The sequence below is a fragment of the Petromyzon marinus genome, chromosome 42, assembly GCF_048934315.1.
Source record: "Petromyzon marinus isolate PM22_M1 ecotype Great Lakes invasive population chromosome 42, UKy_Petmar_22M1.pri1.0, whole genome shotgun sequence".
Lineage (NCBI taxonomy): Eukaryota > Metazoa > Chordata > Hyperoartia > Petromyzontiformes > Petromyzontidae > Petromyzon > Petromyzon marinus.
The window spans coordinates 9,044,843-9,189,021 of NC_133708.1; the positions used below are offsets into that span (position 1 = coordinate 9,044,843).

The 144,179-nt window shown below is 44.5% G+C and overlaps 2 protein-coding genes and 1 long non-coding RNA gene across 4 annotated transcripts; 1 reads left to right on the forward strand and 2 right to left on the reverse strand.

Moving 5' to 3' along the window:
- Nucleotides 1-10,626: 10,626 nt before the first annotated feature.
- LOC116951200 (uncharacterized) lies at nt 10,627-44,252 on the reverse strand. Its single transcript, XM_032969684.2, has 14 exons — nt 43,947-44,252; nt 42,860-42,973; nt 42,655-42,732; nt 38,931-39,074; nt 37,903-38,016; nt 37,356-37,516; nt 36,746-36,974; nt 34,070-34,513; nt 32,573-32,715; nt 31,828-31,888; nt 29,550-29,758; nt 28,593-28,779; nt 19,516-19,611; nt 10,627-14,764 (listed from the first exon to the last, which is right to left on the reverse strand). Exons 1-14 carry the CDS (start codon nt 44,163-44,165, stop codon nt 14,624-14,626), a joined length of 2,340 nt encoding a protein of 779 aa, XP_032825575.2. The 5' UTR covers nt 44,166-44,252; the 3' UTR covers nt 10,627-14,623.
- A 6,797-nt stretch (nt 44,253-51,049) lies between these two features.
- LOC116951109 (interferon-related developmental regulator 1-like) lies at nt 51,050-78,110 on the forward strand. The gene is made up of 12 exons (XM_032969516.2): nt 51,050-51,343; nt 57,424-57,528; nt 59,889-59,970; nt 60,051-60,175; nt 63,219-63,376; nt 65,639-65,689; nt 66,589-66,773; nt 71,822-71,930; nt 72,928-73,062; nt 73,637-73,765; nt 76,322-76,417; nt 77,339-78,110. Exons 1-12 carry the CDS (start codon nt 51,316-51,318, stop codon nt 77,426-77,428), a joined length of 1,293 nt encoding a protein of 430 aa, XP_032825407.2. The 5' UTR covers nt 51,050-51,315; the 3' UTR covers nt 77,429-78,110.
- Nucleotides 78,111-88,678: 10,568 nt separating this feature from the next.
- LOC142930612 (uncharacterized) lies at nt 88,679-89,031 on the reverse strand. Of its 2 annotated transcripts, none has more exons than XR_012946564.1 (3): nt 88,943-89,031; nt 88,805-88,896; nt 88,679-88,734 (listed from the first exon to the last, which is right to left on the reverse strand). It is a non-coding gene; the product is annotated as an uncharacterized LOC142930612 (long non-coding RNA). The 2 variants fall into 2 exon arrangements; XR_012946565.1 differs by having other exon boundaries at nt 88,679-88,757.
- Between the last annotated feature and the right edge of the window lie 55,148 nt (nt 89,032-144,179).

The window sequence follows — 144,179 nt, forward strand, 5'->3', positions numbered from 1 at the left end:
ATGCTCTGCCCTTCCGCCGACATTGAGTTATTTGACACAGGTTTCTGCTATGGTCCAATGATTAGCGCACTCAACTTGCAATCCATGCAAGCCATAGGTCACCAGTTCAATGTCCCGGCAAGGCAGATGGCAGATGAAACTACGGTGAACGTTTCTTAAATCCACCACCCCACCACCACCTCATGCCATTGTCCACCCAGCAGTATAATGGGGTTCACCACAGTTATCGATGACATCAGGACAGCGTGGAAGAGGAGGCCAAATATCCTACAAGGGGACTCTCTAGAGCTGCGCTAGTGGACGGCCTTGGGGCAGCATCCGAGCCTGAGTGTCAAAACACTTTCTTTAGGGGGCTCTCTAGAACCCCCACTCCTGGAGGCCCTTTCTACTGTCATCAGTGGTGTGAGCAAGACGACATTACAGCCCCGCACCTTTACCCTTCTTTGATCTTGTATGCCTTCTAGATTCTGTTTAATTCGCAATATTTTGTTCGCATTAATGTCACGTGCCTCCAATGAGTGCTCTCTCTCTCTCTCTCCTTGCCTGCAAAATGCAGTGGGTTGTGGATGCACAATGATGGTAGTGGTGGGCGTCCAACGAATACATTATAAGGTCGCATTCATTACGCGCAAAGTGCTTGCCATGAATGAGCCACAATACCCTTGCTGATCTCGTCAAGGAGCAGAAACCTTTACGTGAGCTCCGCTCATCCTCGCACTGGCATTTGGCTGGCCATCGAACAAGAAGGTCACTGCATTGTCGCTTTCAGATGCGCTTCTGTGGTCGTGTGGAACGCTCTTCCTTTCGATATTAGGACGCCACTAGGGCTATGCACTTTTAAGTCTAGATTGAAAACTCATTTCTTTAGAACCGCTTTTACGTGTTTAGTTTGTTGTCCTTCCCCCCGGACCTCCGATTAACACGGTTGGCTGCGCACGGTGCGAAATAAGTTCAACGTACATCCATGCACACGGCAAGCCTATTTTACTCTCACTGTCGAGTGATACCTGAACTGGTCCTGTGCCCTGTATGCACCAACCCGCGCGGTGCAGCATGGTGAAGTCATGGTTCAAACAATCACCATGGCCAACACAGCATGAGGAAGCCTCCATCCTGAAGTGTATTGAAAAAGGACTGTAAATTATTATTATTATGCTGGGTGCACCTGCGCAGAGCAAAGCAATACATCTATCAAACTTTCTTTAAATACAGCGCCCTTCAGAATAAAAGTGTCACAGAGCGCTTCACAAGTGAACATGAGATTACATCAACGAAATAATGAAAAGGACGCGCGATTCAAGATATATGAAATAGACGATAACATTCATCTTTAGCCTGATTGAAAAAAAAAACTGCGACATTTTCCTTGTCAGGTGGTGTCCGTGGTGCACTCCACGTGAACACAACACGCTGCACCGTGAACACGCTGCACCGTGAACACGCTGCACCGTGAACACGCTGCACCGTGAACACGCTGCACCGTGAACACGCTGCACCGTGAACACGCTGCACAGTGAACACGCTGCACCGTGAACACGCTGCACCGTGAACAAAAGACACCATGAACACAAGGCACGCAGAGACACGTGACCCACAAAACCGGACGAAGAATCCTCAAACTCAGACTACGAAGCCCACAAACCTCAGCTAAATATTTTTTTTCTCTCTCCAAAATGCTGGAGGGGATTCGCATTGCACACGGAATGGAGCCACGTTGGCAGAATGCCAAAGCTGTCTGCTTGCATGACGACAGGGGGTAATTGAAGGTTCCTTTTTTCCATACATTTTCTATTCCAGTGCAATGTGAAGTCCTCGTTTTTATATTTATACGCGGTACTGGGTCGTAGATTACATGAGATGTTGATCATTTAGGTTAGCGTGCCGTGGGCTTTTTAGTTTGTTATAAATATTTTTTTATTTGTGTGTTTTTTTTTTACCGGATAACCACAAAAAAAAACCTACCGCTGCGATAATTAGTGGATTGGCATTTACAGGCACCCGGGGAAAAGGTCGGATGAATTACGTGCCAGAAAACCCCTGCACTTAAAAATGTGCTCGACCTTAAATATTTAATACACAAACTTCATTGCAGAAATACGATGGGACGACGGAGCACCATTTTGCCGTATTGATTGCTACGAGTGTAAGGTTTAAATAAACATAAACGCAAGAAAACAATTCCACCGAGCATGTAAATATTCCAATTGTCATAATTCAATCGAGTGCTTTGTGTTAATAATACATTGGGCTGAATAGTTCCAAGCTAAATGTGTAATTTACATGCCATCTCAAAGGCCTGGTAGCAGCGGTAATTACGAAGCTGATGATGATGTCACTGCAAAACCAAAATATTTTTATTCGCACCACCAATACTGCTACCACCAGCAGTAACAATAATTATGTATTTCCTGCTCATACAAGCATTCAGATGGTGTCTATTTCCTATTTACGGCCCTGAGCAAGTAGTGGAGATTCCACATTCCCGTGACGGGGGCGAGTCTTTAAGTGAAAAACCAGTTGAGCATCACTCAACACTCTTCTGAAATTCGTGGTCCGCCAGGAAGTGTCTAACTGTGTTGTTGGCCTGACTGGATGTGCTTCACATAATTTTTTTCAGGTTTGTTGAATTCTCGTCTCTCATCTTGTTGTTGTATTTACCTCCGTGATTTGTTCTTGACACCTGATGAAGATCGCTTGCGTTGTGATCGAAACGTCGTGATTGTTTTTTTGTTTTAATATAATTTTTATTGTATTTCTACATACGTGACTTTACCGAAAAAAACAATGAGTCATTTTATGCAGTCACGAAAGCTTTAATACTTTATTATCAGTTGAGTATCCTTCAAAGTGGTGCTCATCTATGGCCCTGGGTGCTTCTGCAAAATAAGCGAATACATCCGTGGGCTTTACCTGGTAAAATATATTTTTTGTGATTTCCTATACTTTTCACTCGTATCGCGTGTTTGGATTGTTCGTTATAACTTTCTGACCCGCCGCTACTGGACATCTGTGAAAAAAAGAGCTTCATAGCTCATCGGATTCCTCCAGAATAAATAAAGTTAATCCCCCAACCAGGCTTTGAGTTCGCAACCTTCACTCTGAGCCTCTCGCTCTGTCCCTGAGCCACCAGGCCGGCTATAATAATATTGTTAAGAGTCATGGCGTTTAGGCATGGGTTTATTAAAGTTTCCCAAACATACACCTACGGAGACATTTACCACAATCAAAATATGTTCGTGACGGTAATGTGCGGTTTCGGTGGGTTGGCACCAAAAGTGGAAGGCGAGTGAAATTCACGTACGACTTGCAGCGAGAATAAAATAACACAATGCATAAGTTCCCCTTTTATGAATAAAGATTGCAGTCCTCAACCAACATCTTTATTTCGTACGGACCACGCGATTGCAAGCAGGCCGCGCTATTGAAGCACTTTACGAAACACATTCGCTCATGCGGGCGTTCCCACGAACCACTTGAAGGCACGCCGGCCCGGTTCACGATTACAGGCGACTGGGCTCGACTCGAAATTAACACGGCAACATCAGCCGGGCCAAGCCAGCTTCAAGCCAGACAGTTTAGCCGACTCTGCCTTGGCCAGACAGCCGGGTCCGCCCCCAGAAGCACGGGGATCGTAAGGCGTCACGACGGCGCATCGTGCTTAGGTATGGACCATGGTGCGAGAAATAAAATTTTAAAAAAATGATGGTACACCGTCCAATCTGCCTCCTCTATTTGCAGGCCGGAACTTGGGCCTCTTCAGCCCGTGGGCCCAGGTGCAGTTTTTTTTGCGCTCTCCACACATTCAGCAGCGCGGCATCTGGGCTGGGCTCAATGGCAGAAAGGAGGAGCGGCCGATTGGCGTCATTCGATTAGGGCAACCTTCAAAGGCCTGCGTTTGTCGTTAATGAACGCAGCAAAAATAAGGCAACGTAATTACATGTTAGCTTCGGATAGCCCGAGCCAATCCAGGCATAGGTTAAGTTATATATTTAAAAAAAGTCAATGTTCTTTTCCTCCTGGCTACGTGCACGTTACTAATGCAATTATTAACGGCATTCGTATTACGACCGACGCAATTAATACGGTACCAAGTCATCGTCTATTGTGTGAGAATTTAATATAAATTATGCCGATGTTACGTGTAAGAAAATGGAATTACACACACACACTTTTCAAGAAATCTTTTTTTTTAAATATAAAAAAAACTTTAAAAAAGGTTGCAGCGTCAATCCGCATCGCGCAGGGGATTGTGATGGCGTTCCTGTGCACGACAGCTCCTTGCGTGTGGGCACGAAGTGGAGTTGTCAAAGTGAGCGTGCTGCCAGCTCGCATCGCCGCCTGCGCTCGAGAGAAGCTAGCTGCTGCATGGGGGAATCGTGGGCAGCTTCTCGAGGCTGCGTTTATTTATTCCATTCGACATGCGAGCAGCAGAAGCCATCTACAGCAAGGTGGGGGGGGAGTTATTTAGCGTGCAGAAACACAACACGGGAAAACAACATCAAGAGGGCAATCGGAGTGCATGCGACTAGGCCGATTTGAGTTTATTAGGACTGGGTTAATGCAGTGATACAACGGAATTCTTATTTTCACGAATTAAATTATTAGATTTCGATTTAAAGCTTTCGTGACTGCAATGATTCATCTTCTTTGGTTCTTTCGGTAAAGTCACGTAGAATGAGAAAAAAAATAATAAATTGATATGTTATGTTATTTTATTTTATCAATTTATTATTTTATTCTCATTCTACGTGACTTTACCGAAAGAACTAAAGAAGATAAATTATTAGAATTAGTAAAAATAATAATACATCTCATTTTAATGAAACTGTATTACTCTGCCATAGTTCCCCGCCCCCATTTTAATAAATTGAGCAGTTGTTGAACAACAATCATATTTAAATTCCCTTACACGGCTTCACGTCTCAATTATCCGCACATCACGGGTGATGTGACCCTTTCGCTAGCAGAAGTGCAAATGAAGTACGCAACGAACACATCATCATGCAGGAGAGTTTTTTCAACATGGGGCACATTGTTGGGACTCCCCTTCTGGTCATCCTCGAAGCAGCGGCTGGCCATGGAACAGGCAGGTTTCCGCATCGCCCGGCGCTTTCAGACGCGCTTCTGCGGCCGTCTGGAACGCTCTTCCTTCCGATATCAAGAAGCCACTGGGAGCTAAGCACTTATAAATCACCTGCATTGACAACTAATTTTCTTTAGAACTGCTTTTTGTGTTTAGTTTGTGGTCCTTCTCCATACCTCTTATTAGCGCGGTTGGCTTTGTACGGTGCGAAATAAGTTCAACATACATCCCTTAAAATGGCCCGTGGAAGTGGATATCACAAAGCAACCTCTGAGATCCCAACGTTATCCTGATATTGTTAGAGGTTGATCTGCTTTTGAGACTTCTTCTGCACCGTGTTAGATGAGGACAAGCTGATTAATGAGTACCTAGCCTCCACGAAATAATTTGTTCAAAATAAAATTCCTCGTGATTATTGAAACACGTGACATTGACAGGATCACAATGGGAAACTTCGGTAATCATCATTGTACTCCGCATTGTCTTAAACTTGTGTCAATTCCCAAGCGTTCCCTCTGTGTGTATCTGAATCGTTTGTTCAATAAAATACTTTTGTAAAATATATATGTGTCCTTGTAAACGTGAAGGAAGCGTGGTGAAAAAGAAGTCTCCGGCAAATCATAAATCGAGCTATATTAATTCACCTCTGCCGTGAACACATTTGTTGGAGCCATCGTCATTTTCAACTTCTGAAGATGCCCGCAGCAGTTCGTGGTGACAGTTCGGGTGAAGAAAATGCTTAACACGCAGCCCAGCGTGGCAAAACCGCAAGCTGTGAAAATGTACACGTGTTCAAATTTGCCCACAGGCCACAGGTCAGTTATACCAACATAATTTGGGCCACAACAGCTACAGGCTGCCGAGTACCCACGTTCAGCGATGTAATAAATAAATAAATCGATAAAATTATCACATTTTTAACCTCAAATACCAGTTAATTTTGAAGCAGCTTGTTAGTTCTGAAAGCAGCCCATCACTCGAAACACTGAGTGCTCAGTACTGCAATTTACAACATAACTTTTTTAGGTTGGTATAACATTCACGTAAGGTCATTCTTGGGAATAATTTAGTGCAATTGTAGGAAAACTAGTCGAACCAAATTAGGACATGACACTGCTGCACAAATACATAAATCTCAGAAAATTTAAGTTCACTGGGTAATTAATATTCATATTCTTAGTTCTTTCGGTAAAGTCACGTTGAAGAGAAACAATAAAATAATAAAATATATAAAACAATAAAAATTCTCATGACGTTTCGACCATAACACAAACGGTCGTCATCAGGTGTGTCGGTTTGCATAAATTTATTTATTTTTAAACGGTGTATTTATTTATAAAAAACGTTAGCGCCACGCGCAGCGATTTGGCAGTTTATTTAGAAGGACTAGTCCATCTATGTTCTGAAAAGAGGAGGGGGGAGACGAAAAATTTAATGTATGCTGTCTGAAAGCCACTGTAAGCGTGAAGAATCAATTAAGACCTGACATGGTTTATCAAATCTTTCCAATGATTGCTAAGCCATAATCCATCTTCTCGGTTGAAATTGTCTCTGTGCTTGTATATGTGGATAGCCTCATGGACGAATCTCTCATGGTAGCCAGATGGCTTACAAAGAACCTCTGTCTTGGAAAAGTCAATGTCATGTGAGCCTACTGAATTATAACAATGATCTGCCACGGCCGAGGTGTTAGTCCTACCGTGTTTAAGGTCTGCTTTGTGTTCACGAATGCGGTCCGAGACATGGCGTTTGGTTTCTCCAATGTAACTACTACCACAGAGGAAACTTAGTTTGTAGACTCCAGGGTATTGTATGTCCGGAATCACATCTTTTACAGACGGAACCAGATCACGGATTTTATGTAATGTGTTATAACGGACCTGGATCTTGTGTTTATTCAAGATTTTGGAGATCTTTTTTGTGACCCCCGCAATGTAGGGTAAAGTGATGGTTTTGAAAGGCTCCTCAAGAGGGTCCTTCTTCATGGTTGGAGTGATAGCTTTGCGGATTGTATAGTCGGAGTAACCATTTGCCTTAAGAGCTTGGTGTACGTGCTTGAGTTCACTGCCTATGTGTTCCTGGTCGGATATGCATTGGGCTCTATGATACATAGTCTTGATGAGATAATTCTTCTGTGATGGATGGTGGTGGGAATCCGGTTTCAGATAAGCATCCGTATGGGTAGCTTTCCTGTAGACAGAGTGGCTCATTGAACCATCAGGTCTCTTTTTAATTAGGACATCCAAAAAAGGTAGCTTGCCATCTTTTTCGACTTCCATAGTAAATCTGATGGCTGGGTGTATGGAATTGATGTGGTCGAAGAATTGGTCTAGAGCAGGCCGGCCATGTGGCCAGATGACAATATATTTGCAGAGATAATCTTTATTCAAAAGTGCAAAGTACCAACGTGTCTTTGTCATCATCGGAGCAAAACAGGCGGTTTAAATTTGTGCTCCTTGAACCTAGAGCCCATTAAGGCCAGACCCTCGGGGTACTTAGCTGCCCGAGATAATGTGATCCTCTTTTCCATTTTACAACCGAGCCGTGCCAGAGCTACACTGTGCCAATGCGGCACGGCTCAAGAGGTTGTTTTCCCACTGCAGAAGTCAAGCCGTGCTGACCACGTCCCATGCAATGATCGAGTCAAAACGCACATAGATGACGCAGCGACGCTGTCACAGGCAATGAACGCGCTGTTAGCCCCGCACCTGGCCCTGCTTGGCCCCAAGCCAGATTCATATGTCTCGTGAGGCCAGCGTATCACGGTTTGGTTCTGGCTCGCCTTGGCAAATAGCCAGTTTGAAACCACCCGTATCATACTCTTTAGTTCTTTCGGTAAAGTCACGTGGGTATAACATTAAATAAATCAGGACGTTTCGATCGCAACACAAGTGGTCGTCCTCAGGCGGAAAAAAATATAATCCAGCAGTGGAACTGCTGAACCAGCGAGAGAGCAGTTACAACAAGAGGTTATATATGTGGCACGTCAGTTGTGTTAATGGGGAGATTAGGGAGAGAGGGATTAGGGAGGGAGGTTAGGATGAATGAGCTTCCGTCGCCGCATAGGAGTATCATGTCCGCATATGCGCACAACAGCAGTGTTAATGAGAGATTAGCACCATGACAGTGCAATTCAAAGGACATGTGAGCATGAGAGTGCAATCAAAATGACATGTGCGCATGAGAGTGCAATCCAAAGGACATGTGAGTATGAGAGTGCAATCCAAAGGACATGTGAGCATGACAGTGCAATTCAAAGGACATGTGAGCATGAGAGTGCAATCCAAAGGACATGTGAGTATGAGAGTGCAATCCAAAGGACATGTGAGCATAAGAGTGCAATCCAAAGGACATGTGAGCATGAGAGTGCAATCCAAAGCACGTGTGAGCACCCTCATCATGAGATCCCCGTGTTGGCTCGGCTTGGATATGCCAGTAAAAACAGGAGTATTTATGCAGAGTACAGCAATGGGCTTCATCATTGCAAGAACAACTGGAGCTCCTAAGTAATTGCTAATTGTGCGTTCACTCAGAGTATTTGCATATATAAACCAGCAGGGGAGTTGGCAAATGTGCAAGCGTAGCTGGCAAATCCAGCAGAGTTTGTCTGAACAATCTTTCTTATTGGCTGCAGACCCGTGTGGCATCGAGGATTAGAATTCATGTGTGGGTTAATTAGAGCACCTGACCCAGCATTGACATCTAATGTGGGGAGAGTGTGTTTGCCGAAAATATCTTAACTCCATTGCAAGTTTTTTTTTTTCCACACACCGGTACATCGTCGCACCGAGTGTCAAAGTTGCGAAAGTGTGTCGTCCTAAATAAAGCACACACGTTCAAAATGAACATCACATGCATACAAAAAATAAAAATGCATAAATAGAGGAAGCATACCAACACACAAAAGCCTGGTATGCTTGCCGTGATGACACGTGCGTTCGACTTTGAGATACCTGTTACAAGACAGCAGTGCAGACGGTTCAACCCCACGGTAAGATAAATTGTCCTCGACAGATCTTGAAGCCTTGCATTTCAGATTTTTTATTTTTACCCGAACAACCAAGAACTTTGAATTTTGATCCACGGCAAGATAGAGAGATGTTAAGCGGACAGGCAGCTTTCATGATTCTGCCAAAGCGATGCATCACGGCCGACAGCCAACTTCAGCTAACCAACCACGACTTAACAAGAGACCTTGGGAGGCCTTGGCACTCGTGTGCCACGGTAAAACGAGTCGTGCCGTGCCAGCCACTTGCCTCGTTAACCCATGTGCGTCTCATGCAACCGTGGGCTGCACCAAACACCCGCATTCCGCCGTGCCAATTGTACAACCAAGGCACCCCGAATGTGACCAAATCTCGTCGTGATCTCAGACGGTGAAGCGTAGCTGAGCCCCAGTGAGTGCACGCATGGGTGACCCGCCAGCGCGTGGGGCTGCGAGGTGACCAGGAGATGACAGCACAGCAATGCATTTGTCTGTGTTGATGGAGTCTGTGGGATGAAATCTAATGAATTTGTGTGTGGGATGGAGTCTGTGGGATGGAATCTGTGGAGTGGAATCTAATTAATTTGTCTGTGGGATGGAATCTAATGAATTTGTCTGTGGGATGGAATCTGTAGGATGGAATCGAATGAATTTGTCTGTGGGATGGAATCTGTGGGATGGAATCTAATGAATTTGTCTGTGGGATGGAATCTGTAGGATGGAATCGAATGGATTTGTCTGTGGGATGGAATCTGTGGGATGGAATCTAATGAATTTGTCTGTGGGATGGAATCTGTGGGATGGAATCTGTGGGATGGAATCTAATGAATTTGTGTGTGGGATGGAATCTGTGGGATGGAATCTGTGGGATGGAATCGAATGAATTTGTCTGTGGGATGGAATCTGTGGGATGGAATCTGTGCGATGGAATCTAATGAATGTGTCTATGGGATGGAATCTGTGGGATGGAATCTGTGGGATGAAATCTAATGAATTTGTGTGTGGGATGGAATCTGTGGGATGGAATCTGTGGGATGGAATCGAATGAATTTGTCTGTGGGATGGAATCTGTGGGATGGAATCTGTGCGATGGAATCTAATGAATGTGTCTATGGGATGGAATCTGTGGGATGGAATCTGTGGGATGAAATCTAATGAATTTGTGTGTGGGATGGAATCTGTGGGATGGAATTTAATGAATGTGCCTATGGGATGGAATCTGTGGCATGGAATCTGTGGGATGGAATCTAATGAATGTGCCTATGGAATGGAATCTATGAGATATAATCTGTGGCATGGAATATGTGGGATGGAATCTAATGAATGTCTATGGAATGAAATCTGTGGGATGGAATCTGTGGGATGGAATCTAATGAATTTTTCTATGGGATGGAATCTATCCGTGTGGAGCTTCAAGTATTGTCCCCTCATACGTGGAGGTTTTCTCCGCTCACCCTGGGATTTCTTCCCACCTTCGTGAAGATGTCCCAAACGCCCCGATGTTTAAAACACCCATGAAAATTACTCTCAAGACTCAGTGAGCGTTTTTTTTCCCCCGTGAAAATAAAGAGCAACATTTATTACACCAGTTAAGAGAGGTATGCAAAGTTGTGCTACAGTATACAATTACAACAGCACAAAATCACGTATATACAGAATCCATTATGAACTCAAATGTCTGCTGTCACCCAGTAGCATTTACATATCAAAGCAATCTCAGTAAACCGATATACTTTTATTTTAATCACAGTTTGTTGATAATTTTCAGGCTAAATGTTTCCTCTACAGTAAACTCTATATTCTTGGTTCTTTCGGTAAAGTCACGTAGAAGGGAAACAATAAAATAATTTTAAAAATATATATAAAACAATACAATTCTCACGACGTTTCGACTGCAACACAAGCAATCATCATCAGGTGTGAATACCACAGCAAGAAATTTTAAAGAAAAAATATTGCTGTGGTTTTCACACCTGATGATGATTGCTTGTGTTACAGTCTAAACGTCGTGAGAATTTTATTGTTTTATACATTTATTTTATTTTATTGTTTCCCTTCTATGTGACTTTACCGAAAGAATCAAGAATATGAATCCCTGCAGTCACGAAAGCTTTAAATCAAAAGTAAACTCTATGTTAGAAATGAATTCTTCACGTGATTTCATTGCATACTTGGATCACACACATCTTTGTTTTTTTGTTGTGCGTACATTTATTGCTGGGATCATCTACCGAATAACATAAATACACCAGAAAAAACGCTTCTCCGGATAACGTCATTGTAAACACGTTAATTCAGGATCGCTTCCATCAAGCCGCGTTCTATCTACTGCTGGATCACGGCCTCCGCTCTCCCGAAGCGACCGCCATGTGTCACGGCCTCTAGTTGGAGCAATCTGTCTCGCCCCGGCACGTGAGCCGATGGCTTCATTGCACCGTCTCCAAGGTGGCTCTCACTCAGTGGTGTTTTCATTCCTTCAGCTGCCAATTTCATCGTCAGTTCTCGAGCACCGACCGTTAATTCCCCCCCCCCACCCTCCAGCGATGCGTCTTGTGCCCAAGCCCCCGCTCGCCTTTTCCCCGGACAATCGATGCGATGCACCTCCTATTAGCATTTGGTTCTGCGCTCCGCACGCTCCTGTGTCTCGCCTCTCGTTGCAAATGTCAAGCGCCGTGGCTCCTTGCGCTTCTCTGCGCGATTTTCAGGCTTTGGTTACAGCACATTTTGCGTCGGCGTCCACGTGTTTACGGGAAATTATTCCGTTAATTATAACTTCTTAACAGGAAAATTAGTGTAATTTTCAGCAATCAATTACACTTAATAGGCGCTAACACTGAATCCTCCGAAGCGCAGAGTGCAGGCCCACGTTTAACGTCCTCTTATCTGTAAGCGGCGTATTGTGCGGGCATTAGCATCGACCCAAAAGAAAAGTGTTTTATTACGTCGTCAAGTTGACGATGGTTGTTTTTCTCATCAGATGGGCCATTAATGTACAGGCATGGACAGCTTGGCATCACAGTGCCAGGCCGATATTGCTCACAAAAGGCCAAAAATCATGGCGTAATTGCAAGCCAGGGAATCTCATTAGGGCCATTACTCCTGCAATGAGGCATGATGAATTACTTACAAATGGCTCATAGTAAAGTAATAATTGACAATTGCTATCTTTGAATCAATCGATTCACATTGAGATTTCAATATTTTTTGAGCGTTTTGCTATTCTCATTATTTCTGCACAAAAAGTGATCAAATTAATCCCCCCCCCTACCCCACCCCACCAACCAATTTTACGATTTCACACAATTCAGTTTTGACTTGATGAGAGATTCAAATTTGTTCTTTGCAGTGATAGTCCATGGGCCAGAACGTAAATTGTTATCACCTAATATTGCAAAACTTAGTCATATCAATTTATTTATATAGCCAATCAGAGTTTATTTTTTTTATAATCCACAAAACTTCAAACGGCTATCATCTCATTCACTGTTGTTGGCCACATGGATCAAATGGAACCACGTGTTATGCCACCTCAGGTGGCCCTGACACGTTCAGTATTTGGCTCATAGAATGACTAATAGAGCCTCTAATGGCTGCAGGGACGACATCGCATAGAGATGGAAAAACCATCGATTCATAGACATGTATCGTGAGCTTTTAAGAATCAACAAACGAATGAATTGTTAACAAAATGGGACCTTTTTTTGCCAGGATCAAAGCATGAAAAAATAAGAATAGTTGTGACTTTTTCTGGCAATTAAACAGTTGTGTTAAGATGTTTAAACACCAAATAGAAACCTTTTTTGCAAGGAATCATGTCTGCGTTAGCCGCACACACTTGTAGTGAACATGCAAACAAAACATGCCCTGATTATAATACGCGGTCTTTGAAACTGGCTGGTCTACACCAGAGACAGCTTTCTTTCAGGCCTAGTCTCACTACCAGTGTCAGACCAGAGAATGCCAAAAGGCGAACGGTACAAAGACAACGCCACTGTCAACTACAAAATGGGGCCATTTCTTTATGAATTGGAACAATTGGGTTGAATTGTTCCACGCCGGATTATACGGTCCTTGTCGCTTCTTTCAAAAGCCACCGTTGCCTTGAATGTCTCACCGCGTAGGAATGACCGAACGATTCCGCGAAGGTGAGGGGCCGTGCGGGGCGTGCTTGAATCACGCCCCGATAGACGGTCTTGTGCTCGAGAGTTGGAAGCGTATGCACGAGCATGTCGGTTATTCAGGAGGGGGTCGCACCCTTGCTGGGTGTGCGTCTGGTCACGTCCGAACAGAACGTACACCAGTCCCGACCCACTCACCGCTGGTGATCTCGCTCGCGAAACTTATAGAGAGCGGCTACGAATAGAGCGGGCAATGCGACAGAGTCGTCTGTGCACAAGTTTTCGAAAGCTACAGGCAATCGAGGGGATAAATCGAGCCCTCGTTAGGTGCCCTAGCCTGCTGCTGCCTCGTGAAGGGTGACTCACGTGTTCACGCTCATTCCTACTTTTTTGTTTACGAGACAAAGCCGTTAATCACGCCGCATTTTCGTAATAAACACATTTTTTTTAAAAATCATTATTTTGATTTTTTTCCATAGTCCCTGAAGTGCAACAGCACGTGTGAAAAAGCGGCTTGAATCACAACGGATTTATCAAAACATAACTGTGTATCAAATTAGATTTGAAGCTTTCCTGACTGCAGGAATTACTCGTTGGTTCTTTCGGTAAAGTCAAGTGGAAAGAAAATAAATTAGTATTGAGAATTATTAAAGAAAATAACTATTATCTAATTTATTTCCTTTCTACGTGACTTTACCGAAAGAACCAAAGAGTAATAACTGTGTAAGAATATGAAATAGTAATAACTGTGTTTGGCACACTGAAACGTACAACATATTATGAAGAGCACAAAGATGCAGCCCTGAAATGCCTTGCGTATGCCACTGATGGCAGAAGGGCCTCCCCTCGAGGGTAACTTGGCCAACGCTTCCATGCTGACCAGATGTCTTGGAAGTGGTGTGAGTACCCACAATTTATCCCACCGCACCCGACCTGCCAATCGACGGTGGGGTTACTCCTTCATACTGCTGGGTAGACAGCTGCTGTGGGCATTCTTCAAGAGGTCTGGAAAGGTTTCAAACACAATAGCGGCACCGGCTGCACACACAGAGCTACGTGTGTTGGGATGTCCCACTAATAAACTACAAATGTGGCTCAATCTTGATCGAGTACTATACTGGATATTGTTTGCAAGCAAATTCCAATATACAATTTTTCATAAGCACATTTTACACGTTGGTTCGTATCAGCCTATTGTATACATCGTGATTTCCTTAATCGGCTTAGAATCAGGAGTCCGACGAGCTGTGAAGAAGCTCCTTTGTTGGCGCGCAGGTGGTGCCGAGTCGATTAATACAACGCAGGGTCATGAGAGGCGGCTGCGGTTTCACCACGCTTTCACCCAAGCGGTGGATTGACCGCGGCTGAACGACGATACCTGCAGACAACGCCTAGACACTGGGAAGGCAGCGGCGGCGATCCACGGGCGCGCCCAGCTCAGGGCTTGGTTCTGGCCGGAGTAACTCGTTGCGCAGCGGCGCCCAGTGCCACCTGACGGATGGAGGAACCGAACTGCAAGGTACTCAGCGTTTCTCCGCGGTTTGCGTCGTCCGCGCTCACGGTGACAAACACACACGCCTGCCGGGAGACACACGCACGTACGAACACACACACACACGGTAACAGCATCACCACCACCGCCGCCACCATCATTATCATCATCAAGATAAAAAAAATTGCCATCACTGATTTCAACAGACAAGCCTGCCAATGCGACGTTGTGGTCTCAGGTTTGCTAAACGATACCCACTTCCATGTAAGTATTACGTTGAACTTCTCTCGCACCGTACGTAGCAAGGCATGCTAATTAGAGGTACGGGGAAGGACAACAAACTCAACACAAAAAAAACGTTTCTTAAAAATGAAGGTTGTACTGCTCTGCGAGACACCCGAAATATACTTCATCTCGTGACATGACGTTGATAGCCCGATTGTGGAAAAAAATAAAACTGGAAAAATGACAAATACAAACAAGCCTGCCACAGAACACAGCGTATTGTGACACGGCGCTTTGCAAATAAGTAAATAACTAAATAAATACTGTACTGGGCGTCATTATCATTGTCATCACAAATTCAACATCTTCGTTTTTGAGAAGGCAATCCCTGGACGTGCACGGGTTAATCTCCTTGAACCTGTCGCTGGGATACGGCGGTGTTTGGGGCGCATCCCTGCTGGGTGGTGGATGTGGAACTCCTCTCTGGGGAAAACACCCAGAGGGGTCTTGGACAGAGAACACGGAAAGAAGGTGCCATGAACCAGCTGCGTCCAGGAGAAGAATACAACTCTGATTTCAAAACCCGGGATAGATGAGGTAGCTTTGGAAGGCAGCCGGCTGAGGAAAAGGGAACTGATTTAAAATTAACGTCTCCCATTCCGGATTGGGTCACCACGGAAGGGAAGAGCGAAACTCCCCCCCAATATCCATTTCATGGAACTCAGTACAAGCCAGACTCCCATATCCAGGAGTCTGGCCAACCCCATGCAGCTGGTGTCAGTGGCAGTGTTTTTGTCAAATCACCTCCAACATCACGAAATCATCTTTCAACACAACTCTGGTCATGCCCTTCTTTGTCTGGGTCATCAAAACGTGGGAAGGAATTTTAAAAGTAAGCACAGGCGGTTTGAAATCGGTTTATTGCTGCACGATTAACAACCGAGTGCGGTACAATAATGTATATGATGTATAGGCTCATTGTCAGGTGCCTTGAAGTGGTTCAACAACAACAAAAACCACGATATGAATCTGATTTATTATTACCATCATCACTTATCATGAAGAGCACTGTCTGAGTCATCATCCATTTTTTTATGTCTTGCCGGATAAATTACTTTCAGCGTTTACGACTAAATACATCCAATATTTACTTCCAGAAAATTGTACCTAAAAATTTAAACAAAAAATGTGACATTAGGCACGGAATAATCAAAGCCTCTTCGATTCAATGAATTGTCACAAATCAAGGACGCGAGTCGATTTCAAGATTCCGTTTTTGCTGTCGTTTGCACTCGTGCTAAATATAAAGCACACATCGCCAAGAATGTACAGAATAAAATATGCAGCCGTACGAATCTGCGAAATCTATAGCGGCATAAATATACTGTGCAGCAGAATGAAACAAAACAAACGATGGACACACGCGAATCGTAAAAACGTGAGTTATTTCCTACACGGGCGATGTTCTGCACGTATCATAAGTGCAATAAACCACGCCAATCAACAAATTGTTACAGCCCTACTTACAATGTTGGAATATGATTTATGTTTTTTTTTGTGTGTGCGCGTGTGTCCACCCCTCCACGTGCGTTTTACCGTTGCGGTTTCCGTCCCATCGATGCGTTTTCCCGTTGCCCTTTCTTCTCGAAAAGCATTTCGCCGATGGCAAACGTTTTGAGGATGAACAACACTGGGTCGGTGATGCTTCGCAATTTGCGTCTCTAAAATGTGCGCCTCTCTTCGTCGTTGGGAGTTACGCCGAAAATATATTGCGTAAATAAATGAATAAGACGATACATACTTCGTACGATTTGTTAAACAAGACCCAGCAAATTAAAAAAAAATGCTTGATGTTTTTTTTTCCTCCTTCAATGACTTTTTTTTTAATCTACAGTAGCATTCACGTGAGCGCTGACCCTTATGTTACAGTTACGAGGAGGATGCGCTTGAGCAATGCCAGACCTAATTGAGTGTGACCAGCGGCGGGCTGGTCTGTAATTCGGGAAAGAGGCAGTGATAAATGCCCTAAACTTGATAAATTAGTTTATGACATAATAGAAGATTTTTGGGTTAGAATGCGTAAATATATAAATGTGTCGTTAAAACCCGCCACCACCCGACACAGCCAACTAGTAAGGGTTGTCACGTAAACAGAACGTGGCCAATTCGTCACTAGTACAGCACACCGGTGTGTTGGAGAGCCAAGCCACAACATTTACAAACCTGAGTACGACGTTTCGCCAGTAATTACACCTAGCTTCATCAGGCAACAGCCAGATTAGTGGATTAGTCCACCAGTTTCGTTTCTTACATAGCGGCGTAGATGTGTTGACCACACTTATATATTTACGCGATCTAACCCAAAAAAAACTCTATTATGGATGATATTGGTCGCGAAAGCCTACGTGTTAAACTAGTTCGTGACAAATTCATTACTCTCGCCTATTTGAATTGTGGCAGGCGCAACAAGGCACAACAAACGCTGACACCGAAACGTCACTGGAGAGGATTCCAACCGCGTGCGTTTCAAACGTCCCTCGTTGATTTCCTTCATCTGCCGCGGCCAATTCTTTATAAGTGGCGGCACGTTTTCCATAATCGCTTGTCAACGTAACTTGAACATTGACCGTTTAAGTACGATTCAACTTATAGCCGCTGCAAAGCCATTTGGCCTTGTTGCAATCAGTCAATGCGCATTACGAATTGACAAGCGGTGAAATTGGCGACTTTCAATGTAGAACAATAATCAAGGGCGTGTTAATTAAGGCAGAGCTACAACACATTTTTTTTCATACGCACAAAAAGTTTCCGTACGCACGTTTGTTTATCTCAATATGCCGGTACACACAAGAATAGGATTAATAAAATGTACCACATTTTATCAGTTTATATTTCACAGCAAGAAGTGACGACAGTTTGAGGTGGCCCAATGGTCCAGGTGTTAGGGCGCTGAGCAGGCACCAATGGCATTCTGGGTTCCAATCTGAGTTTGAGCCACAGCCTGTGATTAAACCGGGTTCTCAAGTGCATCGAGCTGACGGTTTTAGCCCGGTCCCCAATGATTGCACAACAAACCCCGTAATATTTCGTTTTAGTTTGTATTAAATTTCGCAAAATTATACCTCTGGGAATGAAAAATATCAGTTTGGCTGCCATGCTAGGAATATGTTCTCTGCGCAGGGTGTGTGGGAAAACGCTCTGCTTAGTTTGTGGATTAAAAAAAAAAGAATTTGAAGGGGTTTTGAACACAGTCCTGTGAAGTTTGCTTCTCCAGGCCAGTCTTAAATGCAAAGGGGTCGCTTTGTGAGGGGATCCCCAATGGACGTTTTCCTGACGTAATGTTAATTAGTAGAATTGTAAATCGGGTTTACGAAGAAAAAAAAAAACAGAACAAAACCCCGAATGTAATGGTGGAAAAAAATACAGGGTGCTCCATCTATAGAAAGCACACTGATATCTCGTAACCCGGCCCTTGTGCAGTACGGGATTGGTGCGAAAGGGATGGACGTTTTCTTGTTTTTTTCGGTAAAGTCACGTCGAATGGGAAAAAAATAAATAAAAATAAAACACAATAAAATAAAATTCTCGCGACGTTTCGGCCACAACACAAGCAGCCTTCTTCTGAAGCGTCGTGAGGATTGCATTTTATTATGTTTTATTTGTATTATTTTACTTCCATTCTACGTGGTGACTTCACCGAAAGAACCAAGAAGATGAATCCCTGCAGTCACGAAAGCTTTAAATCGGATGGCCGTTTGTTGGCTTGGCCGAGGTGGGAACAATTGCGCGGTCGCCGTGGTCACCTGACACAACCCCAGTGGATTTTCTCTGGTGGAGTTACATCGGACACCACGTCGTGCGTGCGTGCGTGTGTACGCACGCGACAAAATACGTGAGGCATCGCTGACTTCAACTGAAGGATCATGGAAGCTTCTAAGGCGGATCACACCGGCTATGTTGGATGAAGTGCATCGGGAGAGTGTTCAAAATGTATTGGGGTTGACAGAAGACATGCAGAGGGTTCGAATTTAAAATGTTTTGCGTCTATAGTTTCTCCCTATTATTTTAGTAGGGAATTAATGAGGGAAGCTGTTGCATGCGGTGGGGTAAAGTGTGGGTATTCCCACCTCTTCCAAGATGTCTGGCCTGTTGCAGAGTTTGTCAAAACATGGCTCTCAAGAGCTTGCTCCAGTGGAGGCCCTACCACCAGTAGTGGTAGGGCGAGATGGTAACTATCTCCCCTGGTGTATAGGAGGTCGTGGGTCAGATCCCGACCCTGACGCCTGCTTTATATTCTTGGAGTTTGCATGTCTCTCCCCGTGGTCGCGTAGATTTTTCTCTCTTGTTCCTCAGGTTTTGTACACTCCACATTTACGCAAACGTGCGCTCAGAGCGTTTGGGCTGCTTTAAAATGCCCACGTGATAAACCGCTTTGTGGAGCTGTCATTTGCGACCAGGTTGCTTCTGAAAAGGAGCTAAATAGCTCAGTGGGCCTTACCTGGTAAACGTAAATATAGTTGAAATCGCGTCAAATTATCTTCCCTCCATGCTAATGCACGGCGCATGACAACAATTCTCGCGGACATTGAGTGGCGTTCGTGAGAGGACAAACCTTGGCGTTCCCACCCAGGGCTGGCTGCAGGAGGTGGGTGAGCTTGGAGTTCCGGTAGGGCACGTGCAAGGAGCCATTGCGTAGGGCTAGGAACACCTGTGCACAGTCACACAACACAACCAGGTCAAACCGCCCAGCCGCCCGCGTTTTATTGCACACCCCCCTTCACAACAAACGCGATGCGCAGCTCTCCGTCGGGTTATCGGGTTGCACCGCGCGATGCTCGGCGTTCGTCTCACACGTGCCCGGCAGCTGCTTTGGGAGCTCAAAACGATGGACATCACGTGGGGCAACACGAGGTACAAACTGAAAGCAAGTCGGGGTGCGATGCAGCACAACCGTAAACAAACAAAAAAAAATCTACGCAGTGGTATAGACTAACGGTCTACGCCTCACGCCTGTAAAACTAAATAAAAACTCAACTATTTGTTTTTATTTCACAAGGTAAGGTTCACTGAGCTTTGTTTCAGAAGCGACCTGGTCACAAATGACAGCTCAACGAAGTGGCTTATCACGTGGGAATTTAAAGCAGCCAAATACTCCAAACGCACGTTTTTAAATGTGGAGGGAAAAACATGGGGTCCAGGAGAAAAATAACTACCACAGGGACGGAAACATGCAAACTCCAAATATACAGCAGGCCTATGCGTGTGTCTCTCTCTGTGTGTCTCTGTGTTATCTCTCTCCGCTTATGTGTCTGTCTATGTGTCTCCGGTTCTGTGTTTTATCTCTCTCTTAAATTTAGCAATCTTTGGAAGAACGTAATCAACCAGGTAAGGTGTTGACTGCTATGTTAGCCGACTATCTGTGTTGTATTGCATTATATTTCTAAGTTTACTGGGTTTAAATTTTGATTTAAAGCTTTCGTGACTGCAGGGATTCATATTCTTGGTTCTTTCGGTAAAGTCACGTAGAAGGGAAACAATACAATAATAAAAATATAAAACAATAAAATTCTCACGACGTTTCGACTGCAACACAAGCAATCATCATCAGGTGTCAAAACCACAGCAAGAAATTGAAATATTTGAAAAAACCCGCCACTTTTTTCATTTTTTTGCTGTGGTTTTCACACCTGATGATGATTGCTTGTGTTGCAGTCGAAACGTCGTGAGAATTTTATTGTTTTATATTTTTATCATTTTATTGTTTCCATTCTACGTGACTTCACTAGGTTTGTTTTCTCTTTCATTTGTACCTGATGATGATTGCTTGTGTTGCAATCGAAACGTCGTATGCTATTATTTAATTTATTAATTTCTCTTTCTACGTGACTTTACCGAAAGAACCAAAGAGTATACAGCAGGCCTTAGGGTCGGGATCTAACCCACGACCTCCTGCATACCAGGCGAGGTAGTTAACATCTCCCCACGGCGACACCTGTGCGCCCCACATGTGCTTGCGATGCAGTGCGGGGCACCACGGTTGACATGGGCCCTAGTGCAAGGAATTAATGGGGTCCCCTGGCCATGCCTGGGTCCTGGTTGCAGTTCCACCATCTGCACACTTGATAATACGAAACTTAACGCATTCGTCAGTAACACTGCCGTTAAAAAAGAAAAGAAAAAACAAATATGCGTGCAGTGAAATGTATGTGTGTTCAACTTATTTCGCACTGTACATAGCCAACTGTGCTGATCGGAGGTGCAGGGAAGGACAATGAAACGCAACCCAAAAAGCAGTCACGAAGAAATTCGTTTTCAATCGATATTTAAGTGTGCGTAGCTCCAGTGGCTTACTAATATCGGAAGGAAGAGCGTTCCAGACGGCCGCAGAAGGGCATCTGAAAGCGAGCGGATGCGGTGACCGCCGTCTTTGTTCAATGGATGGCCAGCCAAAAGCCGCTGCGAGTATGAAATATATTGCCCATTCTATTTCCCCTCCACCCCCCCCGGCACCTCCGATTAGCACGGTTGGCTACGTACAATGCGACAGAAGTTCACCATGCATACGTACGTACGTGGAGAAGGGCCATTGCCTGAAATGTCGGCTGTTATCTTTTTATTTTGTTCTATTTAGGGCAGTGCTATTGACGAATGCTTTGAGATGTCGCTCTACGTGTGCTTGTGCGCCACTGCCAACGCAGCATCATCAACCGAGGAGACACTTGGAAGCAATGCCCAGGTCGCAATAACCCTGCACAGGAGTGTAATGCACACCTTCAGCATTGCTCACTGCTGGAGGATCATTGTTAAGTATTCAGAAATGTATGGATTCATCAGTTGCTAATGATTCTTGAGCTCATGTTTAATGCATCGAATTGCATGCGTGAGAATCAATGTCCTTCAATCTCTGTACGTCGTAAGTAATGAGTCCATGTCAACCCAGCGACCAATCGAGGTGCTACCATTAACCAGGATGTTGGATACATGAAGAAGGGCAGCACTAGGATTGATTATAATCAATAATTATTGAATCGGAATGTCAAGTCGAGCAACGGTTCGCATTCAAATCGGGGTGAGAGAGTAGTGCTGTAGTTGACTGACCCCAAGAAACTACCCAGCAATTGCTTGCTGTACATTTACAACGTTCATAGAACGTTTCTACACGTAACTCTATTGTGAATATCATATAAAATAGCAACAATTTATTCATATTTTTAAAAAATTTAGTATAAATCTTGACTTAAAGCTTTCGTGACTGCAGAAATTCACATTCTTTGGGTCTTTCGATGAAGTCACGTAGACAGGTTCAAACAAAAGAACAAAAACTAATGAAAAAAAATTCGACGTTTCGATCTCAACACAAGCGGTCGTCATCAGGAAAAAGGGGGGTCGGCTTAAAAATGGGCGGTTAGCTTCTACTAGGCAAACTGTTTGTGAAGGTAGCAGCCAATGTTAATGTAAGTGGTGGGCTTCCAGGTAACAATTAGCATGTTAATGTCAGATCGCTGAGCGGCCTCCACGGCGAGCGTGCCGAGTGCCACCTCGCGCGCCAACCTCTAGGTTGGTGCGAGGCGATCTGACATTAACATGCTAATTGTTACCTGGCAGCCCCACCACTTACATTAACATTGGCTGCTACCTTCACAAACAGTTTGCCTTTAGAAGCTAACCCCCCGTTTTTAAGCCGACCCATTCTTTTCCTGATGACGACCGCTTGTGTTGAGATCGAAACGTCGAATTTTTTTGTTTGTTATTTTCTTTGAACCTATCTACGGGACTTCACTGAAAGACCCAAAGATTATTAGCTAGTGTAACATTCAATTGCAAAGGGGTTAGGTGGGTGGGTTTGAAAGTCCCATTAATAAAAAAGCACGACTTTCTCAACTTCAAGGCGCTCTTAATATCTTACAAGAGATAGGTCAATCCGAACATTCATGGGATAAGCCACGTGGCCTTTGACAACAAGAACACCGATTTGCGTGCCAGTGCCGAATTGAAAGACGACCTCCGTCGCAAGAAACTGCAACCAATGGGGTTTCTCACGGTAACTTCTACGGACAGTGGTGATGTGGCCCAAGCGGCTCTTGGGGGTGACTCAGCGTCAGCACACTGATCTGGCACAGCGAAAAATCCCCCTTTCAAATTCAGGCAATAACCCAGCATTAGATCTGTGGGTTAGGCCAGCTTCTTCGGGCGTAGTGAGTCGATAGTCTCAGCTCTGTCATCAATGACTCATCAATAAAACAACAAACATCATGAAATATTGTTTTCACTTTACCCTTTCCCATTACGATGACGTATGTGTACGTCATCAGTTTTACTTCCATGAAAGGCCATGCGGGAGGGCGTGTGGCACAGTTTGACGCCAGCTATCGTAGAGTTGCGGTCGTGTCGCTACAGTTATCTACGGTGAGTAAGAATGTCTTTGAAAACAACGGCGCTACGCCTCTCTAAATAAAATGAACGCCGAGCCGCTTGCACGTTCGGAGATTCAGCGGTGAACGGGACACCCACACCCTGCAACTTGCAGGCGTCTCGGAATGGGAAAGGGTCAATTTGGCAAATTCCAGCTTTCAGAAATTATTGGCATGCGAGTGAACACGATGAGCCGAGTATTAAAGATCTGCCTCCAGTGCGACTCATGGGACTTCCACTAAACAGTACAATCTTCTTGGTGATGTACAGGACCTTTATCAAGAATCGTATTGTCTGCTATCATATGCCACATCAGCAGAACGAGGTCTATGGATCATAGGAGTTTTTTTTTTATGAATCCCACAGCTCCTTCGGAAAATAGAAGTTGTGGGTAACAGTGTCGCGGAGAAAACCGAGTTCTCATGTATTTCTGTAAATTCGTCTTCTGGGGCAGTTCTCTCACACAGGATGGTGCACTGTCAGCTGTGACATTTTAGAAAGCAAGTGTCGTTGAATGAAGACGCGATGTGCACAGAACAAATTGAATTGAGAACTAGAAACTATTTTTTATTTTACCAGATAAGGCCCACTGAACTATTAGCTTTTTTCAGAAGCGACCTGACCACGAATTATAGCTCAACGATATGGCTTATCGCGTGGAAATGTATAGCAGTCAAATACTCTAAATGGATGTTTCTCAATTTAATTTGACCGAAAAAATTTATAGCTCGCAGGAGTTATAGCTATCATGAGTGTAATGATTAGTAGTGCTGTCACACGTGAATAAAGTATGCATAATTCTCTATTGACTGCTAATGAAAGTATACACTGGATTGGCACAACTGGATGAGAGTGGAAATGCTCAGTCGCCCCGTAGACCTTGAATCATTGGCAACCAATTGTCAGTACTCATGCGGTGATTCATAAACATTTCTAATGCATGTAGATGGCCTACTGCTAAAATAGCATGCGATGCAGTCGACACAATTCTAGATTTGAAGCTTTCGTGACTGCAAGGATCCATACTCTTTGGTTCTATTCGGTAAAGTTACGTAGGTTGTTTTATTTTTTACCTACGAGACTTTACCGAATAGAACCAAAGAGTCGACACAATGTTACCCTACTTTCACTCAACACTGCAGTGAAAATAACTGGGCAGGATAGTATCTAATTGGGGTGGCTCACCGGAGTTATGGTCAGCGCACTGGACTTGCAATCCGGAGGTCGCTGGTTCAATCTCCTGGATGGCATTTGGAACGGAGGTGCAAGTCTCTTAAAACCCGCTGCCTCTACCCACCCAGAGGGATTCCCCGCATTTAGTCGATTGGCAGGTCGCGTATGGTGGGGCAACGTGTGGCTGCTCCCACCTCCGATTGGCTCGGTTGGCTACATGCGGTGCGAAAGAAGTTCAACGTACATACTGGCCTGCGTGGTGGAGTCGGTGAAATATCCTCTGCAGAGGGGTTTTCCAGTACTCCACCTTGTGCGCACAGCAGCGTGAGCAAGCGATTGCAGGGCAGCACCTTTACCGCTGACAGTACCTAATATTGAATAAGCATCGTGACTGATTGGTGCCAATTACGATGCAGTTTTAATACGGCCAGAAAGCTGAAACGTGGTATAAATATAGTTGTGTTTGTGAATACTGTACCGAGATGAATCTTCAAATGTCAATTAAAAATCCAAAAACTAAAACCTTTGATTTTTGAAGATTTTTTTTTTACTTTTAGTCTCTGAACCAAGGTAACATTTTTTTTTCACCTGGAGGTTTTGACGAGTGCTGAATCCAAATATGGCATCGATTGCTCATTAACCACATTTCTTGAGCGATTTTTTTCGAAGAACGTGATACAGCCTGTTATATACCTTTATTTTAAAGGATGTGTTATTTGTGCTTGTCCACAACTGCCAAAGCAGGGACATTACCAAACAATTTGTTTAACAAAAAAATGGGTACAGTCTGCTACCAGTAACTCGTAGGGGATATAACAACATCATCAACCATGACCTATCCACTGTTCGATGAAGACCTGCGCATGCTTTTGCCATCCTTCAATCATCAATGCCACAATTGATTTAACTCCTTCCCAAGAGCTGACTTCATTAATCCATCTCCACCTGTCCAAATGTTCCGCTCAATTGGCTTCCATCCTGTTACAAGTCTTGCCCTATCAGCTATCATCTCTTGCAGCCACGATTCGTCCCACCATCACCGAATTACCGTTTCTTAACAGCCATCGTGGCGTCTCTAATTTCCATTTGTTCTCTGACACACGTGTCCTTCTGTGTCTTCGCTCAATGCCGAGCATGGATTACTCCATGCACCCTTGCATCCTATGATCCCTGCCTCCTAGCCCACGTTCCTTCTGTAGCGCAGTGTACATGTAAAGCTAAAACGTAAAATGCCCTTTGCAAAAGCGAGCACATAATTAAATTAATCCCTTATGTAAGAGTAACCTTTTTTGTAGAATTAGTTACGTCACGAGTTTTTTCTTTCTTTCTATTTTAGCCGAGGGCGATGTTCAAGGTTCGTATATAAAATTAGTAATGAGAGCTTAGGCTGCTCTGTATCAGGAGGCCATTACCGTGGACTTTACAGCTAATGGCTCACGAGCGAGCACGGTTGGCTGCGTACGGTGCGAAAGAAGTTCAACGCACATAGATACATTCATGAGCGGTTAAAGTACCAAACACTCACCTATACTGCGCATTTGGATACATCTTACGGTGCAATGGTCATCACACTGGACTCGCAATCCAGAGGTCGCCGGGTTCGATTCGATCTCTTGGCACGGCATTTGAAACAACGGCGCAAGTTCATTACATCCTCCCTGCCCGCCGTCCAGCCAGCAGTATAAATGGGTAACAGCAGAGTTAGTCGATCGGCGGGTTGCGTCTGGTGGGAGCGAAGAGTAGCTACTCCCACTTCTTCAAGGGCGTCTTCTTCAAGGACGTCTGGCCAGCATGGAAGAGTAGACCAAAGGTACACCTCTAGAGCGGTGGTTCTCAGAGTGCGGTGGTCCCCATACCATATCTCGAGCATGGAGTGGTCTTCCGCCAGCAGTGGCATGGATGGTTGCTTGTCGGCTCTGATAGTTCAAACGTGCGTTAATTCGCCTTAGTAATGATGGACCAATGTGTCAGCAGGTATCGATGCGATCGACACCAATTCTTGAGTACACGTTTTTAAAATGTGCACATCTCATACATGACGGGTGACCCAGGCAGCCTCTAGAAGCCACTAAATTTCAGCACAATGCGAAAGAAAAATGTTATACAAAGGCGAACTGAGCACCGAGGGAAACGAAATAAAATAACAAAGGCAACCTCTACTGCCCACTGGTGGACGGACACGAACTTTAGTAATTGCGCTGTGGTGACACTTTACGTAATAATACAAAGAAACGCAGCGCACATTCATTTAATCTCGCATGACCATTTTGTGCAAGTAAGATTAGACTACACGTGCTAGCGAGTATTGACTAAGCGGAACGTAATAGGATAATTAATTTAATCACTTTGATACGAATCATAAAAATTGACGTTAAAAAAACACACACCGTGTAAACGGCATTGAATGGCAAAGGGGTGTGTGTGGGGGGGGGGGGGGGAATGGCTGCGTTTTGCAGAGAGAGAGTGAAAGTCATTGAAGGTCCCCGCCAAAATATTTGTACGCTTATATTGAGTTGAGTCGAGGGCGTGGGTGGGAGAGGTGCCGCAGAGGTCAGAGCACCCAGTTCGAGTCCCGGCCACGATTAACAACAACCGTTTGACTGGGCACCCCCTCCTGCCTCATCATCATCATCAATTACACAGCCCATTCTCACCGGCGCTCCTCTGGTGAGGTGTGGCTCAATAACAAGCCATGAATAAAAGGCGTACGGAAGGCGGTGGACCAAAAAAGGCTGTGATTTTTGTTTTGTTTAAGCCTACGTTGACGCAGTCATGATTCTTTTACAGATATAAGTGGCTTATAATATTACTAATAACATCGTTTATTTTTTCTGGGTAAGATCGTGTAAATATAAATGTGTCGTTAAACCCGCCATCACCCGATACAGCCAATTAGTAAGGTCTTTCACGTATACAAAACATGCCAAAACATGCCATATTGTTAGTAGTTCAGCACACCGGTGTGTTGGAGAGTAAACCCACAACATTAACAATTCGAATACCACGTTTCGCCAGTAATTACAACCAGCCCCACCAGGCAACAGCCAGAGTTGCAGAGAATAATAATACTGGAAAAATATATAATCATAAGGCATGTGAATATTCATCTTATATTCATCCATATTCACCAGCGATTCAATTCATTATGATTTGACGTTGCAATTCTACAGAATAATCAATTCTCTCTCATCAATGTTTTCACGTCTCATTCGCATTTATTTAAAAGTGTAACATTGAAATATCAAGTATATACAATGTGCATAAATTTCAAACAATCGATTCTCACACGCACAATTCAATGCATTTATCCAGTACGTAATAACCTATGTAAATCTATGAATGAAGGAATTAATGAATGCTTCCTTATAGGCCAAATTTCATGCAGCCCTCCAACTGTTTGCTCTCAGCACTGCTGGTAGAAAGGGCTTCCGGTAGAGGTGGCTAAAGAAAAGCCCCAATGTAGGGTATTTTTTTTGTCTATTCTTGGACACTGTTCAGGCGTCACACTTGACCCCGCTTCATCTAACCGGCCCATCGACTCATTGCGTTTTACCCGTTCAACATTGCTTGGTGGACAGAGGTGGATGGATTTAACGCTTTTTTCCCATTCCGAGAAATTTTAAGGTCACATGGTGAGTCCCGTTCACGAATTAACTTCTTGAACCGTGCAAGCGGCTCAGGGTTAATTTTATTTAGAGGGGCTTGGCGCCATCGTTTTTAAAGACATCGTAATCACCACGGAGAACTGTAGCGACACGACCACGCTCTATGATAGCTGGCACCAAACTGTGCCACATGCCCTCCCGCGTGGCCCTGTTAGGTGCCTCGGGACCGATACATTTATTTTTTACGTCATCAGAATGGAAGCGGAAGGAAAACCGATGACGTACACGTGCATCATCGGGAAGGGTTAACAAAACTGGTTGCATGGGCAGTTGAAACAATTGGCAAGTTACACGATGTGGCTAATAGAACCGATGTAGCTAATAGAACCGATGTGGCTAATAGAACAAACATGAAATCACATAAGTATCAGTTGAGTGTCAGGGCATCATTCATGAGGGTCCTGCTTAGCAACGCTCGCAGTGAGTGTTGCCTCCTCACCTGCCCCAGTGATGTCAGGGACTTGTTAATGGCTGCAGCCTCCACGAGTCTCTGGCCGGTTGCCTCCGTTCGAGAGATCCTCTCTGAGCCGGCCAGGTCACCCAGAATCAATGAGCCGTGGGAAGCGGAGCCGGAGACCACATCGAGCCCCTCCAAGCTGAGTGTCGTCAGCAAATGCGAGCGGGAGCTGTGGCAAAAATATCAACCATTGTGGCCAAGGTTGTGTATTGCTCAGTTGCATTGTGTACCTTTCGTCCATTGGCACATACTGATATTAGGAGCATCATCATCAGCCACGTCCTCTGCTGAATGAAGGCCTGTCGAAACTGCGGACACCTTTCATGGTCCAGCAATGTCATAATCAATTTAGCACCTGCACACATATTTAATTAATTGACCTGTCTCCCAGGTGAACGTTCCCGAGAACGTGTACAATAACATAAATCAAGTGTGAGTACAGGTGTTGGATAGCGTCAAGGTCAGAGCACTGGACTAACACTGCTGAGACCCTGGGACCAAATCTGGGTAGCTACCCAAGTCTAATGAGCTGGTGGTGTCAGCTCAGTCACCAATTACTGCACAAAAAAACACATTGCATTTGGTTTTCACTCAATTTGGATATATTCCAGTTCTTAGAATAAGAAAAAAAATTGAAATTCAATGTTAATAAATTATTTTTAAGAAAGGTTTTCAGTCCACGGTGACCTGATTAAATGAATATCAGTAAAATTGCATATGAATAGATGAAACTTAACATAGAATGTTACTTCATTCAGCACTCACACAGAGCAGCGCATCATCTCAGATTGGAGAATGGCCAATTGAAGGAGTATTTGGCTGCTATAAAGTTCCACACGATAAGCCACTTCGTTGAGATACCATTTGTGCCCTGGTCGTTTCTGAAAAAGAGCTATATAGCTCAGTGGGGCCTTACCTGGTAAAAAAAAAAAAACAGACCTGTGGATGTTCATCTTGGTGGAGGCCACGGTGCGGTGCTTATGGGCGGTCTCCATCACGCGCACAATGTCTTCCTCCGAGGTCACGATCGTTGTGGTCAGGCCCGGCACGGTAACGCTCCTGGCCTGGCCACGCACTTCGAGGGGGCCTGAGCCCGGCTTGCCGAGGAGGTCCCTCACAGTCTCATTGTAAATCTCCAGCATGGAGATCTGCACAGCAGAGCACGACCACCCGCGTACGTAACTGCACTGACGCATTTAAATTTTTTTAATATTACCAGATTCGACCTGGTCACAAATGATATTTCAACAAAGTGGCATATCATGAGGACATTGATAGCAGTCAAATAAATTTAGATTTAAAGCTTTCGTGACTGCAGGGATTCATATTCTTGGTTCTTTAGGTAAAGTCACGTAGAAGGGAAATAATATTTTTTCCCCTTATACGTGACTTTACCGAAAGAACCAAGAATATAGCAGTCAAATACTCTAAACGCACGTTCATTCTAAAATAGGGAGGGAAAAAAATGTAAGGATCCGGAGAAAAATCCATCCGATCACGGGGAAAACATGCCAACTCCAAATATACAGGCGTCAGGGTCGGTATCAAACCCCTGATCTTCCGTATACCAGGCGAGGTTGTTAACATCTCGCCACTGTGGATTGTCATTAGGGGCAGGCGGGGCCGGGTCCAATGAGTGAAAAAGAAACAAATTACATAAACCTTTACAATAGTTTACATTGCTTGAAGCAAACGTGACTGCTGATGAGATACTGCATGTCGAAACAGCTGAAAAGATGCACTTCTAGAAGGCCTTGTGACTCACGGGAAATGCCAAAAAAAATATAGATATATGAAGGAAATATACGATCCGCTTATTTATTTAAGTTATTTATATTCTCCACAATGATACACATTGTTATTTTGCGTTAACAGCACAGTGCTCACCTTTTCATTATGAAGATTACAAAACTGCACAAACCCCCCTCAATCCCCCTTCTCCCCTCCCCGTGCCGATGTCTCAATGGACCTACCCCTCACCCCTTGGATCTCCACGCCCCACCAATTTGCTGTCAAAATGACAAAGAACCCCCGTGTAGGCTTAACAGACTGTAGGGGCAAGTTCTGTTAGCGAGCAACTATGAAGGCAGGCACGGCACGCGAGGGGGTGGGTGGCCAGTACCACGTCCGGCCGCCTTTGTATCCCCAGTGGTGATGTTTACACATCTCACCAGGTACTCATTTGAGGCTGAGTCGACCTAGGGGAGGACCAGAACATATTCAGATAATCGTCACTGGTGTCGGCCGCGAGCGGCAATCGAACTGGGGTCGCCGGGTTCGTAACGCTTTTCGCTAACCGTTGAACTACCGATCCCCTTTGCCGAAATTCTGTACAGGTATACGCACCAGCCACCACTCCTTTCATTTAAATGGATGTAGAGGGCGCTATTGGCAGATACTATTATCCCAGTCAAATCCGCGAAAATAATAACCAAACCACCTGGACTGCACCCAATCCCATCAGATCTCAGTAGCTAAGCAGGGTTGAGCATAGACAGTGCTTAGATGGACGACCAATATGTACAAGCAGGTTGTCATAGGGATGCGGGGCTATGCTGTGGGCAGTGAAGCAAAATAAATTGTTGTACCTTACTTCTATTCTCCCACACTCTAAGCTCCTCACCCACACTGACCAGTGTTATGAAATGTGGTCAAACATAACTTCCCGCAATTCGCTGCGTGGGAAGGCCTTTGTGTCGCAGTGGATTAACAAAACGGCCATATATACACGTGTGTACGTACTATATCTATTTAAAATCTTAAGCACCGCATAACAGTCCTGTAGATTTGATAAATAATCAGAGGTGATATACATTTTTTAAAGTATATATTTCACAATACATGTTTGGTGATTATTATGCGCACATGTTAATGTAACAGTGGCTCTTTGCACATTGCATGATGCAGTACTTGCAGATGCTATCTGGTGGAATGGTGTTTTTTCACAAGCGCTGGAGAAGCAAGTTGAAAATGTCACGTGGAATTTGCTTAACAATCAGTCATGTAAGGCATTTACATGAGACAGGACCAATTTCAGTCCACAATTCTGTAAGCCCAGAAGTAATGATATTTCATGGATCATTATTCTTCACTTAACATATGAGGAATTGCATTTTTCGCTGAGGTGGTTCATTGATAACATTTTAGGAGAATTATCTTAACAAATCGTAGCCATTTTAAAATAAATAAAAAACATTGTGGGGTAATCGTTTCTGACCTTCAAAGTATACTTGACATTGTGCCTTTCTTTGCAGATGTTAAGAAGCTCTTTTACAGACCTGGAAAATAGAACACAGTATACTCACATTGTATTTGCATGTAGGACTTTACAAGCACAACTACAATTATATTTTAATGTTTGCTTTAGCGGTTTATGCCACGACATGCATTTCAATATTTAATGAGAACACTGATGCAATACTAAAATGGCATGCTCATACGAATGAAAAAAGTATTCTGATTAAAACTGAACCTCGTTATATTTGATTATGGGCCCATAATCGCTCACACTAAAGAGCTCACGGTAAGACCGTACGAAAAAGCCACACAATCAATCGTCTTTAACTACGTGTGATGGCAAGGCAATCAGAAACAGATCTGACTGCAAAGCAAAGCAAGCGCTGTGGTAAACAACGTCGGTGCGAGCATTTCATCATGAGCAGCGAAGAGCGAGGTGCGCCCGACTAAACGCAGGCGAAGGTCGGGAGCAAAATTAGGAGCCGCGGCGTTTGGCAAACACAATTCATGCAACCGCCGCAATCTGCAATGGATACGTTCTCGTAACGTGGATTCTTCATGCTTGCACGCGGCTCTAACAACGACTCGTTGAGCATCAATTTCTCAGAGAGCTTTCTGCGAGAGACGATTTTTTTTTGTTGGCAGTAGGTGTCTTGCACGCGATGGCGGGTTTGGGTTTTTGTTGTTGCTGTTGTTGTTGTTGTTGTTTTTTTGCGGGGACTCACCGGACGTTCACGCCTGGAGCGTTGGAGGTGCCCATCATCGTGTGGGTCTTGCCGGAGCCGGTCTGGCCATAGGCGAGGATGCACACATTGTAGCCGTCCACGCAGGAGGTGATGAGTGGCAGTGTGTCTGCAAAGACTTGCTCCTAGAAGGCAGCAGCAATTGCTTTACAGCAGTGGCAGCTGCGCCGGGGCGTTGGGGAGGTGCCCCGCTTAAAACTTGCGTCAATTTCCTTTCACTTTCAAATAAAAAAGAGGAATCGTAAAATCCTTTTTTTTCTAATTAATTAACTTTGTTTTTATTTCAAATATAATCCCATAGAATCAATAATAAAGATATGATTTTGCATTGATTTGGGAAACCTCATTTGTCGCTCCTCGTGAAATAGAAATTTTGGCAGCTCACTAGCCAATCCAAACCACTTTCATCGCTCAACAATATTGAGCGACAGGGGCACCTGAGGTTCTGCCATAGGCAGCGATGGCATCATCCCGCCAAAGATTTGAGCCACGAGCCAACACTGCTGAACAGGGCACGCCATACAATGATCGTTGAATAATGTCTCGCTCGTTATTCATTAACTCAAAATTAATTCAGCTGGCAGGTGTCCAGATATGCTCACGAATCAGAGCACTGATACAACACCGTTGAGACCCTGGGTTCGATTCTGGGTTTCATCCATCGTTGAGTAAAAAAAACATTGGATTGGCTGCCGATCTGACAAACATTTGTCTGCGCAGGGTGTGTGGGGAAGTTTGTATGGATTGGAAGGATTAAAGAGGTCACTTGAAGGGATTATTCGGTGATATCTCATTCCACAGGCTATTCTTTAACACGAGCTGCTGCACTGCTCTGCGAGAGGTAACATTTATAGTTGGTCACGTCTCACAACATGATGCGAACAGCACAATTTTGATTAAACTTTGGAAAATACTGCAAATTTACACAAATTAATTCCAGCGTTGATTATTTCTGAACCATGTTAACATTCATACCTGAATATCAAAATATAAATTTTAACCCAGTTCAGGAATTCACAAAATAACTTTCTGCTTTTCAGTAAAAAAAAAACATCTAAAATTCAGTTATATCAACATGAGAGTTAATTTAAAATGAAAGAAAACGAATATACATTTTTTTCTCATATAAAAATACATATTTTACCGAAAGAACCAAGACTATGAATCCCTGCAGTCACGAAAGCTTTAAATCGAAAAAAAAAATACATGTTGAGTAATACTACCGCGTATATCCATGATGTGTTTTCGGTTTGTACCGCACGCTCTTCGGCACAACGTCCGACGTTTCAGTCCCTGAAGAAGCTTCGAGCACGCGGAGCAAAACGTACCTAAAAGCCTCTTGCCTCCTGCGTATGGACAGGTGGAGTAAAGGCACGATAGCCAGGAGGGTAAAAAAAAACCCCGGCAAGAAAACCTCAGAGAGCTGTAAGGCGCCTCAGCAAACGAAGCCACGTGATGCAAAGAAGAATAGACACTGACCTGCGTGGCGTTGGGAGGGAAGACCTGATCGAAGGCGAACGACGTCGTTTTGCCCTCGCTCTGAATAACCAGAACCTCGCCTGCCGACGGAGAAAACTCCAGGCCGGGCACGCCGCCGTCGGGCGCGCCGGGCCTGCCGCGGCAAAACACGCGGATGTTCCCACGCAGTTCCGTGAGCTGGTCGTGCAGCAGCCTCCGCTGCAAGGCCTCGCGCCGGTACAGCGATCGCGCCTCGTCCAGCGAGCCGGCGCTCGCCGCCGCTAGCCCGGCCATGCGACGCACCGCAGAGGTCAGGCTCTGGATCAGTCGACCCAGCTCCCCCAAGTCGCGACGGGCACCGTCGGAGAGCTGCGCTCCGAGCAGCGACAGCCCACGGGCCTCTCCCTGCGTCCGCCTCAGTGTCGTCCCGTGGCTGTTGACGAGCAGTCTTGACGGGATGGTTGCCTGTTGAGCGACAGAAGCCAAAAAGGACTTGGCCCACAAGGCAGACCGTGTCCTCTCGTCCGTAGGTAGAGCAACTATGCCACCGATTCACTGTATTCACTCGCTCACCAGCGGTCAGTCGTCTCCTCATCACTCACTTATGTTGAGGAATCAGTCTAGTAGACTGACTGTTTCGTCTCATCCACAGAAAGAGAAACTATGTGACACCGATTCACTATGTTCACTTGCTCACAAGTGGTCAGTCTTCTCCTTGTCTCCCTTCTAGTGCTACCGCCATGACTACTGTTCCCGTGAACTGCACTGTTTGATTCCTCCACTCATGTTGAGGAATCAAGTCTAGTAGACTGGTCTGCTTCGTCTCATCCATGCCGCGTTCAGCCACCGCATTGCGGGTGTAAACACATCTCCGTCCCACTGCTCTCCTTGCACTGTTCGACATTGGAAATCCATCCCATCGTCACGTTTATGAAGGCCTCATAACATCGCTCAATTCAAAAAATGTATTACCTCTTATCTATTGTATGTTTGCTGCTGGCCGGTTGGCATTTTGGGTCTTTGTGCCTGTGCTCAGCAACCGTGATAAAAAATAAGAGGGATTCCTGGGGGCTGCACGGGAAAAAGCTCAGCCACCCATCAACCGAAACATCCACCTGCGAATGCAGAGAAGATCTGCATCATGCCCAGATCTTAGGGACTTTGAGGGGACATATGGGTTTAGCATGTCAATGATATAGGCTGGGGAAAGATGGTTCACTGCTTTGTAAGTTAACAATAGGATTTTAACTGTATTATATGTGAAACTGGAAGCCAGTGCAGGAAGGTGAACACGGGCGTAATATGATATGAAGAAGGCGTTCTGGTTAACACCCTAGCAGCCGAATTCTGAACATGCTGCAAATTAATCAGCACCTTCTTAGCCACACCAGGGGTAAGACATTACAATAGTCTATGCGAAAAGAGATGAAGAAATGGACCAGCTTTTCTGCATCTGAGGCAGAGAGAAGGGATCGGATACGGAAGATATTCCGAAGATAGAAAAATTTAATATTTGTGAACTTTTTAATGTCAGCCTTGAAGGACAATGTGGGATCACAGATGAGCCCTAGATTTGTGACTTCACGTGCCGGACTGATTCCTTGATCATCAATCGTAATGTTGAAGGGTGCAGCTTTATGAAGTTGGCGGGGTGACCCAATGAGTATCACCCCCGTTAAACACCGTTCAATTGAAGGAAGTTTTGTTGCAACCAACTATTGATGGAAGCCAGCGCCGAAGTAAGCATGGAAGCAAAGGGATATCGGGCTCAGTATGCAAGTACATTTGATTGTCGTCTGCATAGCAATGAAACATTAGGCCGAGGTTTCCGAGCAAATTTCCAGTGGGTCCACATAAATGTCCAGTGGGACCACATAAATGTCCAGTGGGACCACATAAATGTCCAGTGGAACCATATAAATGTCAAGTGGGACCACATAAATGTCAAGTGGGACCACATACATGTCCAGTGGAACCACATAAATGTCCAGTGGGACCACATACATGTCCAGTGGAACCATATAATTATAAAAGAGAGCTAAGAACTGACCCCTGAGGAACCCCAAAAGAAACAGGGCTGGTAGCAGATTTAAAATCTCCCAAAATAAAGGTTCCATTTCTGATTTAAAGCTCACTAAACTACAGTTTTTCATACTCTTTGGTTATTTCGGTAAAGTCACGTAGGTATAAAAAATAAAATAAAAATTTCTTGCTGTAGTTTTCACACCTGATGATGATTGCTTGTGTTGCAATCGAAATGTCGTGATTTAATTTATTTTCTACCTACGTGACTTTACCGAAAGAACCAAAGAGTATGGATCCCTGCAGTCACGAAAACTTCAAATCTAGAATCAGTTTTTCATTCGGGCTGCTTTTCAAATTAAGTGGAAATGAGGTGCCATCACTGCAGTACAATAAACCGGGACATATCATGAGCAGAAAAATATCTCACAATACAGGAAGATAGGAGAAATACTTGTAAATGCATTGTCTAAACTGGTGTATTATTGCACAAATGCCAAAAAGTGCCTTTTAATATCCCAGGTAGACTTGCGGATTTTCCAGGACAGATAGCTCAAAAAGAGGACATCCTGTGAGAATTGGGACAGGTGGCAACCTCAACTGGATATCTGTGACAAAAACTACAGGACATCTGTGAAAAAGAGCTTTATAGCTCATTGGATTACTCCAAGTCACCTTTCTAACGGACGTCACTGCCGGCGTTTTGGGCCTGTTGGACAGGAAGGCCTGCAGCCGGCTCTCCACCTGCTGGCAATGGACCTCCGCCGATGCCACTTGACTCTGCAGACCGTGAACTTTGACCTCCATGCATTGTTTCTCTTGCCGAAGTTCGGCGACCTGCCTTAGGGATCCTTCCAGTCGCTCCTGCGTTTCCCGCAGCTGCTTGCGTGTGTCATCCAAGGCCCTGCCGCCGCCACGCAGACCCCCAGTGTGAGCGATGCCATCGGAATGGCCTTTAAAATGCGGCAAATGTAGCCCGTGTCCGTGCACTTTGCAATTAACTTTGGAAAACTCCAGCGGTACCGCTGTAATGAGGTCACAACGTCCATTGAACCTCTTTAATGAGTAAGCCAAATATATAGCTACACTTTATTCATTATTAAATTAGTGTCATGCAAAGAGCATGCCAAATTTATTTCAACAAAATGCACAATCGCTGAATTGCGTGGTGTAAAGTGTATTTTTTTTTTATTACTGTAAGCAGTATATTAGAAAGCTGTTCATTTTCCACGTACTTCATGATATCAATTGAATTAAGCATATGTGCCAACATAATTGAGCTTACCCTTGCGTCTTCAGCTCGGCCGTAACATTTGCTGGAGATGCTTTTTTTACGTCATCACCGTAGAGAGCGGTGTAGTTCGAAACAACTTCATCAGCATCGTAGTTGCACTGTCTGAGCATCGCCACAATGCCTGATTGGTCCTTCCAGCCTGGGATGGCTGCCTTTTGGGAATCCAAGCATAAATGTAACACGTTAGATGCTCTCATCACATTCGCAATAAAGATTGCTTCTTAAGGTCATGATACTTAGACTGGATTGTGTAAGAATTGATTGTATGGATGTATTTAATTGGTTCACGTGGGCCTCTGTAGCCACTAGTAGCCACCATATTCACTGCAATGTTGAAATAATAATCGAATCGTGACAATTTATTGAATCACTGATGGGTAGGAGCAAACACTGTCACATTTTTTTTTCCAAATTAAGGAACTAGAGGGCAGTAGTGTCGTATCTGCCATCTCATTTTAACTTTGTTCAAGGTATGCATTTTATATTTATTCGACGCAACATACCGCGTGGAAATTAATAAATGTAGGGAATTACATACTTGGACGAAGGCCAATTTGCTCCGAACAAAATCCAAACGGCACTCCCACTGTGCTGGGACATGCAGCCAGGCTCCGCTTTCTTCATCAAAAAACTTGCAAATCGTTCTCCTCTCCTGCGAATGGCAACAGTCGTGACGGGTTGTGGTGCTCACCAATTCGGGGGGCCTTAAGCAACATTATATTTTGGGGAAGGAGCGGGATGGGTGGGAGTGGGGCTCCCCTTTCAATTTCTCAACTCCTTAGTGAGATGACGACAGAGGAGATACAGACAAGAGATCTAGAGACATCGCCCCGTTCATTCTAAAAAGAAAGTAGTAATATGACAGAAGAGATTTAGACAGCGATGAAAGAGAGATGTGTGGACAAGACGGAGCTGCAGTGAAATGAGAAGAGTGATACAATTGAGACAGATGGAGTGAAATGAGAGAGCAAACGATGGAGTTTTATGAGAGAGATGCAAACATGATATGGATAAGATAGATTAATTTGCCTTTTACTGTATTAGGATGTATTAATCTAGCTGATAGTTGGTTCACCATAATTTTTGTATGAATCCTATGCCACTTGAGCTCAGATTAGAATCTTCATTTAGAATGCAGGAGGAAATATAAAATTAGATGTCCATTAGGTTACAACAGCAACCAATACAAAAAAACACGATACGAGTGCAACATTGAGAAAATGGTAAGCTAGTCACTAAATATATATAGGTATGATTATTTTAAAATAGAAATCAGTCCCAGACCACATCAAGATAGCAGCACACAGCAGCAGTAGGCCCTCAATACAATGGCGCACTAACACCGAACTATCAATACACAGTTAATGATCAAAGGTACAAATCACATTTGGGGACTTAAGACATTTTATTGCTTTTTTGCTTGTGCCTAGTGCCACCACTGAGCGGTGATGCCAGTCTCTTAATGGAATTGGATTTTTTTTCCACGGCAGACGATGAACGACTGCACGTCACAGACAGCCTGCGCCGTGTTCAAGTGCATTTTGGCAGGTCGGCGGGTGACGTTACCTCGAACAAATACGTTGTCAGCTCGCCTTTGGTCGGGTGATGGAACATTCCGATGCGGTCGTCCTCCATCATGTTGGCGCTGACATTGTGGGCACGCGCTTTGTGAAGGTCCTCGTGCCCACTGCCCCTGCCGGCAGACGGGCCCTGTGTCGAGTGGACGGGGGGTTAGCTGCTTATAGATCAGAAGATCCAGTGTACAGATGTGAAATGCGAACAAGAAAATACATGCATATGTACGAAATGATATATAGTAGAAGCCCTCTTAACCACGGTAATTGGTTCCACGAAACCGGTCGATAAGTGATTTGGTCATTAAGCGAGTATAGGAAATACACATTAACGGCTTAATTCGTTCCGATAGTATCGACAGTAACCCTTTTAACCCAAAAAAACGTACTTTATAACACTTAAATAATGGATATTAATACATAAAGATACTAACAACATTATACACACATAATATTAAAAGAACCATGGTTACTCAATGCATTAATTAACATTTACTGTACCTACATCAGCCCATCATTAATAGGGGAATGGCCGGTATGCAAACACATTGGGCTCTATGGAGGCCCATAGTTAAGTGCTTAGTCGTTAACGGGGGTGGTCGTTAAGAGGGTTTCTACTCTACACTATACACTATACTACTATACACTACACTATACACTACACTATACACTACACTATACACTACACTATACACTACACTATACACTACACTATACACATTGGGCTCTATGGAGGCCCATAGTTAAGTGCTTAGTCGTTAACGGGGGTGGTCGTTAAGAGGGTTTCTACTCTACACTATACACTATACTACTATACACTACACTATACACTACACTATACACATTGGGCTCTATGGAGGCCCATAGTTAAGTGCTTAGTCGTTAACGGGGGTGGTCGTTAAGAGGGTTTCTACTCTACACTATACACTATACTACTATACACTACACTATACACTACACTATACACATTGGGCTCTATGGAGGCCCATAGTTAAGTGCTTAGTCGTTAACGGGGGTGGTCGTTAAGAGGGTTTCTACTCTACACTATACACTATACTACTATACACTACACTATACACTACACTATACACATTGGGCTCTATGGAGGTCCATAGTTAAGTGCTTAGTCGTTAACGGGGGTGGTCGTTAAGAGGGTTTCTACTCTACACTACACTACTATACACTACACTACTATACACTACACTATACACATTGGGCTCTATGGAGGCCCATAGTTAAGTGCTTAGTCGTTAACGGGGGTGGTCGTTAAGAGGGTTTCTACTCTACACTATACACTATACTACTATACACTACACTATACACTACACTATACACATTGGGCTCTATGGAGGCCCATAGTTAAGTGCTTAGTCGTTAACGGGGGTGGTCGTTAAGAGGGTTTCTACTCTACACTATACACTATACTACTATACACTACACTATACACTACACTATACACATTGGGCTCTATGGAGGCCCATAGTTAAGTGCTTAGTCGTTAACGGGGGTGGTCGTTAAGAGGGTTTCTACTCTACACTATACACTATACTACTATACACTACACTATACACTACACTATACACATTGGGCTCTATGGAGGTCCATAGTTAAGTGCTTAGTCGTTAACGGGGGTGGTCGTTAAGAGGGTTTCTACTCTACACTACACTACTATACACTACACTACTATACACTACACTATACACTACACTATACACATTGGGCTCTATGGAGGCCCATAGTTAAGTGCTTAGTCGTTAACGGGGGTGGTCGTTAAGAGGGTTTCTACTCTACACTATACACTATACTACTATACACTACACTATACACTACACTATACACATTGGGCTCTATGGAGGCCCATAGTTAAGTGCTTAGTCGTTAACGGGGGGGTGGCCGTTAAGAGGGTTTCTACACTACAATACTACTATACACCACACTACCATACACTGCAATATACACTACTATACACTGCACTACTATACACTACACTGCTATACACTACACTACTATACACTACACTAATATACACTACACTACTGTACACGACTATACACTACACTACTATACACTACACTGCTATACACTACTATACACTGCAGTACTTTACACTACACTACTATACGCTACAATATACACTACTATACACTACACTACTATACACTACACTGCTATACACTACACTACTAAACACTGCAGTACTATACACCACTTCTGTACACGACTATACACTACACTACTATACACTACACTACTATACACTGCAGTACTATACACTTCACTACTATACGCTACAATATACACTACTATACACTCCACTGCTATACTATACACTACACTGCTAAACACTACACTACTATACACTGCCATACTATACACTACACTACTGTACACGACTATACACTACACTACTATACAATACACTATACACTACGCTATACACTACACTACTATACACTACACTATACACTACACTACACACTGGGCTCTATGGAGGCCCGTCGTTAGGCGATTAGTCGTTAACAGGGGTGGTCGTTAAGATGGGTTCTACTGTACAGGAATATGACAAAGAATTTCAAGGGAAAAGTTCACACTTCACGACTGGCCCATATACAAACCCCCACAATAAACGACATGCATATGCATTCTGAAGCCAACCCACTGCCGTCAGTCACAGCATTTATTTGAAAATGCTTCATCACGCTGGTCTCAGTGCAGGTGGGTGGAGGGGACTCTGAGAACCTAGGAATAGTTGAGATATCACTCGCCGCTGTTGTTAGCCATGGGCAAACGATGATACACAGGTCACTACTGGGGTCATAGCGCACTGACAAGCAAAGTAACCCTGAAAACGTGGACTTACATGTACAGTACTAATAATCTTCAACCGGTAATTTAGTTAAGCAGTCCCACTCTTGAAGAATTGCCAAACAAAAGTTTGCTGACGCATTTGTATTATATATTGCACTGTAACTCAGCAATAATAACAATTTCAACTTGTGACGTGCACCACAGTATTCATTCACGATCAAAGACGGTGAATGATGCAGAGGCGCGGGGAACCACAGACAAGCAGGGAAGGGTGAGCCAGCGCCAAATTACCCCATAAGCTCTGCGGTCCTCTATATACCAAGATGTTGCCAATTAATAGAGTGTTCACATGTGCGAGGGCATGGGAGCACCCGGACAAAAGTCACGCATGCGAAGGGGCAACGCTCGATCCCATGCAGACGGAACCATGGAATCCTCCCTTGCTGTACCACCTTATACCGGTCAGCCAGGACACGGCACCTCGATGCCCATGGGGAGGGAGTTTCGCAACATTTGAGTGATGTATGTGGAACTTCTTTCGCACCTTACATAGCCAACCGTGCTATTCGGAGGTGCGGGGGAAGTACAACAAACTAAAAATAAAAAGCCGCTCTAAAGAAATTAGTTAATCAGTCGAAATTTAAATCTGCATAGCTCCAGTGGCTTCCTAACATCAGAAGGAAGAGCGTTCCAGACGGCCACAGAAGCGTGCCTGATACTGCGCGATGGAGTTGCCATCTTTGTTAGATGGTGAGCCAAAAGTCGCTGCAGTTCACGTAATCCAGCACCTTCACAGTGCTGGATTACAGGCGTGCACCACCGCCGCCCTGTAATACATAACATGACTGTGGGTATATTCTCAATGTGTGTACCGTACAAGGAATTTACAACGTGTGACCTTATCTTACTTTATTTTGAGATGCGTCATTGAAAAATGTCCCCTGATTTTCCCACTCTTCGGGAAATGGAATCATACCCATGTGTGGCTGAAACAACAACACATTTACATTCATGAGCACAGCGAATTGACAAAAAAACCACATTGTAAATTGGCAGTACGTTTATATTGTGGGTAATTGCATTTAAACTATGAAGATTGCATTGGCAGCTCACCCTGTTTTCATCAAAGTACAACCGCACTCCATCTTGCATGATGCAGGAGTAACACATGCCATTGTCATGTACAAAGGTATCAAATATCAATGATACTTCATCGGCTTTCATATCCTGCATAGAAAAAAAAACACACACATTCACATCAACCGTTGAATATAGTGATGCTGAAACACTACGTGTTAAGGATGAGTTCTGAATTTTTTAAAATATGCTCGCTTTGACCCAGTAAACAAGCAACATTTGGCCAATGTCGACGTGGTTGGAACCATTAACCAAACGTTGGCCCAACGTTGCCCCAACGTTCCATGTTCACGGAGGATGCATTCATAAGGTACAAATATACATATGAAGGATGTCTTTCTGATTTCAGTGTATTGCAAAAAATCTGAAAATTGTGTTTTGTTTCAGTTGTCCAAAAGTATCACTTCACGAGAAATGACATCACGTACCTGTCAACCCCTTATCAGTGCCTACCTTCAGACCTTATTGGTCACCCCGTGCCCTTATAAATCTCAACGTTCATCCTACAAAGTCCCATCACGAGGGAGAAACACAAACAAATAGGCAAAAACAAATTGCCCATATTGAAACGGCTGTATGCCATATGGAGCTGAAAACTCCATTTCCCTGCACAAAAATAGGGGTAAACCGTATGGGTCGACAAGTATGCGTATACAATTCCACTTCTGTACTATCCCGGTGAAAGTGGTGTCACGTGGCATCGGGTGATACTTTTGTTAGCATGAAGACACCTTAAATTATTACACAATGTGAATTATCCAAACATGATAAAATCCTTAAATTATATCCAAAAGTGTTCTTAAAAATCTGAAAATACGAAATCCAAAGCATTTGATTCAGAAACTCATCTCTAGTTACATGCTTGTGTATAATTTAGTGTCACTTGCATTCTGGCCATGTCATACGCATCCTCGTAAACATGCCAACGTTGGGGCAACGATGGCATCTGGCCGGAACTATTGGACCAACATTGGCCCAATGTTTGCTCAACATCCCGTGTTTGACTGGGCTCCTGCAGTTTGGGAACCACCCTTCTGAGAAATTGGCTCCCCACTAGACTCACCTCAAAGTCAATATAAAGCCTGTTGTCCTGCGATCTCTCGTCATTATCTTCTCGATCTTTCTGTCCAGAGATGTTTATGTCGTACGGCTGAGCACCCACTACCTCGAGGGTGGAACTCGCCCGTGTCCCCCTTTTGACGGCGGTACGTGACTGAGCAACGGACTCAACAACCACGGCTTTATTGGCGCTCGAGTTCAGAACACTTGGGGAGCTGCCCATTGCACCCCTCTATCTGAGCAAGGAATGTTTGGCTGATGTGCCCGAAGCAGCCTGATACCTGGATGGGGGAAAAAAAAACATTCTAAATTACTGTTGTTATTCCAGCCCCTAAGTGCACGATAACGTTGAGATGCTAACTCAATGACAAAATATGCCACGGTCAACAGATACTTTTCACACATGGGTTACTTTCACTCAATGTCATATATGTACGTATGTATGTTGAATTTATTTCGCACCGTACAAAGCCAACCGTGATAATCTGAGGTGCAGGGGGAAGGACAACAAACTAAACACAAAAATCAGTGCCAAAGAAATTAGTTTTAAATCTAGATTTTAAAGTGCACAAAGTATTTTGGCTCACAGTTTAGCTTTTGCTACATTTACAACTTTTATTTAATTACTGCTGATAAATAATAACACAAAATAATTATTATGAATACAATACAGATGAATATAGGTGAAGGAAAAACTACGAACCGATTACCACCAAATGAGTCACCCAAACTTGACAACACGCACCACACCCTCCTCACATTCTAATGGCTCCTACACAATCCTCCTCAAAGCATCACCCGATTCGCTCCGTCTCTTCCACTTATAACATTCACCTCCTGTGTGGCGACCCTAACTCGCCTGCTCGTGTTATTCCACTGCGATTTACCACCGAAACCCGTCTAACCAATAAGTTGTGTTTTTTTATTCCAATAAAATACTTCTGGCAAAAAGAAACAACAAACCTACATGACATTTACTACAGTGTACAATTTAGTTTATGCAAAAAAATCTAAAAGTTTAACACGCTAATATTTTGGGGAAATTTTATATTCCAATCTGTAAGTTCCCAGCCAATTGAGACATTACCTGACCAAACATGTGTCTACGCTAGAATGGCTGCGGTCTGTAACATGCACACTGCAGTCTTGATTGAAGTGATTTAACAAATACTTGCCGTGCAGCCGTCCCAAGCGATGGTTCCAAGCAGTTTCTGAACGGTCGCTCCAATCAGTCTCGGTAACTGTTGCCACAACAGACGAAATACCACTTGTGTGCGTTGGAATGACTGTGCTTTTGTATGAGTTGTTGACACAACGCTCACAATTGAGCATGTGTTCTAGGCTATTTAAACACCACTGTACAGTACTTACCAAGCATCTTCGTGTTTTTACACAAGTGTTTTCTGGTAGCCCTTGGGGGGGAAAAACGTTTTAAAAATGGATAACGCGAAAAGTTTGTTGTGATATATCACGTCACATTTACAGTCCCCTGTACAGTGACGTTTTTAAAATAAACATAGTGAAAGCATCGTGATAAATTCACAGAGAATGGGGTCATTGCATTAATTAACTTATAGAATACAAAACACCCTTGGACGGATAAGGTCATGGGGGTTGCTTGACCATACTTCACGCTGTTCACAGTGGAATACACCATGTAGTCTCCGACTTACGAACAACCGCAGTTACGAATGAGCTTCCATAACATACATTTTTGTTTAACCACCAGACGTGAACTCACAATTGCGAACCCAACCGCATAACTATTTTGTTCAGTGGAGCCATCCTGCGCGTGAGATGTAATGAGTTCCAGCATCCCACTGGGGGTAAGTGTTTGTGTGTGCTTGCAAAATTTTGGAGACTCATTAAGCCCCTTTTGGCAAGCAAGCCAACATCAGGACTCAAAGGTAAGTGAAAAAAATCACGTTTTATTTATTTACAATGCAGTACTTATCACAATATTACATACAAATGTACAATATTCTAATTGATTATTTTAACAATGTTTCCATTTTTTGTTTAACCGTAACACATTTCAAAACGCTGACTTAATGGGCATTTAAACAGTGCATTTTGTATTCTAGATTTAAAGCTTTCGTGACTGCTAGGATCCATACTCTTTGGTACTATTGGGTAAAGTCACGTAGGTGAAAACAAAATAACAAAAAATCACGACGTTTCGGCCACAACACAAGCGGCCTTCATCAGGTGAAGGTACGAGACTGTCTGGAGGACAGCGCTGGAGTGGAAGAAGCCACGCTTAGATCACGACCTTTAAGCTGTGTGAGAAGAAAAAGACCAAGCGATAGGATCTTGGACAAAAATTAAACAAAAATGTATGACATATTTAATTACAAAGTTTGGGAAAATACAATTTTAACATTTTTTTTTAACTTGCACTGCTGTGGAGAATTTTGACTAATACATAATCAGACAACACATCTCCATATATCTATCCCTGCAAAGAAATATGAAAGTATTTTTTTACACCAGCATCTAGCCCACATGGCATTTTGGGAGGGCATAATTTATGTGGTATTGGTTTAACACAAGGGAACGCTGGACCGGTTTTGACACGCAGTGTCTCATCAGAAGTCAGGCTTGCTTGAACAAACGCTGCTGAAATGCAAGGGGCGGTATAGACATGGACCCTCTAATTTGTATATGGCTCCTAAATGTGTTATTTGTATCATACGTTCGAAACCATTAATTTTGTTTAAATGGCATTATTTCCAGATTCACGAACGAGACAAAGCTGCTGTATTCTCCAAACACCACTGCATAATACCTAACAAAAAGTACAGCGATCTTAATAATCAACAACCTCCACAAGAGTTGATTATTGTATTTACAGACTTGTCAAGAATCCCACGAAAGGTCACGTTTGGGAAACGCCTTCAGTGGTCACTCGTCGACATCACATTGCATTTACTATCACGCATTGGCACCGCTCGCCTATGCTTATCCATACTGGTAAGTTAAATCGTAGTATTAACCGGTTTCAATCACACGGAACTAAATATTGTTTTATTTCAGCAGGTAAGGGCCCACTGAGCTATATATAGCGAGGGAAAAAAGTATTTGATCCCCTGCTGATTTTGTACGTTTGCCCACTGACAAAGAAATGATCAATCTATAATATTAATGGTAGGTGTATTTGAACAGTGAGAGACAAAATAACAAAAAAATCCAGAAAAACGCATGTCAAAAACGTTATAAATTCATTTACATTTTAATGATGGAAATAAGTATTTGACCCCCTCTCAATCAGAAAGATTTATTTTCTCCCAGGTGTCTTTTATACAGGTAACGAGCTGAGATTAGGAGCACACTCTTAAAGGGAGTGCTCCTAATCTCAACTTGTTACCTGTATAAAAGACACCTGTCCACAGAAGCAATCAATCAATCAGATTCCAAACTCTCCACCATGGCCAAGACCAAAGAGCTCTCCAAGGATGTCAGGGACAAGATTGTAGACCTACACAAGGCTGGAATGGGCTACAAGACCATTGCCAAGCAGCTTGGTGAGAAGGTGACAACAGTTGGTGCGATTATTCGCAAATGGAAGAAACACAAAATAACTGTCAATCTCCCTCGGCCTGGGGCTCCATGCAAGATCTCACCTCGTGGAGTTGCAATGAGCATGAGAACGGTGTGGAATCAGCCCAGAACTACACGGGAGGATCTTGTCAATGATCTCAAGGCAGCTGGGACCATAGTCACCAAGAAAACAATTGGTAACACACTACGCTGTGAAGGACTGAAATCCTGCAGCGCCCGCAAGGTCCCCCTGCTCAAGAAAGCACATAATGCCCGTCTGAAGTTTTCCAATGAACATCTGAATGATTCAGAGGACAACTGGGTGAAAGTGTTGTGGTCAGATGAGACCAAAATGGTGCTCTTTTGGCATCAACTCAACTCGCTGTGTTTGGAGGAGGAATGCTGCCTATGACCCCAAGAACACCATCCCCACCGTCAAACATGGAGGTGGAAACATTATGCTTTGGGGGTGTTTTTCTGCTAAGGGGACAGGACAACTTCACCGCATCAAAGGGACGATGGATGGGGCCATGTACTGTCAAATCTTGGATGAGAACCTCCTTCCCTCAGCCAGGGCATTGAAAATGGGTCGTGGATGGGTATTCCAGCATGACAATGACCCAAAACACACGGCCAAGGCAACAAAGGAGTGGCTCAAGAAGAAGCACATTAAGGTCCTGGAGTGGCCTAGCCAGTCTGCAGACCTTAATCTGAAGGTTCGAGTTGCCAAACGTCAGCCTCGAAACCTTAATGACTTGGAGAAGATCTGCAAAGAGGAGTGGGACAAAATCCCTCCTGAGATGTGTGCAAACCTGGTGGCCAACTACAAGAAACGTCTGACCTCTGTGATTGCCAACAAGGGTTTTGGCACCAAGTACTAAGTCATGTTTTGCAGAGGGGTCAAATACTTATTTCCCTCATTAAAATGCAAATCAATTTATAACATTTTGAAATGCGCTTTTCTGGATTTTGTTGTTGTTATTCTGTCTCTCACTGTTCAAATAAACCTACCATTAAAATTATAGACTGATCATTTCTTTGTCAGTGGGCAAACGTACAAAATCAGCACGGGATCAAATACATTTTTCCCTCACTGTATATACTGTAGCTCTGTCTCAGAGGCGACCTGGCCACAAATGATAGCGAAGCGAAGAGGCTTATTATTATCTCGTGGATATTAATATCAGGGGCCGTCCATAAATGACGTCACGCGATTTTTGACGATTTTTGACACCCCCACCCTCGTCACACGGCGTCACAAAAAGTCCGACCGCCCCTCAAATATGACGTCACAAAGCTCTGCCCCCCCCCCCCACAAAAAATCAAACAAGCTTCAAATCGCTTTAAACTATTGTCATTGTAGCGCGTATTTAATGTGCCGCTGCACTCTGATGTTGTGGGAGAAACATTTATTAGAAAGTCTATTTAATTAAGTAGAACGTGTTGTCTGTATTTATTTAAAGTTGCGCATTTTGATGTGACGTCACAATTCTCAAACACCCCCCCCCCCCCCCCCAGGTGCGTGGCGTCATTTATGGACGGCCCCTCAGCCAGATACCCTAAACGCATTTTAATTCTAAATGTGGTGAAAAAAAACCGGATGACCTGGAGAAAAATCCACGCGGCAAGGAGGAGAATGAGAAGAAAACACAAACTCCAAATATAATAGCATACCTGTCAACCCCTTATCAGGGCCTGCCTCATTACACACCAATTCAGACCTCATTGGTCACCCCGTGCCCTTATAAATCTCAATGTCCACCCTACAAAGTCCCATCACCACGAAGGGAGCAACCCAGATAGACAAAACAAAATGTTACTAAACAAAACCAGTTTTATGTATTAATTTTAATTGGTGTCAAAGATGCTGCTTATGCTGTGATCTTGCATGCTGCCTGCTTGCTTGATATGTGGATGCACACACTCGCGTTGGAAATGTCCAACAATAAACACAGCAAAATTATGAAGGGTTAAACAATATACTGTTTTTATCCGGCCTTATGATTTGTGTTTGTTTTGCCCGCATTGAGACGTCTGTACGCCGTATGGACACGAACACTCAAAATGTCCCTGCACAACAACAACACGGGGTTAGACCCTGTGGGTTGAGGGTGGCTATGCAACAGCAGGCGTCAGGGTCAGGGATCGAACCCACTGCACAACAACACGGGGTTAGACCCTGTGGGTTGAGGGTGGCTATGCAAAATTCGGTCACAGTCCCTATGATCGCTGTTACATTGCATTTATGGCTTTATTTTGGTGATTTCGAAAACGTTTTTTGGTTTGGCCATTTTTTATTGTAGTACGGAGTTAGACTGATGGCCTTAATCTAAGTTGTCTTGTGGTTGTTGTTGTTGGTTGACTTGCATCCCACTGGGATTTTTGCACACAGCGTTGGTGTACGGTGCTATTTCAGGAATATTTTTATGGTTTTTTTACCTGGATTTTCTGTTTGGACAGTCACATAGTCACTTTAATATGTTTTCTTGTTCATGTTTTTGTTTTTTGTTTGTTGCGTTTGCACCCGATTCAAGAGCCGAATGGCTCACAGGGCTATACCAAATAAATGGAACTATGAACTTTGAACAGCAGGCGTCAGGGTCGAGGTTTGAACCCTGCAAAACAACACGGGGTTAGACCCTGTTGGGTTGAGGGTGGCTATACAACAGCAGGCGTCAGGGTCAGGGGTCGAACCCTGCACATCAACACGGGGTTAGACCCTGTGGGTTGAGGGTGGCTATGCAACAGCAGGCGTCAGGGTCGGGGATCGAACCCACTTCGCAACCCTCCTGCGCACACCACGGGCGAGGGAGTTCAGCGTCTCCCTTCGCCACCGCGGCGTCTCGAACACAACTCAAAAGACAAAGAAAACAAAGACAAAGATCCCCCGTGTAGCCTGCAACAGACTGTAGGGGCAAGTGCTGTTAGCGAGTAGCAGCACCTATGAAGGCCGGCACGGCACGCGAGGTGGCCGGCACCACGCCCGGCCGCCTTTGTCTCCCCAGTGGCGATGTTAACTACACACCGCACCAGCTACTCGTTTGAGGCTGAGTCGACCTTAGGTGAGACCCACGACCGGTTCAGACATTCGTCACCGGTATTGGTCGTGTGCCGGGTGGCCAGGTTCGTGGCGCAGCGCGCTAACCGCTGCACCACCGCTCCCCCCACGCACGATTGGCACACGCACGGCCGCCATCTTACGTAGGGGACCCACGGAACATCGCAGCGCGCGCTCCACGGCCTCGTCGCTTTGTCAGACGTTCTCCGTTCATGTTTTTGGTTGTTGCAACCCCGACTTTGAGAGCCGCACGGCTCACGGGGCCATACCCAATAAGTGAAACTTGAAAACACGGCCGCGACCATCGCGGTGGCGGGTGGGAATCCCGCAATTGTCAGGCGGTGCGTGGGGGCAAGGTGGTGGGGGAGGGTGTGTGGGCAGGGATGTAGGCGGTGGGTACGGAGCGGGTCGTGGCTAGTCCCACAGCCACCCACCCACCCCTACGTAACATGGCAGCCCCGAATGGACTCGGCCGGCTTTTTGGGTTTTGCTTCGCCCGCCCGCCCGCCCGCCCGCCCCTTCCCCGCCACTCGCCGCCGCCGCCCGGTGAAAATGAATGTCGATCTCGCCGCCGTCCGCTCCGTCCGCACGTTCGCCGGCTCTTCATCCCCAGACGGGGCTCGTCTCGTCGCCTTCACCTTGTTAGGTCTCCGCCACCGCCGCAGCCGCCACAAGACGGTCCGCTGACGGACGCCGCCGCCGCGGGGATTTCTTCTTCTGCTGCTGCTGCCTTCACGGGCGTCTGGCTGAGACGATTTTACTCGGCTTAGAGGCCATGCCACGCTCGAGAAAACACAAGAGAGGTGAGGGGGCATGCCTCCCCGCGGCGGTGGTTTGTTGACTTTAGCTGCCATTGTGCAAGAGTTGTGTTTGTTTGTTTGTGTGTTTGTTTGTGTGGTGTCGTTTAATGCATCGTTAGCACCGAGGCTGCGGAATGGTTACCGTGCAGGTACAATGTGGCTTGTGCCGCAACCCACGTTGAAACAAATGCCTGGGCTCTTACTCTTTCGGTTTTATTCGGTAAAGTCACGTAGATAAAATAAAACAAAATAAAACAATTAAATCACCGACGTTTTCGGAGGCAACGCAAGCTTCCGTCTTCAGGTTAGAAAAGTGAACGCAGAATATCTGTGTCAGGGCTCTTAACCAAACACACGACTGAATAATGAGCAACGCCGAACGGGAGATGCCTCACTAATGCCCCTTTGGCTAAGGGTTGCGGGAACGTAATAAATCCGTGTTAATATGACAACCGCACAAACCTGTAGACGAACAGAGAAACAATATATACACGGTATTGTATTGTCACGCACTATCTGATAAGATTTCGAATAGGGTGTTTTTTTTTTAGATAAACAACTTAAGGAATATTCATATTCTTAGTTTTTTCGGTAAAGTCACGTTGAAGAGAAACAACAAAATAACAAAATATATATAAAACAATAAAAAATTCTCACGACGTTTCGACCATAACTCAAACGGTCATCATCAGGTGTGTCGGTTTGCATAAATTTATTTTCAACGACGTTTCGACCATAACTCAAACGGTCATCATCAGGTGTGTCGGTTTGCATAAATTTATTTTGAAAATAAATTTATGCAAACCGACACACCTGATGATGACCGTTTGAGTTATGGTCGAAACGTCGTGAGAATTTTTTATTGTTTTATATATATTTTGTTATTTTGTTGTTTCTCTTCAACGTGACTTTACCGAAAAAACTAAGAATATGAATTACTGCAGTCACGAAAGCTTTAAATCAAAATTTAACTTAAGGAATATTAATTGTGTATCAGCATTTGAAGTCAATTTGCTTTAATTTTGTGGTATCGCCCAGAGCAGCTCGTTTATACAAGAGGTTAGTTCACATTGCGTCGTCTTTAACGAGCCTGTCAGATAGATGGACAGAGCTCATGCAGACCTCCTGGCTACTTACACCAGCCCACAGGGGATTATTGTGTCCGTCCGTCCGTCGTGCATACAAAAATGGGAGGGGTGGGGCTGGGTGGAGAGGGTGGGGAGGGGCTGGATGGGGAGGGTGGGGCTGGGTGGGGGGTGGGAGGGGTGGGGCTGGGTGGGGAGGGGCTGGTCACCCCGTGGTGCCCTTATAAAACTCAACGTTTAACCCTTCTCACGCCGGCTTGTGCCCGCCCTCACGGTCGGGCATATTTGCCGAATACACCGCGTGGTGCCGCCGTTGACCCTGGCCATTGACCGAGCAACCCAACGTTCCTACCAGCCCCCTCCGCAGGAATGTGTTTCAGTTCGACTCTCGCAGCCCGCGACACACCTAGATGTGTACATATAATATAAGCTATTTGGGGACTGTTTACTAATTTAATGTAACCTATTATGACTCAACAACAATACTCGATATTATTTTCACGTTGCCTAGTCTACTCTCCCCACAGAAGTTGTGCAAGGAAAGCAGTCGTAGGTACGAGTATCCCTAACTCCTAAAACCTTACCCTAAACACTAAAATATAATCCTAACTGCGAAAACCTCATTTTGAAACCCAACCCTAAACTCCTAAAACCAAACCTTAAACCTGAAACCCCCTAAAACTAACCCTAAATCCTAGACCCCATCCCATAATTCGTAATCCAAACCCTAACTTCTCAACCAAAACCTTAGGGGCCGTCCATAAATGACGTCACGCACCTGGGGGGGGGGGGGTCAGACATTTGTGACGATGTGTGACGAGGGAGGGGGTTGAGAAATGTGACGTCACATCAAAATGCGCAACTTTAAATAAATATAGACAACACGTTCTACTTAATTAAATAGACGTTTTAATAAATGTTTTCTCCTACAACATCAGAGTGCAGCGCCACATTAAATACGCACTACAATGACAATAGTTTAAAGCGATTTGAAGCATTTTTTTTGGGGGGGGGGTGGGACAGAGCTTTGTGACGTCAAATTTGTGGGGGGGGGTCTGACTTTTTGTGACGTTGTGTGACGAAGTGGGGGGGGGGGTCAAAAATCGTCATTTATGGACGGTCCCTTATGCATAAATCATGACCATAAACCCTAAATGTAACCCCGGATCCCATAAGTGGCATCCCCTAACATTTCATCAACAAGCCCCAACAAAGGTCTGTACTTGGACCAAAAATCTAGTTTCATGATTGGATAAAACAAATTTGCAGAGAGGAGTTCGTGCCGACGGACCGCATCTACGGCGAAAGGAGTCGCTTAAAAATTGTGTGGATGAATTCGGTCCCCCCGTGGGAACGTAAAATTACCACTACTTGCTCGTGACAACAACGCTTAGATGGCCACACCTCCATTATCAATGCTTGTTTGAATGAGAACATACCTTGATGGAATCCTGACTTTTAATAATATTAATATTTTCATTGTTAATGAGTGTGGCATCGATGCAGATGTGTACACTCGTCAGTAGGGAACATTGCCAAAGGCCAAGGCGTCCTGACTGTATCAAATATGATCAAACCTCGGAAACCAAGCAGGCTCGGAACTGGTTTGTATTGGGGTGGGAGACTTTTTTTGAATACCGGGTGTGGTAGACTTGAGCAGCGAAGTGGTCTGGACAACAATTGATTATTGTCACCCTAAGAGCAGAGCTTTGAGCGCTATCCCTTAATATACTTGCGTCCTTTTTCCAGATACTCAGGTTTCCTCCCACATGCCAAAAACTCATTAATGAACTTGACCAAACTTCCAAATACTGGATCCTCCTGAAAAAGGTCGTAAGTTATAGTGAGACTTTAATGGATAAATAACTTCTTATTGGACAAACTCAGGTTTTTGGTGTTTTTTTTACTTTTCAAACTTGATTATGAATAAGCTTGTTTTGTTTATCCAAGCATACTTTATAAAACATGACCACTTAAGGGTACTAAAACGTGGTCTACATAGCTTTGTTTCGGAAGATGAAGCCTCATGTTGGGCTTATAAACTAAGTAGTTTTTTTTTAAAAACATAAATGAAAAGTGATTGGAGCATTTTCAGAAAAATGTAGAACATTTTTGAGATTCACTGAGATTCTGAGTTGGAATTTGGGTTTCAGCCACTCATGATTAAAACTAGTTTCTCAAGTTCTTTGGTTATTTCGGTAAAGTCACGTGGAATGAGAATAAAATAATAAATTGATAAAATAAAATAACACAATAAAATTCTCACGACGTTTCGGCCACAACACAAGCGGCCTTCATCAGGTGAAGGGACGAGATTGTCACCTGATGAAGGCTGCTTGTGTTGTGGCCGAAACGTCGTGAGAATTTTATTGTGTTATTTTATATTTTATCAATTTATTTTTTTATTTTCATTCTACGTGACATTACCGAAAGAACCAAAGAAGATGAATCCTTGCAGTCATGAAAGCTTTAAATCGAAATTTAGTTTCTCAAGTGTGACACGTTGATGTTTTTAGCCATTTCACGACTGTAAAAAAAAAACCCCATTAAGTTACATTTAAATTTTGATGTAAAGCTTTCGTGACTGCAGGGATTCATATTCTTAGTTCTTTCGGTAAAGTCAAGTAGAAGGGAAACAATAAAATAGTAAAAATATAAAACAATAAAATTATCACGACGTTTCGACTGCAACACAAGCAATCATCATCAGGTGTGGAAACCACAGCAAGAAAATTTGAAAACATGATAGGACCAACACCTCATCCGTGGCAGATCACTGTTGTAATTCAGTAGGCTCACATGACATTGACTTCTCCATGACAGAGGTTCTCTGCAAGCCATCTGGCTACCATGAGAGATTTGTTCATGAGGCTATCCACATATACAAACACAGACAATTTCAACCGAGAAGATGGATTCTGGCTTAGCAATCATTGGAAGGATTTGATAAACCATTTTGGGTCTTAATTGATCACGCTTACGGTGGCTTTCAGACTGCATCCATTCTTTTCATCTCCCCCCTCTTTTCCGAACATAGATGGATTCGTCCATCTGAATAACTGCCAAATCGCTCTCCGTGGTGCTAACGTAAAAAACGCCACTTTTTTCAAATTTTCTTGCCGTGGTTTTCACACCTGATGATGATTGCTTGTGTTGCAGTCGAAACGTCGTGAGAATTTAATTGTTTTATATTTTTATTATTTTATTGTTTCCCTTCTACGTGACGTTACCAAAAGAACCAAGAATATAAGTTACATTTAGTTTTTCACTTTGGCAAAATGCCAACTCAGAGCTATTTTTGTTTTAAGTTTGACTGCCATGTCATGAATATTTCAATAGCAGGGTATGTGTGAGAGTGCAATACCCATATTGTGGATACAAAATTACTTGAAAGGATCTAAGAAGTAATTCTAATAACACCTTTCATGAGCCCTTCTCTACCACAGGAGGATGCACTGCTCTGCGAGAGTTTCCAATGGACACCGTACATTACGGCATGACATGGATAGCACAATTGGACTAAACTTAACGAAAGTGCAACAATAATTGCACCTTGTAATGTGCAGTGCTGCATCACAGGCCTGCTATAAACATAGGAGGGAGGGTACATATGATTCTCAAAAACAAATTAAAACACATTATGTCGATGACTAACTTCTTTAGTAAACATGAAAACACGATTATTGTCATTGCCTTTGAATCATCATTCATTACTAAATTAGCAGATATAAGTGCGACTTGTATACTGTTATCAGATGTCACCATCATGTTGAGTTAAGTGCACATGATGATGCACACTGTATTTTGGCTTGGGAAATACTGCGAATGGTGACTAAATTATTTTAAATGTACATTTATATGCAAATCTATATACCACATTGAAACAAAGTTTCTCAGTAATTGTGGATGAGTGTATATTCAAATGTGGGTTTTACAATGATTTGCCCAGGTTTACGTGTGACAATTACTTTGTATAGTAAAGTTGTGTCAAGTATTTAAACAAAATTTGCCAATAAGAAATTCTGACAAATTGCCACATAAATGTCTGTGACAATGCAACACTGGTGCATTTTGAAAATGCGAATTGCACAAATGTTCTTCCAGTCTGCATTGTGCAACAACATTCAATGGTTTATTCTCCCTGTTTGTAAAGAGCCAAGAGTTTTATGCTTTAAACAATCCCTCTCTTTTGTACTTTAAGATATTCGACCATATGTGTAGCTATATCAAGATCATCCTTGAGAATTTGCTCCCTTACCACTTTGAGAATGGAACAGTTAAAATATTAAATGAACTTTATCTAGTTCTTTGTAAAAATTAATAAACTATGTGCCTTCTCATCAAATAGCCAAAGCCGCGGGTTTTCTATTTTGTTTTGGTATTGCGACTCTACGTTATTTGTTTCATTTAATGTCATTTCAGGGTGCAGCTTAAGATTAAATTTGTTTATTGAGTGCAACGCTGTGTCATTTTTACTCCACCCTTTCTGATAGGCATTCATTGCAAAATTAAACACAATGCAGACATAAGTGAGGCAAGAGGTTAATGCCCCTTTAAAAAGTGAGTAGAGCAATAAAATGCGTACTGTGTACATATAATTATATTTGGTAAATAACTGGGGGACAAAAAAAACTGAAAGGTACACGTATAAGCTTGCTGGTAATCATACAGAGACAAAGTAACTCATGTATCTGAAAACATGCAAATGAGATACATCTTGTTGACTAAATAAAAGTAAGTGGGATGAACAGGGCATGCCACTAGCCGGAATGATTGTGGATGGTCTACACTGGTAATCGAGTGGCAGTCGGTGGAGGGTACATGCTGAAGAGGATTACCATTGCAGAAGTGTTGGAGCTGTGAGATCGACTCAATTGTTTGTGGCATTGTAGGAATTCAAGGAATGGTGACATGATGGGGAGGTCTTCATCCAGCGGTGGGTGGCTAATAGCTGTTGATTACGATGACGATGGCTGTTTGTACATTTCCTATTTGCAGGTGGAGTCGCTGTGGAGTCTCCAAAAAATGACGATGCAGTCTCCTCGTTAGATGCTGTTGCTCAAAACGACAGCACCAATGGGGTGATTGGGGATCATGAAGAAGGTCAGTTTGTAAAGCATTAGCGTCTGTTCACTCACGTCTGATTACTGCATTGGTACAATCACGTATAAATCATGACCAAATCATCCTGCATACACCCCATTATTCCAGGTATAGCAAGCTAAGCACGCTTGAGCCTGATTAGTATGTATGAACGTCTTTCACACCATATGTAGCCAACTGCGCTAATCGGAGTATACAAGTGGGAGACTGCCTGGGAAATCAAGGCATTGCAGTCTTGGGTCTACAACAGGTGGTAGAACAGCAATGGATTTATGATTTCGTCTGTATGAAGCTTTGAGTTTGCAAAAAAATATTTACAGTTTCTCTGGGTTCCTTGCACATGCTAAATATAAGTAACATACAGTGAGGGAAAAAAGTATTTGATCCCCTGCTGATTTTGTACGATTGCCCACTGACAAAGAAATGATCAGTCTATAATTTTAATGGTAGGTTTATTTGAACAGTGAGAGACAGAATAACAACAACAATATCCAGAAAAACGCATGTCAACAATGTTATAAATTGATTTACATTTTAATGAGGGAAATAAGTATTTGACCCCTCTGCAAAACATGACTTAGTACTTGGTGGCAAAACCCTTGTTGGCAATCACAGAGGTCAGACGTTTCTTGTAGTTGGCCACCAGGTTTGCACACATCTCAGGAGGGATTTTGTCCCACTCCTCTTTGCAGATCTTCTCCAAGTCATTAAGGTTTCGAGGCTGACGTTTGGCGGTATGACCTTAATCCCATAGAAAATCTGTGGCCTTACATTCCATGGAAAGCAAGAGATCCTTCAGCTGTGTTTTTATGCCTCATGTTTAAAATGGAAGATGTGTTGGCATTGTCTGGATCCGGCTGTGGTGCTGGGGTTGTACATTTCCGGGGTCAGCAAGTCTGGGAAATCTGAACAGTTGTTTGTGTTGTTCGGTTCTATGCACATGCCTGTTACATTAGTCTCTCTGCATGGCCTGGTAGTTATCCGGAACATATATCAGTGATGACTGTGTGCTGCCAAGGCCTATGAATATCCATCCTTACATAAGAACAACATCATAGTGGCACCACAGTGGCGAGATGTTAACTACCTCGCGAGGTATACTGGAGGTCGTGGGTTTGATGCTGACACTGATGCCTGCTGTATATTTGGAGTTTGCATGTTCTCGCCGTTGTCGAGTGGATTTTTCTTCGGGTCCTCCAGTTTCCCCCCCCACATTTAGCAACATATCCGTTTAGAGTATTTGGCTGCTATAAATATCCACGTGAGAAGCCACTTCATTGGGCTATCATTTGTGCCAGGTCCCTTCTGAAACAGAGCTATACAGCTGTGGGCTTTACCTGTTCAAATAAAACTAGTTCAATAGTTAATAGTTATGTTTTCTATTTTGATTTAAAGCTTTCGTGACTGCAGGGATTCATATTCTTGGTTATTTCGGTAAAGTCACGTAGAAGGGAAACAATAAAATAATAAAAATATAAAACAATAAAATTCCCACGACGTTTCGACTGCAACACAAGCAATCATCATCAGGTGTGAAAACCACAGCAAGAAAATTTGAAAAAAGTGCATAATGGTTTAAATGACACTTCATAATCCATTTAGAATTATTCTGAACTAGTCAAATATTGTGTGCCTTTTCTGACCCAACTGCTAATCGAATTATTTTTCGTAATTATTTAATCTCTAACTTGTGAACAAGCTTCACGCGGATTAAAATCATTCACAGATGTTAGTTACGATGACGTTGCAGCATCAAGTATTTCATTGTCTGTGTCGTATAGCCATCATGATTTATCAAGGGCACACATTTTTTAAAAATATTTGTATGACTTCATGAACGATAACTTGTGATAAAGTCACGTAGGTATAAAATAAAATAAATCACGTTGAATAATAATAGCTAGGGAACACGTCTATGACATGGACATGTAATAATCACTCGCATATTTGGCCACGACCACAAACATTGTGGAAAAAAAACCTTTTAGAAAAGCGAATTAGCCGATATTTATTAGGAGAAGTCACCTGGTATCTTGATTAATAGCTGCCCCTTTCACTGTGCTTCTGAAGATAGAGGGTTTAATCCGGGTCAAAATAAATCATTATGTAACTGTTTGTTGCACAAAAGTAAAGGAAGCTTAAATGTGTGTTCTGTGAGACATTTTTTTAAAATAATGTTTAATGCATATAATTCCTCAAAGTAATTTTTTTCCTGCACATCTATTATTTCCATGAACTAGAGTGTTCTGTTATATATTTGGTCTTAAAAGTGCATTGTTTAAAACAAAAAAATTAGGTGTACATGAGTTATTTTTGCAGGTTATCTCATAGTAAAAAATTATGTTCTCTTTGTTTTTCAGATGGGGATGGTTTGGCTGATGCCAATAATGAAGAACTGGAGCTGAAACTGAACCAGTGCATTGAGAACACATTAGACAAGAGGTAACAACTGTAATTAAAATGTTGTCTTTGATCACCGTAAAGTCTTGCCTCTTTGCTAACGTGCGCCCCTCTGTCTACAGTTTAAAAACCCGGCAAGCTGGCCTCAAAGGACTCCGGGGCGTTCTGCGGGAGCAGCTTCTCTACGACGTTCTGATTGATAGACGAGTCACAGTCACCGTCTCTGTTGAGAAATGTCTCAAGAAAGGTACGGAGTTATTTGCGCTACCTTGCAGAAGTGCATGTTTTTTCAACTATATTACATATTTGGCGTTTCAATCTAGATTTGAAGTTTTCGTGACTGCAGGGATCCATACTCTTTGGTTCTTTCGGTAAAGTCACATAGGTATAAAATAAATTAATTCACGACGTTTTGGGCGCAACACAAGCGTCCGTCTTCATGTGGGACAACCACAGCAAGAAACACATTGCTGAAGCGGGCAAAAGGGCTGCTGCACCAAGAGGCCATATAGGTAAGAGAGGGGGGAGGAGCCAGGGAGGAGAGACAGGGAGGTTGGGGGTGTGGGGTAGGGGGAGTGGAGGCTACAAGTAAGATACAAGCACGGCAAAAACATGCCGGGGTGGGGAGGGGAAGTGAGCGGGGCTGGGAGTGGGAGGGTTAGGAAACTGGAGATGCGGACATGAAGGCAGGCCAAAAGCAGTTGTGGTTTTACCTGGTTAATAACATCCTTCCAATGATCGCTCAATCTGTATCCATCTTCCCGGTTGAAGTTATGTTTATATATCTGGATGGCTTCATGAACAAACCTTCAGTAGGCTCACATGCCATTGACTTTTCCAAGACGGAGGTTCTTTGTAAGCCATCTGGCTTCCATGAGAGATTCGTTCATGAGGCTATCCACATATACAAACACAGAGACAATTTCAACCGAGAAGATGGATTCTATCTTAGCAATCATTGGAAAGATTTGATAAATCATTTCAGTTCTTGATTGATTGTTCACGCTTACAGTGGCTTTCAGACAGCATACATAAAAACAAATTTCGTCTCCCCCCTCCTCTTTTCAAAAAATAGATGGACTAGTCCTGGCAAACAGCCAATCGTTGCGCGTGACGCAAACGTTATTTTTATATATATAAATAAATAAATATGCCGTTTTCAAAATAAATTTATGCAAACCGACACACCTGATGATGACCGTTTGAGTTATGGTCGAAACGTCGTGAGAATTTTTTATTGTTTTATATATATTTTGTTATTTTGTTGTTTCTCTTCAACGTGACTTTACCGAAAAAACTAAGAATATAAACCTTTGATAGTTGCCCGAAGGTTTGCAGAGCACCTTGGTCTAGGAAAAAACAATATCATGAGAGCCCACAGCGTTATAGCAGTGGTCAGCCACGGCGGAGGTATTGGTTCTGCCGTGTTTCAGATCTGCCTTGTGTTCGTGAACACGGTCCGACACATGCCGTTTCGTTTCCCCAATGTAACAATCACCACAGGTGCAACTTAGTTTGTAGACTCCAGGGTATTGCATGTCAGGAATGACATCCTTCACAGATGGGATTAGGTCACGGATTTTGTGTACTGTACTGAATCGGACCTGGATCTTGTGTTTGTTTAAGATTTTGGAAATCTTTTTGGTAATGCCTGCTATGTATGGTGACGTGGTGGTTTTGATCGGCGTCTCAGGGGGTTGTTTCTCCATGGTTGGAGAAACAGCTTTGCGGATAATGCGGTACGAATATCCATTAATCTTAAGGGCCTGGTGTACGTGTTCCAGTTCACTGGCTAAGTGGTGTTGGTCAGAAATGCAGTGAGCCGTATGGTGTAGTGTTTTGATGAGCGAATTTTTCCGTGCCGGATGGTGGTGGGAATCAGGTTTCATATAGGAATCTGTGTGGGTGGCTTTCCTGTAGACAGAGTATCCCAAAGAGCCATCAGGTCTCTTCTCAAACAAAACATCCAGGAATGGTAGCTTGCCATTCTTCTCCGCTTCCATGGTGAATTTGATGGATGGGTGTATGGAATTAATGTGGTTGAGATCTAATCCCATCTGTGAAGGATGTCATTCCTGACATGCAATATCCTGGAGTCTACAAACTAAGTTGCACCTGTGGTGATTGTTACATTGGGGACACGAAACATCATGGCTTGGTCCGTGTTCGCGAGCACAAGGCAGATCTGAAACACGGCAGAACCAATACCTCCGCCGTGGCTGACCATTGCTGTAACGCTGTGGGCTCTCATGATATTGCAAACCTTCGGGCTACTATCAAAGGTTTGTTCATGACGCCATCCAGATATATAAACATAACTTCAACCGGGAAGATGGATACAGATTGAGCAATCATTGGAAGGATGTTATTAACCAGGTAAAACCATAACTGCTTTTGGCCTGCCTTCATATCCGCATCTCCAGAGGACTAACCCTCCCACTCCCAGCCCAACCCACTTCCCCTCCCCACCCCGGCATGTTTTTGCCGTGCTTGTATCTTACTTGTAGCCTCCACTCCCCCTACCCCACACCCCCAACCTTCCTGTTTCTCCTCCCTGGCTCCCCCCCCCTCTCTTACCTATATGGCCTCTTGGTGCAGCAGCCCCTTTTGCCCACTTCAGCAATGTGTTTCTTGCGGTGGTTGTCCCACCTGATGACGGGCGCTTGTGTTGCGCCCGAAACGTCGTGATTTAATTAATTTCGTTTTATACCTACGTGACTTTACCGAAAGAACCAAAGAGTACGTTTGGTGTTGTGTTTTAATTATGCACATATTAATTACAGTTTGTGTTAGCACGCATGCATGCATGTGTTTTGTAGAATTTATTTGCTGCTCTGGAGACCCAAATGCCAATGTCAGCATACATCCAAGAAATTTAATGCAAGTGATTTTGGAAAACGATCCGTCATGCACTTTAGTGGCTCTGCCTGACGTAGTTAGAGAGAAAAAAGAAACAAGAGTTGATCAATTTCCCCCCACATATTGTTAAAATGTAATTGATTTATGTTCGTGAATCCGCCGCTTGTTAAGCAAAAGAACAAAAGGTGCAATGTTGCTGCGGCATCCGCGGGGAATTACATCATGCACATTGAACCTCGTTTGTTTGTTTTTACGCCGAAGCATTTTGTAAAATGGCTGTTTGCGGGACTTTCTGTCTTCAGGGCCGCATTTTAAATGAGCAGCTGTTTACTAAAGCGTACACCGCAATTTGTATGCCCCCCCCTCTCCCTTCCCTCGTGAACCGAGTGACAGGTTCCGTGTGGTGTTCACGTGTGCGCCCGCTGTTGTAGGAAATGGCGAGGAGCAGGTGTGTGCAGCCACGCTTGCCTCACTTCTCTGCATTCAACTGGAGGGCGGCCAGGAGGCAGTCGAAGTCTACCGGGCTACCCGACCACTACTGGTCTCAATCCTCATGGACAAAACAGCCACTGCAGTGGCCAGGCAGAGTGTGAGTTTAAAGTGGGGCAAGAATTGTCTGTGGGCTGACTGACATCCACCTGTTTTGCATGCTCCCTTACCATCGGGTGCCAAAACTCTGGTGGATAGTCGCGTAAGATTCCTTAAGTGGAACTTTCCCCTTCACACCGACTTACACGAACATTTTCACCTAGGTTGTTGATGCAACTGTCTCCAGGCCTCCCTACTGTTCTGTACCAGCCAGCTATTGTCCGTAACGCTACATTGCGGGGAGCAGAGGGCAGTGGAGAAAAATACATTGTTGTACTATATTATGCCTCCACGTCTATGTTGCCCGCTGTCACCAACCCACATTGACCAGAGGTGGTGGATTATGGTCAGATGACCCTCGTGACCTGTATGGCGTGGGAATGGACTAAAGGGCTCTTTATGTCTGGGAACCAGTCACCAATTGTCGTGCAACTATCTGCCAAAAAAACAAAAGAAACCCATTATCCATAAGAGTGTTTTTTTTGGGATAGCATAAATATACACGTGTCGTTAAACCCACCGCCACCAGACACAACCAACTAGTAAGGTTTGTCACGTGAACAAAACATGCCAATCTGTTACTAGTACAGCACACCGGTGTCTTGGAGAGTCAATCCACAATATTTTAACGAAACATTTATATTTATGCGATCTAACACGAAAAAATATTTTGGATACTATCAGTCGCGAAAGCTTATGTGTTAAACAAATCCACTTATGCCAACGACAATATAATTGATCTCGTTCTGAATTGGGATAACAACAAAATCACACAGGTTGAGTAACAGTGATTGGATGAAAATATCTACACATTTTAAAAAATATATACGATTGCCTATTGGTGTAAGATTTCCGTGTAAAATGTCATTACATTACCTTAGCTGAGATGACATCAATGCTTATAAGTCACCTGAAATCTATATTTTTACTTTTCTGTAAGGTTGGCGCTAGGTATGCATGTAAGGAGAGTTATGTATTTTTTTGCTCACAATACTTGTTCGGCCCTGTTGTAAATCCACTGCGGCATGAGGGCCTTCCCTTGCCGTACAGGTCGCAACAGATATTTGACCATACTTCACCTGCTAGTCGGTTTAAGTTGGTAAAGGAGGAGTGCATAGACATTGCAGCATCGTAAAGTACAATAATGCATTTTGCTGCACTGCCCTTTAAACACCACATGACGTAACCCCATGTCAGCCTATGACACCAGTTTAATATTTTGTGGTCACCCATCCAAACAATGTCCAGGGTCAAATCTGTTTATACTTGCATGATTTGATAATATCAGGTCCATTTTGGGGAATTTAGTCAGACTAACACTAACAATACATGCATTGCATGTTGCTTGTGTGAATCAAGTATTTTCGATTCATGTATGTTGTATGTAATAGGTTTACATGACCTGTGCAGCTACGAGACATGCTACATTCACCACAATGTTTAAAAAATTAAATTTAATACCTAATTGTGACAATTTGGCAAACTGCGAGTAGAGAAAATAATTGCGTATAACGTTAAGCTTCATCGGGACCTCGAAGCCACACTGTAACCTTGTAAACTGTAGCACGTCATTAAATCTGAAAAAAATAATCTATTTCAGTGCGAGTATTAAACTGTGTAACTTGGCACGCTGCCTGCATAATCAGTGCTTCTGTCGCAGACAATTGAGTCACTAAGCACATCTGTCATAGGTAAGTGTAGCCTTGCTGCTGGGAATATGCTCTAGTCGAGTGGTTTTTATTTTTGGATATCCCATTTGGATGCACACCAGGGCTCCTCTCGTACTCACTAGCAAAGGAATGCTGCAGTCTTTAGTTACATTTTGATAGTACAGCTGGGATTGCTATGGACCATGACTTTGCATTAAAGTGGTTCTTAGCCACGGTCTTAAAGGCCCTGTGCTTTCCATTAAATAGGAAAGTCAATCCAATCTTGAGTGGTTAATGCCATGATGAAAACTGTCAATGATAGCTTGCAGTGTATCCATTTTAGTGACTGATTGGAATCAATGCCCACTGAAACCAATTTTCAGTTTTAAAGTAAAAAAAGGAAATTATAGGATGTGCTATACCTCTGGTGATTTAAAGCATCATTGAAAAGTGCATAAAAGGTAAAATAAAATATCAGTCTTCTTTCTGGAAGCATTTTTAGCCTAATTGCAGCTTTCTTTGACAATTATATTTAGCGTTACATCCTCATATGATATGCGTTCACTGGCCTTGTTTCTGTTGTGTAATGGAAACATTTGACCTCTGTTAAACAGTGTGCATCTGCCCTTGGAATTTGCTGCTTCGTCACAGCTGATGACATCGAGGTAATCGTATACTGTATGCAAACCAAACAATAGCATTTCAACCTTATGCAAAATTTTGAGTCGGATAAATTAATGTTTGGGTTAAGTAAAGAATGCTGCTTTCAGTTATATAGCTGATGTTTTTGTAGGTTTATTGGCAATCCGTAGTCTATGCTGCGGGTTGTACCTAGTGGTTATCTTCGCTTTCATGACTCATGTTTGAGTTGACACATTTAGCCTGATTGTAATATGCGAGAATGAAGGACACACTGTACAGGTGTTTTGTTCTTCCAAAGTCTTGTCTACATTCACAGTCTTGTTAAATTATAAGATGTTTAATCAAACAGTCACATTTGGCCAAATGTTACACGTTTTACATAATGAGAAAACACATTATACCTCAATCACACAAGCCATATAAATATATAAACATGTTTTACAAATTGTTTTACTTTAATGACTCATTGCATTCCAGTGAGTAATTATCTTACACCACCTACCACTCAACTTCACCGACCAAGATGATTCAACACTCATCATCATCAGCCATGAATAGTCTACTGCGGATGGAGGCCTCTCATCGATTTGCAATGTAAAAATCCATCTAGCACTTGGATTCAAGTTGCTCTCACTGCTCTACCGCTGCAGAGAATACGTCTTTCTGACTGCATCCTTTTAAGAGTGTTCTCACCTTTGGCTGCCCCTCCGTTGTTAGCCTTGGCCACTGACCATCATCCCTTGTGGCGTGACCTGCCTAAGCCCACGTTTCTTCACAGACAAGTCTCTTTGATAGTTGAACGTGTACTCGAGGGCTATTTGTCGAAAATAAAGATATACCTTTCCTCTCCGTGACACTAGATATATATATAAAAAAAAACATTTTAGTATTCTAATTCGTACTTTATTTTACGACTCTCTAGGAGGTGTCTGCAACCATGACGGTGTTGGAGACGCTGTTCAGCCCATGTGGATGTGAGGCAGGAGGAGTGAGTGGGGTGTTGGCAGCTGGCCAGGCACAGCGTGCGCTCCAGGCCAGTTCCCTGCTGGCCTGGACTCTGCTCCTCACCATCTACCCTGCCTCTGGCCTGCACGCCCTGCTGCAACGGTGGGGGCGGTGCGGGAATTAAGGACCTCTCTGGGCTTCACAAGCCCAGCTTTCATTTAATCGGAACACGGGCCTTGTAGGTTTCAAACATCACCTAAAATGTGTAATAGGCATTGATTTGTGTGACGGTGGGTTACCAATTTTGGCGTCGCTCCACAAACAGAGTCTGCCAGAGTGAGGTAGAGCAAGGTGTGTCAGACTGTACCTTGCGGGTGATCACACAACATCCCAGGGTCGAGGCAGCAGAATGGGTTTGAACAATTTATTCAGGTTCAGCAAGGTTATGGGAGGTGGGGTAATAGTGGTCACTGCCACTTCCTCCAAGAAACAGAGGCACCATGCCTTCCCGACACTATTACACACACACCTAAACCCTGCGCAATCCCGTCAGAATCACACTGAAAATACCACTCTTGGCCAGGTAGGGGTATGATTCACGCACACCTAGTCCCTACACAAATTCGTCATGCGCACCCACACCAGCATGCAATTCTTTTACTGGACCATGTGTCCAGACACAGGAAAACAAGCACCCAAAGGTTTTGGTCCTTCAAGTTATGGTCAGAATCGCACCCTCCAGTCATCCACTACAGCAGACACCCCCTTCGTCCACGGTATGCTACGGTGGCCACTTCTCCATGCTCACCTAGAGTGAGCAGCACTCCCACTGTACACTAGTACCCTTCTAGGGAAACGGCAGCAGCACTGGCAGCAGCAGCTACACCACACAGCAACAGCACTCGCAGCATAGCAACACCACACAGCAACAGCACTCACAGCATAGCAACACCACACAGCATAGCTACACCACACAGCAACAGCACTTAGCAGCATAGCTACACCACACAGCAACAGCACTGACAGCATAGCTACACCACACAGCAACAGCACTTAGCAACATAGCTATACCACACAGCAACAGCACTAGCAGCATAGCAACACCACACACCAACAGCACTCACAGCATAGCTACACCACACAGCAACAGCACTCACAGCATAGCAACACCACACAGCAACACCACACAGCATAGCTACACCACACAGCAACAGCACTTAGCAACATAGCTATACCACACAGCAACAGCACTAGCAGCATAGCAACACCACACACCAACAGCACTCACAGCATAGCTACACCACACAGCAACAGCACTCGCAGCATAGCAACACCACACAGCAACAGCACCAGCAGCATAGCTACACCACACAGCAACAGCACTGGCAGCATAGCTACACCACACAGCAACAGCACTTAGCAGCATAGCTACACCACACAGCAACAGCACCAGCAGCATAGCTACACCACACAGCAACAGCACTTAGCAGCATAGCAACACCACACAGCAACAGCACCAGCAGCATAGCTACACCACACAGCAACAGCACTGGCAGCATAGCTACACCACACAGCAACAGCACTTAGCAGCAAAGCTATACCACACAGCAACAGCACTTAGCAGCAAAGCTATACCACACAGCAACAGCACTAGCAGCATAGCAACACCACACAGCAACAGCACTAGCAGCATAGCAACACCACACAGCAACAGCACTTAGCAGCATAGCTACACCACACAGCAACAGCACCAGCAGCATAGTTACACCACACAGCAACAGCACCAGCAGCATAGCTACACCACACAGCAACAGCACTTAGCAGCATAGCAACACCACACAGCAACAGCACCAGCAGCATAGCAACACCACACAGCAACAGCACTCGCAGCATAGCAACACCACACAGCAACAGCATTTAGCAGCATAGCTACACCACACAGCAACAGCACTAGCAGCATAGCAACACCACACAGCAACAGCACTCACAGCATAGCAACACCACACAGCAACAGCACTTAGCAGCATAGCTACACCACACAGCAACAGCACTTAGCAGCATAGCTACACCACACAGCAACAGCACTGGCAGCATAGCAACACCACACAGCAACAGCACTTAGCAGCATAGCTACACCACACAGCAACAGCACTTAGCAGCAAAGCTACACCACACAGCAACAGCACTAACACAGTTTAAAGCAGACAGGGTCGGGCTGAGCAGAGGCACCTGGCTGCGCCCTCTTCCCACTTGACAAGCTCCCCGGCCCATCTCTCTCACCGTGCTCTTCCAGTTCTGGCCTGCCGCCCTCACCTGACCGGGCTCTTGTTGTGGTTTCGTTGCTGCCTCATTGACGCTGCACATAAGCTGGCGTGCACTGCTGGAGCGAGGACCTTTCCTGGGCAGCCTTCCTCCTCCCTCTGTAGCTCTGTTCACAGCCCGCTTTATATGCTTATCTACACAATATGTGCCACACCTGGACCTGCTCAGGACATTTCTGGGTCTCTTAAATGAGTCGCCACCTGCTTTGAATCTGCCCCCACCCCCCTGAAATTAACTCAACAACACCAATGTACATTCAATTCACCCGTAACATGGATTATGGAAAGAAATCATCTGCACTTACTGAAGAAATGCATTGTGGTCCTCTTGGCTTGGGTCACCATCGATTTAAATTTTAGCAAATGCCAGACAGCAGTGATACAAGGATAGACAAAGATCAGTTTGTCCTTATTAGGACTCATCAGCAAAGTAGAGTCAAGAATGCTCACTGCTACAAAGTTTGGTTCTGGAAACTGTATATGTCGAGTCTCCACTTCCACACTGAAGGGCCCAACAGCACAGCTATTTTTCCAAAAATAACCGAATCTGTATGATGGGTTATTCTCATCGTTTTCAGATTTGATTACGAGCCTCATGATGCGCCGCTAGCACGTTCGTTGTTTTGCAAGTGCTGTTCTTCCTGGGGGCGTAATGAAAAATTAACAGAGGCATACATTATGGATATGCACGTAATATGTTTGTACACATAGCCAAAGGAGAGAACGTGCCCGATTGGACCTCCCCCACGGAGATGGAGCAATGAGATCAGCTCATCCGCGTGATTGAGATGGTACTGTCATGGTGCGGACCGTGATGGATGGCGACTGTGAGGGGAGACATTCCTCCAGCAGTGGATAGATCATGGTTGATGGTGATGCATAGTGCAGTGTATTGCAGCTGTTGAGGCCAACTGATTTTGGCTCAGGACATGCAGCCCTTGATTCTTGCATGAATGTTCTGTATGCTTTGTGCTGTGTGCTTATATTTTGAAGCTTTATAAAAAAATTATTTACTTTATAACTTTAGCATAGATATTAAGTTATAGCTTGTCCTATTGAGTTAAAACTATATTTTTGGTTTATTTCATTTTAACAAAAACAATTTACAATCGAACAAAAAGTTCAGCATCATTAAAGACGAGTCACAGCTTCAATTGGTGTATAAAAAAGACACTTTAAAAACAGTAGTATCTTGATTCATAATTGAAATATAGGTTAAACTTCCGTCAAGACATGTATGATGTGGCCTTTCAGGCAAGTCATTATAATCTTGTTGTGCCAGTCTATCAGCATTCAGTAGATTGTGAGGCTGGATAATAAAGTCCCAAAGAAGAAGCACCCTTGTCTTACACTGGAGCTTGTAACCTTGGGGCATGAATAGAACTCATGCGGAACTGAAAAAACTTGAGTCCCCGATGTCATGCTCCCTACCCACCAAAACTGCCTGCCCTTGAACATTCATCACTGTGGAAGCCTACCCATAACTTGTGCTAATTATAGGAGCAATATACCTTGAGGTCATCCTTTGGTATGTAAGCCAATTAAATGCACAGCATTGTAACTAAATGCAGCGCTCTAATGACCATGATGTCATTGTCATTGCTTGAGTGCAGTTAATAGCTGAGTCAGTTTGTTTTCTTGCCCTGCCTGCGTATGTTTATTCTGATATATTTGTAGTTTGATTTTATTATAACTGGCCAGGTGGCGCATCTTAGAGTAATTGGAAGGTTTATGAGTTCAAATCCTAGTTGGGGGTAGATTTAGTAATTTCTCCCTCCAGGGTCAATGTCAAAAATGGCTCTATTGGGAAGTCAACAATAATTTTCCGATGGTTAAACTCGCCCCCATGCTGAAGTGAGCAGGAAAGCACTTTTCCCTTTTTGCCCACCCCCCCCCCCTTCAAATTATTTATATCACATCTAAGTGTAACCAATTCTCAAGATGCTTTATAGAAACTGTGAAAAATATGTCATAGAGACAGTCATTCACAGGCAGAGGGAGAAAAAAAATGCCTGTAGTTTGTACAGGGAAATGAAAGTCGATAGCACTGATTACTGGGGTCAGGGAGTCCAGAATATGGGGTAGCAGATGAGAATGAGCGACCTCTCGCTGGCAAAACTGATTCGGCGCTTCGATGGAAGTCCCTGATTGCTAGAGTAGAGTGCCTAGAGGCCAGGTTAACTATCGACGTCATTGTCATTTATTGTTGTGTAAACCAAAACTTTGCCCATCGCGGGTTTTCCCCGTCGCAGATTTTACTATTTGGGCCAAATTTGTTGAGGCACAGTTCACCGATCGTGCCCATGTGGTTCGACCATTTTGGCATTTTTGACCGTGAGATTCCTCACAGTCAAAACTGGAGGAATACACACTTCATCATCATCATCATTCATCGTAAGTAAACATTAATAGTTTTTCTTTTAGCCACATAAATTTACTGTACATATCATTCATCTTTATTTTCAGGTGTACGTACAAGTGTACAGTACTGTACATACACTACATCGAAAATCATTCTATACATTTACTGTACAAGTTGTAGCAGTTGTCCTGCTGTATCGGTTCCGCCTGATGAAGGTCGCTTGTGTTGCGACTTTACCGAAAGAACCAAAGAGTATGGATTCCTGCAGTCACGAAAGCTTCAAATCAAGATTGTACAAGTTGTACGTAATACTATAGGGAATATGAAGCATATTTTATGTAAAAAAAATACTTCCCGGTTCCTGTTTGGTTTCATGTAGGGCAACAAAACAAAAGTAGGGGGGCTGTCATATTACGAATCGGGGAACCAAAACCTATTTTTTCCCGTATGTGTGTGAGTTTGCGGATTTGCCGATTGGGCAGTGTTTTGGTGTACTTCAAGACCTGTTTCTTTCCTTTGTTTAACAGGCATCTTTCTAGTCTTACTGAGCTCCTCTCTTGCGAGGACGTGACTGTGAGAATTGCTGCCGGGGAGACAATGGCTCTGCTTTTTGAACTATCGAGGGAACTGGATCAGGTATGTTACAGTAGGTACCCATACTCAATGGAACCCGAACTCATGCCGCTTCTCCTTTGATACAAGTAATTGGAAAGTGCGTGGGAGAAATGGTGGTATGAAACAGCTTGACTTTCTCGCAAGTGTGTATTGGTTAGCAACTGAAGTTGCTTTAATTAAAGCTGTATCTCGTACATGAGCCTAGTAACTAATGACTGCATAAAAATGCATTCTTGAATTTGGTTATGCACTTGACGTGGTGAAATTCCAATTCTGAGAATTAAAAATACAGTAAAACCTTGGATTGCGAGTAACTTGGTCTGCGAGTGTTTTGCAAGACGAGCAAAAAATTTAAATAAATATTAATTTGATAAACGAGCGAAGTCTTGCAATACGAGTAGTATGTATTTGATTTGTCTGCCGAGCGTCACATGATCACAACTGATATACGAGTGCTTTCATATACGAGTGCTTTTGGATTACAAACACGTTTCCGGAACGAATTATGCTCGCAATCCAAGGTTTTACTGTATCAGCTTAAGTGCCATGCGGTGAACAATACTCTCGCAGGTACGGTGGAAAATGTATTTCCACTCAAATTGATTTGAGTCGTCTTGAAGAGATCTCAAAAGTAGCTAGCCCCCTCGCTCGTCAGCCAGCCAGCAAAACTTTATTCTAATATACTATGGTAGTATGATAGGGTCTCCCGGGTTTTTGCGTGGGATACACAGCCGGGGTATCCCACCCACGAGGGTGGGTAAGGCAATGCTGCGGGATTCGGGTGACATCATCACGCAGATGTGCTCGGTGACATCACTGCGCACAAGCACCTGGCCACACCCCAGCTGGGATTCCAGGCATGAATCCAGCCAGCAAAACTTTGTTCCAAACACAGTATGACAAAGCTTAAATTTGTGGGACAACAGCCCATGCACGTATTTAATAGATTAAAGCTACTTGTTTTTTTCGGATCGCGCCTGCCGCAAAGGTGTTTTGCTTGCGCGTTGGGCTTGGGCAGGACTTTGTCTTCGAAGGCACCGAGGGGCTCTTCTCCCAGCTCAAGGCTTTGGCCACGGACGGCAGCAAACACCGGGGAAAGTGTGATCGCCGCAAGCAGCGCGCCATCTTCCGCAAGGTCCTGCACTCCGTCCAGGTGCTCTCTCTTCGCTGCGAGATTGCACGCGGGTGGTGTGCAAACAAGCGTGCGTTGATTGCGTTTAATCGCTGGAGGCTCGTGAATGGTTTTTAATGGTCCACTCCAGAAAAGTGATTAATGGGCAATATTAATAATTAAAATATGAACGTTACTTTATTATGAATGCAGTGGTGCAGTGGTTAGCAAGAGCATGTTATGATCCTGGTGACCCGAGTTCAATTCCGAGCCACGGCTGACATCGGTGGCGAGGGATAACTTAACCGGTTCTGTGGCTGCCCTTGATTGGCCCACGCTGAGCAGTGTCGTGAAGTGTGGTGATACAACGTCACCGTCTTCATCCAGAAATGTATTTATAAAAGGCTATAAAAAAAAATCATGAATCTACATTTGACAAAAGTGGCTTCCCGTTCATACTAGCTTGTGGTGGAAATTCAACATTAATGCAGCAGGGGTGAGATCTTCATAAGACAACAATGAGTAACTTAGTGAAAACCAAATTTAAAAAAATTTAATTGATGTGTTTTTTTACAAATCGCTATTTTCATACCTAATTTGTTTGACACGCACACAGGATGGGGAGGTTCTGGCCGAAACAGTCAAATTCGGCCTGGAGTGCATGTACGTGAACAGCTGGGCACGGAAACGCACCTACGAGGCCTTCAAGGAGGCCCTCGGCCCGGGAGTGTGGCCTCACCTCCAGGTTGGTCCCACTTCCATTGTACAGTCAAACTGCCCTTATCTGCCTGTTTCAAGCAGGGCTTTGGCCACGGGAGTGACTCATGCGTAAGCTCTCTCTCTAAAACTAAGTCACCAAGCTTCCCAAATCTTTCAACGACTCGCCTGCCGTGTCACACATCCACCCATGAAGGCTTGGATATTCTCAGCCAAAGAGCTACCAAACCCAAGGTGTTATCATAAAGGTGCAGCTCTTCAAATGCTTGCCTACACCACTACTGGTGGTAGGGTGGGGGGTGGGCAATGTCACAAGCCCATTAATTAGTCTCATTCATTTAGAGGTAATTTTTCAACATTTGGATGTTCGCCCAACACCAGTTACATTTACATCATTAGACCTCCTTTGCCAGTACCAAAATATAATAATAGGGTTTTTCCCCTTTTTTTCTGGCAACAAAACTGAAACCTTTTTACAAGGATTCATGTCTGCATTAACCACAATACCGGCAGTCAAAATGCAAACAAAAAACATACTATGATAATATATGCATTGTCCTTGAAACTGATTGGTCCACACCAAAGGACGGTTTTATTTTGAGCCTCGAACCAATTGGTGCTCGACCAGATGACGCCAAAAGGCGTGTTTGCATTTTGACTGCAGGTATTGTGGTTAATGCAGACATGAATCCTCGTAAAAAGGTTTCAGTTTTGTTGCCAGAAAGAAAGGGGAAAACCCCTATTATTACCAGTTACATTCTTTGGTTATTAGCTCAAGGAGGTAACTGGTGAACGTGGAGGAAACCCATATGGAATAGGCGAAGAACATCCAAGTTCCACACAGTAAGGCACTCGAGTTGAAAATTTAACCCAGGACCTTCTTGCTGTTAGGCACAAATGGTACCACTGCACCACCCCGCTGCCCCCATTAATTTAATGCGATTATCTGTGCATTAGAAGAGTGCTCCCGAAGTGGAAGCATGTATCCACGTATAGCCCACAGGTGCAGCCTGTTAACGCGACATAATGTAATCTCATTTCGCTTGCATGCGTGCATAATTGTCGTTTATAAAGCTTCCATCTTTACCATTTGAAAGACCTCATGCAGTTCAAACACAGAAATTGCATTTGTCAACATGTCTGGGGCGGATTTGTTTACTCAATTTCGTTGTGCCACTTATTTCATTGAGCTCATACGAGAACAACTCCTTACGGCATACTTTTAAGATTCATTGCGCGTTCGTTTTCAGCGTGGATCTTTACAACTCGAGCACACTCGCACTTCCCTGACAGCTTCTGAGTGCACTTGAGCAAACAGGAGTTGGCACGAGTGGGGGGAATTGGGTTTATGTGCTTTGCTATTGTGCACTTTGTACAAAAGAGGGTTCTTTCTCCCCGAAAATAGGAAACAAATTGTGGCAGCTCGGAGTAATAACAAATGGACTAAGTTAACACAAACCACTCAGCAGTAGCGCGCACGTGTGTGTGGCCAATAAAAATGTAACAGTGCCATCGGTTCATTCATCAAAACTGCGCTCGCGATACACGCAATCGAGTTGTACGTCACGGAATCTTTAGGCGAATTAAGCAAACAAAGCTGCTGCACGCGAGACTGCACAAAAAGCGAGAAGCGTTGCAACCGAGCCGGTAAACAAAAACGAGACTCGAAACAAATTGATTCTTGAATCGAATCGCGAACCCCGTTCATGACGGTTCCTCAAGTGGCTGGGTTTAGGTGAATTGTTGAATGGCAAATGGTCATTTCAGCTGTTGGCAATTCATTCTCGGTGACCACTTTCCCTTTTGATGCATCTTGAATTCGTTTCACTTTTTATGCAACACCACTCTCGGTTGGTATTCTTAATGGAGGGGTGATGGATTAAAGGTATTGAATTAACGTGTCATTCAAAGTGCTGTATTGCTTTGTCCTGACCAAACCACGTTACATTCAGTTCCAATATTAACTACATGTTATAGGTTATTCCTGCATGGATACTGTATGCGATTATTCAAGGAGAGAGTGCAATGCAATGTTGTGACGATAGTATGAACAACAGATGTCCAGTACCCTTTGGTTACTGAGTATATTTTTATTTCCGCTGTGATAGAAGCATACATTTATATCTCTACAGCCTGACAGTAAATTTACAACGATGTGGATGCGAGGTTATTTTTAATCAAGATGATCTCACATAGATCACCATCTGCCCATGTCTAAACATTGTTGATTTTTATTTGGCAGATAGCATTTCTTCATTTCAAACGGTTGATGCAAGCGGAGTAGAATTGAATTTCTTTCAATTATTAGTATTGAATTGGGTTCCTGACCTCTATTATTTTTGACAGACATCCCAAATTGCATCGCTTGTGATTCACATGGCTTTTAAATCCAAGAGAAGATCCTATGCTATGCTATTTCTCTGCCTGTCTCCCCCCCCCCTACACCTTTTGACAAATGTGTTTTAAACATACATTTCCTTAAACGTGGTCCGTCATTTGCGGTGCATGCAACGCGGTTGTGAAACGGTTCGTATTCCACTATGAATTGCTGTGCACTGGTTTAAAATGTCATTTTATGTTCCAGGGAAATGTTCTACTCAGAGACATCTTTGAGCTGGGACCACCGATATTGATCAATGCAGCTTCTGTCCAAGCTACAAAATTGAGTAAATTTGAGCGGGTAAGGCCTTCTCACGTATTTGGCATTTATTGTGCTTCTGCGGTCGTCTGGAATGCTCTTCTTTTACGTACGGTGCGAAAGAAGTTCAATGTACGTGCTTGGCATTTAAAGTTTGTCTAACAATGATCGAGAAAAAATGTGGTACAAATTTTGATTTAAAGCTTTCGTGACTGCAGGGATTCATATTCTTGGTTCTTTCGGTAAAGTCATGTAGAAGGGAAACAATAAAATAATAAAAAAATAATAAAAATATAAAACAATAAAATTCTCACGACGTTTCGACTGCAACACAAGCAATCATCAGCAGGTGTGATAACCACAGCAAGACAATTTGAAAAAAGAGGAGGGGGGAGACGAAAATAATAAATGCGGCCTGAAAGCCACCGTAAGCGTGATCAATTAAGACCCGAAATGGTTTATCAAATCCTTCCAATGATTGCTAAGCCAGAATCCATCTTCTCGGTTGAAATGGTCTCTGTGTTTGTATATGTGGATAGCCTCATGAACGAATCTCTCATGGTAGCCAGATGGCTTGCAGAGAACCTCTGTCTTGGAGAAGTCAATGTCATGTGAGCCTACTGAATTATAACAGTGATCTGCCACGGCCGAGGTATTGGTCCTACCGTGTTTTAGGTCTGCTTTGTGTTCACGGATGCAGTAAGAGACATGTCGTTTGGTTTCTCCAATGTAACTAATGTGGTACAAAACAAAAATCAACAAAAAATATCGAAAGTGTTCACGACCACGAGGCAAATATTTTTGATGCTCAAGTAGTTTGCATAACATTTCATATAGTTTAGCCAAGCATGCCCATAATGTATTTTGAAACCAATAAGTCAATGCTTTGGGCTGAACTTCGCAATAGATTTGCATTCAAATAGACCGGTTTTAATGCATGTAATTTTGTCCCATAATTTTTAGAACAACTTCAACACGGCAACGTTCAAGGCACGGACTAAATCAAGAGCCTTCCTTCGCGACAAACGCGTTGACTGCTGGTGGAACGACTAACCCAAAACTATGGGCTATATATATACACACACGTGGTATTTTGCCTGTGATATTGGGCAAAATGGAAAGTTAAATGTTTTGAGGCTGCAGCATCTGCAGATGGATTTAACAGACATTAATTTTAACAGCTGTCTCATATTTTCAATAAAGAAAGTCTCCCACACTTATTTTTATGCCTGATGCAGTTTCCCCATGGGGCAATTATCATGTTGGCATAGCTGCTGCATAAGATCAGACTGCCCTGCATGAATGAATGCTGAAAGACATGCTTTTATATTGTTACTTACATGGAAGTTAACAGGGGGATCTGTTTACCGACTGATGGTTGACAGTTTTCAAACATAACACGCAATGTTGACCAATGGCTATTACATCGTAACATGTATAAATAATACTGAAAATAAATATAATCCTGATGGGTTTTTTTTACGAGAGAATGCAAAACAAGCTGAGAAAAACAAACACGAAAGAACTTGCACATCGATTACACGTTGCACAAGCTAAACATTGCTATTTATCTGTATTTTAAGTTACATGTGTCAGTTGCCTAACTTATTAAAATAAAAAACCCGTCATTTTTTACATTTGCTGGAATAGTTTGCTGGGGCTGTGTAACCATAGTATTTACTGAAGCAAATGTGTACCATTATAACAGCAGAATAAATATTGAAACCTCAAACAACTGATTTTGTGTGGTTTTTGCCGTTTCGCATTGCATATCATCAGTGCCGGATTAAGCCAAAGCGGGGCCTGTAGCATATGTTATAAAGGGGCCCTAAAAAAACAAGTATTTAAACACGTGATTTGGTGCTTTCGTGATTGCAGGAATTCGACTCTGGTTCTTTCGGTAAAGTCACGTAAGAACCAGAGTATTTAAACACATACATTTTTTATTTGCATAGTAAAGTAATTGTATATTTTTTATTTGCTATACAGCCGGATAATACGACAAATCGCTCACCTTAAACACCCAGTCGTTCGTAAAAGTTGAAGGCAGTATAGTACTATAGTAATAGAGCAAGTGCAGAATCACTGAACCGGAATTGATGGCTTGAAAGCATTCAGCGCGGGGCCCTTGAAAGTGCGGGGCCCGTAGCTACTACATATGTAGCGACTTTTGCTACTAGGATAATCCGGCACTGCGTATCGTTACATAAGTGCCCCGCACGGGTTAAAACGTGGAGATTTGCGTTCGTGATAAGCGTCCATGACAGCAGGACATCACCCTATTCCACCACACTCGTTTTTATCGTTGTGTTAGTTAAGCCATGCCGAGGCGTAAACAATAGATCTTGGGTTATTATCGGCAACACTTATGTGGCTGTTGTGTAGAGAGTGCATTCCCAGGGTACAGTGGGTTATTTCTGGCATAGTTGGGAGCTGTGTTGCCGGCCACGCATACCATTATAGTCATTGGGCTCGAAGCATTGGGGGTGATGTCCTGCAGATAGCTCCAGGGGTTGGCAGAGGCCGTATTAGGCGTGCATTCGTATGCCTCGTCGGCGTTGTATCTAACCGTGCGTCCTCGGGTTTTATCGGAATCGACTGGAAACGGAAACGTCTAGGGGGGGTCTTGTAAATCCCTGGGCTTGCAGTTGGTAAGTTGGTGTGAGCCTCGTCTGCATGGTGAATGTCAAAATCATTCCATAACAGCGATCGAGTACGCCGTCACTTGCTTTTTGTGGAAATGTGTTCGCTGTGTTGTGCTTGGGAAGCATAACCGCTCGTGTTGTGTGATCGAATTCCAGCTCAGCATTAACGTATACAAGTTTGCACTTGCAGGGCAATGTTTTCAGTACTCGGTGGACAATGTCACTTTATCCCAATAACACTTCGGGGTTGCACGTTTTACCGCAATTTTGTTGTTGCTAAAACATCGCCTGTTTCGAGTCCTGCAGGTGCCCAAGAGTGTTGTACACAAGTGCTGCGTAATGTTCACCCACGTGAAGAAGCCCCCTCTTAGCAATAAGGTCGGTGGGTCGGAAGAGATTTTTCCTATCGATTACTTTGAAGACCTTCAAAATGCTGCTTCCATCGTGGATATTTTCAAGTCCTCGGCAAGTAAGGAACTCAGCTCCACCGCAACCGAAACGCATCGAATTGCTGAATGTTTGCATAGGAATTGTATTTTTTTTGCATTTTGGCTTATGCAAACGTAGACCGATATTCTCTTAAAGTCTAGACCGTACAGTAATTGTAGTTTTTGTTTAACTGGGTGAGAGTCCATTGAGTCTTAAAAGTATTTTGCCAGGAAGAGTTGGTTACGAGCAATGCCGTGAAGTATGTGAATAAGCCAACAAAGTGGCACTTAAACACCTTTAAGCAACAACATCCAACGGCAAGCAGTATAACGTTTTTGAAGGCGTTTAATTAATGAGTATTTTGTTTCACGTTGAAATCGCATCAGTATATGATAAAAATACAATTGTATTTTTGAGATTTGTCAGATTTTTCTTCAATCTCATTGGTAGATTGGTGGGAGTGGTGCAGTGTTCCAGTGGTTCAGAGTTTTCATATGAACCCTGCAATTTCAATTCCCGGCTGTAGCATCAGTCGTGAGTGATATCCGTACTGCCCTTCGGGTGCTCCATGCATCGGCCACGCACTCACCAGCGTGGTGAAGTTATGGTCAAACAAACCATTGATCCTTCTTTTTGGATTTGGCCACGTCGTAGTAGTTTTTATGTCAATTATTGTCGTCAGTCCCTCCACCACCCGACAAAGATGGTCACGGTTTACAAAGCTATTTCTATACAGACTCCTCTACTTACGAACATTCAACTTACGAGCTTTCAAAGATACGAACAAACCTCTCCGTATGTTCCAGCTGCCTGTTCGGACCGAGAGTCGTAATGTTAACCGCCGCGTAATAGTTGGCGGTGGTGGCATCTACATCTGCAGCACATGAAGAACCAGTAGCATCTACATCTACAGGAGAATATACAACTTTTACTTTTAAAGCCATTCCCCGTGTTTAGTGTACATGGCGTACAACCTGCTTGGAATCGACAGGAGTGAAGTTGGACTTACGAACAAATCGACTTATGAACAGCCGTCTGGAACCTAAGTACAGGAGTCCCTGTATATCGATCACATCCCGACCGATACACATCTTGTTCTTCTCGACGGTGGCCCGAGGCTCTTCACGACTGAATTGAACACGGGCGTGTCGCGACGTTCCACTCAAAACGGCTTCGAGCTTCTTCAGATAGTGAACTCGGACGTTGAGCAGGCTGCGTCAAGTTGACTGAAGAGCGTTGCGTACGTGACAATCCTGTCCAGGTGGTGTGGAGGGTAACTGGCAAGCATTTTGTCCTAAAACTACCACGTGGCCTGACCCAAACACAAATATGGATCGTCGTACTCGATACGGAAACCCGATTTTAAGTTAAATCATCAACTCGCATGGCTTCGGGAGACCTTAATTCAGGCGTATGTATGTTGAACTTTTTTCGCACCGTATGTAGCCAAACGTGCTAATCGGATGTGCGGGGGAAGGACAACAAACTAAACACAAAAAGCAGTTCTAAAGAAATGAGTTTTCAATCTAGATTTAAAAGTGCAGAGCTCCAGTGGCTGTAGAAAGGGCTGCACATTAGCAGTGTTGCTGTATTGGTAAATTATGCGATTCGTGTGTGTCGCCTGCCAACCCAAATATACCCTTGTGTTCGATGGTTTTATTATTATTATTCACTGTTGACTTTGATGTTCACCTCGTGTTTGATTGTTCCTTCTGCTTCCCTGTTACACTGTCCTCTAGTTCCTGCTCCCTTCCTCTGCGTGCGTGCAAATTCCGCTTTAAATTAAAAAGTAAAACGCATGCGTGTGTAATACCCGTTCTCAAAATGTGACGATTACAACATTGATGCCTATTGGGGTTTGTTTTTTTTCGCAACGGCATTCATCATCCTTGTCCAGCGTGGCCGGGCCCGTGCACTCTTCTCAATGGCTCGCCAATGATCTCTGCTGCACAACACGAGCCGCCGCTGACTCACTCGCTGCCTTACGATTGTCACTCTTTTCCTTCAATGCCTCTGTCACTGACGCCTTTGATCCATCTCGTCTCTCGGCCTTTCCCCGTCCCTCCAAATTCCCTCTAATCTCCGTGGCCAGTGTTCACGCAGTCTTTTTGATGACGGTGCCGCTTCCACCCTGCGTGTTCGCTGTCCACTCAACTCTCAACCCATCCCCAGTGCCGGAATAAGCTCGTGCGGGGCCCCTAAATGTATATATATAAAAAAACGTAAATATTAAAACACAAATGTTTTACTTGCATAGTAAAGTAATTGTATTTTTTTTCATTTGCTATACAGCCAGATGATACGACAAATCGCTAACCTTAAACACCCGGTCGTTTGTAAAAGTTAAAGGCGGTATAGTACTATATTAATAGAGCAAGTGCAGAATCACTGAACCGGAATTGATAGCTTGAAAGCATTTAGCGCGGGGCCCTTGAACGTGCGGGACCCGTAGCTACTACTACATGTAGTAGCTACTACATATGCAGCTACTTTTGCGACGAGGATCATCCGGCACTGCCTCGACCCCCCTAGTCCCCACCCCCCTCCAATGTTGTACAGTACCACGATGCGTTCCAGGTGCCGCGTAACAACACCGACGCGGTTGTTGCCGTGCCCCCCCCCTCCCCCACGGCGTGCGTGCTCCAACCACCGTAGACGGCTCGCGCCCCGCCAGCGTCATCTTGACGCAGGCTCCTCGGACCGCCGGGGTCGAAGCCGCCCCGGCCCCTCCGACCTCGCCCGTGCCATCGCCGCCCTCGGCGTCGGCGGAGGAGGCCCCGAGGCGTGGCTGCCTCGGACCCCGCCGCCGCCGCTGCTGCTGCTGCTGTACCAGCAGGCTGTGCGCACTGCTGGTGCTGCTGTCGTGCCTCGTGCTGGCTACAGCGGCTCTCTCGGCCGCCACCTTCTACTTGACAGGTGACAGGGGACGGACCCCACCACCACCACCAACACCACCACCACCCCCGACATTGCTGCAGGTGTCGCTCAAGGCTCCTCGACAAGAAAAACACGCAAATTCAAGAGGAGCCACACGATAGATAGGCGCGTGCGTTATACTGCGTGATGGGATGATGTCTAAGTTGCAGGCATGCAGATACTCTTTGGTTCTTTCGGTAAAGTCACGTAGGTAGAAAAATAATAATAGATCACGACGTTTCGATCGCAACACAAGCAATCGTCATCAGGTGGGACAACCACAGCAAGAAAAAACAAACTGCTGATGACGATTGCTTGTGTTGCGATCGAAACGACGTGACCTATTATTTTTTCTACCTACGCGACTTTACCGAAAGAACCAAAGAGTATGGATTCCTGCGGTCACGAAAGCTTCAAATCAAGATTGGAGGCATGGTTAGCAACAACAGCATCAACAAACGCCATTCGCCACTAAATGGCGGTGGCGTCACCACGGCGTTTGTGCCAGGCTACGTGCACTTTAGAGCCACGTGAAAGTGTCGAACGCCCGCTGGGCAGGAGGTCACGGGACCAAGACCCGGGTGACCGGCTCGGTCTCCTCTCCCGGAGCAGCAGCTGAGACGGTAACGGTGCCAGTTTCTCAAATCGCAGCCTCGCCTCTGCCCACAACCAGCAGTGTAAATGGACGCATCGCAGTTCGCAGATTGCTTGTGGTGGGATTGAGCGTGGGCACCCCACCATCTCTTCCAAGTAGGCCAGATGCCCTCTAGCAGTCTAGCGGCGCTCTCTCGAGCTCCCTGTATTGTCGTACGGGAGAAATAGCTAAAACATTTATTGCATAGAATTTTCGAGAGGTGCACGCTTGAGAGATGCACGCTTAAGATTCGCACGCAGAGACTGAACGAGGAACAGCTGGATGACAGGACATCCAAGGGAACGTCCGCCAGGGAGATTGAGTAATGAATTCGACTCATTTGCATGTGCCCGAGGGAGGTGGATTATTGTATCACAGGATTGTGAGATATGGGGCAAGCTTTGGAAACCTTCATCCAGCAGAGAGAGGGTTGGTTAAGGCTGATAACGGTGATGAGCCCGTGTGATGTAGAGCGCGCCAAGTCGAATCAACATAAAGACAGAGCGTGCACATGTGCGTGTGTACCTGTGGGGAGCGGTAGTGTAGCGGTTAGCGCGCTGCGCTACAAACCCGACGACCTGAATTCGATTCTCGCTCACGGCCAACACCAGTGGCAATTATCTGAACTCAGCCTTAAATGAGTACCTGGTGCAGTGTGTAAACATCGTCGCTGGGGAGACAAAGGCGGTCGGGCGTGGTGCTAACACCACTTGCCCCAACAGCATGTTAGGGCTATTCTTTTTTGTTTTATTTGTACATAGTGAGTGAGCGCCTTGTGATGCAGAAACAGTGGCGATGCAAATGAATGGACCAGAGCTCTCAATGTAACAGGGTGCCTGTTTCAGCAAAAAAAAACACTCGTTTATTTTCTAAAGTTCCTACATATGAACGCGGGTCAACAAACGTAAATACGCATTCACTCTTATCAGTCGCATTGTTTAGTGGCGTGGGATTTCTGTCTCTTTGGCGTGTCGGGAGTCTTTTCTGGCTGTGCTTTCAGCAACCGCGTTTATTGGCCAAAGAATACAAGCGAGGAGGTTTGCTTGATTTGGAGCTTTTAGGAATTACTCTTTGGTTCTTTCAGTAAAGTCACGTAGAAAGAACAAATACATAATAGCATACGACGTGTCTCTGCTGTTACCTCTCTCTGCTTGCGTGTCTGTCTGTGTGTCTCCATGTCTGCGTTTTGTCTCTCTCTCTCTCTCAAATTTAACAATCTTTGGAAGAACGTTAATGAACCAGGTGGGGTGTTCACTGTTGTGTTGGCCGACTCTCTGTGTTGTGTTGCATTACATTTCTAAGTTCACGAGGTTTGTTTTCTCTTTCATTCGTACCTGATGACGATTGCTTGTGTTGCAATCGAAACGTCGTATGCCATTGCTTAATTTATTTAACTTTCTACGTGACTTTACCGAAAGAGCCAAAGCGGGGAGGGTGCTTTGCAGCGTTTAACCACTACATTTGCAACGCGACGAAGATCAATTGGCAAACTCGAGACGAGACGTTGCCCACAAGGTGCCGAGGCATTGCATCTGAATGCCTTTTACTCGACAGATGGTGTCGGTGGGTCTCGGTTTGAAGCCCGGCGGCCGTGGAAATTCAGTGCCAGACGCCCGTGCATATTCTGCTGCACGGCGCGGATCATTGCTATTACCGGCCTGGCAACATTCACACGGCAGAGAAACATAAAATGCCGAAGTGTGCCAATTGCTCGCTTTGTATATCATCAAACTATGCTGTCATGCTCTCTACAAATTGACCATTTACGTGTCGCCTCTGTTTTCTTTAAGGAATGCATATGCATAGAGTTGCATATGCTACGTAACGCACACAGCGGGAAGCTGTTTAAATTATACATTTCACGATACACTGCTAATATAGCACACACTAAATAGCAGTGGTTCTTAACCTGGGGTGCACGCTGGACCCCCTGGGGGTGCGAGATGCCCTTCCTGGGGGTGCGAGACACGGCCAGATATTTTGAGAAGGTAAATCATCGAAAGCACAAATTAGGCACGGCCACGTAAGTACAACTACTTTGTTTCATCACACCTATGTATTTAATAAAATGTTGTTTTTTTTACGATAGAAAACCAAAGGGGTTGCAAGGCTGCATTAAAGGTGAAGAACCACTGCTCTAGGGGGCTCTTATAGAGTTCACGAGAGTGGAGGTCGTTTTGGCAGCAGTGATATGTGGGAGAAATTGCAGGGCTGCACCTTTACCCGTACATTAAGTGGGGGAGCAATGTTTAGCGCACTGCACTATGAACCTGCCGACCCAAGTTCGATTCCGGACTACTAACTAGCATCGGTGGAGAGCGATATTTGAACTGTTCTTGACCTCCCCATCAGCATCCTGTACTGACCAGCCTGGTGAAATGTGATAAAAAAGCCACGATTTCATCCACGAGTGGATGTGTTCACCAACTCGTGTGTGTTCATCTAGTCGTGGATGTGTTCATCTACTAGTGGCTGTGTTCACGTACTCGTGGCTGTGTTCACCTACTCGTGACTGTGTTCATCTACTCGTGGATGTGTTCATCTACGAGTGTATGTGTTCATCTACTAGTGGATGTGTTCACCTACTAGTGGATGTGTTCACCTACTCGTGTGTGTTCATCTAGTCGTGGATGTGTTCATCTACTAGTGGCTGTTTTCACGTACTCGTGGCTGTGTTCACCTACTCGTGGATGTGTTCATCTACTAGTGGATGTGTTCATCTAGTCGTGGATGTGTTCATCTACTAGTGGCTGTGTTCACCTACTCGTGGCTGTGTTCACCTACTCGTGGCTGTGTTCATCTACTCGTGGCTGTGTTCATCTACTCGTGGATGTGTTCATATACTAGCGTATGTGTTCATCGACTCATGGCTCTGTTCATCTACGAGTGTGTTTTAATCTACTCGTGTATGTGTTAATATAGTCGTGGATGTGTTCATCTACTAGTGTATGTGTTCATCTACTAGTGTGTGTGTTCATATAGTCGTGGATGTGTTCATCTACTAGTGGATGTGTTCATCTACGAGTGGATGTGTTCATCTACTAGTGTATGTGTTCATTTACGAGTATATGTGTTTATATACTAGCGTATGTGTTCATCGACTCATGGCTCTGTTCATCTACGAGTGTGTTTTAATCTACTCGTGTATGTGTTCATATAGTCGTGGATGTGTTCATATAGTCGTGGATGTGTTCATCTACTAGTGTATGTGTTCATCTACTAGTGGATGTGTTCATCTACGAGTGGATGTGTTCATCTACTAGTGGATGTGTTCATCTACTAGTGGATGTGTTCATCTACGAGTGTATGTGTTCATTTACTAGTGTATGTGTTCATCTACTAGTGGATGTGTTCATCCACTCGTGGATGTGTTCATCCACTCGTGGATGTGTTCATCTACAAGTGGATGTGTTCATCTACGAGTGTGGTGGTCCGCGACCGCCCTCTGGGTGTTTCACAAGGGCTGCTGTTCCGGACATAACGAGTACGTTCATGCATTTTGTTGAGAACATGATCTGATATTTAACTTATGATACTTAATGAAAAAATACATAGTTAAGTAAACTACCCTAACACTAAGATCTAAATGCCCCCACCTCCTCCCCCCCTAAAAAAAAAACCTTACAGTTCCGTAATTTGTTGTAGTTTTTATGTTCCAGTAATATGAATCATGTTTGTATGAGTGGTTTTAAAAGTGAATGCGTTTTTGTCGCCAGAGGTGGTGGCACTAGGTTTGTTCCGGGGAAATGTTGACATCGGCCGGGCGGTCCGCAGGGCCCAACAAAGTTTTAGAACCACCGCTCTAGTGGATTGATAGCAAACGCTGTCAATTGTGGTTATTAGTATTATTAACACAAAATCACACCTGTCAACCCATATGGGTTTACCCCGTATTGTTTTACAGGTAAATAGAGTTTTCAGTTCGGGCAAAAAAAAAAAAGTAGATTTGTTTGTATTTCTCCCTCGTGATGGGACTTTGTAGGATGAACGTTGGGATTTATATAAGCGCACGGAGGTGACCAATAAGGTCTGAATTGTTCTGTAATAATGTAGGGCACTGACCAGGGGTTGACAGGTATGCAAAATTGTTGCCGCATTGCTCCCACGTTAACACCGAGCCTACGCATTTTTCTTTCCCACTCTGCAGAGCTGCACGCCGTTGAGGTGGCGAGCTTGAGGCAGCAGATCCAGGCTCAGGGAGCCGTGCTGCAGCGACTGCGCTCTATGGCTGCACGCAATGCGGGCTCCAAGGCCGTTCTCGTCTCGCCTGCCTCGGGCATTCGCTCCGCAAGTGAAACGGGCAAGGGCAAGGGGCACCCGTCGGTTGGCAAGGCCCAGCCCACACAGCCCTTAACCGCTGCTCGTTGATGTACGTACGTGTATAGGGACTCCTCTACTTACGAACATCCGACTTAGCGATACGGACCGAGGGTCGTAAGTTCAACCGCCGCACAATGTATGGCGGTGATGGTGGCATCTATATCTGCAGATCGTGAAGAATCAGTGGCATCTACATCTACAGGAGATTATGCAAATTTTTTAAGCCATTCCCCGTGTTTAGTGTACACGCCGTACAACGTGTTTGGAATCGACAGGAGTAAAGTTGCACTTCCGAACAAATCGACTTACGAACAGACCTCTGGAAACCAAACTCATTCGTAAATAGAGGAGTCCCTGTATGTCGAACTTCTTTCGCATCGTACGTAGCCGTCGTGCTAAATCGGAGGTACCGAGGGAAGAACAACGACCTAAACACACAATGGCAGGATTGTTTTTGGCTTTGATGACAGTACGCTCAGCGGTGTTGCCCGCCCATTGGAAACACCACCGTACCCACCTACCGCACACACATTTAATCGTATGCAATCAAATGAGATGCCAAAGAGATAGAGATGAGACAAGGTGAGAAAAACGTGGACGTAAGATTGAGATGCAGTGAGATGTGAGAAAAAAATGCTATTTGATGTGTCATGTATATTCGTGTGTTATGTATGTGTGTGTCTATGTTGAACTTGTTTTGCACTGTACGTAGCCAGCCGTGCTGCTAATTGGAGGTGTGGGAGAAGGACAACACACTAAACATAAAAAGCAGTTTGAAAAGATTTAAAGCTTTCGTGACTGCAAGGATTAATCTTCTTTGGTTCTTTCGGTAAAGTCACGTAGAATGAGAAAAAAATAATAAATTGATAAAATAAAACAACTAATATTCTCACGACGTTTCGGCCACAACACAAGCGGCCTTCATTGGGTGAAGGGACGAGACGAGGTGAAGGCACGAGACGAGTCTCGACCCTTCACCTGATGATGAAGGCCGCTTGTGTTGTGGCCGAAACGTCGTGAGAATATTATTGTGTTATTTTATTTTATCAATTTATTATTTTATTCTCATTCTACGTGACTTTACCGAAAGAACCAAAGAAGATGAACAGTTGAAAATAAATTAGTTTTCAATCTACGATTAAAAGGGCATAGCTCCAGTGGCTTCCTAAGTTCACATTTTCGTTTATATTTAAGGTACAACTGTTTGTTCCCCCTCCCCACCCATAACTTAATTCTGGGGGGCCCTTAATCTACCTGGGGCTCTAACCTTGATCTACCTGGGACTCTAACCTTGATCTACCTGGGGCTCTAACCTTGATCAACCTGGGGCTCTAACCTTGATCTACCTGGGGCTTTAAGCTTGATCTACCTGGGACTCTAACCTTGGTCTACCTGGGACTCTAACCTTGATCTACCTGGGGCTCTAACCTTGATCTACCTGGGGCTCTAAGCTTGATCTACCTGGGGCTCTAACCTTTGATCTACCTGGGACTCTAACCTTGATCTACCTGGGGCTCTAACCTTGCTCTACCTGGGGCTCTAACCTTGATCTACCTGGGACTCTAACCTTGGTCTACCTGGGGCTCTAAACTTGATATACCTGGGACTCTAATCTTGATCTACCTGGGACTCTAACCTTGATCTACCTGGGGCTCTAACCTTGATCTACCTGGGGCTCTAACCTTGATCTACCTGGGACTCTAACCTTGATCTACCTGGGGCTCTAACCTTGATATACCTGGGGCTCTAACCTTGATCACCTGGGGCTCTAACCCTGATCTACCTGGGGCTCTAACCTTGCTCTACCTGGGGCTATAACCTTGATCTACCTGGGGCTCTAACCTTGATCTACCTGGGACTCTAACCTTGATCTACCTGGGGCTCTAACCTTGCTCTACCTGGGGCTCTAACCTTGATCTACCTGGGACTCTAACCTTGGTCTACCTGGGACTCTAACCTTGGTCTACCTGGGACTCTAACCTTGATCTACCTGGGGCTCTAACCTTGATCTACCTGGGGCTCTAACCTTGATCTACCTGGGGCTCTAACCTTGATCTACCTGGGGCACTAACCTTGATCTATCTGGGACTCTAACCTTGGTCTACCTGGGACTCTAACCTTGATCTACCTGGGGCTCTAACCTTGATCTACCTGGGACTCTAACCTTGGTCTACCTGGGACTCTAACCTTGGTCTACCTGGGACTCTAACCTTGATCTACCTGGGGCTCTAACCTTGATCTACCTGGGGCTCTAACCTTGATCTACCTAGGGCTCTAACCTTGGTCTACCTGGGACTCTAACCTTGATCTACCTGGGGCTCTAACCTTGATCTACCTGGGACTCTAACCTTGATCTACCTGGGACTCTAACCTTGGTCTACCTGGGACTCTAACCTTGATCACCTGGGGCTCTAACCTTGGTCTACCTGGGGCTCTAACCTTGATATACCTGGGGCTCTAACCTTGATCTATCTGGGGCTCTAACCTTGATCTACCTGGGACTCTAACCTTGATCTGCCTGGGGCTCTAACCTTGATCTACCTGGGACTCTAACCTTGATCTACCTGGGACTCTAACCTTGATCTACCTGGGACTCTAACCTTGGTCTACCTGGGGCTCTAACCTTGATATACCTGGGACTCTAATCTTGATCTACCTGGGACTCTAACCTTGATCTATCTGGGGCTCTAACCTTGATCTACCTGGGACTCTAACCTTGGTCTACCTGGGACTCTAACCTCGATCTACCTGGGACTCTAACCTTAATCACCTGGGGCTCTAACCTTGATCACCTGGGGCTCTAACCTTGATCTACCTGGGGCTCTAACCTTGATCTACCTGGGGCTCTAACCTTGATCTACCTGGGACTCTAACCTTGATCTACCTGGGACTCTAACCTTGATCACCTGGGGCTCTAACCTTGATCTACCTGGGGCTCTAACCTTGATCTACCTGGGGCTCTAACCTTGGTCTACCTGGGGCTCTAACCTTGATATACCTGGGGCTCTAACCTTGATCTACCTGGGGCTCTAACCTTGGTCTACCTGGGGCTCTAACCTTGATATATCTGGGGCTCTAACCTTGATCTACCTGGGGCTCTAACCTTGATCTACCTGGGGCTCTAACCTTGATCTATCTGGGGTTCTAACCTTGATCTACCTGGGACTCTAACCTTGATCTACTTGGGGCTCTAACCTTGATCTACCTGGGACTCTAACCTTGATCTACCTGGGGCTCTAACCTTGATCTACCTGGGACTCTAACCTTGATCTACCTGGGACTCTAACCTTGATATATCTGGGACTCTAACCTTGATCTACCTGGGGCTCTAACCTTGGTCTACCTGGGGCTCTAACCTTGATATACCTGGGGCTCTAACCTTGATCTACCTGGGGCTCTAACCTTGATCTACCTGGGGCTCTAACCTTGATCTATCTGGGGTTCTAACCTTGATCTACCTGGGACTCTAACCTTGATCTACTTGGGGCTCTAACCTTGATCTACCTGGGACTCTAACCTTGATCTACCTGGGGCTCTAACCTTGATCTACCTGGGACTCTAACCTTGATCTACCTGGGACTCTAACCTTGATATATCTGGGGCTCTAACCTTGATCTACCTGGGGCTTTAACTTTTGGCTTGTATTGCTTGGTGCCGAGTGCCAATACTGATGATTACAGAGACACAGAGCAGCACATCAATCGTTCAGTGTGTCTCCTCCACAAGTGCAGTTTGCCAATGGCACCAGGATGGTTGTTTGTTCGTTCGTTCGTTTCTAAGTCCGCTTGTCCTGGCGAGGGTCGCGGCGTCAGCGTGTTGAGTAGTGGCGGTCCACACTTCCCACTCCCTGGCGACAGACTCCAGCACTACTACACTATACACTACTATACACTACTATACACTATACACTACTATACACTACTATACACTATACACTACTATACACTATAAACTACTATACACTACTATACACTACTACACTATACACTACTATATACTACACTATACACTACACGCCAGCAGCGTGTCCTGCCCCGGGGTCTTCGCCCAGTGGGACGCGCTGCTGCTGCCCGGTAGAGTTCCAGGGGGAGTCTACCGGGGGGCATCCTTACCGGGTGCCTGAACCACCTCAAGTGGCTCCTCTCGATCCGGAGGAGCAGCGCCTCGACTCTGAGGATCTCCCGATTACGGAGAGCGAGCACGGCAACCCTGCGAACAGAAACCTCATCCTTTCGGTCATTTTTGTTTATTTTGAATGGTATGTTGCTGTAGTGCTGTGCGATGCTGTGCATTGAGCGGGTGAGTTAAACGAGTCGTCACAAGGACTGGACCTCTCGCGCATAATGATCATGAAAATGTTGATTTAAAAGGCGTGGGATAGTGGTGATTGACAGAATATCCCCTCTTTTGTATTGTACAAGGTTGTCCCGATGTCTTATGACCCCCATTTCATTCTCTATAATGTAATTTGTTTTGTATACCGATGGGTGTGAACAAAGAAATGAATAAGCAAAGGAAATACATTTCAGGGGTGAACAAATTGGGGATCACAAGACCGTGAAGCAAGTTGATGTAAACACTTTGTTAAGGTAGCAACTGGCATTGTGTAAGTGCGACACGTGTTTGCGTTCATAACAAATTTAGTTTGTGTATATTTTTTTTATAGATAAGTGAAAGTGGGGACGTGCGGGAGCAGAGGCACGGTGGTTAACAGACTTCCGCTATGACCTCCACTTTGCCGAGTTTTAGCCCTGACCCACGGCTAACATCAGTGGCGCACGATGAATTGGTCCTGGGGCCCACTTCAACAAGGCACACTGAGCGAGGAGTGAACGGTGATCAAACAGGCCCGATAGCCAACACGACGACGTGGGGAGGCCTTCATACAGCAGTGGATCGCGAGCACCAGTAAACTAACTGTAAACTGTGTTAACGTTATGATCATGCAATTTCTAGAACGTACCATTATTTTTTAGTTTTATAGGGTTCCATTCACAGGGGCTTAATATATATTTTTTTAATTTACTGCCCATTTTAGAACCAGGCTAGCACCCCATGATATTCATTACCTCAATGAGATTGGGTAACTTAAAGTTTCATCTTTATAGGCCAAGTGTTAATTTGTTCTAAACTTAAAAGTGGCTGTGAATTAGGTATGTGTTTCGCTGGGGTGAGTTTTCACATTTGGTGTTGCAGTGATGTCAGTCTAATTGTTCGCGGATGAAGGACCTTTAACCTTAATACGGGTTTGTTTGGATTTGGTCGCGTATATATGAATGTGTCATGTTAAACCCGCCACCATCCGGCACAGCCAACTAGTAAGGTTTGTCACGTAAACATAACATGCCAATTCGTCACTAGCACAGCACACCGGTGTGTTGGAGAGCCAAGCCACAACATTTGCAATCTGAGTACGACGTTTCGCCAGTAATTACAACTAGCTTCATCAGGTGACAGCTAGATTTGTGGAGAAGTTCCTTAAATAGAGGGGTAGGTGTGATGACGTCACTTGTGATGACGTCACTTGTGAGGGGTTAACGAATGCATCTAAATTGCAATGGGTGTCCATTACCGGTTGTGTTAGTCACATGGTAATCAACGTACGTGTGTCGGGTGGTGGCGGGTTTAACAACACATTTATATTTACGCGATCTAACAATGGATGATATTTAGTCGCCACTCTGCGGGATTGGCTTGAGGAACGTTGAGAGGGAGGGATTTTTTTCATTTTAATAAAGTAAATAATCAGTGAATGCAACTTCTTCCTTCATCTGTATCTCCACATAAAACAGTATCATATATTTTTTTGAACACATCCCAAATGGCCACACGGCCTTCTGAGGATGATTTATTTTAATTATGAAGCCTGAAATAGTAAAGTTGACATTTGCATTGCTCTATTTCAATTGACGGTATGCATCGTTGGACGTCATAATTCAACCTCCCCCATCCCCACCTCCACCCCTCCCGCCTTCACAATGCAATAAACTTTCGCGATTAAGGCTCACACAGTTGGACGATTAATTTTGGAATTTCGCAAAATGTTGTCCCTGACGCCCGGCACGTAGCAGGCCTACTCTTGCGAATGGCGTCAGGGGATCTTCAGAGCCCACTGTCAAGCAGGTGGTACGTAGCTTGATTATGGCAAATGTATTACACACCCGCAGTAAAAAAATAAACTAAACTTTCATTTTATTTTACCAGGTGGGGCCCACTGAACTATATCGACATTTTTCAAATCCGACGGGGTCACAAATGATAGCTCGGTGGTTTATCACGTGGGCATTTACCGCAGCCAAATACTCCAAGCGCATGTCTCTAAATAGGGGCGAAGCCAGGGGGGTAGACAGGGGGGGGGGGTGACAGGGGGGGTGACAGGGGAGGTGACAGAGGGGGTGACAGGGGGGGTGACAGGGGAGGTGACAGGGGGGGTGACATTCTTCGTGTAAGTGTACGACACTCGGTCTGGCGGACTCCGTGCAACTGCATTGTCAGAGCGTGTCCGCCAAACCGATGGCGTATAGTTCAACAGCCTGACCTCTCTTAATCATTCTTGAAATTAAAATTTGTTGAATGTCACCCCGGGCCTGAAATTCTGTCTAAACGTGGTAGGAGGACCCGGAGAAAAAAGCCGCGCGACCACGGAGAGAGAGCGAGAGAGAGAGAGACGCAAACTCCAATTGTACAGCAGGCGTCAGGGTCGGGATCAAACTCCACGGCCTCCTTGTGTACCAGGCGAGGTAGTTAACATCTCCTAGCCACCACGACGCCCTCACCAGGGCGACCGCTGTAACAAGCGTCAAAGGCCCTGTTACCGCTCGAGCCACTGTCATCACCGAGCAGTGACGAATCGTCGCAGTAAACATGGATCGTCGAGACCAACGTTCGTCCAAACGGTCCCAAGCACATACCGAACGTTGGGGCAACCTTCGCGTCCGTAATAGAGGTCTTTTTGGTTAGATATTGGTCGCGAAAGCCGACGTTGTTAAACCAACGTTCGCGTAAATCTTCACTTTAAGCTCTCGTGACTGCAGGAATTCATATTCTTTGGGTCCATCGATAGAGTCACGTAGATACTACGTAGACACTGTATCTACGTGACGTTACCGAAAGACCCAAAGAACATCAACGCTCGCGTGTTTTGACTGGGTTGGAGTTGGTCTACACGCTCCGAGTCAGCGGTGGGAGCCCATCGTTTTTCAAAACGTGCGTGCGGCGATTTGTTGCACTAGGTGGCACTATCCCTGTAGCGTTGCCGTGCAGGCGTGGATGCGTCGAGGCTCCCGAATGGATAAAAATAAGAATAATAAGCGGACAGTTTTCCAAATAAAATGATGTTAATATTCAGAATGCTGGCCGTGCCTCGACAAATAAATAAGCACATTGTTAAACAAAAGTGCACGCGCCCTGAGACAGAGAGAAGCTTGAATTACGTTGCACGGGGAGGGTCAGAGGTCATTTGTAAAGCTGATGGCTGCCTAGGAGAAAGCGTTTTACAACCAATCCATGATGACACCGTGATAATAATGATCAACACTTGGGCGTGTGCCACGGACCCACTCAGTCCTGCTCCACGTTATCTGCTTAATTGGAGAAAAGGTGCAGAGTCGGAAGATGGTTGACCATGAGGCTCGTCACAGCCTTCAAGGGGCACCCTTAAATTCTCATCAATGCCAACCGTGGGGTGTGTAGATTTGATTTTACCAATGCATGTGATCCAGCATCTCCGATTAGCACGGTTGACAACGTACGGTGTGAAAGAAGTTCAACGTACATTTTACACACACACATCCACGTAATGATAGTCCAAGGACCTGGACATGTTGGGTCCTGCCAGAGAAATGTGGAATTTCCACGATGGGGTTGAGGCCACGAATGAAGATCAGCATCGTGAGACATGGTTCATTTTTGCGGGAACCCACATTGATCTTTGGGGCCGTCCATAAATGACGTCACGCACCTGGGGAGGGGGGGGTCAGACATTTGTGACGATGTGTGACGAGGGGGGGTGGGGTTTGAGAAATGTGACGTCACATCAAAATGAGCAACTTTAAATAAATATAGAATTGTTATAACAACACTAATTGTTATAACAATACTCCTACAACATCAGAGTGCAGCGCCACAATAAATATGCACTACAATGACAATAGTTTAAAGCGATTTGAAGCATATTTTATTTTCAAAATGGAAATATGGTTTTTGGGGGGGGGGGCAGAGCTTTGTGACGTCATATTTGAGGGGGGGGGGGTCTGACTTTTTGTGACGCTGTGTGACGAGGGGGGTGGGTCAAAAATCGTCCAAAATCGCGTGACGTCCTTTATGGACGGCCCCTTTAACCATAATGTTCCACGGCAACGTACGAGTTTGTGTGCCGGATTGGTTTGTTTTTGTGTTGGAGTACTCTTGCCAATAACATCTGCTAAATCTTTCAGAAATTGTTTAACAAGCCTGCCTGCTGATGAGGCTGGGAATGTTGAAGCCAATCCAGTTTTCGGGATTAAAGAAAATGCTGCTTCATAACGTTGGTCTGCAAACTCAGTGGGCCAATGGACTAACACATGTTTGATTTATACGCGAAGGCACTGAACATAGTTTTTTTCTTATAAAGTCTTTAGTATAAACTTTTGATAAAACACACGGAGCAGTTTGTTATAGCCGAAGACATGTTCCGCAATTCGGGTTGCTACGTTTTTCACAGACCAAACCCGGACATATAGCTCTCCGTGGGTCTATCAGCTGCGTAGGGTTCTGCAATGAAATTCAACGCAACAATACAACCATATCTCGAGGCAAACACATTATTGCCACCTGAATACAAATGCCAATTCCCAGACTCTCCGGACCAAACACAGACGGATGTCAACCCCATTCTACTTGCACTTGCTGGTCACGCACTCTGAAGCCGATTTAGCTACTGATGTAGAGTTGCTTTAATTATATTACTGCAGGCCATAAAAAAAAATTGATTTGGCTACACCTCAAAGTGTAATTTCTCTCATCATCCGTTTTATATCAACGTCTACAAGCAAACAGAAGGGGTCCTCCCCAATGCCTTGGCAAACATGCGTCAGGTTAGATGTCATCAGCTGTAATTGCTCGCCGTATATCCGGTCTATGCTGCCAAGGGGTAACGAAAAGCGCGATGGACTTGCGATCCAGACGACGCCGGTTTGACTCCATCTCCCCGCGTAGCAGTTCGAACAATGGACAGGTTTCTTAACCTTTCCCCAACAGCCAACATATCCGCTGTCTACCCATCAGTATAAATGGGTTCACCACAGTCGATTGCAAAGTGGCGTGTGGTAAGGGTAGCGTGTGAGTACTCCCACCTCTTCCGAGACGTCTGGGCAACGTGGAGGAGTAGGCCAAATACCCTACAAAGGGGACTCTTTAGAGCTCCGTCTAGTGGACGGTCTTGTGCCAGCTTCCAACCATGAGTCTCAAAACGCTTTCTTTTGGGGCGGTGATGTTGCTACGAGGTTGTCCCAATTAAAAAAATTTGCAAGCAATTTTTGGGCAAATTTGGTGACATTTGACATTAACATGTGACCTTTTGCTTTCAACAAAGTTGCCGAGCACGTACCCAAAGGTCGAAGATGGCAAGCGGCTCAGCAACAAACAGCGCTGTTGTTAACGTCTCCTGTGGCTCAAACTGTGCGCATATATTTCAGATGAACACACCCGCAGCATTATCCAGGGTGGCCATGGGGCCTGAACTGGAAATTCTTGCAATGAGCGGCAAACGCGCCGCCGCACTGCCATGCCACTGCCACACAACAGGCCGAGTTCATGCTCACGAAATACCTTGTGTGTTTTTGCGATGCGTCCCCCTTTAATCATTCATATAATTGACCATGGACTAAAACACTGCTGGATTAGGACGTTCCCAAGCTGATGGCCCCACCGCTCACGATCCTGCGATTATAACCCACCCAACACCAGCGCTGTCCTCCAGACAGTCTCGTCCCTTCACCTGATGAAGGCCGCTTGTGTTGTGGCCGAAACGTCGTGAGAATATTATTATGTTATTTTATTTTATCAATTTATTATTTTATTCTCATTCCACGTGACTTTACCAAAAGAACCAAAGAAGATGAATCCTTGCAGTCACGAAAGCTTTAAATCGAAATTTAACCTGCACGGGAACTGATTTAAAATCATCCATCTGTGTGGTGGATGAACACTCTGGAGCGTTTCCATGTACATTCGTTGGCTACTTGAATCTACAATGCGATTTTTTGTTACAGAGAGAGAGAAAAAAAAATACATAGACTGAAGCGGAACATTTTACTGGAGCAAACAAACTAAACATTGACACGAATTTAAGTACAACAATGTAAATCCTCATGGGCCACCTGGTCATCGTGGGAATTGTATGGCGTTCTTTCTCGCATGCCATTTGCCGCTCACCCCCGGCTGTGGTTGGAGAGATCATGCAGGTGCACGCGTCATTCTGACTTACAGACAAGCAGAGGGGCATTCCATTTGACTTATAGCACGGCGCTTGTAAACCAGAGGCCAGGTCAGACACGTGTAATTTCTCCCTGGAACTTTTATAACTTTGCCCGCCATTTTGCAGTGGTCGTGGGATTTAAATAGATTTCTGTAGTTTGTACGGTTCTGATTATTTAAAATATCAAAATATCAATGCCGAACGTGGTTTAACAGCGTTGATCTTATCGCGTATAAGTGGACGTAACAAGATTTTGAGATTACCAACAATTGCTGTCGAGTTTTTTTTTTGCCAGGGCTATATTTCTGCACAAGTGACTCATATATATACAGTGAGGGAAAAAGTAGTTGATCCCCTGCTGATTTTGTACGTTTGCCCACTGACAAAGAAATGATCAGTCTATAATTTAAATGGTAGGTTTATTTGAACAGTGAGAGACAGAATAACAACAACAAAATCCAGAAAAAACGCATGTCAAAAATGTTATAAATTGATTTGCATTTTAATGAGGGAAATAAGTATTTGACCCCTCTGCAAAATATGACTTAGTACTTGGTGGCAAAACCCTTGTTGGCAATCACAGATGTCAGACGTTTCTTGTAGTTGGCCACCAGGTTTGCGCACATCTCAGGAGGGATTTTGTCCCACTCCTCTTTGCAGATCTTCTCCAAGTCATTAAGGTTTCGAGGCTGACGTTTGGCAACTCGAACCTTCAGCTCCCTCCACAGATGTGCTTGTTCTTGAGCCACCCCTTTGTTGCCTTGGCCGTGTGTTTTGGGTCATTGCCATGCTGGAATACCCATCCACGACCCATTTTCAATGCCCTGGCTGAGGGAAGGAGGTTCTCACCCAAGATTTGACGGTACATGGCCCCGTCCATCGTCCCTTTGATGCGGTGAAGTTGTCCTTAGCAGAAAAATACCCCCCAAAGCATAATGTTTCCACCACCTCCATGTTTGACGGTGGGTATGGTGTTCTTGGGGTCATAGGCAGCATTCCTCCTCCTCCAAACACGGCGAGTTGAGTTTATGCCAAATAGCTCCATTTTGGTCTCATCTGACCACAACACTTTCACCCAGTTTTCCTCTGAATCATTCAGATGTTCATTGGCAAACTTCAGACGGGCATGTATATGTGCTTTCTTGAGCAGGGGGACCTTGCGGGCGCTGCAGGATTTCAGTCCTTCACGGTTTAGTGTGTTACCAATGGTTTTCTTGGTGACTATGGTCCCAGCTGCCTTGAGATCATTGACAAGATCCTCCCGTGTAGTTCTGGGCCAATTCCTCACCGTTCTCATGATCATTGCAACTCCACGAGGTGAGATCTTGCATGGAGCCCCAGGCCGAGGGGGATTGACAGTTATTTTGTGTTTCTTCCATTTGCGAATAATCGCACCAACTGTTGTCACCTTCTCACCAAGCTGCTTGGCAATGGTCTTGTAGTCCATTCCAGCCTTGTGTAGGTCTACAATCTTGTCCCTGACATCCTTGGAGAGATTTTTGGTCTTGGCCATGGTGGAGAGTTTGGAATCTGATTGATTGCTTCTGTGGACAGGTGTCTTTTATACAGGTAACAAGTTGAGATTAGGAGCACTCCCTTTAAGAGTGTGCTCCTAATCTCAGCTCGTTACCTGTATAAAAGACACCTGGGAGCCAGAAATCTTTCTGATTAAGAGGGGGTCAAATACTTATTTCCCTCATTAAAATGCAAGTCAATTTATAACGTTTTTGACATGCGTTTTTCTGGATTTTGTTGTTGTTATTCTGTCTCTCACTGTTCAAATAAACCTACCATTAAAATTACAGACTGATCATTTCTTTGTCAGTGGGCAAACGTACAAAATCAGCAAGGAATCAAATACTTTTTTCCCTCACTGTAAAAATAAAATTCAGATGTGTTATCAACCATAATAAGCCACTGGTCAATCCACGGCTGGATGATATGCCAATCCGCCTCGTTACATGACATGATTGAATCGTCTTCTTTGGTTCTTTCGGTAGAGTCACGTAGAATGAGAATAAAATAATAAATTGATAAAATAAAATAACACAATAAAATTCTCACGACGTTTTAAGCTTTAAATCGAAATTCAACCGCCTCTACGGGGAGGGATTCCACACAACCTTAAGATCATTCAACAGACTCCGGGATAAGAAGGCTCAACTAATCGAGTCTCTCACCTTTCTGAAGAGATGCCGCGACTCTAAGACCGCAGCTCTTTCGCTGGCATTGACTCTTAATACCTCTCACACCACGGTTAATGGTATGGTTTACAACATGGAGTATAACAGCGCCTCGAGCGTGGCTTTGTTCGCTCCAGCGCTGTCCTCCAGACAGTCTTGTCCCTTCACCTGATGAAGGCCGCTTGTGTTGTGGCCGAAACGTTGTTAGAATTTTATTGTTATTTTATTTTATCAATTTATTATTTTATTCTCATTCTACGTGACTTTACCGAAAGAACCAAAGAAGATGAATCCTTGCAGTCACGAAAGCTTTAAATCGAAATTTAAGTGATTGAATCGGTTTGGTGGACATGCTTATCTTACTTTATATTTATAGAGCACCTTAGCTGAAGACTCCTAACCCCTGTCACGACGCCTGCTACCCCAACTCATCCTTAACCACTGCCACCTGTCCTCCTCACTGTCACCACGGCTACACCACCACTTGTAATAACCCCACTCTTTATTTTCACCGCTATCGTCTGATGCACAATTGACATTTTTTGTTAAGCGTCCAAGGCGCTGTACAAATCGACGTAAGATGAGACGAGGCGCAGGGGCAAGTTGCGAGCGGTGATAAATGATCGACAGATGATACACGGGGGTCCCAGAAAGTCAGGGGAGGGACGGGAAGGAGGGAAAGGGTGAGGGGAAGGAAGAGGAAGGGAATGGGAAATTACGTTGAACTTCTTTCGCACCGTGCGTCGCCGAGCGTGATAATCGGAGGTGCGGGAAATGTACAAGAGGTGAGGCTTTGAGAGAGGAACGAAAGGAAGTGGAGGAGGGAGACTGCTGACTGTACAAGGGAAGACCTCTTGGACGCGTTTCATTCCTTAGCTGCCACTTTTATTCTTCACCATTGGACATCATCTCTCCTTGTGATATTTGTCCTTCTCAAGACCGCTTACGTTTTTCTTTCAAAGCTAGGATTATGCCATTTAAATGGAGTCCAAAAATAATAATCGTACCCATTGCACGCATCTGAAAGAACATTCAGATATGTACAATGGTGTCATGTGGTTATTTTTAGAGACCCACTTTTTCCTTAGTGTTAATCAGCATCGAAACGTTGTCGTCATTCTTAATGACAGCAACTTGACACGTGAAAATGAGGAACACACACATATGTAGTGAAAGAGAAAGGGGATAATTTGTCTTCTTGGTTCTTTCGGTAAAGTCACGTAGAAGGGAAATAATTATTTGATTATATTGAAATTTTTATTATTTCCCTTCTACGTGACTTTACCGAAAGAACCAAGAAGATGAATATCTGCAGTCACGAAAGCTTTAAATCGATAGATAATATGTTATATATATTTACTGGACTGCACACCATTGAAGCCATAATGCATTTCATTTCACCAATCTGCTCACGGTCGCTGTTTTACCAGTGCATGCACGAGCCGAAGGAGCATGTGATTAAAATAACAATTTTATAATGTACCATCCGCGCGTTTACATTGGTTCAAAGAGTACATTTGAATTTATCTCAAGCACGCCCAGTACATTATTAATTCAGATCATTCGCTGGCATTTTTGTTGTTGTTGAAAAGTAATTAGATATTTTGTGAAAATATTTTTAGTAACGCAGCCTTCCCTCCCTCAATTCGGAACCTGTTTCCACCAAAAAAATATATTAAAATGCGATTTGAATTCACTCATATGCGGCTATGCGTTCAGACGTGTGTGTGTGTGTTGTCTTTGCTCCTCGGCAGGCAGCTGTCTCGCACAGAGATGCACACAGATACATATCGAGATACGTACGGAGATATACGCAGATACATACGCATCGAGATACAGAGATACAACGCTGTGTGTGTGTGTTGCGTGCACGACTCGGCAGGCAGCTGTCTCGCGCCCCTTTTCGTGGCTCGCATCTACTACTACCGCCAAACAAAGCGAGAGAAACCTGCGCATGGAAGGACAATTCCCTTTTTGTTTTATAGAGGCATTCATAACAGAGGTGTTTTTTGGGGGTTAGATCGCGTAAATATATACATGTGTCGTTAAAACCGCCACACCCGACACAGCCAACTAGTAAGGGTTGTCACGTAAACAGAACGTGTCAATTCGTCACAAGTACAGCACACTGGATTGTAAATGTTGTGTGGCTTGGCTCTCCAACACACCGGTGTGCTGTACTCGTGACAAATTGGCACGTTCTGTTTACGTGATAACCCTTACTAGTTGACCGTGTCGGGTGGTGGCGGGTATTAACGACACATTTTTACATTTACGCGATCTAACCCAAAGAAAACCGTCTGTTTTGGATGATATTGGTCGCGAAAGCCTTACGTGTTAAACTTTATCGAGGCAATATGCGGACCCGTCACGTGACATTGTGACTCACGTACACACAGTAAACGTAAACTTAACCGGTTACGGAAAGGCAGGGGATAGACAGATGGAGAACGGACTCGCTGCCCCATCCATTTGAACTCTTTAAACTCAGATGGCGAATCCCTTTGGAAATCTCAGAGCAGTACGCCCCCCCCCCCCCCCCTCCTCAATGCAGAAAGAGCTTTTCTTAACAAAACCTCTCCTGCAAAATCATTCGAGTGACCGTATGCACCTTCAAAGCAGAGGTTCTTCACCTGGGGTGCACGCTCCACCCCCCTGGGGGTACGAGATGCCCTTTCTGGGGGTGCGAGACACGGCCAAGTTTTAGTTTGAAGGCAAATCATCGAAGCACAAATTAAGCATGGCCACGTAAGTACAACTGCTTTGTTTAAGCAAACCTATGTATTTATTAACATTTAACATTTTAATTTTGACGATTGAGAACAAAAGGGCTGCAGGGCTGCAGTTAAGGTTAAGAAGCACTGCTTTAGAGACAGCTTTTCACGTGCGTTCGTCACACCGCAATCAAGCCGATGGGTTTTTTTTTACATTTCGAGGCCGGATTTTTTGCTTCCCGAACCAATTCGGATTTTTATTTTGATTGGGTTATTGTTTTTTTTAGGTTTGTGCAGACATTGGCAGCCAGGTCAAGGCCGCGGGCTCACCACACGTGCTCGTTAGCCTGGTTTCATCGCAGGTGTATGTACCAAAAATGCTGAACTTTTTTCGCACCGTACATAGCCAATAGTGATGATAATCAGAGGTGCGGCAGGAGGACAACAAGCTGCACGCACAAAACATTTGTTAAGAAATGAGTTTTCAATCGAGATTTAAAAGCGCATTGCTCCAGCGGCTTGCGAATGCTCTCGTAAGATTTCTGAAAGGTGGACAGAATGTAGATGCTAACGCAGGGTTTTGGCTGTGCTGGATCACTCCTCCGACCTCTGAGCCACCCCGGAACCTTCCAATTTTCTTTTTAATATGATTTCAAATCAAAACACACGATGTGCAGTTTCAATATGTAAATTGATTTGATACGTGTAATTCAATTTGGGGCATTATACATAACACGGAATTAAAACAAAAGGATTTGATTAACAATGTTGCCTATGTTTTGATTTAAAGCTTTCGTGACTGCAGTGATTCATATTCTTGGTTCTTTCGGTAAAGTCACGTTGAAGGGAAACAATAAAATAATAAAATATATATAAAACAATAAAATTCTCACGACGTTTCGACTGCAACACAAGCAGTCATCATCAGGTGTGAAAACCAACGGCAAGAAGATTTGAAAGAAGTGGCGGTTCGCATTTATTTATTTTCAAACGTTAGCACCACGGATAGCGATTTGACAGTTTGTTTAGATGGACGAGTCCATCTATGTTCGGAAAAGAGGAGGGGGGAGACGAAAAATTAATGTATGCTGTCTGAAAGCCACCGTAAGTGTGAACAATCAATTAAGACCCGAAATGGTTTATCAAATCCTTCCAATGATTGCTAAGCCAGAATCCATCTTCTCGGTTGAAATTGTCTCTGTGTTTGTATATGGGGATAGCCTCATGAACAAATCTCTCATGGTAGCCAAATGGCTTGCAAAGAACCTCTGGAAGTCGAAAAAGATGGCAAGCTACCTTTTTTGGATGTCCTAGTAAAAAAGAGACCTGATGGCTCAATGAGCCACTCTGTCTACAGGAAAGCTACCCATACGGATGCTTATATAGAGATAACAGAGACAATTTCAACCGAGAAGATGGATTCTGGCTTAGCAATCATTGGAAGGATTTGATAAACCATTTCGGGTCTTAATTACGGTGGCTTTCAGACAGCATACATTAATTTTTCGTCTCCCCCCTCCTCTTTTCCGAACATAGATGGACTTGTCCATCTAAACAAACTGTCAAATCGCTATCCGTGGTGCTAACGCTTAAAAATAGATAAATAAATACAAACCGCCATTTCTTTCAAATGTTCTTGCCGTTGGTTTTTACACCTGATGATGACTGCTTGTGTTGCAGTCGAAACGTCGTGAGAATGTTATTGTTTTATATATATTTTATTATTTTATTGTTTCCCTTCAACGTGACTTTACCGAAAGGGCCAAGAATATAATGTTGCTTATGTAAATATTGGGTCTTCATTTCTGCGTGCAAAATGAAGTGAGTGACATTTTTTTGTTGCAAAAATACGTTTAATTGTCCAGCACAAAAGAGACACGTACAAGTCAACTGCTACAAACGACTCCGCGTGCTGCATATTACATGTCGAAACTATTTATGGACTTTTGCATACCGTGTGCTGTGTGGTCGAAATGTCCTATCCTTTGGCTCTTCGTCGCATTTATGTATTTATTCATTTAGTTGCTAGCACAGAAGCTTTTGTTTTGAGGATTATTTAAAAGTCTTGTGTAGAAAGTTTACCGAATATTCTCGCTAGGCAAAAACAAACAAATATGCTAAAATGTAAACGCAAAAAAACGCACCGCTCGATCGGGCTACCGAGTGTCTCACAAGTCATTTCAGGGGGCACACGCTGTGCTGTACTCGGAGGTACAGAATCATCTTTTGCGGTTCTCAAATAAACGTGTGCGCCTGGGGTAGCTGGGGGGGGGGGAGGGGGCAAGAATGTTGGTGCAATATTTACATAAAGGGTGAGAGCTCTAGAAGAATACGTGATAGACTAAAGCAGATCATGTCGTTGGGATCGAACCCACGATCTCCTGCGTAGCAAGCGAGGAAGATATCATCTCGCCACCGTGAGTCTCTCCTATGATCCAGAGTGTACGTTATTATATATATAGGAATGGGGCGATGCCACAACGGTTAACGCCTTGCACTACTAAACCTGACAGGTTATTTTCCCCGCACTGACCATCGTGGTGAAATGTGGTCACACAGTCCTCACAGCTGACAAGGCATGGGGAGGCCTTCATATCCAGCAGTGGATTGACAAAGGTCTAACATTGTTCATATTTATCTGACACACCGATGCATTTAATTATGTTTCATGGTGTGCGTCATCAGAGCAAGCATCCGAGTGTTTGTGATACCATAAAACCAAGGTTAATGGAGCCTAACTAATTACAATATAACCCTTGGAATCACCACAATACCTAATTAAGTATTGCTTTAAGCTCCCCCTCTGGGGTTCGGACTTGATGTCCGTTTATAATATCTAATGGGGAACATAAACAAAACACAACTGCATTGGTAAAACCAAAAAAATATATATACATGACGAAACGTGTCCCACATGTCTTCGGCTAATAATAAACTACATATTTATTAACGACTCGCCTGTTTTCCTTTTGATTCACGGGTACGAATGCTGGATAGACTTGTTCTCAGCCAGATGCCACATTTACTGCAAAAAGTGGTGAAATGCAAAGAGAGGAGTTGCCACAGCGGTGGAATGGTCGGCGCTACCGGAACTTGCAATCCAGAGGTCGCCAGTTCGAATCCATCTCCGGGTGCGGCAGTTGAAACAATGGTTCACTTTTCTTAGATACCCCCCCCCCCAGCAGACTCAGAACATTTAGACGGCAGGAATCCGATGAGCTATGAAGCTCTTTCTTAACAGATGTCCAGTACGAACGGCTAGTTAGGATATCGGCAGGTCGCATAATGTGGGGAGCAGACAAAATACCCTCAAGAAGTCCGCTCCTGGTGCAGACCTTTCTGCAAGTTAGCGGTGTGACCAAGCAAATTGCAGGGTCTCACATGTGTTTTTTTATTATCCGACGAGACTGTCATGTAATGCTCTGTGATTTGCCGGAGGCATTTTGAGCGCCCAATAAATCCTTGTCCTTAAAAAAAAAACATATATACAGGGTGCTTCAAATACATGTTAACACTTCTGAGACTTTGCAACAATTACCACGTGACATGTGCTGCTGCCTCCGGGCTCTGGAGACCACGTGGAGAAGATTCCAGGCCATAAAAAAAAATATTCCCATATAAGTGTTACAATTTTTTTTGAAGCACCCTGTATATGCAATGCTCAAACAACCTGTTACTCGAGAAGGGAAGTGATGTTACGCTAATTGCCCAAGGTGTAAATCCACCGTCCGTGTTGTAAAACTCTGGAAAATGCTGATATTGGCCGTTGATTAAAAGGTGGCCCAGCAGAGTGGGCAATATCCAGAGACTCCAAAACCAGTTGTGCTTAACAAGCCAATCTGGTGCAGCTGAAAGTTGCTCGAGTCTTGGCTCAGCCGATGCAAGCGCTGCAATTGATTCGTTAATAGCCTCCCATTTAATGTACATCAATTGCATTTGGCCCAGCACTTAGGAGGAGGGAGGGGAGGGAAAACAAACAATAGAAAGTAAAATCTTGACTTAAAGCTTTCGTGACTGCAGGAATTCATACTCTTTGGGTCTTTCGGTAAAGTCACGTAGATAGAAAAATAATATATCCCGACGTTTCGATCGCAAACACAGGCAATCGTCTTTAGGTGAGAGAGAGAAAGCTACTGAAACAAGTTCTTATGTATATTCTTAGTTCTTTCGGTAAAGTCACGTTGAAGGGAAACAACAAAATAATAAAATATATATAAAACAATAAAAAATTCTCACGACGTTTCGACCATAACACAAACGGTCGTCTTCAAGTTCTTATATGTGGAAGAGATGCGTAGATGACACGTTCGTCATCTGGCCACATAGCCCGCTAGCACTGAACCAATTTCTCAACCAAATCAATTCCATACACCCAGCCATCAAATTCACCATGGAAGTGGAAAAGGAAGGCAAGTTACCATTCTTGGACGTTTTAATCAAAAAGAGACCAGATGGTTCATTGGGACACTCTGTCTACAGAAAAGCCACCCACACGGATGCCGACCAAAAACCTGACTCCCACCACCATCCATCCCAGAAGAATTCCCTCATCAAAACTCTGCACCATGGGGCTCGTTGCTTCTCCGACCAGCACCACCTACAGTAGCCAGTGAACTGCAGCACGTACACCAAGCCCTCAAGATGAATGGATATTCAGACTACACAATCCGCAAAGCTGTCACCCAAACCTTGGGGAGAGAACCATCTGAGGACCCAATCAAAACTATCACCTTGCCATACATAGCAGTGGTTACCAAAAAGATTTCCGAAATCATGAACAAACACAAGATCCAGGTTCGATTCAACACAGTGCATAAAATTCGTGATCTGATCCCATCTGTGAAGGAAACTAAACGACATGCCTCGGACCATGTTCGTGAACACAAGGCAGATCTGAAACACGGTAGGATCAATACTTCGGCCGTGGCTGATCATTGTTTTAACGCTGTGGGCTCACATGAAATAGATTTTTCCAAGAAGAAGGTACTTTGCAAACCCACTGGCTATCATCAAAGATTTCTCCATGAAGCCATCCAGATATATATATATACATAGACACAACTTAAACCGAGAAGATGGTTACAAATTGAGCAACCATTGGAAGGACGTGATTAACCAGGTAAAGTTTTAACCTGCTGTGATGTTTCCATCCTTCCTGCCGATGTTAGCTGACTCTCTGAGTTGCATTACTATTGTAGATGTCTTTGTATTGACAGGCTGGATGTCCTACTCGATCTGCCACCGATGCATCATTGACATGCTAATCTCCCACGATACAATGGCCACTTCCACAGCCTCAGGGAGACCATCTCTATCTCCGCCCTCTTAGCCTGAGGGGACTCCCATCTCAGGCCTATATAAGACCTTGTCTCAGTAGCTTCCTCTCTCTCACCTGAAGACGATTGCCTGTGTCGCGATCAAAACGTCGCGATCTATTATTTTTCTATCCACGTGACTTTACCGAAAGACCCAATGGGTAAGAGAAAGTTAGCGCTGCCACTCTGTTGTATGGCGGAGGAGTCGTTGTTTGAAGCTCCACGCAAATGCAACAACATGGCACAGTGTGTGATCATTCACGCACGAAGGAATCCCCCCTCCCCCCCGTCATATTGGTCACAAACAGCAGTGGCATTAAGGAGGCCTTCCTTTGTCACAGGCGGCGTTTGACTTCCATTTCTGGAGGGGGAAGAGGCTGGAAAGGGGTTCGCTTTGTCCGTCACATCGTGCATCGTATCATTAGTCTTTATCACAAACCACTGAAATGTAATTTATGAAGGTGCCCTGTTTTGGCGGAGCGTAGCCCCCACGCCCTCAAACCCCACCAATGCCTGACTTTTGGTTCAAGAAGCTGGCGTGGCATCGTAGGCTGGTTCACTGGCACCCTCTCTATTTCTCTCACGACGGCATACCTGTCAACCCCATATCAGTGCCTACCTTATCACGTGCCCTTATTACATCTCAACGTTCATCCCACAGAGTCACACCACAAGGGAGAACGCACGTGCAAATAGACAACTTATTTTTGTTGCTGCCCATATTGAAACGGCTGTACGCCGGACGGACCTGACAACTCAGTGTCCCTGTACAAGAATGCGGGTTCAAGCGTGTGGGTCGACGGCTGTGGACCCACGGCGAACCCGCGGCGTCGTCGTGCCGCGATTTTGTTCCGTCGATGCGGAGGAAAAAAAACGAATCAAAGAATCGCCAATTGTGCGACCTGTGGTAAAAAAACAGCCGTTCAACGCCACACAGCCAGCCGTGGCGATATCTCTCTGCAATCCACGCAGCGTCTACCGCTGCCTCGGATTGGTCGAAGGACCTCAACATTCAACCAACCCTGCACCTCCGATTACCACAGTTGGCTACGTAGGGTGTGAAAGCAGTTCAGCATACATACATGCATACACAAACTGCCCTCCACCTCTCCTCCTCCCCCTCCCCACCAAATCCATACGAAAGAAGAAGGACTGGACTTGCAGTCCACGGCCCCAGCTTGCTAATCCAGAAGTAATCTAACCGCCTTCCATGCCACATTGAAGAGGCGTGTTAACCACGGCACTCCTACACTGGTCCGGCGCTTTCAACATCTCTGGGCTAATCTCGTCTACCCCAGCAGCTTTTGCCCCTGCTGTGAAATCGTCATTAATCCTTAAAGCAGCGCACGGCGAAAAAAAATATCGTGTCGCCGAATACGTTTTGATCCACAAAATTCGCATGAGGTGTTGAGTGGGCTCAAAATATTAACGCGACCACGATCTCTCCAGATGGAAACGGTCTCGGCTTTGGACCGACGATTACAAATGAGTGGCCTGACGCTAACGCATCCATTGATGAGCCGGCAGTTTATTTTAAACACTCCAGTGATTATGACAGCTGAGAGCATGCTAGGTCTCTCGTGCGCATGACATCACATTCCATTATCTTCATGCGCACAATAATAGCGGTCTACAGAATTAATTACACTTCGCATATGCCAACCTTTTCTTATAATATCATCGACGAATATAAATAAATACATATTTCAATTGACCTCCATTTAAGGTTATTAGTTATTACTCAATGTAAGTCTGCCACACACACACATAACTGGCAGTTGTCACATAAACTTCATGTTTGTCAATGTAAATGGGGATATTCTACTTCATAATTTATGACCCAGCCGTTAAACCGTATAATTGTATTATTCCTTTAAGCAACCATGTGAATCATGCCAGTAAAATTTTATTGAATGAAAAAATATATATCTATTATGCTATTTAATGGGAGAGGTCATAAAATGTTGATGGGAGAGAACCAAAATGTGCACTGGGACACACTAAATCTGAAATGTTATGCAACTACTTGCGTGGTTCAAATGCGGAGATAAACAATGCCAATGTTTATGCATTCATGTTGCTGGCATCGACCGTTGATGTGTGTTGATTCATCATGAGTTTATTTTGGGCTAAACCATTGCGTAGGTATCACGTAAATTATACATATTTTTTTTTATTATGGCCCTCCACCAACTAATTTTTACTCCGGGTTTTCCCTCCACTTTTAGAAAAAATGCGTTTAGATTATGTAACTGCTATACATTTCCACGTGATAAGCCACTTCGTTGAGCTATCATTTGTGGCCAGGTCGCTTCTTTAAAAAAAAGAGGTAATAGCTCATTGGGCTTTATCTGGTAAAGAAAATAGCTTCGTAATAAACATAGCCAATCAAACTACATTTTCACGTGGGCAAACGTGCACACTTAGTTGTTTTTTTAAATGAAAAATGGAGGAGCGTTGCAAAGCAAGCAACACTTTTTGACCGTGTCAATATATTTGATGGCGTTTAAGCTTTATTTGATTGGCTTTGTCTGGTGGTGGAAATATATAGTCGCAAAAAAAATGACATCATGCCTTCATAAAGATGTAACGGAAACGAAATTAAATACGAATCAAATTTTTCGTGCATGCCCGAGTACACGATTGCTGATACCTGTTGCTTTGCGTGACAATATCTGTTTACCCATTTGAGCAACATTGTGGAGTAGAGTATAACTTTTTCGAATTAGTAACGCTGCCACATGTACGACTTCGTTGGAATCGTAGTGTTCTGATTGGCTCTTTTTAAATCACAGCTGTTGTGTGTTCGTTGTATCTCCCTGTGGGTATATGCATTTTTTGTGAACATTTTATTTATTCATAAAGTCACATGATACAATGAACCCAATTTATAACATGGCAAAACTGTGTGTTTTGTCGAAACCTTAAATAAATAATCTGATGATGCTGAATGTAATCTCCAGTGAGATGCCATGTAAAATTGTGAAAATTCTGCTCGCTTTTTCAGCAGTCCGATACGCTGAAAAGCCAAAATCAATTGGCATATTTTGCCCACGTGACACTTTGATTTTATTGGCTCTGTCCGTGATGTTTGATATTTTTTTTTCTTGTACAGTTCTCCAAATCCATATTGTGCAAACTATTGTTTCTCGAGGTAAGATCCATGATTACGAATGGAATGAGTGAAGACAAATCCTGCCAAACCCCACCGACCTACCAATGATTCTTTGAAAGTCCTCCACTTTTATTTCTGGGTGTCAGATTCCTCCTCCAACCAACTCTCTGTGGTATGAACACCAGTTGCTAAATTGTTTCATAACAATCATAATCATTTTGATTTAAAGCTTTCGTGACTGCAGTAATTCATATTCCTAGTTCTTTCGTTAAAGTCACGTTGAAGGGAAACAAATATAGATGGACTAGTCCTAAATAAACTGCCAAATCGCTGCGCGTGGCGCTAACGTTTTTTTATAAATAAATAAATGCGCCGTTTAAAAATAAATTTATGCAAACCAACACACCTGAAGACGACCGTTTGTGTTATGGTCGAAACGTCGTGAGAATTTTTATTGTTTTATATATATTTTATTATTTTGTTGTTTCCCTTCAACGTGACTTTACCGAAAGAACTAGGAATATAATCATAATCATATTAATCAAAATCAAATGTATGAAAATGTATCTTTGGAATATTGTTGTTCCAAATGAATGACGACATAGAAGGATGTAAAAGACTTATGGGTACTCTGGAGGGCGGCTCCACGGCAGTGAGATGTTAACTTCCTCGCCTGCTATACAGGAGGTCGTGGGTTCAATCCCGGCCCTGACACCTGCATATTTGGAGTTTTGCATGTTTTCCCCCGTGGTCGTGTGGATTTTTCTCCGAGTCCTCCGGTTTTTCCCTCTACGTCTAGAAACAACGTGCATTTAGAGTATTTGGCTGCTATATATTGCCACATGACAAGCCACTTCATTGAGCTATCATTTGTGGCCAGGTCGCTTCTGAAAAAGAGCTACATAGCTAATGTGGGCCTTACCTCGTTTTAATTTAGTGTATTCCTAAATATATAAGGTTTGTGGTGAAACAAACAATGTAGCAAGATAGACTCTGTGAGATGGTGATATTGGGAGGGAGTTCCAAAGATGAAGGTATAATTTTGACTCATGATAGAAGTTTGGAAATTGTTGGTGATATTTACTCCTATGTATTCAATGCGTAGAGAGCACAACGCTGGTTAAGAAGGTCCCAGCAGCGACTTTATAACCTGCAGAAGGCTGAGGAAATTTGGCATGGCCGCAACCTGTTCTCAGGGACTTTCACAGGTGCACCATTGAGAGCGTCACGACTGTCTGCACCACCGCCTGGTACGGTAACCGCACCGAACGGGACCGGCAGAGCCTTCAGAGGGTGATGCGGTCCGCCCAGCGGCTCACAGAGGGCGTGCTACCCACCACGAGAGACCGCGACACCAAGCGGTGCTTGGCGAAGGCCCCAAATGATCCACGCCGATTCCAGCCACCCGGGCCAATGGCCTTTTCATCAGGAGACAATCCGAGAGGAATCCCTGGCTACATCGGCATTGCGGCTCCCACAACCGCCTCAGGGACAGCTTCTATACCCAGGCCATCCGAATGCTGAGCTGAGCAGAGCCCCCCGCAATCTCTGCCCAAGCCCCACCAACCCTTGAGTTTGCTCCCCACCCCTACCCCTATTCACACCTCCTCTCCACCCCCCCCCCCCCCACACACTGCACTAGACATTAACCAAACAAAAATATTTTTCATAACAAGATCATTGATAAAGTTCACCCGCAGGGAACCCTATTTCTGCTATGCACATGTCACTTTAATCATCTGCACAGCGATTTTACTTAGTTTTTAATCCATTTTAACCTCTTTTTAAATGTCTTTGCTGCTGTTTACTTTGGTGTTGTTAATTTGCACAAGCTGAGAGAGAGAGCGGCACGGGGACAAGGAATCTCACTGCCATGCACCTCATGTACGCATGGGTATCTAATCAATAAAGCTGACTTACTCTTACATGAAAAAGCGGAGTTTAGGATCAAATTTCGAGGTCTTAGGGAGTAGAAGCACGACCGACGATTCTGCAGCGTGACGTTCAAACGTCCAGCGACTTTCACTCGAGTCCCTCCCATCGCAGCCTTGGGCTTCCTTTACTCCACCTGCCCTGGACCGGTTTCTTCCGTCTCGCCCTTGGAATCAGAATCGCGATCGTTGATTTACCCCAGGGGGAGGAATCTGATGAGCTAGGAAGCTCTGTTTTTTCGACGGGTGTCCAGTAGGCGGCACGGGGTCAGCGAGTTACATCATCAACAGCAACAACAAAACAGGTAAATACGAGAAAGGATACAAGAGCAAGGTCCAGAAACGTTAAGCATGTCAATAATAAACAGGACAAATTGATGAATACATCAACGTAGACGTAGCATGGGAGCACACATTGCATCGGTGCATGCGTTCCTGCATGGTTGTCCAGACCAAATGTAAGCCTGGCCAAGGAGTAGTCTTGGATCGTTCTTATTTTTGTGTTAAATCCTTGCCCGAGCTTATATTTGATCTTGACAGACCTGCAAACAATGCGTACACTAGTGAAATTCGTACTTCAATGCTCTATCTATATTTATGCATTCACAATTCACTTGCTTAATTCGTCTCTGTCTCACTCTTGCATGCTATCTTGTATATTGGTTGTTTTGCTGATGTAACTTGCCGACCCCGCATCTACTGGACATCTGTGAACAGTAACTTCACAGCTCATCGGATACCCCGTGGTATAAATTGAGATTCTGATCGTGAGCCCTTCTAAATGAACCTTGCTTCGTCTCTCGTCGACACATCCCCCCAAACCGGCCGAGCCTGGCCGAACTCACCGAGTCTGGAATATGCCGCCAAGGCTCCGATTGCTTTCCATCATTGGGCAATGTTTGCCAAACAATTAGGGGGCATATTTGAAATGCTCATTTTTTTAAGAGCGCGAGATGAGCCAAAATGTGTGCGGTGGGAAGTCATTAGGGCACAGGCGGCAATGGTGCGTGCCAATTACGGAGCCGCAGAACGTTTAGAATTTTTACCCAGGTAATTGATTTAAGCACGTAATACAATCATCCAATGTCAAATGTGTGCAATTTAGTCAGTAGACAGTTTCGTGATCAGATAGTGTAACACGCAAATAATAGCTTTAATATATTTTTATTATCTTGATTTGAAGCTTTCGTGACTGCAGGAATCCATACTCTTTGGTTATTTCGGTAAAGTCACGAAGGTAGAAAAATAATAGATCACGACGGTTCGATCGCCACACAAGCTATCGTCTTGTGTGGCGATCTGAAGGCGATTGCTTGCGGTGGCGATCGAAACGACGTGACCTATTATTTTTTCTACCTACGTGACTTTACCGAATGAACCAAAGAGTATCCTTTTTTTTATAATTCGAGAATCCCAACTTTTAAAAGCCCTCCCTTTCCGTGTGCAACAAACTCCTCGCGTGCACATTGAAGGTGGAGAATCCTTCGGATAAAAGTGAAATTAATTCACGATGAAAAAAAAGGCTTTCTTTTTTTTGTATTGCAGTCACAGGTCACAACGACGAGTGTTATTAAACCAGCGGTGTGCGCCCAATGATTAGAGATTTTAATCACTCATTGGTATATTAAAATAAATCAATCACGACGTTTTCGACCGCAACACAAGCGATCTTCATCAGGTGTCAAAAAAACAAATAGCGAGGGAAAAAAAAATGATCGCTTGTGTTGCGGTCAAAAACGTCGTGATTGATTTATTTTTAATATAATTTTATGGTATTTCTACATACGTGACTTTACGGAAAAAAACAATGAGTAATGTATGCAGTCACGAAAGCTTTAATTCTTTATTAACACACTTCTACGGGGAAGTTACCTTTACAATTCTGTCCTAAACTAATTGCGCCTCAAATTTTGATTTAAAGCTTTCGTGACTGCAGTAATTCATATTCTTAGTTCTTTCGGTAAAGTCACGTAAAGTCACGTGACTTTACCGAAAGAACTAAGATATAATTGCGCCTCCTTACATTTTCCTGCCCCTCCCCCCTCTTCTGCTGCCGCGCCCCTTGCTCTCTTCGGCCCCTCCCCCTCCCCCCACCTCTACTGCTTATTTTAAGCCTCTGTCTGTGAATCCCTCCGGCCCTTTTTCTTGCTTCTCTGTCCGTCTTTCCACCTTCTTACCTCTTGGCGTCCCTGTATATGTATTTCTGCTACCTTGTACCTCGTATTTGTTCACGCTGTCTATGCTGGTATGTTCAACCCAGAGGATGAACACGAAATTTAGCACTCTTCTGAAATTCCTAGTCAGCCAGGCAAGTGTGTAACTGTGTCGTTGGCCGACTGGTTTTGCATCACGTAATTTTTTTCTTAGGTTTGTTGAATTCTCGTCTCTCATCTTCTTGTTGTATTTACCTCCGTGCAGTTTAACGCTCTCTATGTGTTGCGTTGATGTCACCCTATGTGCTATTTGTTTTTTTACACCTGATGAAGATCGCTTGTGTTGTGGTCGAAACGTCGTGATTGATTTATTTTAGTATAATTTTATGGTATTTCTACATATGTGACTTTACCGAAAAAAACAATGAGTAATTTATGCAGTCACGAAAGCTTTAATTCTTTATTAGAGATTAATCGTAAAGTGATTTATATTTGCCCATACAAAGTAGATCAACAACATTAATTAATTAAACACCCAGTTGGAGGAGGCTATCGCGACCAATATCATCCACAATAGAGGAGGTTTTTTTTCTGGGTCAGCTCGCGTAAATATATAAATGTGTCGTTAAAACCCGCCACCACCCTACACAGCCAACTAGTAAGGGTTGTCACGTAAACAGAACGTGGCCAATTCGTCACTAGTACAGCACACCGGTTGCGTATTGGTGAGCCAAGCCACAGCATTTACAATCTGAGTACGACGCTTCACCAGTAATTACAACCAGCTTCATCAGGCGATAGCCAGATTTGTGGAGGAGTCTTACTGTTTCGTTCCTTATACAGAGGCGTGGATGTGGTGACCACGCTTCTGCGCTCTTGTGCAGAGTTGGGGGGGAGGGCATTATTTTTTTTAAACCTCCTGCACAATTCTCTTGCTTTGCAGCCGCTGCATTTGCGCGCACGTGACTGCGTGGATTGTATTGGTGTTATCTACTGATTGGGGTTATAAATCATTGCATTGCTGCCAACACCCTTCCACTAGCAGCCAAATACCCTCTGTGGATATTTTTTTCTGCGTAGAATTTACGAGAGAGAGAGAGAAAAGACAAAACTATATCAAATATCCAATATAACATATTGACCTAATTCACATTTTTTTTGCCGAATGCTCACTTTCATCCAATTTTTTTTTGCCAACCACCACAAAAATCGAACCTGGCCCTCTGTGTGCATTAATCTAATAACACGTGTTGAAGGTGAAGGCACAGCCCTGCAATTGCTCGTCCATGCCACTGCTGGTAGAAGGCCCGCCACTAGAAGGAGTTCTAGAGAGCCCCTGGGGGTACGAGATGCCCTTTCTGGGGGTGCAACACATGGCCAGATCTTTTTTTTTTACGGCAAATAATCAAAAACACAAATTGAGCACGGGAACGCAAGTGGAACTATTTTATTTCATCAAACCTATGTATTTATTAATATTATATATTTTAAATAATTGAGAACCAAAGGGGTGGAAGGATGCAGTAAAGGGTTTGAAGCACCGCTCCAGAGGTTATTTTTGGCCACCTCCTGCAAGCTGCCCAGGCATATTACCTCGCCACACAAGACCTGCCGATTGCCTCGCTACAGTGAACCCATTAACCCTGTTGGCTGGACAGAGATGTGCGCAAGTTGATAAACTTGCACCATTGTTTCAACCACCATGCAGGGGAGGGTTGATTGAATTGGCAGCCACTGGAATGTTGGTCCAGTGTGATAACCGTTACACCACAGCAGCGTCCAACTTAAATTGTTTGCAACATTTTCGCCGTTAAAATAAAGTGGCCTATATAGTGTTGTGCGCGCAACGTGAAGCAGTCTGGTTGATTGAGGACAGTGTTTCAGTCGCTCACCCGCGATTGCCTTCTTATCATTCCTTTATCGCTACTACCATGGTTACTGTTCTTAAATAATTCATTCCTCCACCCAGGTTGACGACTCGGCTCACCAGACTGACCGCTTCGTCTCAGCCACCACGCTGCATTCAGTCACCACCACACTGCAGGTCACAACAACACGCTCATTCACCCACTCACTCACTTACCCACTGACTCACCCACTGACTCACTCATCACTCACTCACTCACCCACTCACACACTCACCCACTCACTTACTCACCCACTCACTCACTCACTTACTCACTCACTTACCCACTCATTCATCCACTCACTCACTCGCTCACCCACTCACTTACTCATCCACTCACCCACTCACTCACTTACCCACTCATTCATCCACTCACTCACTCGCTCGCTCACCCACTCACTCACCCACTCACCCACTCACTCACTTACCCACTGACTCACCCACTCACTCACTCACCCACTCACTTACTCACCCACTCACTCACTTACTCACCCACTCACTCACTCACTCAATCACCCACTCACTCACTCACCCACTCACTTACTCACCCACTCACTCACTCACCTACTCACTCACTTACCCACTCATTCATCCACTCACTCACTCGCTCACCCACTCACTCACCCACTCACTCACCCACTCACCCACTTACTCACTCACTCGCTCACCCACTCACTCATCCGCTCACTGACCCACCTGCTCACTCGCCCACTCAATCACTCACCTACTCACAAACTCACCCACTAACCCACCCACTCACTCATCCACTCACTCACCCACTCACTCTGCCACTCACCCATCCACTCACTCACCCACTTACCAACCGGCCCACTCACGCATCCACTCACTCAAACACTCACTCACTCATCCACTCACCCACCCACTCACTCACCCACCCACTCACTCACCCACTCATCATACTGCAGGTCTTTCCTCACACTGCTCGACAATGGAATTCCCTATAATCGTCTCTTATCCCAATTTCTTATTGTATTTTAACTCAAGAAACAGGGCACTAACGCGTTTTATTGTAACGATAATAGGCTCATTGTTGCTGGCTGCTTGGCATTTTGAGCCTACTGTTTGATTATCGACCCTGATTTTACTAAATGTGTGGGGAGTTGTTGGCCGTAATTTATGTTGCCCATGTACATCGTGGTAATCCACCGAAGCTCTATCCAGGCTAAACCATTACTACCGAGGCCTGGCCGAGATAATCCTCATTCTAGGTGACGTGGTCATAGAAATGACTTGATATGCTGTATTTATTTATTTTAACGTGTTAAAAATGCTCATTTCCACTAATGCAGCAGGCGCAGACGATTTAAAGGGACCACTTTGCTTGCGCATGATGATAATGATAAAATAAAAAAGTTATCTTTTAAAATGTATTTGAAAGTTTTCTGTCAAGGAAAAGTACGTATTTCAAGGTCTGAATTAAGGGTAAGAATTTGCGTTAGCGCGTCATTAGTTGTATGGGTAGTTCAGGGGAGCTAGAATGGACACCTCGGGCAAAACGGTGAGATGTGCTTTGAAGAGGCTGCATTTAAACGATTTTATAAGTCGAAAGGCGAAACCAGAATCCAATTATGGCGTCTTGCAGCAGGTCAGCGCAGACCCTTACCGGTCTAATTATCCAGAGAAGCCTCTCTCCGAGCTAATTCATATCTACACATTCCAAATAAGAATGCCATATTGACATTATTAAGGGTAGTATTATTATTATTATTGAGGGCACCAGTATGTAAATATTCGGAAGGTGTTTGTCGAACGAATTCCAAATAACTCGTTTGTCGCCACTGCGGTTCAGCGATTGTCTTTCATTGACCCGTGTCATGTGCAGCACATGTAACTGCCGATATCAGCGATTGTCAGCGGATGTAATGAGCAATGAATAAAAATATAGCCACCGTCAGTTTCATTGCATTAACTTCGATGCGCACTTCGGAATGGCTGCGTCTGTATATTGGACTAATTGGGGTGAAGTTCAGAACCTACAGATGCACATTTATAGTTCTTTAGTGCAATCAAGAATTGTTCTGTGTATAGGATACGTGTGTGTGTGTATTAACACTTTTAGCGCTGGCAAGCTTTAACATTAATCCGCTGTACGGTGTTCCGAACTGGCCAGATTCACAACATCAATGTCGATAATATATTGCATTGGGAATCCCACAAATTCGGGCGCACTTGGCACATTTTATGCAATCTCTTTGTACAATCAGGCGTGGATCATTATTGCTGTAAATCTGGGATAAGAGAAGAAAACAAACCCCAACAACCTTCCGGTATTAATTAGGAATTAGTTTTGCTCATTACCTAAATTCTCTCAAAACCCCTCATCCTCATTAAATGAAATTCCAACTCGCGTGACTCGGAACGCATTTCGATTTTTTTGTGTTTTGAATTAATTTAACTTGACTTGTTCATCTTCGTGCTGATCCGTTGTCTTGCACTGGTGTGTAATTACTGTTGGCTCTGGATTCGAAGACACGCGGTCTCCCCTGGCAGAGGTGTTGTGGCATTTATGACATTGGCCATGATCATATCTTGATTACATAATGGATAGTCTTCAAGGATGATCTTGTGTGTGTGTGTGTATATATATGAAGGCTATAATGTGTGTAATGATAGCAGAGCTGTAAAGAGAATATAATGTTATTTCACATTTTGCTGTAAAAATAAATCACTAAGCGTCAAATAATTTGGGTGCTGCTGTGGCGTTATGGTTAGCACACTGGACGTGTAATCCAGAGGTCACCGGTTCATTCTACTGGTGTACCAGTTTAAACAATGGGGCATGTATCTCAAATTCTCCCCACCATTCCTGTCTACTCAGCAGTGTAAATGGGGTTCACCACGCACTATCATCGGCAGGTCGCCTAACACCCAATTCTTACAAGACGTCTGCCCAACGTGTAAGAGTAGGTCATATAAACAATATTTCGATAGGTAAGGCATCCATCCTTCCACGATGGTTTTTCACAGGGCCATCTGTTTAAATGAGGAAAATGGGAAATAAGTAAGAAGTAACCGGGGAGAGAGAGACTAACGAGACGAGATCGAGAACCAGAGAGAGAGAGAGAGCGAGGGAGAGAGAGGAGGCTTTGTTAAACGGGCGGTGGGCTCTTTATCTTGGCCTTAAGAGTCTCCATCCACTGCGAGTTCGTGGGCCTGCAGAATCCGGGCGCCGTGCAGACAAAATCCCCGGTGGTCACCCCAGGTGCTAAGTTTGGAGCGCCTCTTACACTGAGCAGGGGCACGATCGGTAGAGCTCAGAGATCTCAGTTCAGTGTGTGGCTGCGTAGTGGAGTGTGTGGTTGAATCAACCCCTGGAAGTATCGCAGAGCAGCCCATTGCAAGCCTTGAACGTGAATAGGAGAATCCTCAACTGAACGCGGGACTAGAACTGGAAGCCAACGTGGAGACAGGAGGACAGGTGAGGTATGGTACCGAAGAGGGGATGTGAAAGGGAGCATCCTGGCGGACACGTTTTGGACGGTCTGCAGGCTACTACTAAGGCGGTTACTCAGGGCTCCAGTCGAGCAAGGCATCTAGAGAGGCTCTAAAACTCCTTCCATTAGAGGCCCTTCTTCCAGCACGAGCAAGCAATTGCAGGGCTGCACGTTTACCTTCGCCTTATTCTAAAAAAAAGAATGTGAGTTTAACACGTAGGCTTTCGCGACCAATATTATTCATAATAATGAGTTAAATGATGACGTCACCCTGCTGCTCTATTTAAGACCGAGAGCAAGTGAGGGCTTTACCATTCTGGCGAATTGCCCGATGATGCTGGATGTAATTACCAGCGAAACGTCGTACTCAAACTGTAAATGTTGTGGATTCACTCTTCAACACACCGGTGGGCTAAAGTAGTGAACTAATTGTCTTTTGTCAACGTGACACTTTTTTTGCTAATTGGCCGTGTCGGGTGGTGGAGCGTTACGACACATTTATAAATAACGCGATCTAACCCAAAAACCTTTATTATGAAAAAATAATGTGATCAACGTGAGCCAACTTGAACTATTCGTCATCGAGTGAGAATGTAATTGAAGCAGTTGCTATAACCATAGATGCACGTGGAAGGGATGGCAAAAATATATATATATGCAATGTTCGCATTATGAGCACGTGTCGTGGAATTGCTAGACCGCGGTGTAAAGTGGCACGAATGTTTACATCACACTTGCGCTGAATGGGATGTTTTATTGCGACTCCTTCCCTTAATGATAACAAGACATCGGTAAAACATTGACGATTGCTGTGCAGGGATCGGAGACAAGAGAGGAACATATTTTTGCCGTCTTTACGAAAGCTCAATGGTGTGAACTGTGGGATGCAACTTAATGTCGAGGCTCTGAAGCAACATCTGACGCCAGGAATCACCGGCCAATGCCATAAAGCTCACGCGTAATGGTAACACCCACGTATGATGATTGAGACCGGTAGTTTAAGTTTATGGGTGGTTGGTGCCCTGTGATTCCGAGCGCCCCTTCGCTCCTCATTAACGCCACCTAGCCGCCACCGTGACTGCGGACCCGGTTCCGCACTTTAAGTGCGGCATTTTTGCCATACTTCACCACTCTGGTCAGTTGCGGGGTTTGATTAAGGCGAGCACATTTTATCTTTGTATCTCGCCTATCCAATGTAGCCGCTCAGGTCGACGAGGTTAGGCAACGCCAACTGCGGCGCAGCAAGGCAAAGTCCTCCGTAGCATCCATGCTCCTTAAATTGCTCCACCATCCCCCACCCCTCCACCACCACCAGATTAAAAAAAATCCAGGCTGACCTTACAGAAAATGCATTCATCACGCCTCGGTGCCAAATCCATACCGAAACCCTTTCAGTTGTGCCGAGTTTACGAGCCGGCTGTAAATTATTGTGCATTTCCATCAATGCATCATCAATACTAGCCACCAGGGCTCAGCTCAATAACGCACGGTTACCTTTACAATGCGCGCCGTTCGTTCGCGCGCGCGCGTGCGTGCGTGCGTTCTAACGAAACCAAGCTGGGGGGGTGGGGGGTGGTCCAACAAGGCTACTCCCTTTTACGCAGACTGTCGCTGTCACCTCTGCGATCGGTGCGCCAGGGTTGATGCACCGCTTCCCTAGGGTGGTGGATGTGCGAAGGGGTGGGGAGGGGGGGGTGGTACCCCCACGTCTGTAATGGCTTCTGAGCACCGTGACGACTAGGCTCCGTAGGGAGCGTCGTGGTCCGCGGTGCCGTGTGATGCCATCAGAGGTAGGCCGAGGAATTGTTTGCCGCCGAGTTTGTCTTAAGCCGGGACCTGGAATAGATGCGCGTGGTTTTTTTTTTCCATAGCGCCCTACATTGCTCCCCCCCACCACCCACCACCCACCAACCACCCACCCCTACTCCCTTTACTGTCCATCAGCCAGCCCGGAGCAACGCAGTGGTCAAGGCAGCGCGTGGAATCACCACGGGGAAGGGAGTGAGTTTAATTCCCAGTAAGTGATCCGTTCAAGCCGTTGCATCCTTCCAGAGTTGATCAATGAGCGACCACCATTGCCAGGTACGGCGTGGCATCTGTGCCATCATCACGTGACGGCCCAGAGCGCCTGCCAAGCGCCCTGGGCCCTTTCTTGCCGAAAAAAGAAGAAGATCAATCTCACTTTATTTTGTGTTCACCAGGTGAGTACTCGGGAGATCGGGATGAGTGTCATTTTCAATAGCGAGCTTCTAATGGTCACCAGCATGACAAAGGCGATACGAAATAAAAGGTCTAAATTGAAGCAAATACTGTATACATCAGTGGCAGTCGCTATAGGCATGGCTGTGAAAGTTGGACAATCAAGAGGACCGACGAGGCACACGTAAAAGCCTTTGAAATGAAAGGACTTGGGCGGATATTACTAGGCGTGATCGTTGACTGAAAATAACACAAACGTACGGGTTCTGGAGAAAGCTGGCGTTGAAAGAAAACTTTTAGAGGCGATAAAGTCTTAGCCTACTATGGTCATGCCATGATAAATAAATAAAACATTACTTGTTTGGAAAAGCAGGTTATTATGCAAGGCACAATACCCGTTTCACGTGCGCGAGGAAGACCAAAGGATGACAATGGGTGGATAACATCAAAGCGTGGACGAGGATCACGCTGGAGCAAGTGGTGGGTACTCGACTGGAATGTGGAGTTTCCACCACTGCCGTGCAGTTATATGCAGGAGATAAGAACTCCACTCCACTATCGTTTTCGCAGGGATCAACGATTTGTAAGATGGAATTAAAAAAATCGAAAATATCCTCGCTGGATGAGTCGAGCATAATAGGACCTGCATTGTTAAGCCCCCACATTGCCATGTATACGAGGAGGTAATACTTTATTTTAATGTATTGCGCGTGCAACTATGCATATAACGGAGTGGTGGTGGAGCGGTTAGCGCTACGCTGCGCTACGAACCCGGCCACCTGAGTTCGATTCCCGCTCACGGCCACCAACACCATCAGTGACGATTATCTGAACCGGTCCTTGGCCTCCCCTAGGTCGACTCAGCCTCAAATGAGTACCCGGTGCGGTGTGTAGTAAACATCGCCACAGGGGAGACAAAGGCGGTCTGGCGTGGTGCTGGCCACCCACCCCTTCGTGTGCCGTGCCGGCCTTCATAGGTGCCCGCGAACAGCACTTGTCCCTACAGTCTGTTAACGCTATACGGGGGATCATTGTCTGTTCTAAAATAACGTACGCACAGACACACTTTAGAGCACATTGCTTTGCCGAAGAATATGCGCATGCTGCACATTGCCAGGAGGTGCTTTTAATTCGAAACATTCACCGACATGTGGATCCAACTGAGAACCAATTGCCGTTTTTCGGCAGCTCCCGCGAGGCTAATTGGGAGGTGTTCTGCCCGATATCAAAACTGTCCGCGCGTAACAATGAATGGAAAGATGCCTGCATTGTGGAGTAAATCGAGTTTGCGCTGTAGAATTTGTGAAGAAGAAAAACCCGATGCTTATCCACTTTTTTGTGCAATTGAATTTGTATTTTCATTTGAAATGTATACTGGGATTTAATTAAGTTTCTCACTTTCAGTTTTTTTCCAAAGGGATCTTTTGAGTAATGTTAAGGGTCTCTTTAGCTGACTTAATTAATAAATTAGAGTACAGTTGATGTCAAAATAGGTAGAGGTGCGGCCCGGCCATTATTTGGCTCACGCATCTGCTGACGAAAGGACCTCCCTCGACTCGAGTGTATTTGGCCTACTCTTACACGCTGGCCACAAGTGTGCGATACTCAGCGAGGCTTTGCTGTGGGAGTGCCCACACTTTAGCCCACCGCACACAACCTCCCCGATGATCGTCTCGCTGCGATGTCCACATCGACACTGCTGGGTGGACAGAGACGCAGGGGACGAAACCGAGAAACTGGCCCCTCATTTTTTTTTTAAAGCTTTCGTGACTGCAGGGATTCATATTCTTGGTTCTTTCGGTAAAGTCACCACGTAGAAGCGAAACAATAACATTTTATTGTTTTATTGTTTTATATTTTTTTATTATTTTATTGTTTCCCTTCTACGTGACTTTACCGAAAGAACCAAGCAACTGGCCCCCCATTGTTTCAACCGCCACGCCGTGGAGATGGAATCTAACCACTGGATTGCGAGTCCACACAATGTGCTCGTGGATGAGCGAACAATTATTGAACGCACGTAATGCTTTCACACACACACACATCTGCCACGTAACGGTAACAAATGGAAACTAACAACAAATATGTTCACAAACAACACAGACATCACGAACGCCACAGCGTGGCATTTTAATAAATCGTCTGCGGTTCATTTGCGACATTTGTGTGCATTGCTCGCGTCTGTAATGTGTCACACGGGTACAAATTGGTGGCATCGCATTCGCGCAGTGGACAGAGAGAGAGAGAGAGCAATTGAGAGGGGGAACGTTAATACAGGCGGCGTCGTCAGCGGTGCGATGAGATGGCGTGTGTGAATAAAAGTCGCGAATTAAAAAAAATTGGTGGAAATATACGTGGTCTTGCGATGCACTGCACGGCATGCGCGCGCGTGTGTGTGGTAGTGTGGCGGTTAACGCGCTGCGCTACAAACCTCGCGGCCCGAGTTTGATTCCCGTCCACGGCTAACGACACCAGTGACGATTATCTGAACCGGCCTCCCCTAGGTCGACTCAGCCTCAAATGAGGAGCTGGTGCGGTGTGTAAACATCGTCACTGGGGAAGACAAAGGCGCTCGGGCGTGGTGCTGGCCACCCACCCCCTCGTGTGCCGTGCCGGCCTTCATAGGTGCTTGCTAACAGCACTTGCCCCAACAGCCTAGTAAGGCTACACGGGGAACCTTTGTCTTTGTAGCGGTTAGCGCACTGCGATACAAACCCCGCCACCCGAGTTCGATTCCCGCAAAAGGCTCAGAACACCAGTGACGATTATCTGAACCGGTCCTGGGCCTCCCCTAGGCCGCCTCAGCCTCAAGTGAGTACCTGGTGCGGTGTGTAAACATCGTCACTGGGGAAGACAAAGGCGCTCGGGCGTGGTGCTGGCCACCCACCCCCTCGTGTGCCGTGCCGGCCTTCATAGGTGCTTGCTAACAGCACTTGCCCCAGCAGTCTGTTGAGGCTACTCGGGGGATCTTTGTCTTTGTTGCCTACCCCGCTGCAATGGTACGGCACCTGTGAACACGGCTATATTTAGTTCCTACCTTGCTGAGATTTGTAAAATTGCGATCGATGCAAAGCCCTCCAACTCTCAAGCTCCGTGCCTACATCAGCGTGTTGTCGATATTGATTCCATCTGTCAATGCTGTGGACGAAATTTACTGAAATTGGCGGCTACTGTCTCTGCGGTCCTCGTGTGCTGCGGCTTTGGGGAGCTTTGCGAGTGAATTTTTTTCGCTCCTCACGATCGCGGGTGACGAAGCAGGAATTATATTTATTGTGCCACTCGAGATGACACGAGAGGTCGCGGCTTTGGAGTCTTAAAGGGCGTGCATTCAGTTTGTGCCACGCCCCGAGCACGTGTCTGGTACAGAACGTGACCACGTTTTGTCGTTCTGTGCTTGCAATCACCATCACCATCAGTCGTGGTCAATCTACTGCTGGATGAAGGTCTTTCCAAACCACCTCTCGCCATCACGGGGAAGTAATAATCCACCCAGAACCTGCGCATGAACTGATTTCATCGTTCCAGCGCTGGTGGCTGTCCTCTTGACGGTGTATCTATCGCCACTCCATTATTGCTCTAGACCAGCGGTCCCCAACTTTTTTTGCACCAGGGACCGATTTCGTGGAAGACATTTTTTTCTGCCGAGTCGACGCGCCGACTCCCCGGGCCAAATCCGGAGAGAAGAAGATTGGTGGGGGAATTGTCGAGTGGCTGAGTGACTTCTCGAATCGGCGTGGGCCACCGGCTCTGCTTTTGTAAGCGCCACTCCACCACGGCCACGACTCTGCTCCTCTTCGCTGATTACTCGGGACAAGTGGGGGGAGGGGGGGGGGTGGGTCCTTAAAAGCACTGTGTAGTTGCAGGCGTTCTTGCCAAGGCCTTTAGAAAAAAATTGTACCGCATTGAACGTTTAAGCCTTCCGCAACGCGTACAGTTTTAGGCTTCTCCTGGGCCAAAAAACAAAAAACAAATAATGATCAAACCAGACTCTGTGCTAAGGTCCCCCCACATTATCATCTAGGTCCGTAGTGATTCGCCCGCCCACTCGCGCTCTGATGAATTGTCATGGATTCGGTGTTGGGAATGGGGTTGACACCTCCAAAGTACAAAAGAACCGGCGGGGCACATTGTGGGAAGAAGAATATCTCACGGTAGCAGGAGGAGAGCAACATGTCAATGCTTCGTCCAGAGTGGTGTTTTAGTATTACTCTCGACGTCTTGGGAGGACTCTCATTTCCCTGGACATCTTTCTGAACAAGGGTACAACCCTGGGAAAGCCAAGACAGGTGGAAACTATGGTTGTGATTGTTTTTGTTGTTGTTGTTGTTGTTGTCATCGCGATGCAAAGCGGAGTCTCGAGTGGCTGCAGAGCTGGTGCGAAGCACAACAGCGGCACGGTTAAATTTTGATTCAAAGCTTTCGTGACTGCAGGGATTCATATTCTTGGTTCTTTCGGTAAAGTCACGTAGAAGGGAAACAATAAAATAATAAATCATCATCAGGTGTGATGATGATTGCTTGTGTTGCAGTCGAAACGTCGTGAGAATTTTATTTTTTTTATATTTTATTGTTACCCTTCTACGTGACTTTACCGAAAGAACCAAGAAAATAGCGGCACGCTTATAAAGCCGTCAACTCGTGCACGGATCGCGAGTAGGAGTGTAAGAGTGCGTCGTTGACAAACGATTCACACATCGTGCGTGCGTATGTGTGAATATTGCTGTTCATTCAATAGATGCAATCTATATATATTCACGGTATATTTAAACTTATGGGGAGCAAACAAAACTGTACAAATGAGACGAAGTACTCTAAACAATATTACAAATGAGACAAAATAATCGTATAGCTGCTTTAAATCCTAACAAATCATCAAATCGATGCCAACTAACCACGTGCAGCAAACTGGAGTTACGAAAGGTTTAATACCACTGACCGCATAGCCCTATAGATGATTTTCTATGATAGTGTTTTTTTTTTGGGTCAGATCGCGTAAATATATAAATGTGTCGTGAAACCCACCACCACCACCCGCCACAGCCAATTAGTAAGGTTTGTCATGTAAACCACACGTGCCAATACGTTACTAGTTCAGGACACCGGTGTGTTGGAGAGTAAACCCACAACATGTATGCTTCCAACACACCGCTGTGCTGAACTAGTAACGTATTGGCGTGTTTTGTTTACGTGACAAACCCCTTACTAACTGGCTGTATCGGGTGGTGGCGGGTTTCACGACGCAATAATATATTTACGCGATCAAACCCAAATAATAATCTAATACGGACAAAACATTTCTGTAACAGGCTGATTAAATACTGCCAGCTGTCAATGGTAACTGCCGTTTTGTCTCTGGGAGCCCACGTATGGAGCGACACCTTAGCTCGACACTATGGGGACCCCCCTTGGCAAAGCCCGTCAAGGCCACGCGAACTCAAATCTCACGCTTTCCCCTCAAGGACGTGGAGAACCCATCGCGACAGGAGAGCGCGTGCCAGCTGTAAAGAAATATAACAACAACAATAACAATAATGCGATCACACCTGTTTGTTTCCCGCCTGGACGCATGCTCATGATGGATGGGTGGGTGTCACATTACTTATAGAGCGTGTTAGATTTGAATTAAAAGGAAGGCAGAGTTCCCTTCGAAGGGGAGAACACCTGTCCAAACGGTAGTTTATCGGCCGTGCGGACGCCACGTGCGATGGTTTCTCAAGCTCCGAGGACGCAGAATAACAGCGGAGCCACTTGCTGCGTTTTGCTCATCCTGGACGCTAGCATCGTAGACATCATGCCAGAGCAGAGAGGGAGCACATTTAAACGAATGATCGTATCTCCTACATTGACTCTAATCCAATGTTTTGATTATTTGCTACGGGAGGGCAATGCGATGTTTTTGTTGTACGTGGGTCTACACGGGTAACACATTTGTTACACATTTATGTTCTGTTCCACTCTAAGGAGATGTGTTTGTATGTCCTAAAAGGACCTGCGCGCGTCGGAGTAAAACTAATAATAAACGGGGCTCATGCTGAACCTCGCCTTTGCGAAGGTAACACCGCGATGGATGGATGAGAGCCTCCCTTGGTGGTGAACAGCGTGGAAAACTGTAATCTCTGCCGGTGAGCATTTGACAGTGCGCGTTTATCAACTGCGTGAGTGAATGCGGGCTGCAGCCTGGCACGCAGTGGCAACACCTGCGTCTCACAGCAACAAGCGCCTGGGTTCGATTCGCTCCTTGGTGCTCCATGCGGTGTGGGGTTTGTAACGTGTCCTCCCTCTATTCAGCATAACTTTACTCCGGGTTCTCCGGTTTCATCCCATTGAAAACAAAAACAACCGCAAACAAAAACACGCACACACAATACATTGTAACTGATGTTATCCTAACATCCCAATGCTGAAAAAAAATGACGGGAAAAAACACAAAGCTGCGCCAACTACCTGCCAATTGACTAAACGTCGTGTGCACAGAGACCCATTGACTCACCACAGAAGTGGGAGAATTTAAGAAACTGGCACCATCGTTTCGACTGCCGCGACAGCGGATGGGCAAAGTCCAACCGGCCAACTTTGGATTGCAAGTCCAGTGCACTAACAATTATGTTAAGGCAACATCCTCTGCAGGTCTGTACATTTAGAATCAACATGCGTTTAAAGTACTTCACTGCCATACATTTTAACGTGATAAGCCACTTACGTTGAGCTGTCATTCGTGGCCAAGCCGCTGCTGAAAAAAAGAGCTACATAGCTCAGTGGGCCTTACCTGGTAAAATACAAATAGTTCGTAGTTTTTTTATACGAAATACATTGAAGATTTGACATGGCATCTGAATTCAACTGTATCTCAATCTGATAATAGTTACATTTAAATACTATCGACACCATTAAATCAACAACTTGCCAACGAGGGACCTTCTGCGCAAGCAAACAAGTGAACGTTATTCGGCTGACCTTTAAAAACAAAAATTAACATTCCCTACGCGTGAAACATTAGCATGCATGGATATGCAAATGAGTTCGCAATTAAAATGGCAATAATTCCAGCACATAAATGTTATTGCGCGGTACTTAGAATTCTAAAACCATGGGCCGGTCACGGTGGTATTATACGGATTTGACTTTCTGTCTCTGGATGCTTCTGCAATGGACGACACACAGGGCCACGGGAAAATTAATTGACTGCACATAACACTGGGGTAAATACAAGGCATTAGTGGAGACGCACGGTGTGTCAGTGGGCGAGGGTTGTGGGGATAGGCGGGGGGGGGGGGGGTGGGCCGTGGTGTGCACAGTGCATAGGAAATAACAAACTGCGCTCTGGACATATCAGCGGTAATGGAGAGTGACATGAACGGCGATGACCAACGCAGGATGGGAATGAGCACAGACGGCATGACAATGAAGAAATGTACCAAAATAATTCCAAACTAATGTGAATTCAAATGAGAAGCGGGTCGCTCAAGGTGTTCGCATCATTGTTTTTTAGAGTGCACTGTTATATAGTGTACGTTGCACATTACACGTGTAACAGGCTTGGCCGCGATGTCATTTTTCACGATATGATACTGTATCAAATGTCACAATATGACGATTCCCATGTTACGGAAAGCGAACGCGTCGATACTCGTTATTTCGTGAAATTTGATGCCAAATTTTGCCAGACGGAAATCGTCAGGATATAAGTTTCCCATAATGTTGTGGTGCCCTCCTGAAAACGAATCTTGAGGTTCAGCGAGGCTTCCCTTGGTATACAAAGGGCATTATTGTCGTTTTAGTCGGTCATACACAGATATAAGCCAAACATAGAATGACTGTCATCCCTTCCAAAATATGCTGCTGCATGAAGGCCTCCTAATGCTGCGTCGGTCACGGTGTTGTTTTGACCATACCTCACGACGCTGGCGAGATGGTGGAGCAGTGTTGCCCAGGACTCGTTTGGATTTGAGCATACCGCCACTGATGGCAGCCGTGGCAAGGAATCAAACTCAAGCCGGCGGGTTCGTAGTGCGGCACGCTAACCGCTGCCCCACCGCTCAACCGCCCAGATGCGCCTCTTTTATTTATAACCAAGGCGAGATCTCCATTGAGACCGAACGTCTCTTTTTTTTTTCTTTCTTTCTTTCTGCACCAGAGACTTGGCTGTGAAAACAAGAACAAAAATAGGCCAAGGAGCTGGCGGAGATGCGAGCTCAAGCGCTGTCTCGCGTTCACTAAAAAAAAAGGGAAATGTCACAGTTTCGCCCCCCCCCCAAACCCCCCTTTTGATGACAGTACACTGCATGAGTGCTGAAAAAGGTGTTAGCCTTTGATTTGAGCGGTGCCAACGTTTGATCGCGATGCGATTCCAAGCCGCCACCTCCTGGGAGGAGTGAGGAGGCATCACAGGGCACAGATTTCCAGTCAAACCTCACGCTGGGCCCACGGCGTGGGGAACTTTTCAAACGATTTTTTTTTACGACATACGAGCAGCGTACCGGTGTGTCTGTGCGGTGTCTCTGTGTGTGTGTGTGTGTGGAGACTGTTGGGGCGAGTGCTGTTAAGCGAGAACCTATGAAGGCTGGGCACACGAGGGGCTGGGTGGCCAGCAACATGCCTGGCTGCTTTTGTCTCCCCTGTGGCGATGTTTACACACCGCACCACGTACTCATTTGAGGCTGAGTTGACCTACGGATGACCCAGGACTCGTTCAGATAATTGTCACTGGTGTTGGCCGTGAGTGGGAATCGAACCGCTGTACTAACCGCTCTCCAACAGACTGTTAAGGCTACACAGGGGATCTTTGTCTTTGTGTGTGTGTAGTAGGCACGTTTCCCCGATTTTAGAATAGTCTGAAATATTCATAATCTGGGCCTAGATACGCTGGTAGGCGTGGGAATGTAATCAAAAGGGGTATTTAGAGTGAACACGTATTTTTTTGTACAATTAGTAACGTATACTGAAATGCGTTCATTATAACTTAATCCTATCTATTATGAATGAGAAGATATATATTATAACTGAGATGACATCAACAGAGGTCTATTCCAGACTAAATGGCTTGCACAATGTGACCACTCAGCTTAATCTGCATCACGTAAATAAATGCATCGGTGTTCTCTGCCGAGCTGTACTGAGAAACGCAGCAGCAGCAGCAATAAATAAATAAATATAACCGTGAGGTGGCCGGGGTGGCTCGTGAAAGGTCAGAGGTCAGATTGCTGAGCTGGCACCGCCGAGATCCTGGGTCAAAAATCCCGGTTTTCAGCCACTGCCTGCTATCATCGAGACGTCTCAAGTGTGGCCAGTCGATGTTTTTTTTTCCAACACGGTCACCGATGACTGCAAACAAAAAAAAAATAGACAACGCCACGAAAATGGGCTTCTGCGTTTAATATTGGCCACATTTCAGCTCTAATGATTTAAAAACAAAACGGCAGTTTTGGGCGTCACGTGATGATCTCGTAGCCGAGTGTGTGCGTGTGGGGGGCAGTGTTACCCGCTGCTCAGCGAAGGATAAACAGGCAACTGGGAAATACATTTATTTTTAGGTAAAAAACTTTCTCCCACAGCCGTTCAACTGACACCTGGACTCGCATGATTCACTGAGATTTTTTCAAATGGATATATATATATATTTGCCTCGTGACCCGACACTCGATGTCAACATTTGGATAAATTTGGTGGGAAAACCAAAAACCAGGAGCTTTAACGACGAATAAGTAAGCAGCATTATTGAGTTTTATATTCCTTCGTGTCTCTGCTCCATCTATTCCCTTCCCAGTGGCTGCGTATTCAGTAGCACAGTTGGCATGCGTTCGGATGATTCGTTGTACATTTTGACTTCAACGGCATTTGCCTTTGTTGTGCACTTCTTAACAAGGGGTTCCTCTGCAAATTATCCGTTAGTCTAGGGTTGTTTTTTTATTGTGTCGTCGCTGTGTTGATGCGAAAACGAACAAGTAAATTAAGCGGGGGGGGGAGGAATGAAACCCCACGCACACCGTTCGATGCTTTAGAAAAGCACTGCAAGCTACGACACGGACCGTGGGCAAACGTATTGAGGTGCGTGACACGATCGCTGATTGATGTCTGCTAGATGCCAGCCGTGCAAGACGCGATCCCGCTGACATTCATCTCAAAGTGTGATTGCCAGCGCTGCCAAGACGTGTTCCATCGAATGCTCGTAATCTTTCGCCCGTCGCTCATTTAATTGCCATGGCGAAGTGCGGTTTCAAGGCGGGCAGAGTAAGTGAAATGAAACGCGCAATTATTCATTTTTTTTTTTTGAAATTTGATCCGAGATTATTTAAGTATTCATTTATTTATGACCACGAGCTTCTCGGCGACATCAGTTAATATCATTTTCTTTTCTGCTCTGATCGCCCGGTTAAAACTCTGACCCCATCGATATCTGTCTCACAATTTACTTTGACCGCCTTTAACTGCCCGTCGGGCGATTGAAATGGCGTGGGTTGGGTGCATTCCGTTCGCTCAAGATAAAAAAACATACTTGTTGTCTTTGCGTAAGAAGGAGAGACAACGCATGGCAAGGTGCAACATTTTTTTTTAATAACCTCCGCGCACCAAGTGGAGGTTTATTTATTGGTTTTGGGTATCGGAAAAAACAGAAGCCGGCACTGCTGAGCCATTGGGTCGAATATGGACAGCCACCCGTTGTGGATGCGCTGTGATCCAGGAACTTTGGAGGCAAGGGGCTGGTTGGTGTGTGGATCACTCCAATTCGTGAAAATCTCTCTGTACCCGTGACCACTGAGGTCAGCATATGGCAGTACAGCAAGTGGATTGATATCCATCAACCCACTTGATGGAATGAGTGTTTTCCTTTTCGCACGCGTGGGTTTTCACTGGGATCATCCGGTTTCCTCCCACAAGCGTAAATCACTCATTGCCAGATTTGGCCAAACATGCCGATATTAGGACGACAGAGCTTGGGGAATTGTCGGCACTGCTTCCCGGCTGTTTGACGCTTCTCTCTCTATCTGAGAGCTAATGAAAACTTTGCGAGGGTTTAAAAATTCTAAGTTATTATTAGTTATTTAACCAGCGTTTCGTGCACGAGACAATCCCGCGTATTCAAATTTGTCCATCCACTTAATTCTGCCTGTCCCCGCTCAGCACATCTCATACCCAAGCACCTTAGGTTTCGGATGTAACGGGACGCTATTCGCAGGCCATATGAAAGGTAACGATGCCTGCTGCATGCGACGTCAGATGCAGTTCTGTTCTCTGACACAGGGTGGTTCACTGCTGGCTGGAAGAATTTGCCAATTGGAAATGTCCTCGTTTCGTCACGCGACGCTGACAGCACGAGTTCAGTGGGAAACAATAAGTCAATATGCAGGGTGGCCCAGACAGCAGGCGCCACGTCGGGTTATTGTATTCGTTGAAACAAATCAGAAAGGGTTATTTAATTCACTTTGACAAATGTTGACGCTGCCGTACGTTTGCATTAATGCGCGCATGGATTCCCCTTTTTAAATACATCTAAGGCTTTTTTTTTAGATTACAGCCTCCTTCCTTACCGTGCATAAAACTGACTGAACTTGTTCATATTTTTTTCTTGTCAATTTTCTTTCTATTTTAAAATGTCACCTGAAAAAGGGAAGAAGAAAAATACATTGATGATAATTACAATAGATAAAGTATTTAATTAAAGAAAGAACAATTGCATTTTTTTTAGTGCCAGTGTTCAAATAAGTGATACAACCCCTTGTGTCCTGACTTTTGGGCCACCCTGAATGTATATTACCCATTATATGGAGGAGGTGCATCCAATCCATGTAACTGTTTTTCTCTTGAGGTTTATTTTTTTTTAAACGAGTGAAAGAAATAGTAAGTTACGTCTCCACATGTAAGATATGTGCCTGATTATGAAGTGAAATCAGCGTATGCATGTGTGTGTGTGAAGTGCTTCTTTGAAACTAATCCACTGCAACAAAAGGACACGCACTAAGGGGATTGAATTAACATCTTGAGGTTTGTACGGCAGATGCGCGTAAATTAAATATATATTTTTAAAGTCCTTCAAAAAACAATGTGCCTCGAGTCTCCATTCGCGGTCGCCTCAAGTGCATAATTAAGTAACAATGAGGGGAGAGAGAGAGAGAGAAAACACACACACACACACGCGCACACCTTTGAGACCTTTGCATAACATGGCAATTACACACATGGCCGGAGAAATCACTTCTCGCAAATTGTACAAAAAAAGCGCTCGTGACTTTGGAACGGGGACACGTAACAGCGAATACAAAAAAAAACATTCCCACAGAAACCAGGTCCCATGCTAATTTCCTTTGATGGACCGGAGGTAAGTGGCTGTGACTGAATGGATGATTGTTATCATATTGTATGGTATGGCGAATGTCTACCGGTCACACGGGATCCAAAACCCATTAACCTTATACGCACCGTCGCTGCCCAGCAAGACACCGCCGCGCAAGATCTCCCCACACACGTCTCGGTGGCCAGGAGACGTTAACTACCACGCCTGGTATACAGGAGGTCCCGGGTTCAATCCCAACCCTGACGCCTGCCGTATATTTAGAGTTGACACCTTGCCCTGGGATGTCAAGCGAGCGAGCGATCAGGTGAAGAGGCATTGAAACGCCGCTGCGATTCGCTTTGGTACAAACTTGCGCGCACTCCAATGTTCTGTCTGCGTTGGGCAGGCAGGGTGGCGCAGTGGTAACAGTGCGGGGCCTGTAGCATGAGTTATAAAGGGGCCCCAAAATAAAAAAAAATGAACATAAATATTAAAACACACATTTTTAACTTGCATAGTAAAGTAACAGTATTTTTCATTTGCTATACAGCCAGATAACACGACAAATTGCTCACCTTAAACACCCAGTCGTTCATAAAAGGTTGAACATAAAAATTGAAGGCGGTATAGTACTATAGTAATAGAGCAAGTGCAGAATCACTGAACCGGAATTGATAGCTTGAAAGCATTTAGCGCGGGGCCCTTGAAAGTGCGGGGGCCCGTGGCACGTGTAGCTACTATTGCTACTCGGATAATCCGGAACTGAGTGGTAAGACTACCTTGGGTTCGGTTCCCTACCCGAGCGGTTTTCTACGGGAAGTTTGTATCATATATATACGTATTTATATAGTGCCTAATCCCAAGGTTTCGATTTAAAGCTTTCGTGACTGCAAGGATTCATCTTCTTTGGTTCTTTCGGTAAAGTCACGTAGAATGAGAATAAAATAATAAATTGATAAAATAAAATAACACAATAAAATTCTCACGACGTTTCGGCCACAACACAAGCGGCCTTCATCAGGTGAAGGGACGAGACTGTCTGGAGGACAGCGCTGGAGCGAACAAAGCCATGCTCAGATCGCGACCTTTAAGCTGTGTGAGAAAAAACAAAGAGCCTTGACAAAGGAATTAGCATAGAATTTAGCATTGAAATAGCTGAGTGATTAGCTTGTGACTGGTCACAGAAATGGCTATGTTAAAGTCAAAGCATACACATCCACAGAGGCACCCCTTGACAAAGGAATTTGCATAGAATTTAGCATTGAAATAGCTGAGTGATTAGCTTGTGACTGGTCACAGAAATGGCTATGTTAAAGTCAAAGCATAAACATTCACAGAGGCACCTAGTACAAATCAAACAGGAGAATTTAGCCTTGAAATAACTAGGAGAATTTAGCATTGAAATAACTGAGTGATTAGCTTGTGACTGGTCACAGAAATGGCTATGTTAAAGTCAAAGCCTACACATCTGAGCTATTCACAGTAACTGGGTATACATATATAATGAATACTATATAGTAAACCAATAAAAAACTAATATATAAATTACCTCAATGTTATCAATCAACTCCATATATTCTCCAATCAGCTAAGCTACCAACAATAAGTCGTTATATATCACAATGCTATATGGCGAAAAAATGGGTGGATTCTTACCCATCCATCCCATAAGAACTCCCTCATCAAGACTCTATACCATAGAGCCCAATGCATTTCCGACCAGGAACACATTACCAGTGAACTCAAGCACGTACACCAGGCTCTCTGGGCTAATGGTTACTCCGACTACACAATCCGCAAAGCCATCACTCCAGTCATGAAGAAGGATCCTCTTGTGGAGCCACTCAAAATCATCACCTTACTCTACATTGCAGGGGTCACTAAAAAGATATCGAAAATCCTGAATAAACACAAGATCCAGGTCCGATTCAACACAGTACATAAAATCCGTGATCTGGTTCCATCTGTAAAAGATGCTGTTCCAGACATACAGTACCCGGGCGTTTACAAACTAAAGTGCCTCTGTGGTAGTAGCTACATTGGAGAAACCAAACGACATATCTCGGACCGCATCCGCGAACATAAAGCAGACTTGAAATACGGTAGAACGAACTCCTCTGCCGTGGCAGATCACTGTTATAATTCAGTGGGCTCACATGACATTGACTTCTCCAAGACGGAGGTTCTTTGCAAACCAACCGGCTACCATGAGAGATTCGTTCATGAGGCCATTCACATATACAAGCACAGAGACAATTTAAACCGAGAAGATGGATTCTCGCCTAGTAACCATTGGAAAGATGTTTTAAACTATTTCCGTTCTTAATTAATTGTATTTTACGATGACCTTCAGACCGCAGCTCTTTCGCTGGCATTGACTCTTAATACCTCTCACAGCACGGTTAATGGTATGGTTTACAACATGGAGTATAACAGCGCCTCGCAGCTGTCTCTCTCCCCCTCCTCTGTTCCGACCATGGATGAACTCGTCCGTCTGAACGGGGCCCGTAGCTATCCGTGTTGCTAAAGTTGAGGGTAAGAATCCACCCATTTTTTCGCCATATAGCATTGTGATATATAACGACTTATTGTTGGTAGCTTAGCTGATTGGAGAATATATAGAGTTTATTGATAACATTGAGGTAATTTATATTTTAGTTTTTTATTGGTTTACTATATAGTATTCATTATATATGTATACCCAGTTACTGTGAATAGCTCAGATGTGTAGGCTTTGACTTTAACATAGCCATTTCTGTGACCAGTCACAAGCTAATCACTCAGTTATTTCAATGCTAAATTCTCCTAGTTATTTCAAGGCTAAATTCTCCTGTTTGATTTGTACTAGGTGCCTCTGTGAATGTTTATGCTTTGACTTTAACATAGCCATTTCTGTGACCAGTCACAAGCTAATCACTCAGCTATTTCAATGCTAAATTCTATGCTAATTCCTTTGTCAAGGGGTGCCTCTGTGGATGTGTATGCTTTGACTTTAACATAGCCATTTCTGTGACCAGTCACAAGCTAATCACTCAGCTATTTCAATGCTAAATTCTATGCTAATTCCTTTGTCAAGGCTCTTTGTTTTTTCTCACACAGCTTAAAGGTCGCGATCTGAGCATGGCTTTGTTCGCTCCAGCGCTGTCCTCCAGACAGTCTCGTTCCTTCACCTGATGAAGGCTGCTTGTGTTGTGGCCGAAACGTCGTGAGAATTTTATTGTGTTATTTTATTCTATCAATTTATTATTTTATTCTCATTCTACGTGACTTTACCGAAAGAACCAAAGAAGATAATTCCCAGGTGCTTTACAGCAATTAGAACATATTCTTGGTTCTTTCGGTAAAGTCATGTAGAAGGGAAACAATAAAATAAAATAACACAAGCCATCATCATCACCTGATGATGATGGCTTGTGCTTGTGTTGCAGTCGAAACGTCGTGAGAATTGTATTGTTTTATATTTTTATTATTTTATTGTTTCCCTTCTACGTGACTTTACCGAAAGAACCAAGAATATGAATCCCTGCAGTCACGAAAGCTTTAAAGCAATTATAACATTGTACTTAAGACGATAGTCGTTCAGATGAAGTGGGTTATTGAAGAGGCGGTGGAGGAACTTTCTCTCCCTATTCTGCACGGGTTCCCTCTGGGTTCCCTGGTTTCCTCCCATAGCAAAAAAACCCATATCGGTGTAAACGGATTTGACGAAATATCTTAAGCCTGAATAATTACCAGCACATTACTCAATTGGAATTCCACGTAGCTGCAGAAACATCGTTTCCCCCCTACTGTGAAAACTAAGCAACTGGAGGACGTGGAGAAAAATCCACGCAAACTCCACATATTCAGTCGCCAGGGTCAGCATTGAAACCCAACGACCACCTGCATACGAGGCGAGATCCTTACCGTCTCAATTGTGTTAGTCAACTTCAAAATCAAATGAACCATCCATCATCAATCGCTTAAATGTACATTGTCATCACCATCATCAAACTTCATCAATATTCATCATCCGTGATAAGCATCATCACATATCATCAGCATAACCATCAACCATGTTTGAAGTATTACTCAAACAATTACTGGATTGGCAAAACGTGTGGTGTTCGTCACGCCCCGATGAGGACATTGTACAGAACAATCCTGAACGGGTCTTGAGACGAGGTGAGGTTTTCCTGGCTAATAAATGTCAATAATAGCAACAGCAGCAGCAGTCATCAGCCATCGTCCATTCACTTCTGGGAGATGGCCTCTCCATTTGCGCAGCACACAGCAGTAGGCCTTTGTGCTTACAATAGCTAAAACATTTAACGTAGACTTTGTGTTGCTTCTGCCGCTGTTGGCCTGGACGTGTGTGAAAAAGAGATTTTATAGCTCATCGGATTCCTCCAGTATAAATAAATACTCTGATTCTGATTCTGCCCCATCATGCAGCTCGATGGCATTTCCTTCCATAGTCTCACAAAAAATGTGGGTTCTGGTAAGAGGTTCTCGTCTTCATTCACATTTATAGTGCATCTCAGTGTTTTAGTATTTTAGTCATCGCGCAGATGAATGCGTAATGATTATTTTGAGTATCGCAAAAACATGACGTAACTGCGCATGAACGTGTTCTGCAGTCATATGCAGAAAATAATCGAAATTAAATAAAATAGAAAACATATTTTTTTTATTTTACCAGGTAAGGGGGACTGAGCTATGTAGATATTTTTCAGAAGCGACCTTGCGATCACATCATCATGCGGACATGCATTGCAGGCACATGCTCTTAACGCACGTTTCTAAACATATTTTGCCGACTGCATGGTCATTATAGGGTCCAAATTGGAATTGATTTCAGCAAAAAAGTTCGAAGAGCTTAAAAAAAAAAGAATGCTGCAAAGTTGGACCTAAGATAAATAAGAGCAAAGCAAAGGCCATGTAATCACCACGATGGCTAAACAATCAGTGATGCCTTATGGAGGATCGCAACTGGAAGAAAAAAAAAACACATCCGAATGTGGATATTCAAGGCTGAACAGAATCAAAACAACGAAAGTTGTGGATGAGAGGAGGATGGAGTGCTTATGGAATGGTGAGCTTGACAATGAAACGTAACGTTCCCAGAGAAGAACGTTTTCTATCAGTGCGTACTGCCGACCGTGACGAGCGGTCCATTCACAATAACAACAACAGAACGTGAACAACAGCTGATAAATTTGCAAAGACGTACGGCGAGATGCGTACCTGTAATTACACTGCAAGAAGGAGAGAGACAGAGAGAGAGAGAGAGAGGAACACGTGGACTAGAGAACACGTGGACTAGAGAACACGTGGACTAGAGACACACGTGGACTAGAGAACACGTGCACGTTAAAGGCGTCATTCGAATTGCAAATAAAAGTATTCTGGCTTGGGGCAGCACCCGTCGCGAGTTGGGATTACGGCCCAAATCGCCAAGCAGTGGCAGTCCAAGAACGCAACGCATCCTAGAGGACGATCACTGGCAAGATGGGGCGATGACATCGGTTCATGGGCAGGGTGTTAGGTGGAATTTTGTTTTAATCACTGGATCACGGGAGAAAAGGTGGCGGCTTAGGGACGCCTTCATCTAGCAGCGGATTAACCATGGCCGATGACGATGAACCTACTCATATTGTTGCATTGCTATGCAGCTGCAAATCTAACCGTGCTTGTTAAACACGTGCAGGATGATTATTATATATTTTTTTCATTTAATTAATTTCTCGGCGTCAAATTGAATGAAACGACGCTCACGTCTGCTTTCGTTGAAAGCGTGCTTTTCTTGCTTAAGATGTGCGTGTGCTTGATCTCACGCAGATCGTTAATGCACTTTGAATGGGATGCTGTATCGCAGGTCTCGGTGAGATTGTGACGGTGTGAGATCTTCATCCAGCAGTGGATTGACCATGGTTGTTTAAGATGATGACGATGACTGCGTTTTGGTGTAGCGGCTAGCGCGCTGCGCTACGAACCTGGCGACCCGAGTTCGATTTCCGCTCACGGCCAACATCAGTGACGATTATCTGAACCGGTCCTGGGCCTCCCCTAGGTCGACTCAGCCTCAAATGAGTACCTGTGCGTAAAAACATCACCACTAGGGGAGACAAAGGCGGCTGGCCACCACCCCCTCGTGTGCCGTTCTGCCCTACATAGGTGCTCGCTAACAGCACTTGCCCCAACAGTGTGTTAAGGCTATACGGGGGATCTTTGTCTTTGATACACGGAACAAACCTCCTGGTAGGCTTTCAATTTACTGTGTTTGTGCTCAATCAATGAAGCATGTGTGAAAGTGTTAATGTTATGGCATTTTACAATTATAATGTGGAAGATTGGATTTCCACCTGTTCAGGTTTTTGCCGGGATCGTCTTAGTGTCGAGGCAGCTGTCCTGGGAAATCTTGTGAATCTTCCCCTGACGTTTAAGGTCCTGCTGTTTTTTGTTGTTGTTGATGTTGTTGATGTTGTTGTGTCGCATTTGCATAATAATATTGATACACAACTCATGACAATACATTTACACATATTTCTCCTTCTTATAGCATTGTGAGATATATTCTTGGGATGGCTTGGAATGTTACTGCAATATATCAATTGTCATTCTTATTAGCCGTCTTCCCCTCCGGGAGATTTTCCCGTTTGTAGTATACCTTGCTGATCTCGTAAACGAGCATAAACCATCACCACGCGGGCTCCGGTCATCTTCACAGCAGCAGCGGCTTTTGGCTCGCCACCGAAAAGAAAAAGGAGGTCACCGCATCGCGCGGCGCTTTCAGACGCGCTTCTGCGGCCGTCTGGAATGCTCTTCGATCCGATATTAGGAAGCCACTGGGAGCTACGAACTTTTAAATCATTTACATTGAACAACACATTTATTTTGAACTCCTTTCTTGTGCTTTCGTTTTATTTTCCTTCCTCCCCACACCTCCCAATTAGCACGGTTGCCTGCGTACGGTGCGACAGAGGTTCAACGTAATGTGTACGTACATATCAGAGGTGGCAACCGTAGTCGATGATATGGGCACAACCACAGTTTTCAGTTTTAGCTTAGAGCAAAGGGGGGGGGGGTGGGGTACTCCAAGCTCAAGCTCAGCCCTCCCCCCCCCCCCCCAATTGCCCGTAGTAATTCAATTGATTAATTGGAACGCGGAGACATTTCGGACAGCAAGCGCTGGGCTCGTGGCCACGCGGCTCCTCCTGGGGGAGACCGCGTGGATTTGTGGATTTCACGCTCCAGAAAACTTCAGCGGCAGTTTGAGGTCGAGCTGGGGTAAGGGGTCGAGCCACTGGCCGGGGCTGTTTGTTCGAAGGGTCGCCGTGACCCGAGGTTTGTCAGGGTTGTCATCATGGTAACGAGTATCGCGAAATCGCTTGCGAGCGAATTTGCATTTTTCAGGCATCTCGGAACAGTCGCTGTCCCTTTGATGTACCGCCGGAGCGATTGGACGGCCGCGAACGTGATTCAACCGCTGATGAAACTGGTCGGAAGACCGCTAAAATTTCTCCCCATCCATTGAAATCAAACGACGCTCACGCTGCGTCAATTGAACGATAATTTCTTCTTCCATGCGTTTGTCCCACTCACGTGGGGCCGGCTGTCCTTCCCAATCTTCTGCAAGTTGCCCTGTTCTGCTCCATCTCTCTTTCCACACTTCGGGCCACCGTGTCCGATCGAACCACATCGCCCCACCTCTTATTCTGCCTTCCGCTTGATCTCTTTCCTTCCACTTGCATCCACTTGCATCTTCTGACCCACAACATTTTCCCGTTGTCTCTCCACATGACCGAATCACACCAGCATTTTCTCTCTCGTCTTCTCTGTGATGTCTACCACCTTGAGTCTTCCTCTCACGTCTTCATTTCTCACACTGTCCTTCCTCGTTGAACTCAACATCCACCGCAACATCATCATCTCTGTGACTGTCATAGCTTGGTCCTCCCTCTTTCTTGTGCCCCTGCACTTGGCCCCATACAACAGCACCGGCCTCACTACCGTCTTGTACTATACACTACACTATACACTACACTATACACTACACTATACACTACACTATACATTACTATACACTATACTATACACTACACTATACATTACTATACACTACACTATACACTACACTATACATTACTATACACTACACTATACACTACACTATATACTACTATACACTACACTATACACTACACTATACATTACTATACACTACACTATACACTACACTATACACAACTATACACTACACTATACACTACACTATACATTACTATACACTACACTATACATTACTATACACTACACTATACAGTACACTATATACTACACTATACACTACTATACTATACATTATTATACACTACACTATACATTACTATACACTACACTATACACTACACTATACACTACTATACACTACACGATACACTACACTATACATTATTATACACTACACTATACACTACACTATACACTACTATACACTACACGATACACTATACATTACTATACACTACATTATACACTACTTTACTACACTATACATTACTATACACTACACTATACACTACACTATACATTACTATACACTACACTATACACTACACTATACATTACTATGCCCTACACTATACACTACACTATACACTACTTTACTACACTATACACTACACTATACATTACTATACACTACACTGTACACTACACTATACTATACATTACTATACACTACACGATACACTACACTATACATTACTATACACTATACTATACACTACACTATACATTACTATACACTACACTATACATTACTATACACTACACTATACACTACACTATACATTACTATACACTACACTATACACTATACATTACTATACACTACACTATACACTACACTATACATTACTATACACTACATTATACACTACACTATACACTACACATTTTTCTCTTCGACCAAACTGCGACCCGCTTATTGCACACCACACCGGTCATCTCTCGCCATTTCAGCTATACAGCAGCCCTTGTTCTTGTTCCCACCTCTCCTTCCAGTGATCCATCAGCACCACATCGTTGCACCCAGGTACCTGAACTCGTTCGTCTTCATTAACTGGTCACTTCCAATTTGCAATCCTTCTTGTGCATTATTTCCACTGAAATTTGCCACCA

Coding starts and splice junctions, on each gene's coding strand:
- LOC116951200 (XM_032969684.2), bottom strand. CDS start 44,165: ATGGGCAGCTCCCCAAGTGTTCTGAACTCGAGCGCCAATAAAGCCGTG. Junction 34,514..36,745: donor CAGTGACGTCCGTTAGAAAG/GTGACTTGGAGT, acceptor GTCGCTCAACAG/GCAACCATCCCGTCAAGACT. Junction 19,612..28,592: donor CCCTGACATCACTGGGGCAG/GTGAGGAGGCAA, acceptor GACTGTGCACAG/GTGTTCCTAGCCCTACGCAA.
- LOC116951109 (XM_032969516.2), top strand. CDS start 51,316: ATGCCACGCTCGAGAAAACACAAGAGAG. Junction 57,529..59,888: donor GATTGGGGATCATGAAGAAG/GTCAGTTTGTAA, acceptor TTTGTTTTTCAG/ATGGGGATGGTTTGGCTGAT. Junction 71,931..72,927: donor TATCGAGGGAACTGGATCAG/GTATGTTACAGT, acceptor GGGCTTGGGCAG/GACTTTGTCTTCGAAGGCAC.